A 144,179-nucleotide genomic window follows, 5' to 3' on the forward strand; every position below is an offset into this window, starting at 1 on the left:
TAGGCCTGACTGCGAAGATGAAAGATGCACTAAATTCAATTTGGCCTAAATTTAAAAATGCGTTTTTACTGTATGCAGAAAGGTGTAAGTTAAATTTTTGATGGGAACTAAAGAGAAATGGTTTAATGCCATCTGTGACAATGGTGATTGTGAAGATAATGATGTGGGCGAAGATGATGATGATGATGGTGGTGGTGGTGGTGATGGTAATCATGATGACGATGATAATGATCATGGAGATGATGTTGATTACAGAAATTATAATGTTGACTCTATTGGCGGTACATGGAACATGTTTGGATATATATACGCATGTACCCTGATATGATCAGTAAAAGTTTATCATCATTTTTTAATAATGTTTGTCATAATTATCATCATTACCATCGTCATCGTCATCATCATTATCGCCATATCATAACTGACACCAGAACTATCGTTGCCACGTCATCATCATCATCATCATCATTACCATTACCTTGTCATCTACACCATCGACATCAGTATTCATCATTACCACCACCATCATCATCATCATCATCATAGTCGTCGTCGTCGTCGTCGTCATCATCATCATCATCATTCTCTGCCTCTTCTTCTTCTTCTTCATGGTGATGATGATGATCATCATCATCACCACCACCACCATTATCATCAATTATCATGTTTACCATCACGGTATCAAACCTACAACACCATATCACGATGACATACATTGACTGTTCTTTGTCAACAAGGATTGCAATTAACGTGTAAATATGATTCCAAACTATACACACGAGGAAACAGGTGGGTCTACCGGTCGATACGAAGTCCATAATCTCAGCATCACTTAAGAGAGATTATTCGGTATTAGAGATGACTCTGGGTTATTAGATACCATATCTCTGATGAAATAAATCATGAAGGCTGATGTCTGCGAGCACCATCATTAGAAAAATATATAAGCTCATTTTGTGCTTTATTGCTATTATTCTTATGTTATTATGATTATTTTTCATGCATTTACTCATTCATCTTTTTATTTGTTCTTTTCTTTCTTGTTTAGAGTAGAAGGGGTGAAGAGGGGCGTTAGGGTTAACCCTGTGGTTTTGCTCATTATGGTTAGGCCTATTTACTTCCCATTGAGCCGAGTGCAATTAATGTTTAATGAATTTGCCATTCTATTCCGCCTCCCCCCTCTCTGTCCCTTTACCTCTCGCTCCTTCGTCATCTCAAGCACTAGAAACATAAAAATTACAAACCACTCTATCTATCCTACCCTGTTAAAAAAAACACTGATTTTACAGAAAAAAAAATGAAAGATTTTGCAAAAAGCAATAACGGAATCATTCTGTAAATTCATAAAACATGATTTTTTTCTGTAATTTAACAGAACAGGTCTGTTTAACAAGTGAAATGCCTCTGGCCGTCTCACCTGCATCACGCGGTTCAATATAGCAGCAGTGCTCACTTTGAATACTACTCTAACTCGCACAAGATGTTCAGTGATACATGGTTACTCTTATTTCCCTTTTTTATGAACTAGACCAATAAACTTACAGAGATATGATGGTTATTCAACAAAAAACCCCAACATGGCCAAAGTTCATTGACCTTACATGACCTTTGACCTTGATCATGTGACCTGAAACTCGAACAGGATGTTCAGTGATACTTGATTACTCTTATGTACAAGTTTCATGAATCAGATCCATAAACTTTCAAAGTTATGATGGTAATTCAACAGATACACCCAATTCGGCCAAAGTTCATTGACCTTTGACCTTGGTCATGTGACCTGAAACGCGCACAGGATGTTCAGTGATACTTGATTACTCTAATGTCCAAGTTTAATGAACTAGACCAATAAACTTTCAAAGTTATGATGGTAATTCAACAAAAAACCCCAACATGGCCAAAGTTCATTGACCCAAAATGACCTTTGACCTTTATCATGAGACCTGAAACTTGCACAAAATTTTCAGTGATGCTTGATTACTATTATGTCCAAGTTTCATGAATCAGATCCATAAACTTTCAAAGTTATGATGGGAATTCAACAGATATCCCCAATTCGGCCAAAGTTCATTGACCCTAAATGACCTTTGACCTTGGTCATGTGACGTGAAACTCATGCAGGATGTTTAGGGATACTTGATTAACCTTATGTCCAAGTTTCATGAACTAGGTCCATATATTTTCTAAGTTATGATGACATTTCAAAAACTTAACCTCAGGTTAAGATTTCGATGTTGATTCCTCCAACATGGTCTAAGTTCATTGACCCTAAATGACCTTTGACCTTTGTCATGTGACATGAAACTCTAATAGGATGTTCAGTAATACTTGATTAACCTTATGGCCAAGTTTTATTAACTAGGTCCATACACTTTCTAAGTTATGACATCATTTCAAAAACTTAACCTCAGGTTAAGATTTGATGTTGACGCCGCCGCCGCCGCCGTCGCCGTCGGAAAAGCGGCGCCTACATGTATAGTCTCACTTTGCTTCGCAGGTGAGACAAAAAGGGGAAAGGGTGTTTTGTTAAAGGAAATTTGTAAAGTTCCATACACCAAATACCAATTTCCTGTAAGATTACCCTCTTAAAACAAATCAGTCAAATTGACTAGACCAGTAGTCAGCTGGGAGCAACTGATATGGCAATCACTGATATTCACATTTCTGACATATATTCTAGTCAGAAATAACTCTTTTCTAGTCAAATATGACTAAAAATAGTCAAATACGACTAGAATAACAGTTGCACCCAGCTGACCCTATTAACTAGTCATTTTTTACTGATTTTTTTTACTGATGTGTTTTTAGAGTGTGCGCTCTCTGGTAATATTACAGGTGTTCCCGAGACTCTGCTGCGGGAACTTCTTTTATTTAAAGGATAATTTTTCTAACAGTGTAATTCTTTAACCCTTCCCTCCTTCTTCTCTCAGTCTTCATCTCTCTCTCCCACACACACACACTCTCATACACACACACACACGCACACACACACACTCTCTCTCTCTCGTAAATACATCCAAGATTAATTATCTTAAAATTACGAAACAAATATGACAAATGAATTGAAAACATCAGCACAAATCATATCGATACTGGTATTAAATAATTTTATTTCAGTTTGCAAAACTACACTTAAATTATACACCCTGCTAGAAACGCAATATACCATTGGCAAATACATCATGCTATTTATTAAAACGCGCTTGGTATATATATAATTCAAATGCATATGACAAAGTACAAAATTCTCACAGGTAATACAAAGATCGCTATACCAAATACGTACTAGACATTTATGTACACATTTCATCATGATGACATACAAGACAATGTTTAAGATGCAACGTGTAAATACACACAATCAATACTTAAAAAGTGATCAATATTCTTAAACATGAACGTAATAAAACTATTATATAAACATAGGAACATGGACCCGGTTTCATAAAACTTGTCCTCAGTTATCAATGCTGATGATCAATGTAATGGAACAAACAATGAAAATCTTGAATTTCGTCAATTAACATGCAGCATCTTAATTTGATATAACAAGTTTGAATAAACCGGGCCATGATTCCTGCGCGTTTGAGATATTTGAACAAATTATTTTAGATTATATAATATATACAATTTAGTGCTTTTATCATACAGCCATAATATCATATATGAAATATACATTAATAATCTTTGTTTCAGAAACAAGCGTGTGTTATAAGTTTCATACAACATGCATATTTGTATGTACAATTTAATTGTAATCTCTAAATTCCTTAGATTAAAATTGATTGCTATCAGGAACCATTTTAAAGTTTGATTTAATTTTTCGATAGATAGTAGATAAAAGATTTCGCATTCAATCTTATTCGACTGAAACTTTCGATCCGAATTTGGCTTTGTCCCTGACCATATTCTATTCGATTGACTTTCAATCTGGGGAATTTAGAGAGTAATTGTTTGAAACTGCCAACGCCAGTCAAGGCCTTTATAACTGTAAAGAGGACAAATTAATAAGCAAAACGTTTAAAAGTTGATACATATCTGAAAAAGAAATATTGAAGTTAGTGAATTTTATATATAAAAATTTTTCAGGGCAATAACGAAATTTCCGCTGTTTTGTTCATCAGATTTTGCTCTATATATATTTACGTATAAATCACACAATTTCTAGCCTTAAGTACCCCAAGGCAATGTTTTATGCACACTCGTTTCCGTATTGGCAGGGGGCTTAGTTCCTACACTTGTTGAATCTGCACTGGTCCCATATAGGACACTGTAACGATGACCGGTTAAATATCGCACATACGGAGGTGTGCGTGTGCAATTGGATAGATATTATTTTACCAGTATACCTACGCTTTGAATAAGAATGGAAATTTAATAGAAATACAAATTTGTATTCATATGGACGATACAAAGATAACTTCCTCCATGTATATGTAATGTTATGACGTCATAACATTACATTTCCTCATACCTTTTAAATCTGCAAAAGTATTTTTTTTTTATACATGTGCAATACACATAATTCTTTACCTCGTACATGTTGTATGAAGATGAGATACGAAGCAGATAAATGGAGGAATTCTACCATGATTCAAACTTTGTTTTGTTTGTAAGATCTAATAAAATGGAATATCTGTCATTCTAGAGCAGTTTAGGCCGAGTGCCATTTTTTTCTCTCATTTTCGGCCACAGATTATTGCGCCCTCTAGTTTTTGTGGCACAAGCATTCATACAATTTTGCAGTCGATCGCGATATAAATATTCCTATTTATTTTTTGCGGGAAAAAATACGACATTGCTTAGATCGGACAAATAATTTTATAATTGAATGAGTCATATATCAAATGCACTATAAATTAATCAAAAGAATGGAATATTATAATTGTGGTACAAGATAATTTTATGAAAACAACCCGAAGGTTATAATTATTCATATATAAACTTAAATATATCCAATGTCCGGCTTTCACCTCGTTCAATCTACCAGAAATCTTATCGTTCGTTATCAATAAATATGACACTCGTTTCTTAATCATGTTCTATATACTACGATTTTAGCTATTCATAGGAGAGTACGATATGACATAGCTTAATGTAAGCTATAATGCTATCGCTAGGTCGGTCTGCAGTAAGACAAGAAGTCAACCAACGCGACAGTGAATTTTGGACAATATAAAAAAATGAAATCACGAACAACTATGACACCATAGTGTCATGGGGCCCGTTGCAGAAAGAGTTGCAATCAATCGCAACTCTAAAAATCACGCGCAATTTGATTTTCAACCAATCAACAACGCGCATTTGGGACTTGCGCATGATTTTTAGAGTTGCGATTGATTGCAACTCTTTCTGCAACTCTTTCTGCAACTTCTGCAACTCTTTCTGCAACTCTTTCTGCAACGGGCTAAAAACATGTTAATATATTGGAGGTGCTGTTTTTCAATTTGCCAACAGACATTGTTTTATTTGTTTATTTATTCTTTATTAATTTTCCTCGTTCATATAATGCCTTAACTCTACCCTATCAGAAGTTTCAAATCGCTCTACAATGAGATTTCGTTCTCGGCCGATGTTTCTGCGACGCTATTAAACAATGAAGATTGACACTTATGCATGTGTCAATTTCATTTTACATAATGTCATATAACAACCTATTCTGATGAGCGTCAAAATGATTCAGAAATATTAACCAGTCGCGTGTAAAATCACGAAATCTCTCCGAAATGCCATCATGTTTGGTGACAATAAATGATTAAAATGCTTCTTTAATACCGACACTGATAGGAATGAAGAACATAATTATGATGAGTTACAAGAATGTTCGTACGATGCTCCTCAGCCAATGCTCAAACCACTAAATATGTTTACGTTGCATCGTAACTGTATACTATTCTGGAATTATCTGTTTTGGAATTCTCCAAAATCGTCGCCAACACACAATGTGTTCTTTTTGTTCTGGTACGACTGATGATCCGGATGAAACGATAGAAGATATACTTAACGGTGTAAACTTGCCATTCTTCACCACATGGAACATTTCTTTTTGGGATTCATGGGAGAGCCGACGGGGCATTTGTATGCCTCGGCAAATGACGGAGAGTTAGTGATTGCTCCTCGTACCCTGGAAGAGAGAGTGTAAAATAAAGTGGCTACGTTTATATATGAGGAAGCGATGCTTCTTTAGTGTAACAGAAAGTACCCTAATAATTTCCAAGAATAATTAGACGTAGTTATAAAGAAGAATCATACCACTGTATCAATGACAATTTTGTTGGCGTAAACGTAACTACGAAATCATTAATATCAAGATATTCATACCATTATATATTTGCGAAAATAATCATTTCATGACACATATACAAAAAGTGAAATCGATTGTTTAAATATTGGAAATGTCGAATAAGGTGTTTGTCCACTGGCAGAAGAAAATGTATTTTTAGGAGTCCGATTAGACCATGAGATTAAGAACTACCGTGGTAGTGATCATATTGAAATCAATTGGTATGTCGAGATCAGTATACCCACCCAAACCAATTCCACACAATCCGACCCTCACTCACACATCCCTGTGATGATGACAGAGAGCGCCCTCTTCCGCTAAACACGATGAACTGGTAATAATTACCTGAAGTACTGAGGTGGATGGATGCTTGATGCAAGGATTTGTTTGAGTGCCTCTGGCCTGTACAAGCTACACCAGATCTGACCAAAGTTGAGAAAGAAGAGCTGATCGTTGGTAAGACCTAGTCCAGGTAACTGTGGCTCTTCCTCTCCTCGTCTTTTCACCCATCTTCTGTATGCCTGCATAAGACCCATGTAATTATGGTTACAGTCCGTTATACACACTAAGAAATAGGGAATCAAATTTGAACCCTCCGGGTTGGTACAATAGCTGCACCCAAAGGGGAGCTAATGAGTGTAATTATGCTCATTTGAGGGTGCATTTAGCTATGTTAAGTACCATATAGGGTGCGAAATTGAACAATGTAATAAAGTTTCAAATTGGAACCCTTTTTAAATGTCAAGTACTATGCACCTTAACAGGATCATCTTTGCACCTATTAGGGTGCAAGCGAGCATTTTTTGGTGCATTTTTCACCTTTTGCCACTTAGGGTGCAAGCGAGCATTTCTTGGTGCATTTTTCACCTTTTGCCACTTAGGGTGCAAGATTACACCCCTGAAGATTGGTACAAGTGCTTCATTAGGGTTCAAACATTTCTTATTGTGTATACTGAAGTATTATCTTTATTATATGAGTGCGACACTCTACAAACTATTCTTTCCAATGTCACATCATCAATCAGCAATGTTCTTCGTAGAAGGATCTATGTCCACACAGATCTGAACCCCGATGCATGAATGTTACTGATTTGGTAACTTAAGTGAAATATACATTTTGTTCCTGGTTTAAGGCATGGTCACGCCGCCCGAGCGTTGTTGGAGCGGTAGGGAGAGGGGGTCGAATTTCGCTCACAAAATTGGGAAAAAAATCAAAAACAAAAATCGAAAACAAAATAAAAACAATCGAAATCGAAAATGGTGAACGGGAGCGAGCGGTGATGATTTTTTTCTTTCCGCTCGACAGCTCCAACAACGCTCGGGCGGTGTGACCATGCCTTTAACTGTTCACTTTAAAAAACGTGGTGTTAAACTGACACCAGTTGGTGGTAATAGAGAACCACACCCTGAGATGTTAAAATTACACCCTAGAGATTGAACTTAACACCAAAGAGTGCAAATGTAACAACCAAAAATGTTGTATTAACACTATAGGTGTTAAAACTATCACTGTCAATTCAACACCTGTGTAAAATAACTGTTGTTGTCCTTTATGACTTATGTACAACGATTAACACCACAGTATTTGCTGTGTTTAATCGTCGGCTACGCAGCACCGTTGCCCTGGTAGTTACCATTGGATGCCAAAGTTAACATATGAGTACTTGCAAGAAGGCCCATGCAAGGCACCTTTCTTAAATATCTGACATTTTATCATGGATGTACGTTAGATCCAATAGAATATCTGATGTGATATTGTATTTTGGAGATGAAAAGGAGGAAAGGTGATTGCTCGACAATATTTTCAATTATAGCTTCTTTATGACAACGAACTGCTTCGGACCTGCTGGAAACAGACAAGAATCTTTACAAACACATAGGCCCGAATTCACAAAGGAGGTTTCTGCAAAAACCATGGTTTCAACCGTGGGTTTTACTGATTTTGCGATTCACAAAGGTGGTTTCAAATGAAACCATGGTTTCTTAAACCCACGATTTCTAAAAACCTTGGTTTTAAACGAAACCACCTTTGTGAATTTGGGCCAGAGTCGATAGGAATTGGATATACCAGTAGTCATGGTAGTTAATGGATTAAATCTCACCTCGTAGGATTGTTTTAGACCTCCATTGTCAGCGATGATCTCACCCTGCGTCAGTGAGCCATCAAGCTACAAGCCAAAAGAGAATGATTATGGCGTAAGAACTATGGGAGCCGAACGATTGATGTATGGCAAGCTTAACTGTGTCTTGAGTGATTTCATTCGATGTAGATGTTAGATGGTGTAGACAACCTTACATTGTTTTATGAAGGTTGTCAGAACTGGCTGAAAACAATTCTGCCACTTTAAATGTTCAAATACCAGTGTCTCTATCAAAACCGAGTAAGCTGACTAAAATTAACTGAAATTGACAATGCTTAGTCAGTTCTGACAATGTTCATGATGCACTCCAACATGTAAGAGTATCATTTATTGCCTAGTCTATTCATTAATGCTAATTCCTAAGACAATATATCTTTTCTGTGATAATTTACACTACGAAAAATTTTTTGAAAGAAGCATTCTGATTATGCGTCAGGAAAAAAGTTACGTCTGATTTATGGTACTCCCCGTCTTCTTAAGGCCACACTAGGTCTACCTTCACAAAACCTTCATGTAACTTAATCCCAAAACAAATAAATTTTGAAAAATAACACATTATGCAGTAAAAAAAAAACAATTAAAATCTTTCGTCTTCAATCAATCTTGGCGCGCTTTAAGAGTGATGCCTGAGAAGCATAAATGTTTAAAAAGTCCCGCAAACAGAAATAAACTTACATAAAGATGTTTGGTAACGTTATATCAGATTTCACCTTCAAAGTTCTAGACATGCTAGACATGCTAGACATGATCGGAGTCAAACGAGACCTTCTCCATTTAAACACTTTGACAATATCTGTATTTAGGTGTTCCTTTTTATAATAAGGGTTTTTACTTACATGTATCATCTTGCCATCTACCTCTGTGCTGAAGTTTGAGTATTGGTCGATCAAACACTGCTTCTTTTCATTAAATGCTTCAATCGATCCAGACGAGAACCAAGTACGTAAGGTACCTTCCTTGTCAAATAATCGACCTACGAAAGTTAAAAAAGTAATAATGATAACGATTTGTGGATTTGGAAATGCTATATTTACATAAACAGTATCAAACAGAGGATCATAATATGTCTAATTTACATACGCACTAATGACCCCTTATATAAACACTGCGGCGAAGTCTAAAGATCTACGGCAAGGACGCATTTGAAAAAAATGACATATTTATTTTGGACATTTAAGATGCACCAACATTACCAAAAATGTGTAAATTGCTGACATTTTTAGGAAATTATAGCACTGTTTTTATTATTTGACCCCTCCCCCGATACTAAGAATAAATGCATAAAATAGCTGTCATATTCTAACTGTATTTGCTATATGCATTGTACCACTAAGTTTTCGTCTATTTGCTATGGACTATCCTTAGTTGTATAATTCTCATAGTTTACCATGCATAACCGTTCGTTGCTTATGTGGATTTTAGGTATTAAATAGATTGAACTGAATTGAATTTCTTACACGGCAAATGTTAAAAATAAATAAGCATAAACACCTTACCTGTATTATCAAAGCCATGTGTCATTTCATGTCCGATCACCATCCCGATACCACCATAATTCATAGCTCTGAAAAAAAAACAATTTTACAGAAATGAGAAATCCCGATCATAAATGTATCATTATGACAAATTGTTTGTTTCTTAATAATAATAATGATAATGATAATAATAATGGATATTTCGAGGCGCTAAAAACATGAAGTACCATAGCGCGTATACAATGTATGAATAATAATTAAACATTTCTTATGTTGAATGTGCTCTTTCATTGTTCTATATTAAATGGCAAAAGACAATTGATCCAATTATTTTATTATACAGTTGTGAATGAAATAAAGTAACCGATCAGCTGATTAATCGAACCTTTACTGTTAAAGATTCGTATCATAATTGGCTACCAGTAGTTAAGCCCCTATTTTGACCGAGATTATGTTAAACCTAAGTTTAGAATACAGGCCATTATAAGTCTAAAAGTTACCACCAGAGATAATTAGAAAAATCCTTCGTCGATGACATCGCTGAGGAAATATCGTTCTTAACCGTTGGTTCCTCATTGGAATACAGTCAGCCTTTACAATTTCAAAACTGAAAAAATAATGCCTTCTAGATTTACATTAAAATACTACGAACAATATTTACGGAACATCTAACATTACACAGGAAAATAAGACATTGCTTTGACCTGCACAAAAAATTAATGACACATGTCTGATGAGAGGAAAAACTCACTTCAAATTGTGTCTAAAGTAGAATGGAGGTTGTAATATTCCAGCAGGAAAATCTGAAAAAAATGAATTGTAGATTGAAAATATTTATTTTATATTGAAATGATGAAGCTCCGCCATTTAGTGGGAAGCACACATGAAGGATATAAAAGTAATGTAATATTTTTTGACAAAGTGAACGTAAACCGAAATACAATATATAGGCCTTTCACTGTTATCTTGATCACTGAATACACTTATTTGGGGTCTTACCTGGGTTCCAAAAGAAACTGACCAAATTTTACAAGGGCACTGCACCAATTTCACTCTGTCAAAATGAAACAATAATTTTTACACAGGCTAGTTTCAGTAATCTGTACTAAGTACTTGTCAGTAATTAACAGTTTGGTTTTATCACAGAGAGACTATAGCCCCTCACATCAATTAGTTTCAGAATCCAAAGTCACAAAATGGCAAAAGAAAAACCAATGAAAATGAGATGAAATTTACCAAAACGTCCCAGTTACATATAGTACATATCGTTTGCATGCAGGTGATTGGCTTAATCACAAAGAAGGTATGGGAAAATTAAATCAAAATTTCAAAGGAGTGGATCAACACACAGATCCCAGGGTTATGTCCTGGTAAGCGAGGGATAATCTAAACACAGTGTTTGTTTGCGTGTGGATGAGTGAGGTACACACATTGATACACACCGTGTTCAGACTATTCTCCGCTTGTCAAGATGTCTCGGGGGGGGGGGGGGTTGCGCGGGCTGTGTAATTGTTCTAATCACCTGAAATTTTGAAGTTAGTTTTATATAGATTCTTTGAGCTTGAGCCATCACTGAAAAATGCCCATTTAGGACATGTGTAATAAACTGGGAATTTTGTTTAATTCCGCCTCATTTTCATTGGTCTTTCCTTTGCCACTTTGTGAATCTGGATTCTGAAACTAATTGAAATGCGAAGGTCTATAATTGCCTCTCTGTTGTTGAACCAATCTCTTAATTATTGACATGTATACTAAGTACAGTTTACTGAAACTAGCCTGTGTTAAAATATTGTTTCATTTTGACAAAGTGGAATTAGTGCAGTACCCTTATAAAGTTTGATCAGTTTCTTTTGGAAACCAGTTTACTTCAAGCAAACATACATTTGTTATCCGAATCATATTTGTACTGGTATTGTGAAAGTCGTTATCGTTACAACTACTATTTCTACACAGTTGTTGTTATCATCATTGCTACTATTGTAACTATTTTGTCATCATTATAATTTATTATTATCGAAATGGCTATTATCAATATTATTCTTTTTATCAATATAATTACATACTTCATTAAGATCATATTTCGTATTATCACAGCAAATACTACTTACACATTCTATTGTAGTTATTCAGGTAGTATGCATTAACCGTTACTGGTGACTCCAAATCTCTGTAGTAATGAGGTGTCAAGATAAGTTCATTGAAATCATATTATTTCCAGGTTCGTTTATCACATTGAAATTTCAATCGCGATTCGCTTGCTTTGCCAGTTTGACAATATACAAGACGAATGAAAGGTGCTTGAAATCATGTTTTTCTCAAAATACTTCTACTCACACTCATTGGCGGCGGAAGCCAACAAATTTAGGGGGTGTCCACCTGAAAATTTGGGATGGACACAGGAAAAAAATTGGAAAAGCGCCCCCCAAAAAGGTTATCAACCACCTAAATTTTAGAGTTGCTAACCAAAAAATTTTGACAAGGAAAAAAAAAAGTTAATCAACCTAATTTTTTTTTGGACCACACACGTTTCAGGGGGGTCCACGTGAATTTAGGGGGGGGGGGGGAAGCAGGAAAATAATTGACAAGCAAAGAAAAAAAAGGTTATCAAAAATAAATTGGGGGGGGGGGGACCGTCCCCCCAACTAAAATTCCCCCCGCTTCCGACGCATATGTTCACACTTCAGGCGTTCATTATTTTCTTTTACATATCATGGCACATAGTAACAAAATATGTTAAAAATATTACATTTTCGTAGGAAAATTATATGGAACTTATCGGACGTTACAATAGAGATCTTGATTATTGACAAGGAGACATTAACTGTAAAAACAAATGCAGAGATTATTATCAAAATAAGATGTTAGATTTCTATCATCATTTTATTTAACAATAACAATCAGGTTTACATTACTACTTTAACTTACTTTTTGTAGTGTTATTACAATGAGTACAATTATCATTTTACGCATATTTTATATCTACTTATTCAATTATTTCAATATTTCATTATAATCATTATCTTGTACTGGTTTAATTTTTCATAATTTCGTTCATCTGTTATAGATTAATTTTGTTGTATATTGTAAAATGACGTCAGAACCGGCAAACCGGCAATCGTTGAGAAAGATTTGAATTTGACCGTTTGAGGGCGTCTTGCTTGTTTGCCTCGTCACGGTAACGTGTTATTAGCTCAGTTGCAGTGTATCTTCATTTTATCTCGTGATACAAATCCAAATGACGTGAGTAAAGTTACTTTTTATCTTAAAGTTTATTAGTTATATTATCGTTTAAGCTGAGTGGAATGATTAAATATGGTCAGTAAGTACTGGATTAGTGTGTAAAAATTACGTCGTGAATTAGTTGTTCACATGAAACATTGCATACGTGTACACGTGAATGTAGTGGCGCAATTTCAAGCGCACTTAACAGTCGCATAAAGAAACGGCAATGCGGCGCCTTCGGACTAGCGATGAATGTATTGTTATTCACATGCATTAAGAATGTAAGACATACGATGTGTCCTAGAAGGATTTCAAGGTCATTTCTGGTTGTTTATTTGATTTCAATGCCTGACATGATTTAGTGTACCTGATATAACATACATAGAAGGGCGTCAATGTTATTTATGGTTGTTGATTTGTTTTTATTTTGAAATCAGGTGCTACAGAAATAATATTGATATCTGATATGTTTTTGCTCAAGTAAGTTCGTACAACCATTATTTAATCATTGTTTACTCTGTATTAAAGTGCCAATTGAACGGCATTGTCTCCATATACATCAAGAAACAGGACTAATGGTCTGATTCCTGGGTTGTAATTTGTAAAGTTCTGCGTATCACACGACACAACCATTGTTCTTTATTCATTCATTTTATTTTTATTTATTCCTTATTTATATTCTTATTTTGTTTCATTGCATTCTATCTTGTTTTATTTTGATTATTATCAATGTTATTATTATTATTACCACAATATCCTCTTTCGTTCTTTCTTTCTTTTTTTTCACTGCGCCTTGGGCACTCTGCCGGGTGGATTTGGCGCATTACAAATCACATATATTATATATATATATATATATATCGGTTTTTTTGGGGGGGGGGGGATACTTACTCTCGTCCATCAAATTTTGTTTTTCGTTGGGCCACCATTTGTCTGGCTCCATTTTTCCATAGCTCCACAATATTCTCAAAGTGATTGTGTCTGGTAATGTTCACCTGCGAAAATGGGGAAGCAAAAGGCTGTATAAATGAAGTCATTTTTGGTTGAAATTACAATATTTATATCATCATACTTTGTTTGACTTGATAAGTTGTATCAAGTAGCAACGGATGATAATGGAAATTGTCTGTTCACCTCTGATTTCGGTTGTCATTACAATTGATTTTTTAATCTATCAACAAAATATATTTACTATTTTTTTTCTCTGGATGGGTGGGGGTATAAGAATACAACAAAAACCATTAATTATGATAATAATCGAAATCACTACATGGAGGCTTAAGCCTTAAAAAAAAAGATCGTTTAAACTTTCATAGTTACTAAACATGGCAAACACAAATCTGGATGATTCATTGACTTCATTTTATATCTATCAAGAATGTCCAAGCATGGCGATCTAAGCAAATTGTATGCTGGAAAATGGATCCAATAGTTCTCAGGTATTGCCCATAGCTGGTTATCAGCTGTTTTGCAACGTACTCATCAGTGGTATCATCGCTTTTCTAATTTCATGTCATTTATTTACAATAATAATTGAGAGAAATTCAGTTTACCAACACAGCTTGAATAGCATTGGCTCTTACTATGAACGACTCTCATCTGACCAGCTTGTTTACCCAGAATGCAATATCGTGATTACGAGGTCATGTGATATACCAAATGAGTAGGCAAAATTACAAATTAAGAAAAACATAATGAAAACATGAGGACTGGTATTGTCGTACAACGAGCGTTTTTGCCTAATCGCTGATGTTTGCGATTGGACATTAAGGAGGTATTCTATATTTCGATGTAGATTGGCGTCAAAGTAAGGCATGACTGCATTGCATGCATGATGTCTATGAAGTCATATTATTGCAGTGAACTTCATTCTGTACATTGCAAAATACCAACTAAATCGATATGAAAAGCGATAATTATTGAATCCCAGAGGATTCATGACATAACTAAATGATCACATTACTACATGTAGGTTGTTTTTCGAAAAAAAGTTTAATACCGCTACTCACATCTTTAAATTCTTTATTCACGGATTCGTTGTTTTTAAGGTTTTCATCATATCCAATAAGATCGTAGGTTGCGGTTGCCTGCAAAATACAAAATGATGAGAAAGTCATCGGATGAATGCATAAAATAATACATATTGTCAATCTTTGATTGGATAGTACGATTTCAATTTAAAAGCTTGTGGAATGTAATATGTAGAAACAGAGCCGCAGTCGCAGGTCCTGCGGAGCTTTCGTTTTTGAAGACGGGATGCTTGTACAACAGTTGAAATCACTATCTGTCTGTACAGTCGGGTGTTATGTTTTTCGTACAGCAAATTAATCGTTTTTTTTATTATTTATGATTTTAGGTTAAGAACGAATCTGCATTGACGTACACATAAGGTATATAAATGGTATGCTTAATCTCTTGTTGATTTTATCACAACGCCGATTCAATCAAAAAACATTTGTAAAAACTGGATGACTACGGAAAGCCCAGACATGCCAGAGGTGATGCATGCCAGATGGTCGTACAAATTCTTAACTAGAGTCTGTGCACAAAATTTAAAGGGGAATCCAGCCTTGGTCATACAATGTTGTTGCAATAAAGAAAAATAAATAAAACAAAATAGTGAAAATTTGGAAGAAAAAAATCGGACAACCAATAGGAAAGTTATGGCTGCTTCGCGCGATATTTCCGAAACGCAAAAAATAGCGCTGCAATATTTTATGACATTTTCTTTAAAGTCTCACGCAATTTTTGAGACCGAATTCGCGACATACGGGTATAGCAACGCGACGCCACATAACTTTTATCAAACAATGTCATGCTGAAAATTGCTCATTTTTATAGTCGTTATAATTGTTCAATGGTCTGTAATAATTTCCGTTAAAAAAATGAAAAAAATACATAAGAAATTAAAAAAAACAAAGAAACACATTAGGAAAGAATTGACTTTCGCAATTTTTCTTTGTGGAAACTTTTAAATTAGATTACAAAGATGATCTGGGGAAATACAATCTTGAAGCTAAATTGGGTGTTGAATATGCAAATAATGTTTTTCACGACTAAATGTGTATTTTATATTCATAATACATAAAATCTAACTATTTTCAGAATTTTCCTTTTTATATACTGGCTTGTAATTTATGTGGTAAAGAATGTGCGTGTCAAACTTCGGTGCGATTGCACGAACGGCGGCCGAAATCAGAATTTGAATTCAAATAGAACAGTCCTTTGAGGATTCACTCAGACTAAGTAGATTTCAAATTGGCAACTTGGTAAGTGAATTATGACAGGGGACATGGAAAGCTTTCCCATAGGCCATATGTTTTTAAATATTAGGATTTATGGTTTTCTCCTAAGTACTCATTCCCCTGGGGTGGTAATCTAAATATAGCAAAGGTATTGTTTTATGTCCTCATGAAAGAAAAATATTATTGTAAGTAAAACTTTTGAAGAACAAAATGACATTTTAGTCGTTTTATATATTAGAGTACATGGAAGACTAGTCCGTGCCTTTTCTGACTATGAAATCACATACGCGAACAATTTGAAGTATCCATGGGTTTAGTAGTTACCAATATTTAAAACTCTAAAAAATTGTAATTTTCTTATTGTTTGTCCGATATTGTTCAGACGTTGACCAATAAACTTGTCTATATTTCTAATATTTTTTCTCTAAATACAAATTTTTATTTGGGTTGGATGGTAAGAATAAACATATTCTTCCCGTAACCATGTTGACGGCATACCCAGGTACCGTTATGTGAAAGTAAATTACTGTTTACACGAAGTGTCGTTTTCATCCTGTTCATATTCGAACTCGTCGAATATTTCCGTGTCGAGTCTAAAGAATGACGTCAGTATGAGGGATCATGTAATGCTATCGTAAAAACAATCATGAAATGAACCGATATCGAAATGAAATTATCGAACCTTTGCAACGGCTTCTTGTTTGGTGTCGTCATCCATCCAATCAGTATCTTCTAAAGTATCCAATAAAACTCCCCGGATGTCGTGAACCATCATCTTGGCCTGTAATGTGCAACATACAATAATATTGTTAATGGATATGCACTTTCAGAAGTGTTTTGACGAACCTATATATCTTGTTGTTTAACATACGAATCTACTAAATGTTGGTTAAAAGAAATATGCATGTCAAACGAATGGAGACCTTTAGTAACCAAAATAATGTACCTCCGGTAGGTTTATAAGTAAACCAATATGATAGGTTGCTCGAAACATTTCTGAGAATGTCTGGGAAGGAGAGTACAAAGAAATAACTTAGATATGCGCGGGTCCTTTGGATAAATTCAAATATGTCGTTAATTTACGTTGAATTGCAACTTAATCTTCTTGTTACTCCTAATCACATTTAATTCCTAAAAAATATTGACTCTCAGGCTTAAGTTTTCTGAGAATTCCCTTTATGCAATATCAACTAGTTTCTATTTTTTATCAGTCGATGCTATAATTTAGACAGGAAATGGCGTCCACTGACTGGCAAAACTGAGATTTGCGGCAACATTGGGTCCCCAAAATGGTCTCTTCTGACCTCACATTCCCCAAAAAGAAAGTTGAACAAAGACACAATTTCTTACATGCTTCAATGAATGAGTGTTGTGGAGGGAATACTTGTTAGTGTCAAGTTCTGAGAAAACCTAGACTGAATATTGTAGGTTTGATGAAAAGGAATGAAAAGAGAGGAAATGGAAAGGGGGAATGGCAAAGACCTGGACATGCTGAGAACATGGGACGTTTCATGAAGAATTCTAGGAGTGTTTTCACCGACAGATCTTAAAAGCTACTGACCATCCTTGCAGCTTATGGGCCGTGAACGAATTAAACCACTGGTAATATTCTTTGTCAAAATGTTCTCCCAGATCATTTGACAACATAGTTAAACAATGATAAATGAAATGAAATTTTGAAATACACAGTCAGGATAAGTCTTCGAAAGTCTGAACCAGTCAAAATGCGTCTTTCATGCAATTGCTAAAACTTTTTCCTATCTTCGTTTTTTTTGAGGGAATACCTTATAGTTCATATATTATTATTCCTTTACAGAAGCTCCTCCAAGGTTCAGAATGTCAATGTTAAAGGGTGATACCTCTATCTTGCTTTGTTCATCAAAGTGTCTCCGGATGAACATGGCCCCGACAGCGCTACTCATCAGTCCTTTACACCGTTTAACACAGGTCTTCCACCGGGGTTCGGCAGCCCTGTCGCCGTCCACCACCTTACGGTACTCCAGCCGATGATAAAGTAACCTTGGGCATAGATAATCCATGCTTCTCATGGTTACCCTCCACATCAAGAAATTTGCCACCACCCTTCAAGGAGAAGAAAACACAATACAAGGTATGGTAACCATCAGTGGCGGACTGTGACCCGGAGAAGACAAAGCATTGGAGGGGCACAGCATTGTTCACAAACAATAGAGTGCCCCTCCAATCAATTTTCTCCTCCGGGTCACGGCCCGCCACTGGTAGCCATGGCAATGGTTGTTGCCATGCGAGGAAAGGTGCACTCATCTCTTCGGGTCGCCTTTTCCAGAATGGCCAGTAGACCTGAATCAACCATTTACAATACAATTTCTAGTGAGATGAAGTGTCATTGAATTTCGTTTGGCTCTGACCCTGAGGTCCTGACTCTCTTTCTTTGCTTTACATGAAAAGCTAGGATGTTTGTTGTTGGTATTCATTTTGTCAACACGCTGATAGAAAGCCAAGCTAACAAAGAATTGATTTATTACAGTAACCGGTGGTACCAACGTTTCAGATTAAGGCAAATTCCCCGCCCCATATTGTCCCTTATTTTGCCTTCAAGCTCTTCAGTTGGGAGTTCAAGTTTTTCTTGCCCTGCCCTACCACACATACTTACTTTCGCCATCCATTTCCTCCCTCCTGCTACCCCCTCCCCCACAAATAAACACAGTACAGCTAGTTTATAGGTTTCATATTATTCCTACCTTTTTGGAGTTCTTGAAACTACATCGGCGATCTGTATTAGATAAGGCAGATTTAATGTGTTGAACTGTTCTGACTCGGTGAGAGTACCATCGTCGAAGACTAAGGAGAGATACCTAAACCAATCGATCTAAACAGAAACAAATGGAAAAGGTTTTACAATGAAGCGAAATATAAAACTAAAACCTTATAGATTAACTCGTCATATTTCACCATCTTGAAGTAAAATATTTTCTTGTTGTTGATTGATTTCTCGTTAGTTTCATTCAGCACTGGGAATGTGGGCCTATTAAAAAGTCTTTCAGCACTAATGTAGTCGTTAGATCATTAGGCCGGGCCTAACGATAAACAACAAAAAACAATACTCTAAAAGGAACATAGTGGCCATTGTTTGTATTATAATTATTATCAGTAGTAGAAATAGTAGTAGTAGTCGTAGGAGTAGTAGCAGTAGTAGTAGTAGCAGCAGTTGTAGTAGGAGTAGTAGAAATAGTATTAGTAGTAGTAGTAGAAGTAGTAGTAGTAGAAGTAGTAGTAGTAGTATCACTAGTATAACTATCATTATTTTATTGCTTTGAATATTAGTACCATAATTGTTATTCATATATATTATTATTATTATCGTTATCATTATATTATCATTTGAATGTTAATTATTCCTTTAATAATGAAGAAAAGAATGCTACTAACTTGTATCACTAGTATAACTAGTATCACTAGTATAACTATCATTATTTTATTGCTTTGAATATTAGTACCATAATTGTTATTCATATATATTATTATTATTATCGTTATCATTATATTATCATTTGAATGTTAATTATTCCTTTAATAATGAAGAAAGGAATGCTACTAACTTGTATCACTAGTATAACTAGTATCACTAGTATAACTATCATTATTTTATTGCTTTGAATATTAGTACCATAATTGTTATTCATATATATTATTATTATTATCGTTATCATTATATTATCATTTGAATGTTAATTATTCCTTTAATAATGAAGAAAAGAATGCTACTAACTTGCGGAGCCATTTTCCCTAGGTTCTGTATCGTTGTTTTGTTGTATATCTCCAGGTAATTCCTTCTTTGTGCTTTTGGTAACGAGGCCTAAGTGACAAAAATAACGAAAACAAGCTGCAATAATTAGCCCCAGTAATACAGAGGAATAATGCAGACGAACTATAACGTTCATGTAAGATATCATTTGGTTGTATTCCAAAAATCGATGGAGACGGGGATTTATCTAAAATATAGGATCGAGAGTATGGTAAATGAATTTAGCATTTTCAGTAAATAGATGCAATGCAAAATATCAAAGTAAATATAACTCCTTGCTCAACGGCCGTGCCGTGAATCAAACTTATGTCGGCATTGTAGTCAGGTGCATTAGGCCAGTTGGGCACACCTTTCTTGTTTTAGACAATAGTTTATCCTGGCACACATATGTTCCAATGTTTGTATACATTTTATATATGATTTAAGAAAGGGAGGCGCGATGTAAGGTTTTGGTGAAGACGTCCCCTGCAATTGATTTCCAAGTACATGGTATTATTGATAAACGAGGCTAAAGGGACGGTCCGGGCTGAAAATATTTTGATCTAAATAGATGAATAAAACTTACAAAACGAGATAACGAAGTTATCAATATTTTGCGAAAATAGTTATATGCACATGGTCATGAATATTCATTAGATGGGCAAATGACTTTCCTTTGTCTTATGTTATTACATGAAATCATAATTGTTTCATTTTTTCTTACATGTGTAAACGATGCTTTTCCATTGTGGTGAAATAAGTTGCAGCAATAAATAACTAATGCACTTGATCAGTTGTCAATTTGAAGGAACATAATTTTATATGATAAAATACAAAAGAACAAGTGGGGATATGACGTCATCAGTCCACCTAATGAATATTCATGAAGACATGCGAGAACTGTTTCACCGGAATAATGCACATCTTTCAAATTAAATAACTTCGTTCTTTAATTTCCGATTTTGATCAAAATAATTTTCAGCATTTTGCTGAATCTTCAGCCTGGACCATGTATTGAAAATTTATTCAATAATCAAGTATTCCGCCTAGCATTGCTAAAGTGTGAAATTACAATGACAAACTGTTTTCTGGGTCATTGATGAAAACCAGCGTTTTGCTGATCTTTTGTACAAATGTATGATATCAAATAAATGAATAAATAATGAAAGTGTTTCTAGATTATGATTAGTTAGTTTTATTACACTATTACACATCAACGTTTATATGAAATCAACAATTTCTGGCTCACGTTGGCAATTTCTCTCTCGAAGTCGTAAGCTGCATTCATCTCTTGTGCGATGTAGGAGTCATTCAGCTCCGGTCTTAGTTCCTTCACGATTGATTTCATGTAGGCTATGTAGGCACTCACCAGCTATACCACAAACAAACATATAAAACATATACATCATATATATATATATATATATATATATATATGTATTATGAAAATGACTTATGCATGTATGTTTACCATAAAATCACCGTAATACAACAAACAATTGGTACTGTAATAATAATTGTCGAATATAAATTTAATTTAATTTAATAATAATTAAATGTAAGATAAACTACAATAGCAAATGCTACTATATAAATGATGCTTTTATTGTAAAGTTATTTTCATGACTCGCAATATTTCCAAAAATGCATAGTAAATGAAATACCACTTTCTTAAGAGATTTTTTTTTTGTTTAAAACATTTTCTTCATTTTGACCATTTTCTGGTGGGTGTTTCATAAAGCTGTTCGTCAGTTAAGAGTTCCTTTTAGGACGACTGGTGATCCTTTCTTACGTGCTAAATAATTACCGATGGACATTTAATGGTGGATATTATTTACCAAAAAGAAAAAAAAATCACCAGTCATTCTTAAAGTCACTTTCCACTTACGAACAGCTTGATGAAACGGTCTCCGGTCTTTATACGCGAGCAATTGGGATGCCGGAAATGAAGAATGTACACGCTCGCATATTAGCGGTTATGCCTTGAATTTAGCGAAGCTGAAATTTATGGGTTTTCTCTTTTTTGGTGGTTCTTACGAATTGACTATACAAACTTCCGGAACAAGCGCGAGCTTATCAAATTATAAACATACAAATGTGGGAATTCTTTATTTTATTTATTTATTTTTTGGCATCGTTTGGAAACACATTTGTATCACATGAAGACACGCTAATAAACATGCCTCATTTCATTACAGGTACTATTTCACAATGCAGATAGAAAAAAATAGAAGAGAGACAGAGAAGGGGAGACAACTTAAGATATTGTACGATGTGACTAGACGATAGAGCACTACATGCAACTGCACCAGTTACCGATTTTGGCGGGAATAAGGTTGTTTTATTGCATGATATGATAGAATTGGAAAGAGCGCGTGCGCGCGAGAGAGAAAGAGACAAAAAGTGGAAGACTGAAATGAATAGAAAAGGGTAGGGACTAGCATGTTCTGTGATTAACAATAGCAAAAACGAAATTTTGATATGAAGTAGGTAAGGGAAAGGTTATGCTCTGCGACGAGCGGAGTGTTCAAGAACAAAGAAAATGTATTGTCAAATGCACTTAATAACAAAGAACTAGCAAAAGGTCTTTATCGGAAATAGACCAGTTCGTAGTTACTTCATGGACAATTTTGGTCAAATGACCTTTCATTTCTTCCATCATGATAGGCAGATTTCAAAGCAAGATATTACATAAGCTTGCCTTACATAACAGGATGAAGAAATTGAATAGACCAGGTGACTAGAATAGCATTCCAATGAACACTTAATGAAGGTATTTGTTGCATTCCTACTTTGAATGCATATCTTAGCATGTTGCACAATGTACTTGACAAACTGTGAAATACCAGTCGTTCGTGGAAGCATTGTTGTTTTTTTGTGGATGTAAATGAAAACGACAATTCAAAAGAATATATGAATAATCAAGACATCAAAGTTGGTGCTTATCTCATTAGATTTTAAAGCACCATGTCACTTTAGTACAAATGACCTTTTTCTGATCATGCGTAGAATCTTTTGATCATGCGCAGAAAGGAACTACGAACTGGCTTATCGGTAAACCAAAATAGCAGTTTCGTCCTTATCTCTTGACAAATGACGTATTCGGAATTTCTCGTAAGCTCCGAAACTTAGGACAAAACTGCTCCCAACCGTCGGTGTCATTTTACGAAATTTTCAGTACATTTATTGTATTCTTGGCCTCTCCGTAAGTCATGGAGTAAAAGCCCGTTATTGCGTCTTCGCAATAAACTCCCTACACCTGAACATGATAGAATTACATGACAAACCTGTTAAATTAAGCAAGAAATGAAATATTGTGAAAGTATCACACATACCCTGTCAGATTTATCTCTGAGGAAGTCTTCCCTTGATTTCATTCCAAGATCAGGCTGATCTAGCTGTCATAAAGCAAGATTTAAAATCATTTGTTATACCAGAGGTTTTCGAAAAAAATTGCTTCTTGAAAACCTTGAAGAAGTACTCTCCCATAAAAAAATCGTACACGCGTATGCTGTCCTGGAGAGGCTTCTTTTAGATACGTCAAAAATCCAAGAATAGAAATTTGAAATTTTCGAATGGATAAGATACATTACGATTGTTGACATTTAACATTCCAATTCTTTTTCTATACAGAGGGTGTAAAAGATGGATACACGCGCACCATATTGGATGTTGTAAATTCGGACTGTCTACTGAAGATGCCATCTTATCAACGGCAACATCAGCATCAGCATCCAACAGAATGACGGAGCACAAACCCCTCCAAGATAAGGGTTACGCTTTGAGGAGAGTGATCCTTCAAGTTGAGGTTCAACGATCAAGGTAATGAGCTTTAAAAGATCTAGTTTTATCATTTCACTTTCATTATAGCTGTCAACTATAACTGTCAAATAATTATATTTAGATTTAATAATGAGACCTAAGGTTAGTGTGATATCACATTTTTAAAAATAGTTTTACATGATTAACATAATTATCTAACGTTTGCCTTAAACAATGCAAAGTGGCATATAAAATGTCATCCAAATTGGGGACAAAAATTAACTGCACTGTTAAAAACCCTGATTTTACAGGGGAAAAGGATTTTGCAGAAAGCAATAACAGAATCATTCTGTAAATTCATAAAACAGAAATTGTTCTGCAATTTAACAGAACAGGTCTGTTTTAAAAAGAAAATTTGTAAGGTTCCACACACCAAATACCAATGTTCTGTAAGTTTACGCAATCTGGTAAGATTACAGGTGTTCTCGAGACTCTGCTGCAGGAACTTCTTTTATTTTAAGGAAATTTTTTTAAACAGTGTGTGATGGTCATTTACTTACGAAAATTAGCGTCTGGCTGGACTCTGTGACATCCTTCATTAATTGATGTTTAAACAGGTAATTTGTGTTGTGGAATTGCCGAATTCGGGCAAGAACTTCTTCAAGAATCCAGTTTTCCTCGTCGAAAGTGTCACTGACAATCGGCCATCCTCCAAGATCATCAACAAACTGTAGGAGCGGTTCGACGTCCCTCCTGATAACAGCAGCTTTAAGACGGTATGATTGACATGTAAGACGAATTGTTAAAGATCATAAACCATTGGAGTTATTTCGTATTTTACTTTTTTAACCTATAAGGGGCTAAATTCTACTGAAGTCCCTCTCCCTTCATATACTCGCGAGATTGCCTGTCGTGTCTCCGCGTGAAATATTTACAAGGATATATGTATGCTTATGGGTCAAAGTCGGGAATACTCTTTTAAAAATATTGAATATGGGGTGTTTTAACATATATTTTGTTTGCGAGGAGTCTTCGGGAAATTAAGGGGAGTTTCTAAAATTTGTCTATTACATTTGATTAGATTGTAATTTTAGTGACTTACACTTAATATGAAAATATTGATCACTGAACGGATTGTTGAACGTGGTCCCAGTTATAATAATGATTGTGCTCACTTACCTTCGTCTATGCAGGCTTCATATAAATGTTTTACTTTCGACTCTGCTTCGTTTTCTGTTGGTACAGAGGGTTCTTCCAATAAACCTGATTGGTAAGAGTATAGTCGAGAAAAAAATATATCGAGTCATTTAATACTTCTTGTAGAAAAAAAAATAATGAAGAGTCATGAATACCAAATAATTGTTTTATCTGATTTTTTTTGCGCTCAAGTAGAGCAATACAATCTTAGTTAGTATTTTGGATAATACAGATTTAGGTTCATCAGATGTTTTTATTTTCTACCAAAATTTTCTGGTAATTACATTAAATACCAGAACATCATAAATACAAGCAGATTATTGCTGGAACGGACGTGTTTAGATGAGAGAGCAGACATGTAAATACATATTTTTAAATATCAAATCAAGTGTGTTGGGGTTCAGGCGCCTATCAAGGAAATAGCACCCCTGGGGGCCCGACCTGATTTTGGCGCCCCTGCGCCCGCCCTCCCCGCCAGACAAACATAGGTGCCTTAAATACATATTGATCTTATTTCATAATCAAATAAAAAGACAATTGGAGACCACACTTTTAAATGATGTTTTCATGAAAAAATATATCCACGAATTTAATGTAATACCACTTTTAAATGAATAATTACGAACGCGATCGATTTCTATTTAATTTACGATCAGTAACCACAGAATTTCAAGTACTTTTGGGTTTTTCAATTTTGTTTAACTTCTCATCACACCTTGTGAATTTTTGTAGGGGTAGTCCTGCAGACCGAAGTTTAAGAAAATCTTACTTTTATTCTGAAAACATGAGATATCTCACAAGGCCGACATAAATAATGCAAGCAGGGGCGTCGCTAGGCCTTTTCCACGGGAGGGGGGGGGGGTGGAGGCCCTTGTCTGCCGACATATTTCAGTACCGATTACCGATGACCATGAGTCTTGGAAGTGTTCCACGTTCTCATCAGTCAGATTTTCTTTCGTCATATATCTAAAAGACAGTTCCAGCTTTCATCAAGTGGAGGGGGCGGATAAAATATTTCTATTCACATTTTCCCCGATCTGCCGCCAATATCTAATTCTTATGTATTTTGTCTCGCCTGCATAGAGCGAGACTGAACATCGTGCCTTGGCTTTAGGTCACATGACCAAGGTCACAGGTCATTTAGGGTCAATGAACTTAGATCATGATTGGGGAATAAATATCGAAATCTTAACCAAGGTTATTTTTTTGAAATACCATAACTAAAAAGAGTCTATTCATGAAACTTACATGTAAGGGTAATTTAGTATTACTAGACATCCTGCCTGAGTGTCAGGTCACATGACTATAAAGGTCAGAGCTCATTTAGGGTCAATGAGGATTGGGCATGTTTGGGGTATTTGTTGAATTTCCATCCTAACTTTGAATGTTTATGGAATAAGTTCATAAAACTTGGATATAAGAATAAGATTATTCATGTATCACTGAACATCCTGTACAAGTTTCAGATCACATGACCTAAGTCAACGGTCATTTAGGGTCAATGAACTTTGGCAATGTTAAGGGTATATATGTTGAATTAAGTTTATGGATCTAGTTCATAAGACTTGGACATAGGAGCAATCAGGTATCACTGAACATCATGCGCGAGTTTTAGTCACATGACCAAAGTCGAAGGTTACAGTGACTCATGAATAGAATGTATATTTTTCCAATCAAATAATGCGAGCGCGAGGTAAAAAATGTTGACATTCTGATTGCAAATTGGACAGGTTAACCACAATTTACAATCATGAATAGAATGGGTATCTCAAACAGTTAATACAAGCGCGAAGCGAGAGATGAAATATCTGATATATTTTTGTATTCCCATTCCTATATGACACCCCATATCTCGAACATCAAATTGGTGCCCCTGGGTAAAACATCGATTCGGCGCCTCGAGGTTGAACATAAATTCGGCGCCCCCTGCTATATCAAATATCATTTCGGCGCCCCCTCCCCTGTGTCGAATATCAATTCGACGCCCTTAGGTCGAAATTCATTTCGGCACCCCTAGGCAAAACATCAATTCAGTGTCCTCCTAGGTTGATCATCAATCCAGCGCCCCTCGGTTTAACATCAATTCGGCGCCCTCTACATCGGACATCAATTCAGCGTCCCCTATGTTAAACTTCAGCTCGGCACCCCTATGTATACCATCAATTTGGCCCTCTAGATCAAACATCAAATAAACGCCTCCTAGGTTTAACAGCAATTCAGCGCCACCATGTCGAAAGTCAATTTGGCACCCCCTAGGTAAAACATCAATTTTACACCCCCATAACGAACATTACTTCGTTGCCCCTGGGTAAGACACCAAATCGGCGCCCTCCAAGATTGAACATCATTTCGGCGCCCCCTATGCCGAACATCGATTCAGCGCCCCAAGTTCGCATATCGATTCGCCCCCCCCCCCGAAGTTGAACATAAATTCGGCGCCCCCTTCTGTATCAAATATCAATTCGGCGCCCCCTCCCCTATGTCGAATATCAATTCGACGCCCCTAGGTCGAAATTCATTTCGGCACCCCTATACAAAACATCAATGCGGTGCCCTCCTAGGTTGATCATCAATCCAGCGCCCCTAGTTTGAACATCAATTCGGCGCCCCCCCCTCTATATCGAGCATAAATTCAGCGCCCCTCATGTCGAATATCACTTCGACGCCCCTAGGTTGAACAGCAGTTCGGCAACCTTGGTCACCAGCAAATCGGCGCCCCTATGTCAAACATCAATTCAGCATTACCCTAGCTTGAATATCAATTAAGCACCCCCACCCCCTATGTCGAAAATTAATTCAGCGCCCCCCCCCCCCTGGGATGAACATCAATTCGCCCCCCCCCCCTATGTCGAACAGTAATTCAGCTCCCCCTTGCTCGAACATCAGTTTGACACCCCCTATGTCAAACATCAATTCGGTGCCTCTGTGTTAAATAAGCAGCAATTCGGGCCCTCCTATGTTGAACATCAATTCGAGGCCCCTAGATCGACAATCGATTCGGCGCCCCCTAGGTCGAACATAAATTCGAAGGGGGGGGGGCTTCTTATGTCGAACATCCATTCGGCGCCACCCCCACGTCGAAAATCAATTTGACAACTCTAGGTTGAACATCAATTTGGCGCCCTGGGTCACTATCGAAATGTTACTCCTTTGTCGAACATTAATTTGATGTCCCCCTTCCCCTGGGTCCAACATTAATTCGCTGCTGCCCTATGTCGATTATCACTTTGGTGCCCATAATTATGTCGAACATTTATTCAGTGCCCCCTAGGATTATCAGCAATTCGCACCCCCACTATGCTGAACATTAATTCGATGCCCCTTTGTCGAACGTCAATTCAGCATTACCCTAGCTTGAACATTAATTCAGCACCCCTACCCCTATGTCGAACATTAATTCAGCGCCCCCCTCCCCGGGATGAACATCTATTCGCCCCCCATGTAGTACATTAGTTCCGCTCCCCCTAGCTCGAACATCAATTTGACACCCCCTATATCAAACATCAATTCGGTGCCTCTGGGCTAACCAATTCGGGCTAACCATCAATTCGGGCCCTCCTAGGTTGAACATCAATTCGGGCCCCTAGATCGAGCATATATACGGCGCCCCCCTATGCCGAACTTCAAGTCGCGCCTAGGTGGAACATCGATTCGGCGTCCCTAGGTCGAACATTATTCGGGAGGGATGGGGCCTTCCTATGTCGAACATCAATTCGGCGCCCCCTTTGTCAAATATCAGTTCGACGCCCCTAGTTTGAACTTCAATTCGGCGCCCTCTAGGTCGAGCAGCACTTTGGCAACCTCGGTCACCATCAAATCGGCGCCCCTATTTCAAACATCACTTCAGCACCCCCACACCCAATGTTGAACATCGATTCGGCGCCCCCCCCCCAGGTCGAAAATTAAGTTAGGTGCTCCCCTCCTACATGTATGTTGAACATCATGTTACTCCTATGTCGAACATTAATTTGGCGTACCCCTTCCCCTAGGTCCAACATCAATTCGGTGCCATCGTATGTCGAACATCACTTTGGTGCCCATAATTATGTCAAACATTAATTCAGCCCCCCCCCCCCTAGGATGAGCAACTATTCGGTCCCCCACTATGTCAAATATTGATTCGATGCCCCTTTGCCGAACATCAATTCGGCTCCCCCGAGGTCGAACATCAATTTGACATCCCATATCTCGAACATCAAATTGGTGCCCCTAGATTGAACATTTATACACCCACCCCTTATGCCGAACTTCAAGTCGCCCTTAAGTCGAACAACAATTCGGTGCCCCGAAGGTCGAACATTAATTCGGCGCACCCCCTTCCTATGTCGAACATCAATTCGGCGCCACCCGCCCCATGTCGAACATCAATTTGACGCCCCTAGGTTAAACTTCGGCATCCTCTAGGTCGAACATCAATTTGGCAACCTGGGTCAATATCAAATCGGCGCCCCTATGTCAAACATAAATTCAGCACCACCCTAGCTTGAACATCGATTCAGCCCACCCCCCCCCTATGTCGAACAGTACTTCAGCGCCGCCCTAGGATGAACATCAATTCGGTCCCCCACTATAATGACGCCCCTTTGTTGAACATCAATTCGGCCCTATAAGTCGAACAACAATTCAACGCCCCCTAGGTTTAACATCAAATCGGTAACTCTATGTCAAACCTCAATTTAGGACCCCTAGATTGAATATTAATTCGGCGCCGCCTATGGTGAACAACAATTCAGCGCCTCTAGGTCGAACGTCGATTCGGCGCCACCTTCGTCGAATTCATGTTCGACGTGAATGTGGTGCCCCCCCCACCTATGTCGAAAATTAATTCGTGGCCTCCGCTCCCAACCCCAATGTTGAATGCCAATTTGACGCCCATAAGTTGATGTTCAATTCGGCGCTTTCTAGGTCAAACATCAATTTGGCGCCCCAAGGTCCAACATGAATTCACCACCCCCTAGGACGAACATCTATTCGATGCCCCCTATGTCGAACACCAATCTGGCACCCCAAGGTTGAACATCAATCATCCAGTGCCTCTATGCCAAACATCGATCCAGCGCACCCTAGCTCGATCATAAATTCGGCACCCCCTATGTCGAATTGAATTCGACAAGTATGGGTTGAACATCAGTTTGGCGCCCCTGGTCACAATCGAAATGTTACCCTTATGTTGAACATTAATTTGGCGCCCCCCTTCCCCTAGGTCCAACATCAATTCGGTGCCACCCTATGTGGAACATTACTTCGGTGCCTATAGGTCGAACATCAATTCAGCGTCCCTTTGTTGAACATCCGGCGCCACTAGGTCAAACTTCAATTATGCGCCCCCTGCAATGTCGAACTGCACTTCGGCACCATTATGTATACCATCAATTTGGCCCCCATAGCGCGCCCCCCCCCCCTGGGATGAACATCAATTCGCCCCCCCCCATATCGAACATTAATTCGGCTCCACCTTGCTCGAACATCAGTTTGACACCCCCTATGTCAAACATCAATTCGGTGCCTCTGTGTCGAGCAGCATTTCGGGCCTCCCTATGTTGAACATCAATTCGGGGGCCCCTAGGTCGACCATCGATTAAGCGCCCCCTAGTTTGAACATGAATTCGAAGGGGGGGCCTTCTTATGTCGAACATCCATTCGGCGCCACCACCCCCCCCCCCATGTCGAAAATCAATTTGACAACTCTGGGTTGAACATCAATTTGGCGCCCTGGGTCACTATCGAAATGTTACTCCTATGTCGAACATTAATTTGGCGTCCCCCTTCCCCTCGGTCCAACATCAATTCGGTGCCGCCATATGTTGATTATCACTTTGGTGCCCATAATTATGTGGAACATTAATTTAGAGCCCCCCTAGGATGATCATCAATTCGGACCCCCACTATGCTGAACATTAATTCGATGCCCCTTTGTCGAACGTCAATTCAGCATTACCCTAGCTTGAACAGCATTTCAGCACCCCCTACCCCCTATGTCGAACATTAATTCAGCGCCCCCCCCCTGGGATGGACATCGATTCGCCCCCCTATGTAAAACATTAGTTCGGCTCCCCCTAGCTCGAACACCAATTTGACACCCCCTATATCAAACATCAATTCGGTGCCTCTGGGCTAACCATCAATTTGGGCCCTCCTAGGTTGAACATTAATTCGGGGCCCCTAGATCGAACATATTATACGGCGCCCCCCTATGCCGAACTTCAAGTCGCACCTAGGTGGAACATCGATTCGGCGCCCCCTAGGTCGAACATAAATTCGGGAGGGATGGTGCCCTTCCTATGTCGAACATCAATTCTGCGCCCCCTTTGCCAAATATCAGTTCGACGCCCCTAGTTTGAACTTCAATTCGGCGCCCTCTAGGTCGAGCAGCATTTTGGCAACCTCGGTCACCATCAAATCGGCGCCCCTATTTCAAACATCAATTCAGCACCACCCCAGCTTGAACATCAATTCAGCACCCCCACCCCCTATGTTGACATTAATTCAGCGCCCCCCCGGGATGAACATCAGTTCGGTCCCCCCCCCCCCCATGCTGAACATCAATTCGCCCCCCCCCCTAGGTCGAACATCGATTCAGCGCCCCCCCCCGGTCGAAAATTAAATTAGGTGGTCCCTCCTACATGTATGTTGAACATCAATTTGGCGCCCCTTGTCATAATGGAAATGTTACTCCTATGTCGAACATTAATTTAGCGTCCCCCTTCCCCTAGGTCCAACATCAATTCGGTGCCATCATATGTCGAACATCACTTTGGTGCCCATAATTATGTCAAACATTAATTCAGCGCCCCCCCCCCCCCCCGAGGATGAGCATCAATTCGGTCCCCCACTATGTTAAATATTGATTCGATGCCCCTTTGTCGAACATTAATTCGGCTCCCCCTAGTTCGAACATCAATTTGACACCCATTATCTCGAACATCAAATTGGTGCCCCTAGATCGAACATTTATACACCCACCCCTTATGCCGAACTTCAAGTCGCCATTAAGTCGAACATCGATTCAGCCCGCCCCCCCCCCCCCCTATGTCGAACAGTACTTCAGCACCGCCCTAGGATGAACATCAATTCGGTCCCCCACTATAATGACGCCCCTTTGTTGAACATCAATTCGGCCCTATAAGTCGAACAACAATTCAACGCCCCCTAGGTTTAACATCAAATCGGTGACTCTATGTCAAACATCAATTTAGGACCCCTAGATTGAATATTAATTCGGCGCCGCCTATGCTGAACATCAATTCGGGGCCTCCGCCCCCAACCCCTATGTTGAATGCCAATTTGACGCCCATAAGTCGATGTTCAATTCGGCGCTCTCTAGGTCAAACATCAATTTGGCGCCCCAAGGTCCAACATGAATCCACCACCCCCTAGGACGAACATCTATTCGATGCCCCCTATGTCGAACACCAATCTGGCACCCCAAGGTTGAACATCAATCATCCAGTGCCTCTATGCCAAACATCGATCCAGCGCACCCTAGCTCGATCATAAATTCGGCACCCCCTATGTCGAATTGAATTCGACAAGTATGGGTTGAACATCAGTTTGGCGCCCCTGGTCACAATCGAAATGTTACCCTTATGTTGAACATTAATTTGGCGCCCCCCTTCCCCTAGGTCCAACATCAATGCGGTGCCACCCTATGTGGAACATTACTTCGGTGCCTATAGGTCGAACATCAATTCAGCGTCCCTTTGTTGAACATCCGGCGCCACTAGGTCAAACTTCAATTATGCGCCCCCTGCAATGTCGAACTGCACTTCGGCACCCTAATGTATACCATCAATTTGGCCCCCATAGATCGAACAACAGATAAAAGCCCCCTAGGTTTAACATCAATTCAGCGCCACCATGTCGAACATTAATTCGGCTTCCCCCTAGGTTGGACATCAATTGACACCCCATAATATATTATGTCAAACATCAATTCGGTGCCCCTGGGTTAAGCATGAATGCTGGCCCTCCTAGGCTGAACATCATTCGGGGCCCCTAGATCGAACTTCAATTCGCCCTTAGGTCGAACATCGATTCGGCATCCTCTAGGTCGAACTTAAATTCGGCGTGCCCCCTTTCTATGTCCAACATCAATTCGGCGTCCCCTATGTCGAATATCAATTTGACGCCCCTAGGTTGAGCTTCAATTCGGCGCCCTCTAGGTAGAACATGAATTTGGCAACCTGAGTAACCATCAAATCGGCGCCCCTATGGCAAACCTCAAATCAGCACCATCCTTGCCTGAACATCAATCCAGCCCCCGCCCTTTGTCGAACATTAGTTCAGCTCCCCCCCCCTCTAGTATGAACATCAATTCGGCCCCCACTATGTTGAACAAAAGAATCGACGCTCCATTGTCGAACAAAAATTCAATGCCACTAGGTTTCACATTAATCCGGTGCCCTCCCGCTGCTAGGTTGAATATCAAATCGGCGCCTGTATGTCGAACATCAATTTGTGACCTGTAGATCAAACATTAATTCGGCGCCCCCCCCCTATGCCGAAGATCAATTTGGCACCTCGAGGTCGAACGTCGATTCGGCACCCCTAGGTCAAACATAAATCTGGTGCCCCCCTCCTATGTCGAACATCAATTCGGCGCCCCACCCTATGTTGAATATTAATTTGACCGCCCTAGGTCGATTTTCAATTCGGCGCTTTCTAGGTCCAACATCAATACAACACCCCCTAGGTCCAACATCTACCCCATGCCCCTTAAGTCGCACACCAATTTGGCATGCGAAGGTTGAACATCAATCATCTGGTGCCCCTATTTCGAACATACATCGATTCAGCGCATCCTAGCTCGAACATAAATTCGGCATCCCCCCATGTCGAACATCAATTCGACAAATCTGGGTTGAACATCAATTTGGTGCCCCGGGTCATAATCGAAATGTTACACCTTTGTCGAACATTAATTTGGCGCCCCCCCCCCCCCCTTCCCCTAGGTTTAACATCAAACAGCGCCACCATGTCGAACATCGATTCGGCTCCCGCTTGGTCGAACATCAATTTGACATCCCCTATTTCGAACATCAATGCGGTGCCCCTGTGTTAAGCATCGTTTAGGGCCCTCGTACATGTAGGTTGAACATCAATTCTTGGGCCCTAGGTCGAACATAAAATCAAAGCGCCCCTTCCTATGTCGAAAATCAATTTGGCGCCCCAAGTCGAATATCGATTTGACGCCCCTAGGTTGAATTCAAAATCGGCGCCCCAATGTCAAATATCAATTCAGCACCTCTCTAGTTTGAACATTAATTAAGCGCTTCCCCCCTTATGTCGACCATAATTCGGCGCCCCGTAGGATGAACATAACATCGAATCGGCGCTCCCTAAGTCGAACATCAATTCGGCGAATCTAGGTCAAATATCAGTTCGGCACCCCCTTCCATGTCGAACATAATTCGGCGCCCCTAGTTCGAACATTAATTTCACGCTCTTTAGGTCTAAAATCAATTTGACGCTCTTTAGGTCTAACTTGGTCTAATTTGTTCTAATTTGGAGCCTCGGGTCACCATCAAATTGGCGCTCCTATGTCGACCATCAAATCGGTGCCCCATATGTTGTACATTAATTCAGCACCCCTCCCCCATGTCGAACATCTCTTCGGCGCACCTATGTCGAACATTGATTCGGTGCCCTTGGGTTAAACATTAATTTGACGCCCCTATGTCAAACGTCAATTCGGCGCCCTCCTAGCTCGAACGTAAATTCGGCGCCATCCCCATGTCAAACATCAATTAGACGCTCCTTGGTCAAACATCAATCTGACGCTCTCTAGTCTAACATCAAATTGGTGCCCCTTTGTCGAACATCAATTCGACGACCCCCCCCCCACCCCCTTCAAGTCCAACATCAAATAGGCGCCACTAGGTCCAAAATCAATTCAGCACCCTCCTAGGTCGAACATCTATTCGATGTTCCCCTATGTCGAACACCAATTTCGACTTCAATAATTCGATGTTTGAACATCGATTCGGCGCCCGAATGTTGAAAATTACTTCGTAGCTCCCCCCAGCATGCCGAAAAGCTGTTTGGCGTTTATACATGTATGTCGAACATCAATTCGGTGCCCCTAGGTAAAACTTCAATTTGGCGCCTTCCTACGTTCAACACCAATTCGGCGCCCCTATATCTAACTTTAATTTTGCGCCCCCTATGCCGAACATTAATTTGGCCCCCTCAGTTCGAACATCAATCTGATGCTCTCTAGGTCTAACATCAATTTGGCACCCCGGACTACAATCAAATTGAAGCCCCTATGTATGTCCAACATCAATTCGGTGCCCCCCTATGTCGAACATCTATTCGACACCCCATTGTCGAACATTGAATCGGCGCTCCCTAAGTCGAACATCAATTCGGCGAAGTTAGGTCGAATATCAATTCGGCACTATGACTAACATCAAGTTTGCGCCCCTATGCCAAACTTTAAATCGGCTGCCTCCTAGCTCAAACGTAGATAGCCGCCCCCGTATGTCAAACATCAATTCAGCGACCCCCATATCGAACATAAATTCGGCCGCCCCCCCCAGATCGAACATAAATCCGATGCTCTCTAGGTCTAATATCGAATTGGCGCCCCTATGTCGACTATCAATTCGCACTACTAGTTCGAATATCAATTTGACGCTTCCTAGGTCTAACATCAATTTGGCGCCCCGGACTACAATTAAATTGACGCCTCTTTCTATGTTTAACATCTATTCGCCCCCAAGTCCAAAATCAATTCGGTGCCCCCCATGTCGAACATCAATTCGGCGAAGTTAGGTCGAATATCAATTCGACACTCCCCCATGTCGAACATAATTTGGCGCCCCTAGTTAGAACATCAATTTGATGCTCTCTAGGTCCAACATCAATTCAGCACAGTCCTAGGTCGAACATATAATCAATGAACTTCTATGTCGAACAACAATTTGGTACCCCTAGATTGGATATCAATAATTCGGTGCCCCTGTGCTTGAACATCGATTTTGCGCCCCTACGTCGAACATCACTTCCGCGCCCCCCCCCATGCCGAAAATCTGTTTAACGTCGATATGTCGAACATCAATTCGGCACCCTCAGGGCGAACATCAACTTTGAGCTCTTTAGGTCTAACATCAATTCGGCGCCTAATACGTGGTACATCAATTCGGTGCCCCTAGGTAAAACATCAATTTGGCACCCTCCTAGGTTGAACGTCGATTCGGCGCCCCTATGACAAACACCAATTCTGCACCCCCTTTGCCGAACATTAATTAGGCGCCCCATGCGTTGAACAACAATTCAGCGCCCCCCCCCCCCCATGACGAACATCAACTCAGCGTTCTCTATGTCTAACATCAATGCTAGGCCCCGGGCTACAATCAAATTGACGCCCCTTTGTCGAAAAAAATTCAATTCGGTGACCCCCCCGTCCAAACCCATTCGACGCCCCTTTGTTGAACATCGAATCGGCGCCCCTAGGCGTTGTGGCGTGCGCCTGTAATCCAAGCTGTGGGGAAGTTACAAATTGATGCAGATGTTTGAGGTTCGAGCCCTGGTCACGTCTTTCGGATGGTGACGTTAAAGGTCGGTCCAAGACGTAAATAATCATATCTGATTGATACTCGTCTGACAAAACTCAAATTCACACACACACACACACACACACACACACCTAGGTCGAATATCAATTCGGCACTCCCCCATGTCGAACATAATTCAGTGCCCATAGTTCGAGCATCAATTTGACGCTCTCTAGGTTTAACATCAATTTGACGCTTTCTAGGTTAACATCAATTTGGCGCCCCGGGTCAATATCAAATTTGCGCCCCTATGTCGACCATCAATTCGGCGCAGCATATGTCGAACATCAATTCGACGCACCGAGTTTGAACATTAATCTGACGTTCTTTAGGTCTAACATCAATTTGACGCTTTTTAGGTTAACATCAATTTGGCGCCCCTAATCAACATAAATTTTGCTCCATGTTGTACATCAATTCAGCGCGCCTCCCCCTCCATGTCGAATATTAATTCAGTGCTCTCTAGGTCTAACGTCAATGCGGCGCCCAAGGAAACAATCAATTTGACGCCCCTTTGTCGAACATCGATTCGACGACCCCCCCCAGTCGAACATCAATTTGACGCTCCTTTGTCGAACATCAATTCGCTTACCCCCAAGTCCAACATCAATTCGGCACCCCTAGGTCGAACCTCAATTTGACTCTCTCTAGGCCCAACATCAGTTCGGTGCCCCTAGGTAAAACATCAATTTGGCGCCCCCATGACTCACATCAATTCTGCACCCCCTATGCCGAACATTAATTTGGCGCCTCTATGTCAAACATCAAATTGGAGCCACAATATCGACTATTAATTTGCACCCCTAGTTCGAATATCAATTTGACGTTTCCTAGGTCTAACATCAATTTGGCGCCCCGGACTACAATCAAATTGACGCCCCTATCTATGTTTAACATCAATTCGCCCCCCCCCCCCCAAGTCCAACATCGATTCGGTGCCCCCCTACATGTATGTCGAACATCAATTCGACGCCCCTTTGTCGAACATTGAATCGGCGCTCCCTATGTCAAACATCACATTGGAGCCCCAATATCGACTATTAATTTGCACCCCTAGTTCGAATATCAATTTGACGTTTCATAGGTCTGACATCAATTTGGCGCCCCGGACTACGATCAAATTGACGCCTCTATCTATATTTAACATTAATTTGCCCCCCATGCCGAAGATCTGTTTGGCGTCCATATGTCGAACATCAATTCGGCACTCCTAGGTCGAACATCAATTAGGCTCTCTCTAGGTCCAACATCAATCGGCGCCCCTATGAATAACATAAATTCTGCACCCCCTATGCCGAACATTAATTTGGCGCCCCTATGTCAAACATCAATTCGGCGCCCTCCAAACCCGAACGTAAAAAGGCGCCCCCGTGTGTCGAACATCAGTTGAGCACTCCCATGTCGAACATATTTCGGCGTCCCCAGTTCGAACATCAATCTGATGCTCTCTAGGTCTAATGTCAATTGCCCTCCCCCCCCCAAGTCCGACATCAATTCGGTGCCCCACGTCGAACATCAATTCGACACCCCATTGTCGAACATTGAATCGGCGCTGCCTAAGTCGAACATCAATTCGGCGAAGTTAGGTCGAATATCATTTCGGCACTCCCCCCCCCCTTCCATGTCGAACATAATTTGGCACCCCTAGTTCGAACAGCGATTTGACGATCTCTAGGTCTAACATCGATTTGACGGTTTCTATGTCTCACATCAATTTAACGCCCCGGGTCAATATCAAATTTGTGCCCCTATGTCGACCAACTATTCGGCGTCCCATATGTTGTACAACAATTCAGCGCTCCCCCATGTCGAACATCAATTTGACGCTCTCAAGGTCTTACATCAATTTAACGCCCCGGGTCAATATCAAATTTGTGCCCCTATGTCGACCATCAATTCGGCGCCCCATATGTCGAACATCAATTTGACGCACCGAGTTTGAACATCAATCTGACGCTCTTTAGGTCTAACATAAATTTGACGCTTTCTAGGTTAACATCAACTAGGCGCCCAGGATCAACATCAAATTTACCCCCCCCATGTCGACCATCAATTCGACGCGCCGCATGTTGTACATCAATTCAGCGCCCCCCCCCTCCCTCCATGTTGAACATCAATTCAGCGCTCTCTATGTCTAACGTTAATGCGGCGCCCCAAGATACAATCAATTTGACGCCCCTTTGTCGAACATCGATTCGGCGACCCCCCCCCCCTTCTAAGTCGAACATCAATTCGACGCCTCATACGCCGTACATCAATTCAATTTCAATTCAATTCTTTTTTATTTCATTTCCATTCAAAACATAATACAAAGTAATATAAAACAATACAAATCAAATACAATTTTACAGAAGGGCATTCTTACTTCGTAAAAAAAACAGTATAATATAGAGCATAAATGGATATGGAAATGGAATCAACATCAACTCGGTGCCCCTAGGTAAAACATCAATTTGGCGCCCTCCTAGGTTGGAAACCGATTCGGCGCCCCCATGACTAACATTAATTCTGCATCCCCTATGCCGAACATTAATTTGGCGCCCCTATATCGACTATTAATTTGCACCCCTAGTTCGTATATCAATTTGACGCTTCCTAGGTCTAACATCAATTTGGCGCCCCGGACTACAATCAAATTGACGCCCTTCTCTATATGTAACAACGATTCGGCGCCCCCCCCGTCCAACATCGATTCGGTGCCCCTTTGTCTAACATTGAATCGGCGCTCCCTAAGTCGAACATAATTTGGCGCTCCTAGTTCGAACATTAATATGACGCTTTCTAGGGCTAACATCAATTTGACACTTTCTATATCAAAATCAACTTGGCGCCATGGGTCACCATCAAATTGGTGCCCCTATGTCGAACACTGATTTGGCACCCCTACATTGAACATCAATAATTCGGTGCCCTAAGTTTGAACATCGATTCGGCGCCCCTATGTTAAACATTACTTTGGAGCTCCCCCGTGCCGAAAATATGTTTGGCGTCCATATGTCAAACATCAATTCGGCAGTCCAAGGTCGAACACCAATTTGGCTCTCTCTAGGTCCAACATCAATTCTGCACCTCCTATGCCGAATATTAATTTGGCGCCCCTTTGTCGAACATTAATTCGGTTACCCCCAAGACCAACATCAATTCGGCACCCCTAGGTCGAACCTCAATTTGACTCTCTCTAGGCCCAACATCAATTCGACGCCTCTTACGCCCTAGGTGAAACATCAATTTGGCGCCTTCCTAGGTTGAACACCAATTCGGCGCCCTTATGATTAACATCAATTCTGCACCCCCTATGCCGAACATTAATTTGGAGCCCCTATGTCAAACATCAATTCGGCGCCCTCCTAGGTCGAACGTAAAAAGGCGTCCCCGTATGTCGAACATCAGTTCAGCGCCCCCATGTCGGACATAATTCGGCGCCCCCAGTTCGAACATCAACCTGATGATCTCTAGGTCTAAGATCAATTTTGCGCCCCTGGTCACCATCGAATTAACGCAACTATCTATGTTTAACATTGATTCGGCGCCCCCCCCCACCCAAGTCCAACATCAATTAGGTGCCCCTATGTCGAACATCAATTCGACGCACCGAGTTTGAACATCAAACGCTCTCTAGGTCTAACATCGATTTGACGCTTTCTAGGTTAACATCAATTTGGCGCCCCGGGTCAACATCAAATTTGCGCCCCTATGTTGACCTGCAATTTGGCGCCCCATATGTTGTACATCAATTCAGCGCCCCCCTCCCCTCCCCTCTATGTCGAACATTAATTTCACGCTTTCTAGGTTAACATCAATTTGGCGCCCCGGGTCAACATCAATTCAGCGCCCTCCCCCCCCCCCCCCTCTATGTCGAACTTTAATTCAGCGCTCTCTAGGTCTTACGTCAATTCAACGCCCCTTAAGTCCAACATCAATCCGGCGATCCTAGGTCGAATATCGATTCGGCACCCCCCCCCATGTCGAACATAATTCGGCGCCCCTAGTTCGAACTTCAATTTGGCGCTTTCTAAGTCGAACATCAATTTGACGCTCTCTAGGTCTAACATCAATTTAGCGCCTCGGGTCACCATCAGATTGGCGCCCCTATGTAGACCATCAACTCGGCGCCCCGTATGTTGTACTTGTACATCAATTCAGCGCCCCCCCCCCCTCCCATGTCGAACATCAACAACATCAGCACTCTCTACGTCTAATATCAACTTGATGCCAATTCAGTGTTCCCCTAAATCGAACATCATTTCGGCGACCCTAGGTCGAATATCAATTCGGCACTCCTCTCCGTCGAAACACCAATTCAGCGCCCCCCCCCCCCTCCTCATGTGGAACATCAACTCATAGATTCGGTGCCGGTAGGTCGAATATCAATTCGGCAACCCCGATATAGAACATCAATTATTTAAAGTCCCCCCCCCCCCAGGCCAACATCAACTAAGCGTTCTCTAGGTCTAAAATCAATTTGGCGACCCTATGGCGATCATCAATTGGACACCCCCCCCCCACCCATTTCCACTATCAGTTCGGTGCTCCCTATGTCAAACATCAATTGGGCGCTCCTATAGGTCGAGCATCAATTCGTTGCCCCCTAGGTCGAATATCAATTTAGCGCCCCTCCCCCTTCCCATTTCTTTCTCCCTTTATCCCCTCCTTTTATCCCCCTTTTCTCCCCTCGTTCCTTCTTTTTTGGCGCCCTCATTTTGGCTTCCCAGGGGACCCGGCCGATTTTACTTCATACCTACTGAGCAGGGGAGTAATCTCTACTATGATGGTAATGGAATCACATTGTCCGTGTGGATTTGAATACGGTTTTCTTGGAATTTACAATAAGAAATACTAAGGAAGAACAAACAAAGATATATAAAATAAAATCAGTTCTGTCTTCAAATCTTCTATCTGTTATGCATGTCACATGCACAGCAAACTTTGAAGAGGAAGATAATTTGAAATCTAACATCGACATAAAACCCCTTTCAAAAAATTATTCAAACAAGTGCAATTTTGCTGGCGCTTTAATATTGATAACGACCAGTGTTAATAGATGATTCTGTGGTATACACGTATATTTATTAAGGTATTTTCAAGTTTAGATTCGCTGCTAAGGAACGACCTCTTATGTTCACCTGTAAAACTTTTTTGTATCGTTATGATCATAATGACAATTGTAAAAAAAAAAAACATGCATCCAGTGTAGTTTCCGAGTAGTAAAAGTAGGAAGACGAAAGAAGGAGGATACATTGTAAGTATCGAAAATAAAAGGTCTGTGTAGTTTGTACTTTATATTAACCCTAATACCTTTTAAATCTATTTTTCTAATAACTAAGAAACAAGTGGAACGCCTCTAATAGTCTCGCCTGTATTACTCGATTAATTAAAGCAGCAGTGCCGACTTTAGAACGACTAAATAACGACTATAGAATAGTTATTCACAAAATAAACCATTCATATAATAAAATACGATGTTCATTGACCTCAAAATGATACTTAACCTTGGAATGTGACCGGAGATGATCAGTAATATCTGACGTCCACATTTCATGATATAGATCGATGAACTGTATGGCAATCCAACAAATACCCAAAACATGGCCAAATATGACCTTTAAAGTTAATCATGTAACTTGAAACTCACGCGAAATGTTTATTTTTTTATTTATTTATTTCACATCTTTATCCAGAGTAGCCTGTTCAGCTTTATACAAACAAATATGTAAAATTACACAATATATACAATTAAAATATTCACTGATACATGCTTACTGATACATGCTTACTCTTTATTTTTAAGTTTCATGAACTAGATCCATATACTGTCAAACCTAGAACAATACAAAACTGAATCTTGTGAAGATGTTGTTTGGATTCCCCAAACTATTTATGTTTATTGACCATAAATAACCTTTGACCTTGCTCATGTGAACTAAAACTCAGGAATAGTCAATACTTGTTTACCCTTGAGTCGAAATTTCATAAACTATATCCATATACTTTCTAAGTTATGACGACATTTCAAAACCTTAACGTCAGGCTAGGATTTTAATGTTGACGACCATGCCGCCGTCGGAAAAAGCGAAGCCTTTAGTCTCGCTCTGCTACGCAGGCGAGACAAAAAAAGACGCCACCATAAAAATGTCTTGCCACATACCCCCTCCCTCCTGTTGGTATAACGTGTAGATACTGTCCTTGTCTGTTTTCGTGATAATCAGGGTACTCGCGTTTCAGGCAGGACTTCCAGAGTTCTTTATAGATTTATTCACTACTTTTAGTATACATGTATACATTATCAACGACGAGCTTAAAGCATTACTAATTGATTACCTTTAGACAATCTTGAAACGTTTAAATGCATTCCGAATCGGCTGTGAGTGACGAGAAATTCAGGCCAACATCGGACTTCGAATGAAGCTTTACGATTATTTACAGCTGGAATACTTGAATTTATATGTTGAAGTAATTAACAAAAATATAGTATTAAAGGAAATATTTTCGTTCAAAATCAGATCTGGCGGTCGACTGCTCACTAACTACATTTCATCTGCATTCATTTCGGGCATTATGCCTGTAAATTTAGTATAGAGTGTGGGTTTGAACAGACATGGAAGAAAAAAGAATAGTTTTCAAACCTCTTGTTAATACTAGAAGTTTATCTTGCTGTTGTCCTAGTACTGTCACCTGGTTCTCCTCCTCTGGTATAGTTGTTTTCTTCATCCATCCCCCGCATGAGTACTGGTAAAAATCTTGACAAGGATCTGCCTCGAAATCCATATTTTCTATCAGCGCCCCCGCTAAAAAAAGTAAAAAAAAAATTCATACGAAAGTTTTAAACTGTCCTACACACTCCCTAAAATTGAATATAATAATAATGATAATATGTCCATTTATATAGCGCAGTCTTTATATGCATATACTCAACTGCGCTTTGATACTTGATATCATATTATTACCCCGGCTGTAGCTGAGCAGCCATATTAATAGGCGCTAAAGCGTTCAAGGAATAAATCCTACCGGGTACCCATTCACCTTACCTGGGTCGAGTGCGGCACAATATGGATATTCATTTGGGGAATGATTAAATCAATGAATACAATCCATTTCTATTGTTCCTCCCTGTCTAAAAAAATGGATTCTGTAGAAAATGCATAGTTGGTCTACATTTTGTCGCAGTCGCGACCTTCCAATAAAGAGTCCAATTGCCCGCCAACTAGCCAGTTTCATTTGAACTCTTTCTGACCATGTATCTACTGTGTCATTTTCCCATTAACCCTTTATAAAACAGTGTCTGGATGTGGGAAAGCGACCCTGGGAAGATTGCACGAGGATGTTAGCTTACTCTCTCACCGGACCTTTTATACATCAAACTCTCATTTTTCATACATATCCAGTGGCGACACGAAAAATTGCTCTCTTAGTAACTGATACGCTAGAGTAGCAACTTCCTCATTTCGCCGCAAAATACAAATGCAATTTGCTGAACAAAAAATAAAGAAAAACATGAAGTGGAAAGGGGAAACTCAATAGAATAAGATGACAATGTTCTTTTCACGCCAGAGGTCTAACTATGATCGCTCTACTTTCCCAGGTCACCCTTTTCCCATCCATCCTTGATTTCTTTACAAGAAATGACACACAGTATTCCACAGTGTGCCACATAATGAGAAATCTCCACACACTTATATTTGACCCTCAACACTGTGGGATTCACATTCTCGCGCAGTGTAATGCATGAACACACTTAAGACACTCACACATATATATCTAGAGTGTGGACTGTGGAGCTAGATTCACACTGCTAAATTTGAGCTTTGTAACAGCGTGACCCACAAAACATAGCATATGACGTGAATATACTAACCAACCACACAAATTGCGGAGGTGTGCGCAATGCGGTATCATCTGTCTTCACACTATTATTTGAGCCCTGTGAATCACATGTTCACACACTCCTCTATGTGAACACACTGTGCACACTCTACGTATGCGTAACTGCGTAAGCGTGCGGAATTATCCTTGTATTCTTAAATTTGATCTATTTAACATTGAATCACAATCTTAAATATATGGAAATTTGTAAATACTCAAACTGTACGTTAAAGGTCAGTGTACAAAATGTGGATTGAGCTTCACATTGCTGAATTTGAAAAATTTTAACTCGGCGAATCACATTTTTACAGAGTCTACAATTATTTGAACACTGAAATTTTAGAGGTTCCCAGTGCATGTGTTAAATTTGAGAATTTCAGTTAAGAGGATCACAACTCAACTCATGTCCAGTTCGTAAGCATGTGTTTCTCCAAGCGGGTCATCTGATGGACTTGACAATATTTTCACGATATTTGTGTTGCCAAATTCAAATTTGATACTACATGAAAGAGTGTATACCCCTGAAAGTTTTAACTGGCAGCATCAATGAATTCATTTAAATATGGGTTTCGTCGAAATTAAAGATTGAATAGCTTGATGGCAATGTTTTACGTCTAATATATATATATATACATATATGTGTGTGTGTGTGTGTGTGTGCGTGTGTGTGTGAAATTATACATGTTCAACAGCTTTGGCAACTATTTTATTTAAATATTCTAAAGAAATATATACATGTATATATAAATATATACATATATATATACATATGTATACATATATAATGATTCCTCTCTTTTTTATATTTCACATACATTTAAACTATAAGACAAACACAACTCAGGCAAATTAGATAAAGATATAACGCCCAGACAATATGTTTTGAAGATATGTATTTTCCCCAATTTTCACATGTATTTATCATTTAACATATTGATACATTGTGTCTTACTTTTAATACAGAACTTACAAAAAATGATAATTGGGCTAAAGCAAATAAATCGAAAATGAATGCAGAAAAAACTTTCTGTATGTTATTAAAGCTGAAAAAGTACCAATACTTATTATAAAAGTATAAATCAACAAATTCAACAATATTGATTTTAAATTCTACATTTTTTAGAGCATTGTCGTATGTATCATGTGAAATATCTAAAGTTATTAGAGCAATGGATAAAATAAAGGATATTGTTTCTTTTAATATTCTTCTTAAACTGTATACTAACATGATCTTGTGCAAGTGTGTATTTTTTATAATTTTAAACATGTCTACGAAAAAGAATTATGTCGATTGTATTAACCCTTGGGAATAACCCTGATAGGCTTTCGGCCTATGTCAATTCCAACCACATTATGATTTTGAACTGAATACGTTTTATTTTTCTGTTTCATTGCATATGTCTATCTGCATATGAATTTGTACTTATTGTGTAATATGTGAAAATAAATTTTAATTGAATTGAACATTATCCAATGGAATTGCTCCGTTTTAAGGAAAGCATATTGAATTCAATAGTATGTACGTATCTCTTAATGTTTACTTAAACAATTTGAAGGAAAAAGAATATTCAAGTTTTTCTTACCTGCTGCTACGCAGTCTATAGAGAGACATAAGTTTGACCCTGAAAGAAAAGAAAACAAAGAATTATTAAATGAAACTGCAAAGAAGACAAACAAAAATATGAAAACCAGAATTCCGCAGAATTAAATGCAAGAATTATTAAGATGTATGGACTTTTGAATAAAATACTGATATTCCATAATCATTTGACAATAGATGGTATTTTAAGATACACGTGTGCCTTGCACAATGTAATAAAAAAACATACCAGTCATTTAAAAATCTAGGGGGCCGTTTCATAAAGCTGTTCGTAAGTTAAGAGCGACTTTAAGAACTACTGGTGAACCTTTCTTACGCGCTAAACCATCGCCAACGGTGCATACCAGTACCAAAAGAAAGGATCACCAGTCGTTCTTAAAGTCGCTCTTATCTTACGAACGGCTTTATGAAACACCCACCAGGACCCGGTTGCATTAAAGTTACCATTGTGGTAAGTTTGCCATCCAATGGTAACTTGCATAAAATCCATGATTCTGATTGGTTGTTGATCAGCGTTACCATGGTATCTTTTATTCAAACCACCATTATGTAGCTGGTACAAAAAAATGTTAAAACATCTGTTTTTAAATCACCGTACGGCCACCGTAGAAAAATGTGACTGAGCCATAGCTAACAAGTGAATTTTTCCAATAGGACAGTTTTTTTTTCATTTTAGTTTTATTTCTATTTCGTTGTTTTATTTCATAGAATAACATTCTTTGGCAAATGATTTGTTGAATCTAATTTCCTTTCATTTATACATGAAGAAAACCTATATTTTTTTCGGTGAAGCTGATTTCTAATAGTCTTTTTCAAGGTAACATATTAACGTGAGAGTTAGTTATGACGGATAATTTCTGTAACATACGGGAAATCAGTCAGGCGACACTAGACAAGCAATTAAGCTCATCAACATCCCAAAGAGAATTATAACAGCTGAGTATTTATGATCAATCTTCACGATTGCTTCCTCGATTAAACGCGTGCTATCTTGGTATCTATTGGGTGATTAGATACCAATAAGGATCTCAAATTTGTACCAAGGACGACGCTATTAAACGTCAGAAGAGATGTTAAATGCATAAAGAGATGAGCTATTGCAGGTGATTAAATCCTTTTGTATTAGATATTATCAATGTTCGCCATGTTCATGTGCAAATAAATAAAAACCATATTAACCATCCAGATAGTGATTACATTTGGTTTACATGGAAAAACACTCACTCAAAATTTGTTTCCAGCGAGCCAAAATGTCCGTAAACCAAACATTTACGTAACTTGGCCCTCAACAAAAATGTATGTTTGTTGACGATCGAAAGTGTTTTTTTTTCTATTTCGTCGTCCAACTGCGACACCTTTTTGCACCAGAAGAAAAAAAATGCGTAACCCTTCTTTTGTTGACAGTTATGCTTTTAAGGATTTTACTTTGATTTATATATTCCACTTACGAATACTTGGAGTATCGCAATTAAATCCACAGAAAACGCTTTTTTGATGTAACAATAAAGACTGAAAGCGAAGAATTCAAGAAAATCTTTTCCCTGGAGTTAGACAATCCAGGGTCCTATTAAAGGTGCTTGGATGCATGCTGGATTGAGATATAGCTACTAGGGGATGTCATACCTATACTTTTATTTTCCGAAGTACGTCTAGAAAGTCATATCATCATTTAATCATCCTTGTTGATATGAAGTGATCCTGTTTTGATATAATACTGTATAGAACACAAACTACCCATAAATAAAATTCCTTATAATGAAGAAATCTTTTTTGTTGTTAACAGAAAGCAATCTTTATATCGAGAAAGTGGATCAAATAAGAAAACGTGTTCGTCTGCAAAGTTGGCTAAAACCTCCAAGTGTGACAGTCCCTTTAAGGGTTTCCCGTCCCTTTTAAAGGAATGGCGTCCCCAACAGCCCATAAGATTCCCCATGGAAAAGAAGTCCCTGGTTCGCGATGCATATTGGTGTCACATGTCACTTAAGTGTTGTCAGATAGCAATATTTCTCCCAACGGCTACCCCATAATTTTATCCAGGGCATCAGTTTCAATATAATTATTGGTAATGCAATCATTAAACTAATCTTTTCATAACAAGGAACATGATTGATTTACTTCTCGAGAGGGATAATGTAGTTTTTTCGCAACAGCTATACAGACGCTCTTTTGGAACGTAGAGCATATATTGTTAAATGTCCTTCACGACCCTGAAGTCTTTATCGTCAGCTCTAAAACTATGGACGAATCTGGGGCCCGTTGCAGAAAGAGTTGCGTTTAAACGCAAGCCAAAAAGTCGATCGCAAGTCCCAAATGTGCGCTGTTGATTGGTTGAAAATCATTGTGCGCATGATTTTTAGAGTTGCGATTGATTGCAACTCTTTCTGCAACGGGCCCCTGCTGTTCTTATTCACTGAACCTCGACAAAGACTTCATTGTGATTTGACTCGAATGTTCAATGCATTTGCTATGTTGTAGGATTCATTTCGCGTCCCTGAGCAAAAACTCGCTATCAACACGCAACATGATCAATGATTGGGGTAAAGGCTTCGTCCCGCTGCACTTACGCATGCAGAGAGGATGTATAACGGAAAAGAATCTTGCCATCCGTTGTGTTCTCTTTGCATACGTGTTTCATATGCATCCGTCCACTGTGATTTCATTGTTCGCCCATTTTGTCTATTGTCGGGAGCGGATGATGAAAACGGATGGAGCCACCCCAAATTCTGCTTCTTCGTTGTATCCGTTATAAATATTCTTTCTGTTGTGTCCGTCGGCCAATGGTACCAGGTCTTTAGACATTGCTGCAGCTGATTAAAAGTGGCCCACGGTGTGTTGGCAACGTAGAACACAATGAACAAATCATATTAAGACTTAGATTGATCCCATTTTTACATCGTCCCATTCTTGAACACCCTCTGAACTCGAACACTGTCCAGCAAGTGTCAACAAATTATCATCACACTGCTTAGTTTAAAAAATTTTACATTATCAAAAACATTTTAACGCAATTTATTATGTTAACACAATGTAGATTCTGTGTTCTTTCTAGCACCAATGATATCTATTTACATATACATATTGGGAACTCGACCTTCAGCCTACCACCCCCCCCCCAAAAAAAAATCAATACAAACCCCTTTTTAAATGATTTTTTTACGTTACCAACAGGCATTTGTGGTATATAAATATCAGATTCCAACACGTTATAGATAGACCACTTTCCTTAAATCATAAACGTAACTGTTAAATCGTTAGTGAACGGCTCTCGTCAACCCTTTTATGCATAGGCACATGAAAGGGCATTGCAGACATCACAGCCCGGTAGGCCTACATTTATACGTGTGTAGCTCCATGATTCACCTATGTACCATTTTATATTCGCTTAGTCTACAAGCTGAACATAATGCGATTTGAACATATTAAGTAACATCAGACAAATTACTGAAAGATTCATCAAAATTGGAATAAGGAATAAAAAAGGTTATGTGTTAAAGTTGTAGTTTATCATTTCACCCCCAAACGGCTATGTTCATTGCAGCCAATTGACTGCATGGTTTCTTTCGCTGACACATCCTTTACTGTGTAAACATTGCGCATCATTCAATGATATGCGTTGAAATGGTGTCCTCGCAACCTGTATCTGGTATGTTAGAGATGGGTTTTCAAAGAGAACATCTCCAATCATCCTATTAAAAGCCCACCAAGGCTTCACCGAGTTCAAAATGACGTTTCATTACACACATTTACGTGTTGTGATTCCGTCGATCCAACTCCTTGATGATGCTGCTAGCTGAGACAACAATGACGTCATTGTCTAGCCCTGGGTCTGTTTTCACGATTTCCTATCCAAACCCTTAAACACACCAGCCTCCACCTGCTATTCTAGCTGCGTGTAATTGTGGGAATCCATGGTAGGGATGCGTTTAAAAGGCCCGCGTTGACAGAATCAAAGAGAGACGTTGCGTCTTTCGCATCACGATGCTCATAACACCTGCCGGATTCGTACGTCCTTTAACACGTCGACTGCCGCATGGTGCCAACGGTACCCCCCTTCTTAACTGCACGCCGTGTGATTCTAACCCTCCATTTCAACAGCTTTTGAACATCCAATCATTTTCGCTTGGTTTCATAGAGCATAAACAAATTATTTTTGGACCCGAATGAGAAGGCATGTCATGCATGCGAAGCAAGACGATTGAGGTTGAAAAGAACTTTGGAGACTGAAGGAAAAATGGACATCATGGAAATAGCAGTATGTGTATAATCACTGAAATTGTATTAATCACATCAACAATATTGCCATAAGTAGCATGAAGAACTTAAAGGGAAATAGAAGAGCATCAGCTAGCACTGAGATCAGACGCATTAAGAAAATGTTAATAATAAGAAAATTTACTTAGCGCTCGATACTAATGCTTTTAAGCGCTTGAATGTAGCTGCCAATAGGGAACCTCTATGCATTGCGTGGAATAAATTCCTACCCGGTACTCATTCAACTCATCTTGGTCCAGTGTAATATATCAGTATTAAGGTAGGAATCTTCTGATCCAAGTCCAGAGACATATATTGACCAAGACATTTCTACAGAATTGCCAATCAATTATCAGGTATCTTACCATTCAAGTTTGAATGATAAAACATACCATTTACGAGGCGCCGATTATCTCCTTTCCTATTCAATGACACACTATATATTATTACCACGGCTGTATAGCTCAAGCTGCTAAAGGTGCCGGGACCCATTCACTTCACCGGGGTTGAGTGCAGCACAACGTGGGTAAATTTCGTGCTGAAGGGAAAAAAATCGCATTAGCTGGGATTCGAACCCACGTCCCAATGATTGAAAGACGTCTTAACCACTAGACCAAGACGCAAGGACTACATTCATAGGATGTCACCTTTGCAAGCGATTTGTTTGTTGTTGTTTTTTTTGGGGATGGGGCAATCCCAAGCCCACGCAAATCTCATTCTCTGCAAAAGAGCTGGTCCCTTATCACACACTTCTCGGAATAACACGAACTCACTCGTTTTCGAGTGAGATTTGCATTTTTCTAGAGTGGATATTAACTCTTTTTTTTTAAGTGAAGTGTGTAAAAGAAGCACAGTTCACTGCAGAAGAAGCCATAATAAGCCAGTTCGTAGTTCATTTCTGCGCATGATCAAAAGATTCTACGCATGATCAGAAGAAGGTCATTTGTACTAAAGTGACATGGTGCTTTAAAATCTAATGAGATAAGCACCAACTTTGATGTCTTGATGATTCATATATTCTTTTGAATTGTCGTTTTCATTTACATCCACAAAAAACAACAATGCTTCCACGAACGACTGGTATTCCACAGTTTGTCAAGTACATTGTGCAACATGCTAAGATATGCATTCAAAGTAGGAATGCAACAAATACCTTCATAAGTGTTCATTGGTGTGCTATTCTGGTCACCTGGTCTATTCACTTTCTTCATCCTGCTATGTAAGGCAAGCTTACGTAAGATCTTGCTTTGAAATCTGCCTATCATGATGAAAGAAATGAAAGGTCATTTGACCAATATTGCCCATGAAGTACCTACGAACTGGTCTATTATATTCCATATACTATACACTCTAAATGCAAAAGATAGCTAATCCAGTCCCTAATCACCCTCCTCTCCGAGTGAGACGAGGGACCAGACGGTTTGAAGTTGGATGTACATCATTTGAGAGTGCATTATATATATCTCCTACTGGAGTGAACACTGTATGTTTTGGACAATTCAATTATGATTTCCCTTTCAAAGATACATTGATATTGTCTCTACAAATTGATATTCTTTTTCATTTTTTTTTAAATATCCATATGAAGTACACATATTACAGTTAAGGTTTCTTTAAAACAAGTCCTATCCAACGTTGGCTAAGGCCTTTAAGCTGGATATTGAAAAATAAATAATGACATTTTGGTTTTAATTCAAATAACACAAATGCTACTATGCTTAAAAAATATTACTGCATAACATAGCATGTACGACAAACGTATCCAATATTTCTTAGAGTAAATATAACGTTAAATAATTCAGTCTGAGATGAGATTGTTTTTTCCGGCAATCATGGACAAATCACTATCAATCCCCACTGAGACTTTGGTGACATAATTTCTACAAGATAACGGTTGCTAGATATTGTTCTTTCCTCATGCCCGTTATTCACTTTCCCCGCGTCGATGGTGTCCTTAACTTCCCTGGGGAAATTTGCATTCTCTCAAACGAAACAAGGAAAATCTCATTCCACGTGACACTGATCGATTTTTGATTGTCAATTTACGTTTCCAATTTGTTTCATAGATCACCCTTTAGTGGTAAAATTGTTTTGCACAGAGGAAAGGATACGACATCTCTTGTGAACCTACTTACATGACTTTCACCGGAAGCCCTTTTTAAGAGCCAAGAATTCAAGAAGAAAAATTGTTAACGTGGTACTTGATAAAGTGAAAATGAGGCGACTTTATTTTTTTTTTTTGGGGGGGGGTACTCCGCAGGATCTGCTTGTTCGAGATGATCTGCAGTGGATCATAAAATCAGGCAAGAATATTTCTTTCATTTATTTTTTATTTTAAACGCACATCATCCTCTTCAAATTGATACGTAATCCATCCTCTCTCAAGCTTGAATTATATTCTCCTTATTCTTCTTCTATAACACATTTCTATTCCTTTCTCTAATATTCTGTTCCTCTTGTCCATTCTATACATCTCAATCCTTCACACACACACACACCCACTCTTTCTCTATCTGCCTCGAATTGTTTCGCTCTTCCATCCTCTCACGAATTCCCTTCCTCTTCTACTAAAACATACACACTCTCGTTTCTGGTTCCTTTTTTTAAATCTTCTTTTCACTTTTTTCCGTGCAAAAACATATACACACACACACACACAGACGCTCGCACCTACCATCGCATTACTAACACACACATGGACACGCTCACACACACACACACACTGTCCATGTAACTTCTACCCTTTCTTTTCAACTCTCCCTACCATGCCCTTTTCTCTGATTTCGGGCTCTTCGTTATATTATAATCCATCATCTTCTGATCGAAATGGATGAGTCGCCGACAATTTGCAGACAAGGAGATATGGCTCTCGGGTGTCGCCATACTTCTCACGTTTGCTTCCCACTGCAGTCTATGCCACATTTAATCACTTCCATAATCCTTTATCTTCGTTAATATCATAAATTAATGATGTATGATGCACATCGCTGTATATGTTCATATAAAGTTGGGAATTTCCCCCTTTTAAAACGTGTATGAACATAACATGACTCACATCGCTGGAATTGTTATTGAAAAATATTCCTTTGTATTCATTTTGCTGCATTTCATTTTAAGTCCTCATACTTTATGAAATTCTCTAGCAGCACACTTTCCGAATACTACTGGGTAAATATCACTTAGCGTCCCATTAACAATCTCCAATCAGCTTTATCAAATTCGAGACAAAATGAAAAAAGGGACAAGTCAGCTTTTGTATTCGACTTTGATTATAAAATGAATGATAACTTAAACAAGTGGAACGCTTCCGGCAGTCTCGCCTACATTACACAATGCGATATGTAGCAGCAGTGCTGCCTTTGAAAACAGCTGATGAATAATTATTCACAGTGGAAAACACTAATAATATAATAAACTATTATGTCCATTGACCCAAAATGACATTTGAGCATGATCATGTGACCTGTCCAATACAATCATTCATACTTGTCTATCATGTCTATGATTACCTTTATAACGATGTTTCATGAGCTAGATCTATAAACTTGCTAAGCTATGATGACAATTCCTCAAATAACCCGAAATTGACCCTTAATCTTGATCATGTGACCTGAAACTCAAGCATGATCTTCAGTAATATACTATTACCCTTATGTCTAAGTTTTATGAACTAGGACCATATGCTTTTGAAGTGATGACAACATTACAACAAGTGGAATGCCTCTGGCCGTCTCACCTGCATCACGCGGTTCAATATAGCAGCAGTGCTGACTTTGAATACTACTCTAACTCGCACAAGATGTTCAATGATACATGGTTACTCTTATGTCCACTTTTTATGAACTAGACCAATAAACTTACAGAGATATGATGGTTATTCAACAAAAAACCCAACATGGCCAAAGTTCATTGACCTTACATGACCTTTGACCTTGATCATGTGACCTGAAGCTCGAACAGGATGTTCAGTGATACTTGATTACTCTTATGTACAAGTTTCATGAATCAGATCCATAAACTTTCAAAGTTATGATGGTAATTCAACAGATACACCCAATTCGGCCAAAGTTCATTGACCTTTGACCTTGGTCATGTGACCTGAAACGCGCACAGGATGTTCAGTGATACTTGATTACTCTAATGTCCAAGTTTAATGAACTAGACCAATAAACTTTCAAAGTTATGATGGTAATTCAACAGATACCCCCGATTCGGCCAAAGTTCATTGACCCTAAATGACCTTTGACCTTAATCATGAGACCTGAAACTTGCACAAAATTTTCAGTGATGCTTGATTACTATTATGTCTAAGTTTCATGAATCAGATCCATAAACTTTCAAAGTTATGATGGGAATTCAACAGATATCCCCAATTCGGCCAAAGTTCATTGACCCTAAATGACCTTTGACCTTGGTCATGTGACGTGAAACTCATGCAGGATGTTCAGTGATACTTGATTAACCTTATGTCCAAGTTTCATGAACTAGGTCCATATATTTTCTAAGTTATGATGACATTTCAAAAACTTAACCTCAGGTTAAGATTTCGATGCTGATTCCTCCAACATGGTCTAAGTTCATTGACCCTAAATGACCTTTGACCTTGGTCATGTGACATGAAACTCTAATAGGATGTTCAGTAATACTTGATTAACCTTATGGCCAAGTTTTATTAACTAGGTCCATATACTTTCTAAGTTATGACATCATTTCAAAAACTTAACCTCAGGTTAAGATTTGATGTTGACGCCGCCGCCGCCGCCGCCGCCGTCGGAAAAGCGGCGCCTATAGTCTCACTTTGCTTCGCAGGTGAGACAAAAACTTTGCCTTGGTTAAAATTTCAATGTTGACGACGACGCCGCCGTCGCCCCCGTCGGAAAAGCGGCGCCTGTAGTCTCGCTCTGCTATGCAGGCAAGACATAAAGGTCTCTTGATTCATCAAGATAACGGCATTACAGCTCTATCGAAATCGATTTTGTAGAAGATGCTGTGTAAAGTAGGCCCATTGACTAATGAATTGCACAATATTTCTATTTTAAAAAATAGCAAAATTTCATTTTTGCTGCAAATGATCTTTAATACAAAAATGCACATGTATTTGGTTCTGTGTCGATGTTATAAAATATTTATCTAATTTTTGATCAAATGTGAAGTGGAAATGATACTTAAGAGGAAACATTGTATAGACAAGGGGGATAGATGGGCTTATTTAGAAGAATAATATCATGACATATCCCCAGTTATCATCAAGTCATTTGAAAATGACTTGATATGATATGACTTGATATGATTGTGACTAGACCATTCATTACTTTAGAACGAAATCAAATATATATTTACCATCTGCTTTCGCAATTGAAATTTTATGCTTCACTTGTCGTTTGACACTTATTGATAGTTCATGCAAGCTATAAAAAGCATAATAATTATACTTGCTTATATAGCGCTTAATACTTACTTTGTCAGAAGTCTCTAAGCGCTCTACAGTATATGCAGCATAATTACCCTGGCTTTAGCAGTGCAGCTGTTACGCGCGCTGCGTTTCAAGGAATAAATTCCTGCCAGGTACCCATTTACCTCACCTGGGTTGAGTGTAGCACATTGTGGATGGCATTGAATTTTATGATAAAAATGAAATGTATTCAGAATATGTTACCTCTGCCATTTTTACCTCTGCCATTTTCCACCGAGCCGGGACTTAAATATAGCCCCCACCTTTTCAATAAGCGTATACAAAATGTTTAAAATTGCCTTATTGTGATTTTCTCTTTTACACATTCGACCCAAAGTAACCCCAACACAAAATTAAAACGGGTTTGACGCAGAAAAGAAATGAATATCGTTCAATGGATCCGCACAATGGTATGCAAATCACAATAAAACAGGGAAATTGAGATCAATCTTGTATGGAAGAAGATCATTGCCTGGTACAATGAACTGTTCATTGTACCTTGTAGAAATAATCCTGTAGCAGCTTGTCTTTCTTTCATAGAGCCGAACTAGAATATGTGTGCAATCTGTTGGCATAGTCATAGCCTGTATTTATTTATTAAAACATCTTTCAACAGGATAAAACATTAATCAGCTCGCAGTCTGTTTCACATAATGGTCCTGCCTAAAGAAAATATACACATATTAAACGAAAAGATTACAAATAATTAGGAGAACATGTAATTATATACAGCAAAACTGAAAAAAAAATAATAAAAATGAAACATCAGAAAAAAGAAAAAAAATGCAAGATTTATCTCATAGTAAGATAAAGAAGTGAAAATTAATTGGATAATAGAATTGTATCCTTCATCATGGTTATCAAAATGGCCTACGAAATGGTAGGCGCTTGTTTTATTAGATATATCTAAATGTTTTGACACAATTAATCATGAAATGTTGTTATTTAAATTAGAAAAGTATGGAGTATCAGGTACAGAACTTATGTGGTTCAAAAGTTACTTAACAAACCGGAAGCAATCAGTAAGATGTCATGGTAAACTGTCAAACCCTATTGATTTAACAGTTGAAATTCCACAGGGGGGAGTATTAGGCCCGGATTTATTTTTGATATTTATAAATGATATTGTACAATGCATTTCGACTGCTGTTTGTAATATTTTTGCTGATGATGTTATTGTGTATATTTCCGATTCTAAATTAAGTAATATTCAACGTGATTTACAGGTATGTTTACATGAAATTGATAAGTGGTATAATGACAATTGCTTAAAGATCAATATTACTAAAACAAATATTATGCTTATTTCAACTCGTTATTCAAAAAACAAAGGAAAATTGGATATAAAGCTAAATGGTGAGCAACTTAAACAAGTTAATTCTGTAAGATATTTAGGTGTTGAAGTTGATAGTAATCTCATATGGATGTTCATGTCAAACATCTTTGTAGATCAATATCATTTAAGTTACATGCTTTAAGACATTTAAGTTCAACTCTTAAACCAGATTTACTGAATACGTTATATAAAACAACTATTCAGCCATGTATAGATTATGCTTGTTCTGTTTGGGGAAATTGTTCATTGAAAAATAGGGAACTTATTATAAGACTGCAAAGGCGAGCGGCACGTATTGTAATGAAAGAATATGATTTTTCTATTAGTTGTACAGATTTAATGAAGAAACTAAAATGGCAATCTTTTGATACAAGGAGGGATTATTTTTTATGTATTTTAGCTTACCAATGTATATATGGACTTGCCCCTATTAGACTATGTAATGATATTGAACTATTTATTGATAGACATGGAATGTATACACGTAACGCTGATTCACTGAATGCTGTATTACCTAAGCCAAATATTGAAAGTTTCAGTAGACTGATTTAAATTTAGTGCAATAAAGACATGGAACTCCTTGCCAAATGAACTCCAGAATATTTCTAACCTCCTACATTTCAAGAGATCGTACAAAAACAAGTATTTTTAAACTGACAGTAGACTGATTTTTTATCCATATTTTATTGTATAGTTGATTGTATAGTTAATTCTGTATTATGTTGTTGCACTCCTTTCTTTCCCCTCACTCTCGCTCTCTCTCTCTCTCTCTCTACTTCTGCCATTTACTTAAACACATTATCTCTGTCTTACCTCTCTCCATTTTCCTGCTCTATTTCTTTTTGTGCAACTTTTATTGTAAATTAAGTATACCCAGTATTTTAACTCAATTAAGTTTTTATGCATTTTTATTGTTGTTTGATATTTTTATGTAACAGGACCGTGTTGAAAAACAGTGTATTTTATCTGAACATGTTATCCTGTATAAAGATGTTTTAATAAATAAATAAATGGGACGCAGCACTGAAATTATGTCAAAGGCAGTCAAAATACAAAAAAAAAACGCATTGATAGGAATACAACTTTACACAACGTTTGAACACCATTTACCCAAAATACAAAATAAGGAAAAATATCAAAGTTCCCTATCATTTTCTTCAGTGGTAATTGGCCACTTAAATCCTTTTTTTAAAATGTCCTGTCGTTTTAGACAAAAATGTAGTATTTAGTATACGTAAATATTCGTAAATACATACATATATGTGTGTTTTAAGATATGAATTTCATGAAAAAATAACATCCCACCCATGAAATGAATTACTCTTGTTATCTATTAAAGTAAACACGCTACACTTCGTTATCACCGAAAAATATTAGAATTTACTTCGATTTGCTCATGGAGCGTATCTGCTGGTGCCTGCAGGATCTTTATTAAGAATGTTTAAATCAAATGAAATCCCGTCGTTTTTTAAGTTAAAAGCGTGTTGTCACAATGATTTTCAAATAATCTCGCACAGAAAATCAAAGGAAATGTGTTATTGGTGCGAAATTAGCAAAACAACCAGGGTGAATTTAAGCACTATCTAAAGCACTGTGTAGGGAAATTGTTAAATGGATGAGGATAGCACTTAATAAATGATGTGAGTGCGTAGCGCGAGCTGATATTTTTATTATTTTATCTTGGACCTGGGGATTCTAGGCCTAAGGACATTTTGTGATGATGATGACTTATCTTCCTATTTATCTTCCTAAGCTCGATAAGAATCTTGCCGATATTCCTTTCTGAAAAAGGGACAATTTATAGTTATAAGGAATTCATGAAAATGTTATTATCATATTTATTAATGTAATAAGCCTAATGAGAGAGTATTTTTTTTATTTTACATTTAGGCCTGAAAACTTTATATTTAAGCACATTTGTAATCATGAATGGATCATGAGTTGATATTTTAACAATTAAAATTAATAATTAAACCGAAAATTTAGTATAGTGACAAGCATTTTTGTTTAATCATTTTCCAAGTCTCCCCCTTACCTTATTTATTATTCACTCATCTCTCTCCTCTTATTTTTCCTTTTATTTTTTCTCCTTCCTTTCCCCTTCTTTTTCTTTTTATCCCCCTTTTTATTTTTTGGCTCCGCCGATAGCGGGGGGGGGGGGGTGGGCCCCTGCCCCTGGATCCGCCTACGCGCGTGACACCTGTGGATCGTGTAGTTGTCAAATAATTCTCAACTGCTGCGTTTCAGTGACTTCAAAGAAAAACAATGATTGAAATATTACTATGGCGTCAATACACACCCTTTCGGCATTTGCAAATGCATTTCCTTTCTACTCGCTCTTCACGCAAAGATCTCCATGCGCTGGTACATTTAAATGGGAGTGGGTGGACCGGTTCTTTAGCATCAATGAATATCGTATAAAGATTCTTTAAAATGACGACCCTCCCTCCAGTATTCGGAACCATTTTACCGCAATAATGACCGGTAGTTACACAAAAGTGCATTGATTTCATCCAGGTAGACCAAACGATTGCAAGACTGTGAACACCCATAGTTGTATTCATTGTTGCTTTTCAATAATAAATCGTTTCACTTGCTATAATTATGTTTCTCTTATCATGTAATGAGCATAGTTAGTACCACCATGGACCTGGTACCATAAATGCCTACCAGGCTCAGAAAATAGAATACTAGCGAATATATATGATGAATCATAACAGTTCAAGGCTAAGGAAAATATCTTTCTCCCTCTCTCTCGCATGCACCATTACTCATTATTAAGAGTATGACACTCACAATGTGTTAGGTACAAGACAATCTCAAGAAGATACACGTATTTACAAAATTCGTGCATGTAGTGTATTATGATGATAACATTACACGTTTATTTCGATCGTTTTGCTCTCTTTATATCTAAATCAAATCTTTTTTCTGAAGCACATAGCACCCGTACCGTCATAAAATGAGGAAGCAAATTGACACCAGTATATTATTTTTTAGGATATTCTCCAAACGAAAGAACGTTATTTTACAAAAGAACACAATGGTCTAAAAAATCGATGAAATTCACGTCTTCCACTTTGTTAAGATGAATAATGACCAAACCACACCTAAATTATGTGTTTTTTATCTTTGGGTATTTATTGGCAGTATAGAAATAATATAACCGTATATCCATGATAGGGAATTATTTTATTACACCGACTCAGCAAAATATAAACAGTCCATGCATCAACCAAGTTCGTGTATCGATCCCATTAAAAAGAAAAAAAAATCATAAAAGCTTGTCGAAAACTCGAAAAGGAATCATTTCGCATTGTCTACTCGATGCACGTAAAATCAGGAGGGGGGGGGAGGGGCTACATATTCTGCTATCGTTTTAATTCACCCCCTTTCCTTCATCTTCTTCATTGGCTCTAATATAACATTCCATTCAATACACGTAGATGCTTTCCATGCTAAAATTGTGAAAAGATATTCTGACGGGACAGTCATGAGCTCGAGACGCATAACACACCTGGGCATGACAAAGAACGGAATACCAGATCCCAGACAAAACACATGTATGGTTATGAATAATTTACATCATAACACCCCCCCCCCCCCCCCTCTTCCGTCACCCTTCCATCACCTAAACCACCGAGTGAAATTAAGCATTGTTACGGCAGTTCAGCCGCGATAATCCCCGACCTTAGGGTAATGGCATTGAATCTAAGCGCTTTCTATAGTTGCTCAACTTAAATGCCGCCCGCGGCGTGTGAAGGGTTAAACACATCTCATTTTCGATTCCATACCAGAAGCGTATTGTTGCGCCTTCCCCCGAAAATAAAAATCAACATCAATATTCAATATGCCATTTATTGTGATCCAAACAGATTAAAGTCGTAGGTTGACTGCCTCTAGCTAATATTTTCAATTTCATTTTAGGTAACTATAAACAATTTTGGATCTCTCACATTGAAGATGTGCACTTTCGGTACCGGATAAAAGAACGTAAAAAAAGTGTGAAAACGTTGCATGGCCAGGTATTGGGTATATTAGCTTCTTAAAATAAAAAATAAAATGCATACACAGAAATTGTCTTGCAACTTAGTTTCCTTGCTCAATGTTCTTTGAATGGGAACACGATTTATAGCTCATGAAAAAAGAAAATTCATCCGTTAGGTCTTTGATGTTAATCAGTGTGTCAAAGAGAAAATTAAAACATCAACCACCTCCCCGGGGTGAAATGTAACGCCAATGTAACAAAATATGCGTTGAGATCTTTACATAATATGAAATTGAATCTAAAATGAGATTGAATTCCATGATGGCACGCTCCAGGCAACCTTGTAAATCGGCTAATGCTATGTTTGTGCATGTATGAGATATGATAATACTACTTGGAATACTTCGACAATTTTTTTTATTTCCTTTCTATAAGAATACATCCCATTGTATTATTTCGCTTCTTTGCCTTTTGAATGGAGCATATTTCCACCATTTTGGGAAAGTCTGCTAGAATTGCCCACCTACGCTTTCGTTTGTGAAGGAATCGCCCGGGAGAAATCAAGACCCATTTTTCAATTGTAGATTCTCCTGCCAAGGCCGCGCAAATGACGTTTACTTTTGTTTGACCCAATTCGTCTAAACACCCAAAATACCAGCTCTCTTTCAGAACGGCGCATGTGCTGGGGTTTAACAAAAACATTTCAATTGCTTAGAAATACTATACTGATAAGATTTAGCCAAACGTAATCAAAGAAAGAATGTTTGAGACCCATTCTCACAGCCGTGGGAAAAAAAGTTAATATATCTCTTTTTTCAAGTTCAATCTTCATGTACGTGTTCGTTTAATTCAGTCCAACCAATTCTTGTGCATAATAAGAGTAGACATAATGGAAGATAAAAGAAAAATAGTTTGATATGTGTGATGTAGGGGAAGGAGGGGGGGGGCAGGACAGCATTAGGATCATTAGCGTACCTACGGGGGGGGGGGCAGAGGGCATTTTTTCTGTTACGAAATCCTTTATTTTTTGTTGAATACCTTTTTGTTTGCTTGTCAAATTTTTTGGCCCCCTCCCAGTGGAAAATCCTAGGTACGCCACTTAATAGGATATCATTTTTAATACTAGTAATTTGTTTTACTTGTCTTATAACTAGGTGGCACTAACAATCGTCTCCTTTTCTTTTTTTATTATCTTATTTCATTTTTAGTGGTAATAGTACGGAACAGCAATTAGACTTTAGTTTGCTCAGACTTGATCTTTGGGGAAAGATTGTAATATAAATATTAACTGTCAAATAGGAAAGAAAATTATTTATTCCATTTTCAGCGAAATACATATTTTGTTGAAAGGACTTAGGTTAACGCGATACATCAGATTGAACCATCATTTCAATTGAAACAAATAAATTTAATTATATAAATATTACTATACTACCATTATATACAATCAATAACGAAGTTGGCATGGCAAGTAAAAAAAAGTAAAGATTTATATTTGTGATTTTTTTAAGGGGGACGAACTAGAACAGGCTTGAATTTAGTGGGCTATTCAGAAAGATAATATTTTAAAGGATTTTCATTGAGCAAATATTATTTAAATTACATGTATATGGCACTTCGGTTGCACCAATGGTCGCGCTTTGACAGTAAAACCGTAATCAGGGGAGTGTTTCGTAAAAGGACTTGTCAGATGTTTTCAGACAGTTACTTTAGTAACAGTACCTCTCAGACAATCAGAAACAAGGAAAGTTTTCAGATCCTACATTGTTAGACAAGGTGTAGGATCTAATAACTCTGTATCCAGCGTTCGGATACGGAGGGGTAAGTGAGTTGTTTATAACAGTGGCGTACCTATCATTTTCACAGGGGGGGGGCAAATTCGTCCGCCCAAAAATTTGACAAGCAAAAAAAGGGTCTTCAACTATAAATATAGGATTTCGTACCAGAAAAAAAAATTGTCAAGCAATAAAAAAGGTCTTCAAGCTCGTCAGGAGGGGGGGGGGGGCAGGGATACGTCCCTTGCATGGGTTGTCACTCGTCGGGGGGGGGGGGGGTGGGCAGTATGCTAGTGGTACGCTAGTGGTGTATAACTTTATGCCTACTTCCAAGGTAAATTCACAGGTAAACATGTTGATAAAACGCATTCCAGATGTTCCAAGGTCATGTGGGGCGTATAAATATATCATAATTAGTTAAATTATGATTATTTAAAGCGGCATCACCAAAACAAAAGAAGGAAATTGAAATAGAAAGCTCCGTGACTTATTGCTTGGACAGTATAATTATCTAATACATTGATTTTTTTCCATATCTCTCTTTATTATGTTTATAAAAACCTCCTTCATTTGCTTTATTCTCTTTCTCGCTCTCTCATCCACTCCCTCCCTATATTACTGTCTGTCTCGCTCCCTCTTTCATCTTCCAATACGAGTGTCTTGCTCTTGTCACAATCATGTACAACAGATGATCGTCGTTATTTTTACATAAAAAGCCCAAACGGCGAGGACTTTCTCGAAGAGTGTCAAATTATCAATATCGACTGAAGTCAAAGACACATTTTCATCGAAATCCATTCGACCTGGATATATAACATACAAGAGGAACATATCTAACGACCCCACCCCCCCCCCCAACAATGCTAGGGTGTCCATTCCATCTTAGAAACTCCCAGTGCAAACATTTAGCCGTGGTTGATAGAAAGATACGGTATGTAAAACTATGAAAATCTATATAAAACTTACGCATGCAATACATGATTATCTAATAGTCATTATTATTACTTGATAACATCTTCAAAATGGTATTCTTTTTTGTTTACCCGTAGGTGCTCTTAACTGCGTTAATTTCTATAGATAATCGATGTATATTATGTAACAGTTACAGACCAAATCAGCCAGAAAACGGATATAAGGATAACAACGTAAGATAAAACACCAAATCCCTGCAAACATCAGGAGATAATGTGAAGAATTTTCATCATACCCTACCTTTTCTGCTCTTTGTCACGAGAACGATGATGAGAAGGAGAACGAAGAAGAGAACGATGAGGAGAAGGAAGAGGAGGAATTTTTCCAGGGTGGTGCGCTTTTTCACACACTTAACACCATGAGCCCTAATCGATGTAGGTTTGCCTCTTGAGTTTGTGCTGTTGGCTGTCTTTTTCCCAGGCTCCTCCACGGCAACAGACATGTACTCGGTTTCCTTTTCATCTCCCATTTTTTTATCCACCCAGGTAAGGTTCCTAATGCAGCGATGTCGTTACAGGTAAATCGGGTACCTTGCAAGGTGCTTCACCCACGCATGGAGGAGCGGCAGGAGAGCAAAGACGAGTAATAATAGTCCTATTTACCCCACGTGTTCGAGTGTTTGGTTATGTATATGTGATTTGCTCCCAACCCGCCAGCCATACCATACATTCATAGCATCACACTGCAGCTGGCATGTACAATCTCACGCTTGCGCACCGTTATCAGGTTGAGTTGTCAAATCGCAGTCCCCTAAACTCCGCCGCGAGGGGTAAGCATAAAGTGATAAGGCTTGCGGTGGTGCTTCCGAGCTTTAAATGACTCCTCCGAGCAGTAGCTCAACATCAGATTACTTCATGATCTACTAAAGACGAAGACCCCTTCTCCCAGGGTACCATCGGTTTTTACTTTTTTTTATAGAGCCAACGGCCGTAAGAATTAACTCAAAGTGAATAATTCTGCATTCCTACCTCGCGTCTTTCATTTTGTCAGGTTTGCTATCCTTTGGCATGAAATGTAACACTGTACGTGCTTTTAGCGTATATTTCAGATTTTCGCTCCACCACGATGCCGTCTCCGGAATATCTGACGGGAAATGGAGAATAAAAGCGTCACTTGCTTTTCAGTCTGCTCACATGGCGTAAAATTTGACTTCTACAATTCGTTAAGAAAAATGCAGGTATTTCCGATAAAGAATCAAGAGAGGTATTCGCAACGGTACATGAGATCGAAATGCAGCATTCGATTCCATTCATAAAATATCAAAAGTGCAATAGTCACAGCAACCGCGACCCTTTTTAGAATGTGGTTTGTCAAATAGAGTTGAATGTTTTATATGCAACGCACAGATTTGCCGGATCACCTTTTACAAAGATTATGTCTTTCAGCATCCCAGACTAGGAAGGTGATTATATCCACTTGATTTTACACGGCTATCGGAGCGCGAAATTAAAGACCTGTCTTTTAGTGTTTCTCCGGTGAACGCTGAGCACAGACTGATTGATGCAGTCGGTGGGTAGTAATATTTTAAGGGCATGAGAATGAAGGAGTGTTTGTTTTCGGTGAGATGAAGGGGGGGGGGTTACTAACCAGTCGTGGGTATACACTATATCATGAAGAAAGTCCCCGGCGAATCGATACCAGTCAAGCGAGTGATCGGCTGGTGAACTATAGCTCTCGTGATACACTTTTGCCCTTCCATCCATTCGTAGGCGTGAAATGCGATAATGTAGCATGGATTCAGAATTCGGACGATGCATCCCTTTTCAGCTTTCATATATGCCCTTCCCTAGTGCCTTTTAAAATCAATTCCACTCGGATTGATCTCAAGCTATTACTTTGATGAAGTGAGTTAATAGCATCGTGTAATTTACAATAAACACCCACGATTTTAAAACAAACCCTTGGGCTAAATCTGGATTAATGTCTCGTTACCAAGTGCAATATACGATATGAGTGTTCCCATTGGCGTGGCCGGAAGATGACACACTGAAAGCATGATGACTAGATGATTTACTTTTAATGCAGCCCTAGAGCGCATACGCCTACACGCATACGCGTGGAGCTTTGTGGCCCAGTGGATTCTTCGGACATTGAAACATAGGGTCGTGGGTTCGAATCCCAGCCGTGGCGTAATTTCCTTCAGCAAGAAACTGATCCACAGTGTACTGCACTCAACCCAGGTGAGGTAAATGGGTACCGGTAGGAAGTCATTCCTTAAAAAGCTGTGTGCGCTATGAACGCCTAGCTTAGCCGGGTAATCTAGGAGCGCCTTGAGCACCTAACAAGGTGGATATGTGCGCAATATAAATACTTGCAATCTAATACACACTGTGTGACTTAAGACATTTCAGAAATTAACATTTAGGTATGGTGTGATGCGCGTATCACTGAGCACCTGCGTGAGGAAATTCATTGTCTTAATAAAATATCTAGACAGGGTTTTTTAACGCACTGACTAGATTTATTTTTCCCTGCTAGATACTACTCCACCTGAAGGTCAACTCCTTTTTCTTTCTGGTCGTGGTTTCGAAAGTGGAAAAGACAACACTTATTCCGAAAAGAACCCTCTATTAGTTGACAATCAAACAGGGTCATCAGTGAAGATGGTTGATTCGTTCACTATCTTGTTGTTGGTGTAGACGCTAAACAGTACGGGTACAAGAGCACTGCCATGTGGTAGGTCATTACTGCGATTCCTCTTTCAGATGGATATGTCGTTTTAATTGAAGAAAACGTCTGTTTTCCAGGAACAGATGGATCGCTCTAATAAAGGCCTAGTAATCGCAGGATCCATATCGCCGAGCCGAGAATTATTGAAAATCAACTTGTTTAAGGAGGGGATTGTTTATATGTCTCTCTCAATACGAAGTAATTAAAATTTTGCTCTATACTTAATTTCTATTTGAAATTGCCCTTGGTTTCAACTGTATGACATTAGTATTTTTTTCATTGTTCAACTCTATTATCATGCCTGACTTCGAACACTTTAGTCAAATTAATCACGACTATTCATATGTATCTTATATATCTATATAGATGTATATAAGTTTTATTTCTTTCCAAATTGGGTTTTTTTACCAAGTTTTGTGGCATGGTTGACACCTGAAAAACATCGTTGCGCATTTCTATCTTCATTAAGTAACATATTTTTGTAATCATTTTGGGGAATTTACAAGTTAGGTTTGGTGGTATCATTTCCACGATATTTTCATCTCTTTTCTATATACTGTAAAAGGTAGGTTGATATTATTCATATTATCATCCACTTGCATTTTTTGTAGATTGATGAAATTTGATGGGGTGGGAATACCACGGCGGTTGTTGTCAAGACGGAAAACAGTTCTCGATGAGACACTGGAGTGTAAGTGTGGGGGTTGCACCTTTATTGACGAGATTTTACCACGCATTGGCGGTGGTATCGGAAAACGGGGAGGGGGGGGGGGGTAGCGTGCCCCTTGAATTTCATATTTGGTAGAGGCTATAGAACGGTTGTTCTCACCCCCCCCCCCTTCCCTCCGATCGTCGGACCAAAAAATCCATGAATTCGAAGCTCATGGTTGCTATAAGCAGCTTAAAAAATATGTGTGTGTGTGTGTGTGCGTGTGTATTTCTATTTTTTTCTTCAAAATTTACTCACACCCCTCCCATCTCTCCCAATCGTTCTCTTTTTTTATTTTTTACCCCTGATATATTACATTTTTCTTCTTATTATTGATAGGATTGGAAGTCAGAGTCAGTTCCGTTTCCCCTTAATATGTTTCCCTTAGACATGTCAGAAGACCAAACTCACTGTACACCCCTATATTGATGCGTGCTATTGAGGAAGAACGAGAGATACCAGACGAAGACATCCAAAACACGAGATGAATTTGCTTCCGCTCTCACTATCCCCTTTTATACTTTATGTTTTTTTTTCTTCATTCGACCCTTCAAGTGGTCGAAAGGAGAACCTGTCGTATGAATTCAGGAAATGAAGAAGATCGACCGGAAACGCGGTCCTTGACAATCGCATCATTATGGCAAACCCTAACGACATTATTCGAGAATATAAGGAATCCATCCGTGACAAATTAAGTTGTCCTTCTGAGCGGATACACGCAGACACGCACGGTCCACACACAAATAGCAGATATTGGAGTTTTACTAGGGTGTTCTTGCTCTAGATCGCATTTCCTGCGACCGAAAAGAAAGGGTCTTATACATTGAACCATTTCTAGCACTTTAGAATTGATTTGGGAAATTTTCCTTCTTAACGTTTTGTAGGGCATCATTTGGTAAATTTTCATTTTTAACACTCACTGCGATTGTGCTTCCATTATGCGGTTTAATTCAATTCTTATTACACACAATTCACTTGCCTCCTCCCATCTGTCGAGATTTTATTTGACTTTTATTGCATTGTAAAACATATTTTTTTAGAAAATCATATTTTGGTATAATACCGTCATTAAAAACAAAAAGTGTTCGAAGTGATTTGTATAGGGAACTCGCAGATGTGGCGGATGCTTTCATCGCCTTTCGACAATTTTATTTCAGACCTCCATTAGCTTCAATTATCCTCTGACCGCCAAATTCTTGCGGCGGGAGGTGTTTGGTACAGTGGACACAACCCACAGGACCAGTTCCTGATGTCTGCCGTATTCTGTAGGTCTATGAATTATTTCATTGACAGAATGGCGCCATATTTTCACTTGTATCAGAGAACAAACCACTGATCTTCAAAGTTGTTTAACGAAAAGAATACTAGCCTAGATAAGTTTTTTCGCCCTCTTAAGATGTAAAGTAAGGTTCGAACATTGCACGATTTGTGATGCTACCCTAGAAATACATTTTAAAGAATGTGAGACTTTTCTAGCGTAAAAGGTAAATCGTTGCACCTACTGTGCATGTACATCATGTAGGTGCCTCAATAACACTAAAAGGGTTCAAATCAAAGGTGCACATGTTTTGTTCATTTGCTGTTGTGCTACAAAATTCAGTGTTCTGTTCATGTTTATGACGTTCCATGATTGATATGAATCTGATAAAGGTGATATGACGGTCTCTGCACTACTTTCTGTTTAAAAAAGGAGTTATATGCTTCATACACGGCGCCGTAATTGGGGGAAATGATGACTAAACAAATAAGAGAATATCAAACTCAAAAGTTTTACACACACCCAAATTAACGTAACACTCACACACGCACACCAATTAGCATACCCACTTCCCTACACACCCACACACACTCCAAACACACTAATGCACGCAATCATATGCTCCATTGGTTCCTGTTGTCATTTCTGATTTCCATGAGTAGTGTATTGTTCGAGAGCTTGAAGGAGGATGCACGAGGGTGTGTGTGGGTGCGTGGGAGGGTGCGTGGGGGTGCATGTGTGTAGTCGACAGAAGGGAGACAAAGATTAAAAAGAAAGTAAGAGAAAGAGATGGGGAGATGGGAAAGAAGGGAGAGAATGTTGGGGCATGTTAAGGCAGACTCTGAATTTAAAGGTAGAATCCCCGGGTTCACTGCAATTAAAGACTGGACACCATTCGCGACAAAATAAATAAATAAATAAATAATAGGGGTGTTTTTCATCGGTAGATGGAGTATGCAATTTGCACCGATTGCCAGAGGACCGATGGTAAGCCCATCTGCGGATCCGAATACCCAATACCAACTGAACCCAACAAGTGACAAAATTAAAACACAACACAAGTAGTGCTTTCATCAGTTGCCCCCCACCCAGTTGCCTTTCCAAGTCCAGTCGTTGAATGAGATTAGAACCCCCGCGTTCATATGAAAATGAAAATGTTCACCTTAGCATATGCCTGTGGGAAAACTCGCATAAACATTTCGAACCTGCATGCTGGGGGCGCGGTTTTAAAATTCCATAATGACCATACAACTGTGATTATTTGCATGATCAGCCACCCTACCTTTGGCTCAGCCCCCCCCCCAAAAAACATTTGAAAACCGTTCCGCGGTCCCTGGCATGGACCGTTCTTTAGGTTTTCGCAGGTACTTTGTTGCGGAACGCATGTGTTTGGAGTGTTCAGATCTGGGGCATTTGTCCTAGAGACCTTGCCTTGAATCTTCTTTTAAGATACCTTTTTATTTCAGGACGATTTTCGCGGATGTTGTCCACTCTTCAAAGGCAGTGATCTCTCCACCCCCTCCCTCCGGGGTGGAATCTAACTTGAATGCCATGATACCTGCATATCAACAACAAAAAATGAAAGAAAGAAAAATAAAATCAGAATGAATTATATTTCTTAAATTTAAATTCCCCTTTTCGTTTCAATGTTTGTTGTAGCATCCCATTCGCTAAAAATAGCAAAATAAGCTCTGCCTCTCACTAGAACCATGAAGCTACCAGTTAGTTCCATGCTAGAACGCACTTTCGCACCCGCCCCTTTCTCTCTCACACATACACACACACACGCTATCAATATATGTTTCTCTCCCTTTCTTGCTCGATCCTCCTCTCTACATATTTCGCTGGTACCTTCTGTATTCACGACTGACATTCATGTTCCATTCATGTTCAACATCAACGAAATTCCCGCCTGGTAACTTCTTTAAGGAAATAATGAGGTCTTTCTTGGGTCTGTCTGGACACAAATTACGCATGTTATAGCAGAACCAGACCTTCCAGTAGTGGGAAAACCATCCAACATTTTCCATCATGAGCAGGGACAAAAAATGGACAGACACCATCTTACGATGATGTCCATGTACAGATCTCTACTGGGGTCTCTCCGTGTTCTGGTTGAGGGTTGAGTGCTTTTAAGTGCTCTTCAAATATTGACATGCTTCCTGAAGGGTCTGTAGCGCGCTTCTGTCATCATTCCATCTTCAGCTACATGTTGAAGAAAAGCCGCAGTCACACTCATGGTACCAGCTCCCTACCGACCAAAGCTTTCACGTTATTACCAATGACATGCCGGGGATCAGGTTTGCAATCGGTTTCGTTGGTGGGACTGTCGCAAAAACTAAGGGAACATTCCCTCCCGATAGTTATCAGCATGAAATCGTGCCTTCATATAAGAACCATCCCTCAGTGATAGTAATACTGATGGAATTAATAGTGTCATATAAGATTATAAGATCGTATATAAGATTGCCATATTGAACACTGTTCTTATTTGAAGGTAAGAATTTACTTCCAAAGGATGAAAGTTTATTTTAGTCACATTTTAGATGGGACACAAACTTATAAAAAATGATTCCATAAACATGAACAGGTGTCGTGGCCGAGTGGTCTGAGACACATGGAAGTTCGGGGGTCGCTCCCTAGCCACGGTACTTATGCAAAGTGCTCTCTTCCTTACATTCAATATGTCCAAATAAATGGGAATGCTCATTCGTGGTAACGTTGTGTGCAAATGATGTAGGACATACATGTATATGACTCCGCTAAGGATGTCCATACAGGCTGAAATTTGTTTTGAAAGACGATAAGGGCAGAAGGGGAAGCGATAAAGTAGAAAAGGTGTGTTGTTCGTTCGCGGGTTGTGTTTTTAAAAGCTCCCTCACACCTGAACGAATGTAATCGAGCGAAGTGTGACGAATGGGAAAAATGCACGAAATGTACGCGAATTCAATGAATTCAAATACAATTTCCGTCAAATCATGCGATCAATTATGTAAGTATTGTCAAATTTTCTCAACGAACGGTAAGCGAAGGATAGATATGACATGCGCAGGATATCGGTTTTTTTTGGTTCACCTCTTTGAGTAGAATTGCAGCCGAAGGCGAGTGAAGGGTTGATATAACCCAACAAGACGAACAAACAGTGAGCAACGGTTTAATATGGTGTGCGATTAGAAACGAAGACGAGGGAATAGATCGGGCGTTCTTGTACGTTTGTGTCATCGTGTTGCTCCGTTAATAAGGTTCTTCAAAGATCGGCCCATTTTGGCAAAAGCACGATGAGGGACTATGTGCGACAATAAAACACGAACGATAATAATAATTATAATACATAACATCTATAAGGCGCTTACTACTGGTGTTTCTAAGCGCACATGGTTCTGTTTATGGCTTGTACTTGGGTTTAGGAAAGAAAAAAAACGATGTGGCAGGGTATAATGACACAGCTAATACAACTATACCAATAATCAAAGCTGGTGTGCACCTCCAATTGACCGACCAACAAATGTGAATCATATATTAAACAGGTAGGTTTTGAGTAGGGTTTTGAACTGATTCATAGAGTTGGCATTATGAATCTTAAGATGGTAGCTTATTCCAAAGGGAAGGGGCAGATGAAGAAAAAGCACGGTCACCATACTTTGTAGAGGTTCGAGGTCCAGGAGTTAACAGCATTGAAGACGACGAACGGAGAGGTCTTGAGGACGTACTAGAGCGTGAGGAAATGAGATCTGTAAGATATTTTGGGGATTGGCCATGGAGAATGTTGTAGGTGCGAAGGAGAACTTTGAAAGAGATACGGTGATGTACGACGAGAGAACGCAGAATTTGAGTATGCTCGGAAGTCCTCGGATTTCCTACTGAGGGATGCTAATCTAGCGACAGAGTTTTGAACCCGTTGAAGTGGAACAAGGTATGTATGAGGGAGGTTGGGAAACATTGAGTTACAGTAATCTAGGTGACAGAAAACAAATATATGTGTTAGTTTAACAGTTGTGGGTCGGTCAAGTAACTTCCTAATCCTTCCAATTTTAAAAATACCATATAACGCAGACCTGCTAATTTGCTTGATATGACCTTGAAGTGTAAGATTGTTGTCGATCATTACACCAAAGTCACGCACTCACTCACTGCTCTTCAGTGAAACATTATCAGTAGATAAGGCAGGGAATGGAGTAGTGTTTCTGAATTTTGAGGATAAATGTATAATCTCAGATTTTCGTCTGCGGTAAACGAACGATCACCGCAGACTGAATAAGAGATGCGAATTCAAACAGATGATGACCAACGATTTTTCAATTCGTCGGGAAATTTCAAACATTTTAAGAATATCCGCGCGAATTTGAATAATCGCAGCTGTTAGTTCAGAAGGTGTACGACAGTACGAAACCCACCATTAAGGGTAAATATGATTTAATATCTGATACCATTGAAAACGAATTTTAAAAATGCCTTTCGCCAGCCATCGCAAGGCAGATTTCAGGAAATCCGGTAAGGTGTGAGGGGCTTTACAAATATACACAACAAAAAAAGTAAGTCCCCCCTTAAACAAACATCAATAATTTCCAAACCAATTCGAGTTTTTAATATATTTTTACATGAGCGTGTAGGTAATTTTATAAGCTACCCTCTGAGTAAATGTTATGGACGTATTTTACGTCATGCTTCAGTGAGCACCGTCAGAAGGCAAAATGTCACTTTTCAAAAGTCACAAGCAAAATATCATGACTTTGATTCCATTTTATTGGAACTAATTCCACATTCTCATCATGAAAAATAGTCAGAAGGCTTATAAAAGGTACTTTCTAAAAGACGATACAACTTTTTTGGCTAAATTTCACGGTTGAATAAACACCAGTCCGAATTTGCTATAATTGGATATTTTACAGGTTTCTATCAATAAAATGATTGAATATGATGACAGTTATTTTGGGGAAGAGTTTCTTCAACAGTATTCATCGTTTCACGGTTCAATGAACATTTATTGAAAACAAAAAATACGATTTTCAAATATCATAGGCAAGTATTGTTTCATTTTGGTAACTGAAAATGATCTTTTCTGAACTTTTTCGTTGTGTTCATGATCAATTAACATGCTTCAATGATTCAAAGGCGTTTAACTAAACATTCACGCTTGAATGAACATGTGGAATGTGATTAGCTCTTTTTTACGTTATTTGAAAAAATGCAATTTGTAACTATGGATATCTGTCACAAACCTCCTTGCATAGTTCATTTGATTTAATTTTTGTGAAAATCCCGATGTTTAACGCATCAGTGAGCACACAATACTCGAAAATTATGCAAATGAGAAGAAAGTTCAAGGCCTTGGCCCCACTCTGTGCTGCATCGAATGGTTATTTTGGTGTGCGCACCTTTTGGATAGTGTTACTCTGAAGCAATGTGCGAAGTTTCATGAAATAACTGTTGGCAGAAGTAACAAAAACCGTCCATGAAACAAACCCTCATTTCAAAATTTGGACTTCCTCTCTCATAGACTTGTGTACATTATGGGTGCATATGTTTACGAATAAGTAACCCCTTATTCAATATGGTGGAACTTTTTTTCAAGGCTGTCTTTAGCAATGTCGTTTGGCAGTAATGTTTATCAACCTATGGGCAAAATTCTGTGCAAAAATGAAATCGATTCGTTTATTTATGGATGAGTGAGCACGCATCAAAGTTGGAAAATTGGTATTTTCAATGTCACATACGCATTTTAAAGGATAATATAGTGATTATTGGGGGCAAATTCGGTTTCAAATGTGACTTTAATTGCTGTTGTTTTTATCATCCATCATTTCTATCACCAAATACTTTCCGAATTTTAAACATTTTCATGGTTGAGCGAGCACAATCGAAAACTTAGGAATTAATACTCTTTATACTGCATAAATGTATTCTTTTCCTAACAATTTCTCAGGATCAGTTGAATGTATGGACAAATCAGTGGTAGATCCAGAATTTTAAAATAGGGGAAGGGGCCTATAATCGGGGAAGCCACCAACATTTTCAAATTTTAACATGATTTAACAAGTTGTAGAGGATACTACCATAAACCCCTATGATGATACGTCACAATTCAGGGGCCGCTGAACGGTTTTCAAAGTGGGGGGGGGAGACTGGGCCAAAAGTGAGGGGGGGGGGCTGATCATGCAAAAAATCAAAATCGTGTGGTCGTTTTTACATTTTTGTACATGCTTTTGGAAAAAAGTTGGGGCTGAAGCCCCCCCCCCCCCCGCTTCCGCAGCCCCTGCAATACATTGTGTTCACTCAACCATGAACATACCATTTCAAAATCTGGTCTGAAGTGGTTGAATGATGGATAGTAAAACAGCATAACACAATAAAATTCACCTGAAAACAACTTTTGCCCAACTTTGTATTTGAACAAACTGAAAAACGACTCTTGTGACTTTTAAAAATGGTCATTTTTAATTCAATCTTTAATTACTCATGCATGACTCAACCGATCGATTTCATTTTTCCTCAGGGTTTGCTTAATGAGTGCAGAAAACCACCTATGAAATATCATATCTCAAACTAATTCGGTTCAAAAGTTACAGCAATTCGATTTAGGGGGGACTTACTTTTTTTGTTGTGTATAGATGCACTTTTCGGCGTTTTTCATCCTTACTGAAAATACAAAAAAAATGAAATGTTTGATATTAAAGTTTGGGCATAAAGAATAACAAAATATACAGAAGTTAGAAATAGAAAGAAACACGATATGGACTGAGAGGCGTCTAACGACTTTTTATTTTAAGATGTATCCATGTAAATATAGCATTTATAGTACTCCCTTACTTGTCGCGGTATTTCTGAAAGTTCATCCATGTAAATATTCTTTGACATTTCTGTTGTTTTTCGTAGAGAACAAGACCAAAGCTCTTACTTCATAATTATGAGTCTCCTGAGGGCCCGGTTTCGCCCACACTTTTTGTGAAGAAACCCTTGATCAATTTTTAGCTACATCATTTATTACGCCAGCTGATTTTACTTAGTAAACAAACTTTCTTGTTTTTTCTTGTTGGCAAGTTTACTTTCGCTCGACCTTTACCAACAAGACATGTGAAACTTGGCAGGTAACCTTTAAATGTCACCATATTTCTGACCAAGATAGCTCATTTAAGAAATTAGCTGGTATTTGTAAACACCGTGGGGGCGTGACATTTTTAGAAAATGAAAAGTGACCTATATGACGCTTTGTCTTCTGCATTATATATTTCTTTCTAATCAAGCAACTCATGCAGAGCTTTTAACAAAAAATGCGTAGTTTTCCCTCCGATTGATTTAATTATTGAACTCTTTTGAAAAACAGCTGCTAGCTAAAACGGGCAATCCATTATTGACTGATACATGTAATTATTCGTATAGTGATCATAATAGATACATTTATAGCACGCCAAAAAGGGTTTTTTATTCCGTTCCAAAAAGCGCAGTCGTGCTACTGTTAGAAAGCTAGTACACAAAATGTAATACTTATTTGTTTGATAAAAGTTTTGAGAAGACAACGTTATATTTCTAAACTGACACTGATAATTATTGTAATGCCATGAAATGATAATTCATTATTACACTTTAAAAACATCTGGTTTGGTGTATAGCGAAAATGGATTGATATCTGATCAGGGGCCCGTTGCAGAAAGAGTTGCAATCAATCGCAACTCTAAAAATCACGCGCAACTTGATTTTCAACCAATCAACAGCGCGCATTTGGGACTTGCGATTGATTTTTTGACTTGCGTTTAAACGCAACTCTTTCTGCAACGGACCCCTGGTACAATAGAGGTAGACTTTTTCAGGTAATTTGTTAAATGTCTACAGATTTTCTTACGAACCATTCGTATGATAATCAATTTTGCGTGTAGCACGAGGATGACGAAAATTTTGTAGCAACAATCTTACTTCATGCATATTTAAGAGTATGCACAATATTTTCAGGCAATATCAAATAAAAAAGTTCATATTTTTAAGAATGACATTCTTATATGCGAGATTTCCGGCAAGAGGTTTTTGGAAAACAGGTTTGAAACTTAATTGTGATTGTGAAGCCTGCCCTTGGTATCTAAAATAAAAATCATATATCAAATCAATTTTATTTTAGATACAGGTAGTTCCCCCTTTTCCATTCTCATAAATTTTTTATGTGTTTTTGTATCTTAAATTGAGACTTGTACAATGCACAGAGTAATATGCTACAAATGATTATACATGTAAATTCATCTCGATGTGTATTCCCTATAGAGTAACCTGTATCGTCTAATGTTTTATTTTGATTTATGTCACCCTTTTTATTTTTTTCCATTTATTCTTTTTAAATCATCTTTGTTTTGTGATTTTACTGCTTTTGAACTGTTTCAAATCATTCCAATTACCTGTAAATATTGTGATTATATGTGATTTTGAATACCAATAAAACACATAATTTAAAAAAAAAAGACTGCCCTTGCTTCTAGCCATTGTTCGGCCAAGATTATTCACTTTTTGTTTACGTAATTTATACTTACGTCGAGCAATATATACTTTTAAATATTGTGATTTAATGATTTTTGTTTCAATTTAAAAGATATTAAAAAAAGAATATGTTTTGACGCATATAATATTTTTTTTTTTGGGGGGTGGGATTTCTCTTTCTTTAGCACAATGTGTATTCCATATCCAATTATGATTATTGAAATTGTCATACCATTTTATGTAAGAGGAGTTTCTTACAAACCAATTCCTTTTGGCTGAGCAAAGAGGATTCAGCTCATGCCAGAGCCGACCAATACATTTTGGGAAGCGTCTCGGGGGGGTAGGGGATCAATAAGAATCCTGGTTAAGCGCCAACGCGCAAATGATATTTAACGCGTAATCTGATTGGTGGATAGGCGGTACATGCGCGTCCTGTGTGAATGATCTGACCATTGCCATGATGCGTTATATTCCGCACGCAGCTAGAATTCAAGTGAGATTCTAAGTCCCACATAAATCTTGATGAAACATCCCCCCCCCCCCAAAAAAAAGAAGCTTTTAGTCAGTCCTTACTGTACGCAAATACAAAGTGATGGAGGCATACATTTGTGTCGGATGTTTTGTCCGACCCAATTTCTTCTACCATGCATACGGCACACGGTGAGAACATTTTGTCCGTCCTAACCCTCGCAGTGTGAAAGACTTATGATCTTGATATTGAAGGAGAAAGGGAATGTCGAGAGCGTGTGTTTACATAGTTCTGTCAGTCAGGTGGAAGTCATGTGGATACGCTTTGTTGACATAAAGCACATAATATTATGATGTGTGTTTTGATGGTAGTAGGTGAACCAAACTACATTTACTTTACGTGCTCGTGGTTGTGTATACCCCTTGGAGTCTTGGTGGAGTCTTGCTTGGAGACTTTATTCCGTCAGAGGCTGGAGAGAAATTAGAAGTGCTATACATTAAATATGTTCGCCATTCCAAGCAGACATTATGATTTTGGCATCCCCATTCCTGGTGGCCTCTAAATTAAATGGTTATAAAATAGGGGAAGGCTTTGGTAGGCGTTGACATAAAACACTTGTCCAAAAGATTTTATTTTGTAGGCATGAAAATTCTAGTCATTTGGCTGAATATTGAATTATCTATTAAGAATTTATGTAAATTTAATTCAAGAATATTCCATAATTAAAAAAAAATGAAGAAAAATTACTAATCTTACGGTTTTAACAGGAAGTTCAAAATTACAATGAATTCTCGGTTAAATGTTACGATAAATAAATATTTTTTAAAAGCGACCGGTACTAAGAAGTTGAGGTAATTCATTTTTTCGCCGTTTGCATTTTCAAGAAAACGTCACCCTCTTTTTTTTTTAAATACAGAAGACTATAACCCAGGAAGGTTGTCAAAGAAGTACCGATTAAAAGCTGGAAAATATTAAAATGGAGATGCATCTTTTGTTTGACAGACTAAACGTGACGTTACGCCGCCTCCGATACAAGCAATAGGAGCGACACCACAGGGGACTTCCTAGAAGTTTAAAGAGAAGAAAAGGGGATACAAGACATGAGAAAAAAGAGGGGTGTTCAGAAAATAAATTTGAGCACTTTCGGTAATACTTACCCTTGCATATATACAACGCGCTACGCTTGCCATCACCACTATTGCTACTACTACTACTACTACTACTACTACTGCTACTACTACTACTACTACTACTACTACTACTACTATACTACTACTACTACTACTACTATACTTTACTATACTACTACTTACATGTATACTGCTACAACACTAATAAAGCACCATTTCCACTTACATCATTAGGTCAACAACGAGTATTCATTATCATTATTATTATTATTTTAAACTTTTTGATATTATGTTGAACGTGTTTACGTTTGTAGAATGAATGCATTTCCATTGGAAGTTTGAAATATGAGTATTTTGTTTGATCAAGGTTTCAGTTTACACTTCTGTTTACAGATAGAAAGATGAATGATGAAATAGTCGCCTGCTGACCTTTCCTTCGTTACCCCCACGTTAATTCGTTGGAGGATGGGTAATCTTTGAGATGATAATTCACTGTTTCTGTTTGTGGTAACTCCCACAGGAACTCGGCGGGACAGCATTTTTGCTGGTAAACGCCAAGCTGGTATGTAACCAATTACCTAGGAAACATTTTACGTCTAGGTTAATCAGTCATAGTGGATGACCTTATAGACGACAGATATTACTCTTGGACCTTTTTATCAAAGTGGATACAATGACAGAGTGGGGATTCGAACCCACAACCTTGCAATAATGAGTCCAATGCTCTAACCACTGGATCACACGACCAGTCATATTAACTGAAAATGGAGCGTGCGATACCCCCCCCCCCCCTCAAAAAAAAGGATAGTAATTTTAAGTTTGTCCTTTGATTTTCGATCATCAGATGATTTGTAAGTTAATGTTTAATGGGCTAAAATATAGCTTTATCTCTTCTTTCGTTTAATTTGCATACCTTAAATTTCGGTGGCATTTATTTCATCTTTTATAATTTATTAAAATAATTCGATGAAATGCAGCTCAACGGCTAATATAGCGAGTATTTAAAAAAACGTGCTTGTTTAACCTTACCGCAAAACGGCGATCAATATTCTCAAAAGTAACATTCGAAATCCACAAGGCATCAACGGATATTAAGGGTACCACTTGTAATGCCACATTCGCTTATAAAGATAAATACTTAAATGATATGTTTCAACGTTTAGAGTGTCTTTTAAGATTTTCATCGATAAATTTTTATCTTGATATCTAGATAAATCTTGTTGTTTCCCTTGTTTACCCAACACGTAGATTGTAACTTCAAATATTATTTCCAGGGGCCCGTTGCAGAAAGAGTTGCAATCGATCGCAACTCTAAAAATCACGCGCAACTTGATTTTCAACCAATCAACAGCGCGCATTTGGGACTTGCGTTTGATTTTTTGACTTGCGTTTAAACGCAACTCTTTCTGCAACAGGCCCCTGGAAGCACAAAACCTGGATACAAAGTATTGTATATTGGCATTGTGGTGGTACGCCATGTACGATTTTAAAGGGTTTCTTTGTTTGATTTTGTTTTCACAATGCACAACAAAAATAAAGTGGCAAAGTATAATGTCACATTGATAAAGACACGTAATAGGAACTATTAAAGCATAAACAAAATATGTTTGAAGCGCACAGTCCCTGAAATTCTATCACAGGTAAGTAATTCGTATGAATTTGAAATATGATTCATAAAATAAAAACTAAATTAGAACACAAGCTGAAATAATGCCCCGATAGCATGCTAAGATATAGACATTTGCATCTTGAATACAAAAAAAATTATCATTGACCACAAAAATGAAAAGTACCTGCAAAATATAATTTACAGTATTCTGAGAGAAATAAATCCTTCATATTCTTCTTGAATGAATTATTGTTGAAAATTCGTATACGTAAAGATAATGAATTCCAAATGTTCGATCCTACATGTTTTATAGATTTATGGGCTCAGGCACTTCTTGGAGTGAATAGGTGAAAATCAAAAGAATGTCTAATTGAATAGCGCTATGAATGTCTATATTTAAAGTTAAATGTCAAAAGGGAAAACATATTTTTTATCTGCATGGTAGATCTAGTCGGTAATGAGAATAGGGATTGGTTTAAATCATACGTTACTAGGGTGCCTACAAAGTTATTTTTCTTAAGATGATATTTTCTGTAAATGTTGCTAAAATTTAATATATACAACGTTTATTCACTATTTTTTTGCATTTTTATTTGTTATTTTTTTGTCCGCACAGCTGTGGTCTTATTTGTTACATTTCCCCTGCAAATATAGAGTCATCATTTTGACCACATGCACTTGAATAGTTTAAGAAATAGTTGGCAAGTAGTATGAGACATTTCCAAAGAATTGTGAAAAACGAGAAAATGGAATTAACTCGCCACAAGATGGCAGCAACGCATAAACAAGATTTTATCGGCATCAAATTGTTTCCAACCTGCCATATATCCACAATTTCGTTAGTACAGATCGCTAGTTTCAAATTTGTATAATTCTATAGATCTCACATTAACAGGTTACCCTAGTGTTAAGTCAAGTTCATTTCAATAAAAAGTAACCCCCAAATAATTAAATAAATAAATGAAATTAAAATTACATATATTTATATAATTTGCAATTCGGTGCAACCCTATTAATATTTATTTACATCATTATTGTCTTTGCCTTGATTACCACATGAAATGGAATGTATTCGAATTTTCTGCCCCAAGATAGATAGATAGATAGATAGATAAATACCACAAGGTAGCGTCCCCTTCTAGTCCTTACCCTGCTCCAATGTCCACTGACTCTCTTATAAGACAGCTCCCTCTTGCGGTATTTCAGATCAATTTTTTAAAGACTTTAAGGTTGTTCACACTGCCAGAACTTTGCATGAGCGTTCCGACGGCGGTGAAAAAAAAATTATCACCGCTTGTTACCTTTCACCACTGTTTAGCAGACGTTGGTCCCCGTTCAGCCAACGCTGTACACGCTCGGCCACCGCTGATGGTCCCTGCAATTGCTCCGAAAGTTTCGAGCTGCACAAAATATTGCGAACGGTGATCGAGGAGCGGGCAATTTCCCGCTCCGGCAAAGTTCACCGTTGCTCTAACAACGCCCAGTCAAAGTTTGGCACCGCTAGACGCAAGTTTGTGGACGCTTGGGGCCCCTACACTGTTAGAAAATTTATCCCTAAATAAAAGAAGTTCCTGCAGCAGAGTCTCGAGAACGCCTGTAATCTTACCAGATTGCGTAATCTTACATTATATCGTGTAAAATTACAGCAAATTGGTATTTGGTGTATGGAGTCTTACAAATTTCCTTAAAGAAAACACAATTTTCCCCATATTACACAGAACTGTTCAGTTCAATTGTTTAAAAAAATATCCTGTTTTATAAATTTGCAGAATGATTCTGTTATTGCTTTCTGCAAAATCCTATTTTTTCCCTGTAAAATCAGGGTTTTTTTAACAGCGTAGGCCAATGCAGAAATCTTGAACACTGGACCACCTTTGCGTCGCCAGCTTTGCCCGAGTCCATTTGGAATCTTTTAGAACTTCTATCAAAGCGATCCGTTTAGCTCCGTAGTCAATAGTGGTATGCCGCTATAACTTTAAACCCCCGTCGAGCCAACGCCCGCATGCGCAGAACGTCGCTCTATCAAAGCTCGCGTCACCGCTAAATCAACGCTTGCTACCGTTAAGCCAACACCGCCTTCAGCGGTGTACCGCTAAAGCAACGCCCGTGTTTTCGATTTTTTTTTTAAATCCCATTTTGTACGCGGTGACTCAGCTTTGTCGAAACTCGGCCCCTCTCTCCTTACCGTTCAACGAACGCTCTAACAAAGTTCGGGAGTTGTGACCAGGGGCCTGTAACACAAAACTTAGCAATGATCGTAGAACATTTTTCTACGACTGTTTGCATTGACTACAATGTACAATCAATCGTGAAAACCAAAGCGTAAGATCAATCAATAACCTTTGTGTTACGGAATCCTGGTCTTAAAGGCAAGTCAACTCAATGTGACTAGCGCGCGGTATCGAGTGCTTTTCTTTAGCATCGTGAATACCCGAGATGCATGCATTGCCATTAAACGTCACGAATCTGTAGGGCCTACACCTGTGCATCTTTTAAAACCGTTCTACAGTATCATAGTACCCCGAAAATGTATTAACACTATCCTCAGATCGCACGAAAGAACATACATGTAGGCCGTGTCTGCTTTTTTATTTTTGATGTCATAAGCATATCCAGTTCTAGGGGGTCTTGGGCCGTAAAAGAGCGTGCTGAGAAAGGACATCATAATCCTTGCCATAGTATTCTCTTCGGGAATACATACCATGCACAAGCATCAACACACCCTGGCAGACACGCCTTCAATTACCCGCACACACATACATATATATCTATACATAATATACATACATACACACACACATACACACCCGCACACACACACACACACATATATACATACATAATAAACATGATGTGTAAGATAAATAACATAATAATCATATGATATATATACATGATGCATGTACATGTATACATTACTTATTACTCGAAACGGTACATTATTATGACAACAGAAGTGCACCCCCCCTTGAAAGGGGAGACCTTTTTTCTTCCTTTTTTTGCCTCGTAAACTTTATTCATTGACGAAATGTCCTTAATATTTGGTTAAAACATTATGTGTGTGTGTGTGTGTGTGGATGGGTGCTGTGTGGACAAAATTTTCTTAATTGTTTTTAAAATACTCACTGAAATTCGAATTAATGTATTCTGAGACAAGGAAAGACGACAATCCTAATCATCTCGGTGATAATTATCTTTTTATTATTTTTATTTTCATTACTAATAGAGTTATTGTGGGAGCGCCAAAAGAAGACAAAATTAGTCTTAAATCAGGCACCCAACATGAAGTGGACTGTTAACAAGGTTAGTGCAATCAACATAGATATATCTTAACAATATATACAATGTGAATGTGGCTCTCATTCGGAACTTTAAAAAGAAAATCAACACAATCATAAAGATATCGCACAGCGTTACATATTAAAACGATATCATTGTGGAGCGTTGTAGCCCAATGGATTAGTCTACGGACTTTGAAACAGAGAGTCATGGGTTCAAATCCCAGTTATGGCATAGTTTCCATCAGCAAGAAATTTATCCACATTGTGCTGCACTCAACCCAGGTGAGGTGAATGGATACCTGGCAGGATTTATTTATTCCTTGAAATGCCGAGCTCTGGAGGCTGCTTGAGCTAAAGCTGGTGAAATAATATCCAAGTCCTTTCTTTAGAAGCGCATAGAGACGTTATTAATAATGTATTATGCGCTATACAAGAACTGTCTATTAGCACCATTATTACTAATTTTCAAGAAATAAATGGTACCTGTCAGGTACTTTTTGAAATTACACCTGCACGAATGGAGTGATAATGAGTTTTTCATTTCTTTTTGTAAGGAACTCCACATCTTAGGTACAGTACATATTAATCTTTCAAACCTTTGGAAAATGAAAATCATTGGTAGATCGAGTTCCACAAGAATGAAAATCTAAATTACACCCTCTCCTCATCAGAAATATGAGAGTGTCTAGATGATGTTTACATCTATAAATAAAAAAAAACAAATTTGTAGATTCATGATATCACACAGTCAATAGTTTGAGCCTGTAAAATAATGGAGCAGAGTGGAAATAAATATTAAAGGCGAGCAGCTCTTTTCTGCAATCTGAATACATTATCCAAAATATATTTTGCACAAAGTCAAATAATGTTACAATTTGATATATGTGGGAGAAACAAGGTATTTTTTTTATAAATGCAAATAAGTATTTACTTTTTATGTTTGCATCAGTCACAATTTGCGTGTATCGAATATGCATACAATGTAATTTCAACTAGGCGATATTATTCAAATATTGAACAAAGTGAAGCTCTTACTCTCAAAAGAACTCAATTAAACAAGATACTAACAAACATAATTCGAAACTATTTGTCCGTATGTACAATGATGACAATTATAACAAAGTAAGGATCGAAATTTAAAATGTGCAAAGATAAAACTTAAATGGTTTTACGCATGTTCGATTCAGATGTGCTGCTAATCAAACAAAATGATCATCATGTTGTCAATGATGATGTTCGCTCTGATAAGTTTTACGACATAATAATGATCATACAAGTGCTAATGAGAATACAGTTGAATAGAATAGTCATCTATTGTCGCTAAAATGCATGGGGCATAAATATTAGTATTAATGTATTCGTCTCTGAGCCAAGCGATGACTCTCTGTCTCAAAGGAAACCTCGTACAAACAACCTTTGTAACAAAGAGTAGCTTCATTATACTATCCCAGGAATACACAAACCATTATCACCGGTCATTAGCACGAGCAACGTTTAAAAAGAACCCATTTATCTTCTCTGAACTTTTACGATGATATTTTCTGCCTTACTTGATCTATCTATTTTCAAACGTAGGCATACATCAATGCTGATTGTCTATACACACTAAATGGAAGTAAAGGTTCAGAATTGAACCCCGAAAGGTTGATGCGAAATCAGCACCCCTGCGGTTGGGGTTCATTTTTGCACCCTGCTGGTTCAAAACTGCATCCTTAGGGGTTCAGTTTAAAAGTTAGAAGTGCAATTTTGAACCCATAGGGTGCCGATTTTTCATCAACCTTTCGAGATTCAATTTTGAACCTTTATTTCTTAGTGTGTACACGAAAACATAATATCAAGCTACATGTAAACAATGGCACAATCCAAAAATACTACATTTAATTTACATTAATATATATGTTTAAGTTATTTTTAAGCTATAATACAAGCATGCCTAGCGATCTATTTACGCTCCTTGCTGTACATCATTTTCACATGAACATTTCACCTCTTGCATTGTTCTCCGTCTTCGTTCCCTCCTCATTTCTCTAAAATAATTACCTTTCTTTCAGATTTTATTTCACCATAAAGTCTTAAAATATACCTTTTGAGATCATTATTGGTAATAAAGAGGATCGATTAACCTATAATTATACGTTTGTAGAGAGACTAAAATGTTACTGAATAAAAAGGAGCCTGTTTTGCTACAGTGTATCTGGCTACAGTTTTAGTGAAATATGACTTTATTGAGTAGTAAATTGGTGTGTACTCGAGTGAATCTAGGTATGAGTAGTGCAAGACTTGCAGCGGACGTAATATAAACACTAAGAAATAAAGGTTCAAAATTGAACCCCGAAAAGTTGATGCAAAATCAGCACCCTATGGGTTCAAAAATTGAACCCTGCGGTTGGGGTTCATTTTTGCACCCTGCGGGTTCAAAACTGCAACCTTAATTTTAAATTGAATCCCTAGGGGTGCAGTTTTGAACCCGCAGGGTGCAAAAATGAACCCCAACCGCAGAGATCAATTTTTGAACCCCAAATCAGGGGTTCAGTTTTTGAACCCATATGTGCTGATTTTGCATCAACCTTTCGGGGTTCAATTTTAAACCTTTATTTCTTAGTGTGTAGCTGCGAGTACAGCCGTAACAAAATATAAAGTATTTTTTTCTATTTTCATTTCCTCCCCCCCCCCTGAAGACGAACAATTTCCTTATATATGTGTCTATTATGTCTAATAATGAACTCTACTTGTAATAGTTTTTTTGGGTGGTAATGTTATGTGTATATTTTGTTAATGTCAATTGTTTTTGTTTATTAAAAACAAATTTAGTCCTTAAATCGGAAGTTGGCGAAAGCACATCGCTCTATCTTGATTATAGTAATAATAGGCTTCTAGGTATATGTACGTACAGCTGATTTTGTGTAAGTTTTCTTCTCTTTTTTTTTTAAATATTGCGCAATAAAAAACGTGTTTCGAAATATAAAAATGTCAAAGTGTGCCAGATGGGAAAATTAAAATTTGACGCATTGTATTCTCTCCATTAATACTTTTATTTAACCTACCTAACACTTATTCCAACCGTCACAGCCGCGGGAGGAAAACGTGATAAAAATTCATTGTACGGCAGCAACAAGGATGACTTTGAATTAAGAGAAAAGGCGACAGAATAGAATACGTGATGTCTGAAAGCAAATTAAGCGATTCCACAATTAGTAGCAAATTGTATTTTTCAAAATCAGAACAAGAAAATTACGTTTGCTTAAGAGAAATATTTAATCATTTTTCCATTCAAATCAGGAATCAGGGGTGAAATTAGGCAAATATTTTCAGTGTGAACATTTTTGGATACTTTGCGCTATTTAGGAAATTTTCCCATTACCAATAGGCTTATAAAAATATTTCTTTGAATTTTATTTTGAAAAAAAAAAGTTCTATCAGTGAGCAGAAAGAAATCAGGGAAATTTCATACAGGCGATACGCACTGCAAAAACTCCGGTGTTGATTTAACACTAGACCGAAATATATATATCCACACCAAAGAAGTGTTAAACAACACCAGTTTTGTTTTGGTCTAACACCAGGAACGTGTTTATGCAAAACCGATTAGTATTCAAACAATATCGGTTTGATTCCAAACTGGTGTCATACTTCTCTGGTGTGGACATATATAGATTCCAGGCTGGTGTTAAATCAACACCGGAGTTTTTGCAGTGTAGGGCATATTCCTTCTCTGTCTCTGGTTTATTTTTGTGAACTAGACTGAAAAGGTAAGGTTAGATTTACATGGGGATTGATGGAGTTACAAGGGCATTACTGACAATCATAGAGACGCCAATAAGAATAAGAATAATTATCTATTCGCATTAATCAAGGGGAATATATAAATGCAGGACCCCTCTCCCCCCCAAAAAAAAATATTATTAACAGAGATAATGATGATAATAATAAGTTGGTATATAAATAAATGAATGAATAAAATAAATAAATCCTCTTGATTACCTCATTTACCCGAACTTTGTTGCATATTTAGGCCAATATTGGCCGAAATTCCGGAAGGGGTGGGGGGATATCGACTGACAATCATCCCAGCACTTTTCAACAAAGAATAATATCCCAAGAATGTCGGCGATACCGGTTTCACCATACAGATCATGCAGATTTTCGCTTCCTTGAATCTTAGCAAAACTGTTGGTTTCTAGAATGTCTAAGTTCCACTGGAACACTTAGATATATCATATCAATGTTTTATCATTTAATATTCGTGGATTTTTAAAAATATTTATTCTATTGGGCTTTTTTTTTGGGGGGGGGGCTCTGGTAGGTATCATGATATTTTCCACGATGAGTTTAAAATCTTAGTTTGGTCAAGTTTTTCAGGCGGATGAAAACTTTCTGCACATCATCCCTGAAGTGAGGGTTGACCGTCCAGTAAATAAAGGCGTTGATCATGTGATTAAATCCCCGGATGCGAGTGATGAAATAGACCACGTGCTTATTGGTGATCTCTGTGACAAGGTAGAAATAGGTAGCCGTGGGTAAAGAGAAAACTACGACGTATGGTAACCAGGTTACAATGAGAAAGACGGTTACTGCGAGGAGCATTTTGGTGGTCTTGTCTCCATGCGCACGCCCTTGAACTCGATTGGGTTTGGCATTACTTTGCAATTGCTTCCCGTTGTTATTTACTAATGAAGGGGTCTGGTTTGGGGCATCTTCGGTGCTGCCAGTAACCTCCAAACTCTCAACAATAGGCACATCCATATTGCTGGAGCGTTGGTCTGACGTACCGTTTCCTGGTTTCATAAGGGACGGTACTTCCAGATTACAGGACACGAGGGTCGACCGTCCATTTGTAGATGTCTCGTTCCCATTCCACGCAATCCGTGTCCGCTGGAGAGATTCGGTGACCGATCCAGAAATGGTTGGCATCGTAGATGACCCGTACGGACCACTTTGGCTCCTAAGATCGACACCCATCTCAGACCTTACTCTGGATTGCCGACGTATTAAGGTGTATATCTTACTGTAAGAAAACAAACTCCAATACAGCGACCGAAAAGGAGACCACTAGGATTACCTTGACAGGAACGTGAAAGGGTGACGTAACAACAGACATGCATCCTTCAGAGACAAGGTCTAGCAGTTTGAAGTACCATACTGAAGGCAGGTTGAGAAGGAAAGCGAACCCCAAACAGGCTAATGCAAGTATTGTTGCCGATGTTCTGGTCATCTGACGAGAGAAGGGTCTGCAAACGGTTACGAATCTATCAAGGGCAATGGAAAACGTCAAGAACAGGGAACCAAGAGACGTGGTCATCCTGATGATAGCTGTTACCAAGCAGGAAGAGACGTCATTAATCATATCAGGTTGCGGGGTGATACAGGCAATCAAGTCCACCAAGGCTTGTATCAAGATCAGCATGTCGGTGCTCTTCTTCTTCGCTTTCATAGCATAGGCTGCCGTGATGATAATGTTACCAGGAACACCGATAATGAATAGAAACCAGTAGATTATCCTGCAGCCTAACTCCATCTTAACAAACTTAGCGAAGATCCGTCAACTAGGAGACACAAGAGAGGCGATGACAGTTGCAAGAATGGCAACGAGAGATGATTTCCGTCACATCCCATTTACTTTAAATAATACATATTGACTTGTGATATAAAATGTTTATTCCTGTTTGCAAGTCTATTCTTAAACTAAATCAAGACTCGTTGCTGGCGAGAAAAAATTATGAGGGAAAAATAACGAATCTTTATCTGATTTGGAATAGGACATGTCCTTGACAATACCAGTAAGCTCTACACACGTAATGCATGTAGATTATTCTGGAAATGTCAAATATCACACCTTATTTACATGCCCAGTCTTTCATTAAATTAAAACGTCTTCATGTATGTCCGTGGTCACATCGAGAGGAAAATAATCAAGTTTTCACAATTCAATTGTCAGATGGATGTCTCTCCTTTTTGTTTGGTTTTTTACCTTGCAAACTGCGTTCTCTGTAAATTGATCTTTAACGAGAGAAACACACTTCTTTCAATTCGAAACGGAATAATTTTTTATTTCTTGTCATTTATTCTTGGTTGGTTTTGTGTTTCTCAAGAACCTTTCCTTGAACACTGCAGAATCTATCATCGCCAGTATCATCTTTATGTGTGCCAGGGTCATAATTGATATTCCCAACCTGAAGAATTTTTAATGGAAACCGTTTTAATATTTCGTTCATAACGAAAAGTGGCAAATTGAATGCATGTGCCCTAGTTCTAGGTAGAGCAACTATTTTCTCCTGATTATTATCAGTAATGATTTCTGAACTTTATTTATCGCAGAGGAAGAGATTATAGGAATCGGTGGTGTACAACTTAACAGGACACTACTTAAGTTATTTAGAGAGGTTAATGTGTAGGCGATATCGCTTTTCCTGTCTATGTATAGGTGCAGAATGACCTTTAAACATTAAAATGCCATATTTACTCTTGATTACTACTGGCTTGATAAAAAAAGAATCTCTTGAAACAGTTTGCCCCATAATGTTTCCTAAATACACCAAAGTGAAACGTAAAGAATAACAGTATAAAGTCAAGCAGAGGTTCAGCTTGTGTTGTGGTTATTGAATATCCAAGACCCCATCAATCTGAACGAAATGATCTAATCATAAAGAACTCAAAGGAGCTTTTCATGAAAGGACTTGTTGGACGTTTTATCCAATAAGTCTTGTTTTATTTGACAGTTACCACTGTAACACTTTTCCTCAGCCAATCACAGTCAAAGGAAAGTTGTCAGATCTAGTCGGGCGAAAATGTTGATGAAACGTTCTTCTGATAGTTTGAGTCATTGTCAGATTATCCCTTACGTTTACCGGATACTATATTTCCGAAGGTTTGCAAAGGCACCCTCGATGACTTGTCTAGCAGGCCAGTATAGAACACGTTTATCATGTGATTAAGACCACTGATGCGCACAGGTAAAAAAGGCAACAAGTTGATTAGAGACCTTTGCTACAAACTTAACTCCGGAAGGGAGAGCAGCAATTGGACTGTCAGGAGCCAGGAAAGGATAGCACGAAGCATCTTGGTGGACTTGTCTCCATGACCTCTCCTCTGGTGGCAAGAGATATCGTCAGATTTATCCTATGACAGGTGCTTGGAGTTAAACCGATGATGTATTGCGCATACATTCGTACTTCCGAAGCTTTGTTATTCCGAAGGTTCGGATATTCCGAAGGTTCGTTATTTCGAAGGTTCGTAATTCCGACGGTTCGTTAGTCCGAAAACGAAGTGAGGTTCGTAATTCCGAAGGTTCGTTAATCCGCAAACGAAATGATTAACGAACCATATTTCGTTTTCGGACGAACGACCCTTCGGAACAAAGAACTTTATTTCGTTTTCGGAATTAACGAACCTTCAGAACAACGAACCTGATTTCGTTTTCGGATTAACGAACCTTCGCAACATCGAACCTTATTTCGTTTTCGGATTATCGAACCTTCGGAATAACGAACCTTCGGAATAACGCCACACATGTTCGGATTAACGAACCCTTCTACGTTTTCGGATTAACGAACATCGAGGTATAGACAATTTATGTGTTTCGGAATTACGAACCTTCGGAATTACGAAGTGTAACCGATACGTTGGGGGATCCCATCTCCCTCCGTAGACGGTATCAAATTACTAGAATTCGTCACTCCAACGTTGATGGCTATCGGGAACAAACACCTTTCGGATGTCACTGGAGGTGCATGTTATCACTACATACTTTTCTGTATTCTTGGGCAGGATCTGCAATCGTCGAATTAACTGTCCTTAGCACCTGGGATGCTTTGTCACTGTTCACTGAATTATTGCAAGCACATATTTCAGATCGAACTCGGTTGTGAGTTTGATGTCCAGCCATTAAAGGCATGGTCACACCGGCCGAGCGTTGTTGGAGCGGTCGTGGGGCGGTAGGGAAAGAGGGTCGGATTTCGCTCTCAAAATTGGGGGAAAAATCGAAAACAAAAAAAACAACAATCGAAATCGAAAATGGTAAACGGTAGCGATCGGTGAGGATTTTTTTTCTCTCCGCTCCACGACCGCTCCAACAACGCTCTGCCGGTGTGACCATGCCTTTAATTGGGAGTACAATAATTGTAACGTGACAAACCAATTGACACTCGGAGCCATTGACAGTACCATACAGCCTGCAGCGTTTGCGGCCAGGGATGTGGTCATATGAAGGCCACAGGGTCTGCAAACTGTAACAAATCGTTCCATCTCAATGGCGAAAGAAAGAAACAAAGAAGAGAATGACAGAGTGAGTCGTACGATAGCATTATTCAAGCAGATGCTTTGCTCGAGCATTCAGAAGAGGTGAATACATGTTACATGGGGGGGGGGTTTGGTAGCGGGGTTTTTCATTTTAAATTCAACCACGGAACGATGTTTTGATTATCTGGGATGCGTTTCATCAATATTTTGTCCGACAAGTTGTCAGATCTGACATCTTTCCTAGATTTTGATTGGCTGAAAGGCACTTTTACTTTGGTAACTGTCGAATAATACAAGACTTGTCGGATAACACGTCCGACAAGTCCTTTCATGAAACGCTCCTCTGATCTTATAGGAATTAGCAATCCATGTTTACTATTATACGACCCCGAGTAACGGGTATGTTATGACGAACTTTTGTTTTTATTTATTCACCCAATGATTATGTTGTAATCGATTTGCATCTAATTCTGCATGTTAACTATCAATCAAGCAATCCTGCCTTTATACATGTATATTCAACTGAAAAGGGTAACCTGTGTTTGCTTGTTCAGTACATATGTTTAAAATGAAATGTTGTAATGTGAAAGTTAATTTTCGATTTATATTTAGAAGCCTTCTATAGGATGAAGAAATCAGTTAATGAAAGAGCATAAGAAAGTGCCATAGTGCATATTCAGGTGCAATCTTAAAGGCATGTTTGCTTTTGGTAAAATCCCTCCGTGCGACCACGAATAGTGATGACTGATGACATAATAACAAATCATACTTCTGATACTACTATGAAACAATATAATGATAAATAAGAATAATTACAAATATAATGATTAAAGTGATAATGATCATCTGTTTTAAAATGGTTAATTTTCATCAGATATGAAGATAGAATTGTTAAATAAACCAACACGCATTAAGTGGAATGAAGTGAATATACTAAGAGATTCCGCCATTGGAGCTAGATATATTCGTTTAAAGTTTCAAATTTCAATGCGTTTTTCGTACTTCCATAATAAATGTATATAATCAATTTCTTTTTCTGATCCACATCATCTCTATATATGGAAAATCGAAATTCACAAATACCCTTTTGATTGCATTGTTATTATTGTGCGGCATCAATTGATAGTATTGTGATAAGCATGGTAGCTCAGTATACTATGCTGATTTAAACAATATATTACAAAGTTTGCAGAACTTACGGTCTACAGTTACCTTGTTCCTGTTGTACCATATTTTTGATTAATTGTGCATTCAGTTTCGCTCCATTTTTGGTTCATTATTTGTTATTTGTATGTTTACAGGGGAGGAAGCCATCTACTTTAGGCATGCGACATTCGTACTTCACCTCATTTACATATTTTGTACAAACCAGGGGGGTGTTTCACAAAGATTTAAGTATGACTTAGGTCGCACTTAAATGTCGATGCGTACAAGATATGCAACGCGCAATCTTATTGATCAATACGCAGTAGTGCGCGTCCTCCTGGCATGATCTGACCAATGATGTCATGCCTTTTATACTGCGCGCAACTAGACATTTAAGTGCGACTCTAAGTCATACTTAAATCTTTGTGAAACACACCCCTGATTACTAATTGATTGGCAAATATCAATGACATGGGAATGAAAATTTTCAATCCTTGGTACATTTTATCGGATTGTAAAATTCCTGATGCGGATAAAGACTTGCTTAACGTCCTGCCTGAATACTGGATTAACAGCCCAGTACACGAACGCGTTGAGCATGTGATTGAAGCCCCTGATCCGAGTGAGTGAATAGACCACCTGATAGTTTGTGACCCTTGTCACAAGATAGATGTACGCCCTTGCAGGAAGAGCCATCACCAGGATGTATGGTATCCAGGATAGAATCAGTACGACTGTAATACAGAGAAGCATCCTAGTGGTCCGGTCGCCGTGGCTTCTCCTGGCAGGTCGGATCTGTCCGTTTCTGTCCCCTGACTGTCCCAGGTTTCCAACTGCAGAAACTGAACTTTGGTCACCGGATATTGTTTCAATTGCCGGACGTTGTCCAGTGCCGATGTGTCCTCCTGGATGGAAATGACCACCACCGCCAGGTCTAGAAGACGGTACTTCAAGGTTCTGCACTCCACTGGTTTCATCTATGAACGATGACTGCTTGTTCCTTGCTGATGCCACGTTACCATTCCATGTGTTTCTGGTACTTCTGCTAGATGCCGCGACAGTCTCAGAAACTGTTTGCGTAACAGAGGTTGCATTCGCACCGGTGTGGCTTGGTATGGAGGCGTTCATTTCAGATCTTACCCGAGCTTGCCGACGTATCAGCATAAATATCTTCGTGTAAGAGAACATGCTTACGAACACCGCTATAAAGAACGAGACTATCAGGATTACTTTCATCGAAATCTGCAAGGGAGAAGCTGAAACAGAGAAAATGCACCCAGCTGACCTGACGTCTATGACTTCAAAATACCAGATGTTGGTCAGATTTATGAGAAAAGCGAAAACCAAACATCCGATCGCAAAGACGAGGGCGTAGGTTTTGGGTAATTGACGACCGAAAGGTCGACAAACCGTGATGTACCTGTCGACGGCAATTGCAAATGTTAGAAATAGGGAGCCGAGAGATGTTGAGAGACGGACGGTCAAAGTTATCCAACAAACTGCCAAACCACTGATCATCTCAGGTTGTGGGGTTATGCATGCAATCAGATCTACCAAAGCCTGGATTATTATCAATATATCCGTGCTCTTCCTCTGCGGTTTGATGGCATATGCTCCAAGGATGATAGCATTTCCCGGCAAGCCGGTTAGTAGAATCGTGCAGAAGATGGCGAGACTTGCCACATCCATGTCTTATCAAGTAGTAATCAAACAAAGTGGGCAAAGCGTTTTATGGTTTAGGTATGTTACGAGAAATGGCCAGACTCCTTCCTTTCGACAGATGTTTAAGCAAGCCCCTGAGCGACAAGAAGCGGAATGTCTGCGTAAGACACAAGAATCGTCAAGAAACTCGACTTAGAGACTCAGTTTTCGAATGGTCTCTATTGCCTTATTTTTAAAGAAAGAGGCCTAATATAGAAAGTTGAAATTGAATATTTAAAACATATATCAATAATGTTTCGACGAAGTTTCGCTGATTGAATGACGCACGCTTCCGCAATCACAAATAAAATAGTGTCTTCCTCGATACGAACATCGACTTTCAGAAATTAAATTTCAGGTGCTTTGTATTTCGAACAAGAGTAGAGGAGAGCCTTCCTCAAAGGGAAAGTCTATAGATATACCAAATTTTGATTCATATCGTATCATAGATATTGAGACACAGTTTCTGATTGATTGAAGCAAGCTTCCAAAATCACAAAATTCGAAAACGTTTCCTCCTCGTAAAACCTTCCCGCTTCCTGGTCAGATCCACTTCAAAGAATACCAATGAGCCTTTTTTGTTTTGTCAGGAAGCGTGACTTCGAATTCAAAAGGCATTCATCTTTAACAATTTTACGTCTTTTTGCATTATTTCTTTCTTTTCCTCTCTCTTCCTCTCTATCACTCTCTCTCCCTCTCCCTCTCTCACTTATGCTGTCTCTCTCTCTCTCTTTCTCAAAATCCGTTAAGGTTTGTATAATAAGAATGCCACACGGTCAAGGATATCGACAGTAGGCCATCCGTGCCCAATATGATAAATTCTCGATAAATATTATTGAATTTATCATGTTTCAAGATGTTAACCTATAGAAGCGTGATATTTTCTTTTCCAATTTGATTGTCATCCGTTTTCCAGTGTTCGTGGCAGGCATTTTATCTTAATATTACATTATAAATGATTTTTTTTTCGGCTTTGGCCTGTAAGCTTTGTTTTCAGATTATTTGTTACAAAGTTTTAAGTGAAATGTATATCTAAAGCCCCTTTCACAATGGACGTACGACCTGTTTATGACCACCTGCAACGGTTTTTTTCTTTTTGTTTCACGATCGATCCCTTGGTGTTTTGCGAGCACTCGCAGTCGTTGTAGACAATCGCACGAACTCGAGGTGGTCGGAGGTGGTCGTGACTGGTCGCATCTGAACTTTGAACATGTTCAAAATTCAAACGCGTTCAAATACGATTGATTCACTCGCATCAGGTCGTACCATCGGTCGGGCGATCATCGTGTGAGTGTTGTTCAACGTTGTACGACTTGATGCGAGAGGTGGCATAACTAAGTATGGTCGCATTTAGTCGACTGGAGGTCGTACAACACTTGCACATGTGCTAGAGACCTACAGAGACCAGTCTTGCGACTGGGTGCGATCATATAAGACTGTTACAAGATCGATCGAAATTACGGCTTACAACATTCCACTACCGTTGCATTCGCATGTATGCGACCGTTCAGCCCCTTTCACAATTGACGTCCGACCAGTTTACGACCGCCTGCAACGTAGTTGTGCCACCTCTCGCACCAAGTCGTACAACGTTGAACACCACTCACACGATGATCGCCCGACCGATGGTACGACCTGATGCGAGTGAATAAGAAAAACTAAAATTAAGACACGTTTATCAGAGAGCTATATTAAAATCAACTTAGCCTTATCTTTACCAAACTGGTCAGGCATGCCTCTCTGTACTTCAATATTATCCTGCTATCATTTTTATTCGTGAAATATTTCAGGCAAACGCTTTCAATCAATACTTTACTGATGATCCGCTTTGCCACCTCGTAGTTAGCGTAATACAGTTGACTTCTGGTTTAATCATACACTGCGACGTTTATTTTGTCTAATGTTCACTCCTTTTGTTGCTGGGTATTGCGGCAGTCATATTTCCCCTACGGCGGCCGTACGGCGAGTTGAAAACGGCCGTTATATTCATCTTCAGTCAAACCTCCTATATATGGTATAAAAAAAATGTTTAAAGGTCAAGTCCACCTCAGAAAAATGTTGATTTGAATCAATAGAGAAAAATCAGACAAGCACAATGCTGAAGATTTCATCAAAATCGGATGTAAAATAAGAAAGTTATGACACTTCAAAGTTTCGCTTATTTCTTTTGTTTTTAATTGCTTGAATTATACAATATTTCAGTTTTTACGAATTAGACGATAAGGACCTCCTTGCCTGAAGCACAAAATGTTAAAATAATAGAATTCCACGTGTTCAGGGAGGAATGAAACTTCATTTCACATGACAATGACGAGAAAATCAAAATATTTCATATTTCAAACAATAAAAAACAAAAGAAATAGTGAGTGAATGACATCATCGACTCTCTCATTTGGATGTAGCTGGCTCGTTCATATAACTGTTTTTGTGAGATGAAGCGAAACTTTGAAATGTCATAACTTTCTTATTTTACATCCGATTTTGATGAAATTTTCAGTGTTATGCTTGTTGAATTTTTCTCTTTTTATTCAAATCAAGTTTTTGTTGGGGTGGACTTGTCCTTTAAACGGCTGTTTGAGACTCGCCGAAGAGCAAATGTGACTGCGCCATAAGTCCAAACGCAGCCAAGGATTTATTTTATCAAGTAGTGTTTTCAAGACAAATACTTTGCTTTCAGGGCAGCGCCTTTTCACCATCCTCACAGACGCGCGGTGTTTTGTCTTTCGTCTGTAAGCCCGGTTGATCGAGAATTGACCTCGTTTTCTGTTCACCTTTCTTTTCTTGGCCGCGTAAGATTTGTTTTCTTTCTCTTTATTACTCTCATAAAATTTCACTTCACATCCATATTGTTCACAATTCCATTGTTACTATCGCTCATATCCTCTCTTTCTTTCTCCCATATATTTAATATTCTCTACCCCTCCCCCTTGTGGCCTTACACTGAAATTGAAATGAACGTGAAACAATTTCTATATATAGTCTCTCGATTTTAATACCGATCTTTTGTCATTTCTACCACGCTCATTGCCTACGTTACTAAAGCAATTTTATGTGTGAAAAATTGATTGAGAACCTGAACTACAACCCACTTTTGCTACTTCAATCTAAATGTATCCAACCGAGAAATCCACATCAACACAAATCTTATTTACCTGAAGGGAGAGAAAAGAAACAAGAAATCACAACAGACATTTAATAAAAAATCAGGTGTTAACTAAATACACTTAAAGAATATATTAAAGTTATTGGTTAACATTGGTTTGACTTTAAAAAAATCTGAGCTAGAAGGTGACACTTGTCACCTTTGTCTGTGATATATTACAAAAATGAAGCCCAGAAAAAATTGCGTTCGAAAATAATTATTTAGTGCTTCAAAAATTGAAATATAAAGTGACCGGAAACACCATCTTAATTTCATCCCATACACTTATGTGTACTATTTAGGTGTCTATAAGACGCCTATTTACAAAATCGGGATTTGCCTTAGCTTTTCATTCTCAATAATCGTTGTTTTCAGGGTTATTAGTTCTAATACATGCACTTGTACACACGTTTCATCTTAATTTGGTTTGAGAATTTTTTAAATCAGCTGCTCACAAACAATACCTTTAAGAATAAATTAAGACGAATGAGTCTTTGGTTTGGGAATTTTTTAAATCAGCTGCTCACAAACAATACCTTTAAGAATATATTAAGAAGAATGAATCTTTCAAATAAGATATATATATATATATATATATATATATATATATATATATAGCTCTGGGGAAGGGTAGATAGCTCTGGGGAACCTTGATATATACACAACAAAAAAGTAAGTCCCCCTAAATCAAATTGCTGTAACTTTTGAACCGAATTATTTTGAGATATGATATCTCATGGGTGGTTTTCTATACTCATTAAGCAACTCCTGGGGAAAAATGAGATTGATCGGTTGAGTCATGCATGAGTAATTAAAGATTGAGTTAAAAATGACCATTTTTGAAAGTCACAAGAGTCGTTTTTCAGATTGTGCAAATACAAAGTTGGAAAAAAAATAGTTGTATTGTGTATATAGTGGAGATTTGAGAGTAGAGTATTCTTTCTTGAAAATAGTCCTGAAAAGGACTGTAAACCAGAAGGAATGTTGAGTGAGAACAGCTTGAGTAGTAGAGCTGATGAGGAGCTAGATGCTGGCTTGAGTCGGCGAATAGAGATGATGAGTAGTAGAGAGACTCGACGTTTCGGACAGGTTGACTGTCCGTCTTCAGGACGGTCTTCAGGACGGTCCTGAAGACGGACAGTCAACCTGTCCGAAACGTCGAGTCTCTCTACTACTCATCATCTCTACTCGCCGACTCAAGCCAGCATCTCCTCATCAGCTCTACTACTCAAGCTGTTCTAACTCAACATTCCTTCTGGTTTACAGTCCTTTTCAGGACTATTTTCAAGAAAGAATACTCTACTCTCAAATCTCCACTTTCTCGCCTATCCACTTCTTCTCTTCTTCTATCCACTATTTCTATAACAATCCACATGGTGTACCGTAAACCACATCAGCAAAATTGAGACTTCAGACCTAAAATCGGGACACTTTATTTATGTTTTTTAATCAGGAAAAAGGGTGGGTAATTAGGCCAAGCGTGAGCACAATTTTTTTGTTTTACATTCTGATCTGAAACTTTACAGTTTAAGCACGTTTAAAATGAAAAAAAAAAATCGTATCCGAATAAACCTGCATGTGCGTGTTTAGACTTGGACCTAGAACATGTAGAATAGGGCATTCTAAATACATCTCAAAAACATCTGATCTGAAAAGGGGTGAATTGAAGCACTTTTCCAAGCAGTTTGTGTAAAAAAAATCTGAAGGTGGGGGTTCCTCCAAAACATCGTTCACTTTCATTACATTTCTGTCATTCATCATACCGGTTACACTTCGTAATTCCGAAAGTTCGTTAATCCGAAAACGAAATAAGGTCTGATGTTCCGAAGGTTTGTTAGTAAAAAAAACGAAATAAGGTTCGTTGTTCTGCAGGTTCGGTAATCCGAAAACGAAATAAGGTCTGATGTTCCGAAGTTTCGTTAGTCCGAAAACGAAATAAGGTTCGTTAATCATTACGTTTTTGGACTAACGAACCTTCGAAATTACGAACCTCATTTCGTTTTCAGATTAACGAAAATTCGGAGTTACTAACCTCACTTTGTTTTCGGACTTACGAACCTTCGGAAATACGAACCTCATTTCGTTTTCGGACTTACGAACCTTCGGAGTAACGAAGCTTCGGAATTGCGAATGTATGCGTATCATACCTACCAGATTTCCGGGGTTTCTGTCTGTGGAAAATAACACACGCAGCACCCCCAAGGAAAATTGTTGGGGTGCTTCAGCACCTCCAGCACCCCCGCCTTCCAGGGTCATGTATATTGCCAGTGCTTGTATACATAAAAAAAAGATTTTGGAAGTCGGGCGAAACTAAACCCCAAACTTAGTTTGCACCCTGAGGGTTCAAAACTGCACCCCTGGGGGTTCAAATTAAAATTTAGGGGTGCAGTTTTGAACCCGCAGGGTGCAAAAATGAAACCCAACCAGGAGTTCAATTTTTGAACCCATAGGGTGCTGATTTTGCATCAACCTTGCGGGGTTGAATTTTGAACCTTTATTTCTTAGTGTGTATATATACAAAGAATTGCGCGATAGGTAGCTCAGTTGGTAAAGCGTCTGCCTGCGTAACCGGGCATGGTGGCTCAGCGGTAGAGCGTCCGCCTCATGAACGGGAGGTCGTGGGTTCGATCCTCGGCCGAGTCATACCAAAGAACCCTTATAGAAATGGGACCTTCTGCCTTCTTGCTTGGCGCTCAGCATTTAGATAGGAGAAGGGTAATAATAACATGTTATGTTATGCAGGGCCCGCTGGTAGAGCAGTTTCCTTACTGGAGTGGCTACCCTGGGTAAATAAAACGTTATTATTATTATCATTATTATCAATCAAAGGTCGTGGGTTCGAGTCCGCCCCGGGCGGGTTACTGAAGCCTGCAATGTGTTTAAAACGTCTTTATCCTGTTGCATAGATGTAGGTGATGGGAGTGGAAAACACTCCGTCCCTTGGATAGGGCGTAAAATAAAGGCCCCGTGAAGAGGAGAGTTACCACCTTTGCACGTTAAGAACCCACTGCACTCTTCGTATATAATAAGGGCAGGGGAGACCCTTGTGTAGTGGGCCATCTGAATCAGTAAATCGAGAGGAGAGACCTGTGGGTCATAGTGTTCCAGGTCGCTTTTTGCATCCCATGCACAGATGACGCCAGACAAATAATAAAAATAATACAAAAGATACTGATAATATGCACTATCGCTTACACGCTATACGTTTGAAAGCTCTATCGCAGATATTCACCACATTTTTACGGAATATTTTGTTAACTGTAACAAAAACAAAGAAATTGATCATGTGATTCAAATTCCGAGCACGAAGAAGAAGTTTGAACACGTTGTAGTTTGCCGGATCCACAAATGTGACAAATTTGAGCGGTGCCGCAATTAAGATGATGTGTGGTAACCACGTGATGAAACAGAATATTGTTACGACAAGGAGCATTTTAGTCGTCTTGATTCCCGGTACATCAATAGCCCGATATGATGGTGCAGGACATGCTAATGTCCTGCTTCCTCCATAGATTATACTGCTACGTTGTTGTCTTCTGGGACTTCTTGAAGTCTTAGGACTTTCCATTTTCCCCGTGTGTCGGGGAGAAAATTTAATGAATTCATCTTGTTGCCCCGGCACCCTGAGGTTATCAAGGCTATTTGATGGCATAACCAATGTTCGTCTAGAAGGCAATATCTTCCCCTTACCAGATCGGTTTTTTCCATATTTCACTTTACCTGACCTGGTGCCCTCTCCGTATCTCGTGCCATCTGATCTCTCTTGTCTTGAACACCGAGCTACGGAACTAATGCTTACGTTGGAACTCCTTTCCATTTTCCCCGTGTGTCGGGGAGAAAATTTAATGAATTCATCTTGTTGCCCCGGCACCCTGAGGTTATCAAGGCTATTTGATGGCATAACCAATGTTCGTCTAGAAGGCAATATCTTCCCCTTACCAGATCGGTTTTTTCCATATTTCACTTTACCTGACCTGGTGCCCTCTCCGTATCTCGTGCCATCTGATCTCTCTTGTCTTGAACACCGAGCTACGGAACTAATGCTTACGTTGGAACTCCTTTTGTTTGGTGACCAGATCTTCCCCTTACCAGATCGGTCTTTTCCATATTTAGCTTTACCTGACCTAGTGCTCTCTCCGTATCGTGTGTCATCTGACCTATCTTGTCTTGAACAGCGAGTCACGGGACTACTGGTTACTTTGGAACTCCTGTTGTCTGCTGACCAGGCCACGCGACCTGAAATGGTGGGGACTGTTTTTAAATCAATCCGAGGTGTTAGATTTTTCAACTGAATTGACCTGCCCATGGCTCTCCGAAGTGTCCTTTGCCGAGTGATTACCAGATAGACTCTTACATAGCAGTAAATACAGCCAATAAATACGAAAAGAAACATCATCCCTTGGACAATTCTTGATAGGTTTGAACTCCAAGATTGTGGAAAACTTACATAATTGCAACCGGGTAGACCATGTAATTTGGTAAGCTTGACATGAAGAAGCAGAAGCAACGTCGTTGCAAAAGCTAGGACGATCATCAAACATGCACTCAACGAGGCTTTCAACTTGGTAGAACGTCTAAAGCGTTCTTGGATGATTAGGTATCGATCTGTGGCAGTTACGGCCATCAGCAAAAGTGAGGAGAGGGAACATCCCTGCGTCAGGACTAAGAGTATCCAGCACGATATAAGGGAATCCGTAACTCTTGGAGGTGGACAGATACAGGCGATGAGATCTACACATGCGTGAATCATAATCAAAACATCGGTACTTTTGAAAGTTTTTTTCTGGCCATACACGCCAAGGATCAGCATATTCCCCGGTACACCAAGTCCTTTTTCTATCGACTGAAATACCCAAAAGATAATGTCAACTACAGTCATCCCTTCCGAAGATTTCGAGAAAATTCCAAATGCAAATCATGAACGGCTGCGAGATATAATTATCTAAGCATCTGGGTAATCAAACCGATCTGAAGGACGGTCATCGACTGAAATGATTTCCCTTATTACAACAATGCTAATTGAAAACTACCGACTTGGGCTAAATACATAATAAGAGAATTCTGCCCCCCCCCCCCCGTGTCTCTATCTGTGTCTGATACTTTCTTCTTTTTTTTCTTTTTTTCTCTCTCTCTCTCAGAGCAGCTATTAAGCTGTTGTGGAGGCATAAAAAATCCCCTGAAAACTATCATTAACTGTTTATAATAATAATAATAGGTAGTGTTTTTATCGCGCTTTTCCCATGCCATAATGGCTCAAAGCGCTTTGCAGCATTATTACTAACTCGGTCATCGGAATGATTTCAAAGAGTTCACATTGTCCGCTCCATGTGGAGTATTTATTGCATTCATCGCAACGTCATAATGGCGCTGGCAAATTCAAACATACAATAACTTTCGCATACTACCGGGTGAAAAGTTTAAAGGGGGTGGGTTTTTTAAAACTATAGTCAATGGATGCTTTGCTATTATTATTTTAAAAAGTCGTTGAATTTCGACCATAATATTAGCAAGCTCTTCAAATAAAAAAAACCTCCCCTTTCTGTTCATTTTAATCTATTTTTGTAATGCATGTTTTATTGATCCTTTTCATCCAGAATAAACCTACAAACATCCATGATATAACGGATTACATAGCATAATTTCAAAATGCACAGAGTATATCTGATTATCTATGGATACGGAATAACCAAACCTTGGTAGGAATCGGGCGAGGTGGCTCAGTGGTAGAGCGTCCGCCTCATGAACGGGAGGTCGTGGGTTCAATTCTCGAAGGAGCCATACCAAAGACTTGAGATCTACAAATACGTGAATCATAATCAAGACATCGGTACTTTTAAAAGTTTTTTTTCTGTCCGTATACGCCAAGGATCAGCATATTCCCCGGTACACCAAGTCTTTTTTCTATCGACTGAAATACCTAAAAGATAATGTCAACTACAGTCATTCCTTCCCAAGATTTCGAGAAAATTCTAAATGCAAATTATGAACGGCTGCGAGATATAATTATCTAAGCATCTGAGTATTCCAACCCGCTAATAGAGAAGTTTCTTTACTGAAGTGGCCACCCTGGGTTATTAAAAAGATATCGTTAATGATATTATAATCGAATTATTCGGAATCTTAAATTGTAGAAAAACTGTTATAATATAATATTGTCCGATATTTTAAAACCATGTGTTGTTCTATTTTCACGATTATTTATAACAAGTGTCTCTTAACTTTAAACAAATGCATAAGGACTAATGGAGTACCCTGCCTCACACCCCTTTCATTACTGAGCTTTTTAAATTGATATATAAAACTTTGACATAGTTACAAAATCCTTCCCCGAAGTTAAATAATTGGAGAACGTTCAACAATAAAGAATTGTCTCGCGAATCGAATGCCTTTTGGAAATAGAAACTTAACAATATTCCAGGAATGTGTTTTCCAAGTCGAAAATGAAATAGTCGTATTTTACTGTCCTGGTAGCTTTTACAATGAATCTGTCCTTTGCACAATGGAGAGAATCTGATGCATACATAATATTGTCATTTCACTTTTTACTCTTAAACTGGGTCGAATGTTTACTACTATTGGATAGGATATACAGCGCGTCCCACAAAAAACGAAACCGAGATTTAGCGATGATTTATCATAACTTAATCATAAATACCATAGACAAATGACCTACCAACGTAAAGTTTAGAATCTATCATTTGATACTACTTAGATTATTCTTCATTCACGCTTGAGTGAGCAAAAACAATTCGAAGAAAGGGTGCCAAAAACTCATTTGGCGGGGGTATCTGAATTTCAAAAAGAAAGTCACATGACTAAAAGGTTCAATATCTGCTCTTTTATTTGATACCTTAATCAAAGAAAATGGTCAAGAAATTAAAAATTTCATTAAATAAACGTGTTTTCACCAGTTTCCCACAGAAGCTATCGCACGGTAAGAAAAGACTTAATGCATGGCTGATTGTCAACAAAACGGAGTGTCGAGTGAGTTTGAACGCTAGCCTGTAAAACCTCTTCATTTTATGAAATTATTGAAAATCAAGCCTCGTTTCAAATAATCAGAACTTACTTATTTCTTGACCATTTTCTGTAATTCATGTATCAAATTAAAGAGCAGATATTTAACTTATTGAAAATGTGGTTTTCTTTTTGAAACCCAGGTATAGCCCGCCAAGTGACTTTTTGATATTCCCTTTTCAAATTGTTTTTGCTCACTCATGCGTGAATGAGAAATGATTTAAGTAAACTGAGATGAACGAGGAGATTCTAAGCTTTAAAATGGTAGGTCATTCGTCTATTGTATTTGTGATTAAGTTATGATAAATCATCGATAAATCTCGGTTTCGTTTTTTGTGGGACGCACTGTATATTTGGCATTCAATATCTGACCAGAAAAAGGTACCGTAGCAAGCTCATTTTAAAAGTAAATCGCCATTTATGAATGGATCAAACTCATCAACTGAAACAGTAAAATAGCCCTAATTCTTCCGCCCGTCAAAAAATAGTTCCAAGTCACTATATCTTCTTAAATTTCCCAAGTTAATTAAATATAGTTACAATCCGAAGGATATAATGTAGTTCTTTGTTTCCTTCCGGTCTGTTATTATACAAGGTTTGTTAGTCAAAATTGACATTAAAACTTGCCTCTCAATCAAGAGCGACTGTTTGTTGTCTCCTTCCTATGTTTAATCCACCTATTAACCGAAGTCGCATTAGTTCATCTCTGCGCCCGTTTATCTACTCTTCGATATTGAACTATTATGATATACACTCTTAAAATAGTTGGGCAAAAACTGCCCAACTTTACCCTGGGCAACATACTGTCCACACAACTATTGGTTAAAATTTGCCCAAATTGGTTAATAAATTTGCTCATTAAAAAAATTTCAGAACCTTAGCAACTCATCATTCTCTACACGACATATGAATAAAAACTAAAACTGATGTCAAGCACTTTTGTAGTAAAATCCTGATTTATTCAATTTACAATAATCTTATTTCTAACAGTTTCGCAGTCTGAGACATTTGTATTAAATAACATTTTGAAATATGAATGTAAAAAATGAATTGATGAATGGAGGCCTAAATCTGATTAAAATCTCTTTTTTCTCCAGAAATTATTAAGTTACAACAACCACAATAATGTTTCAACATGGATTTTTAACATCAATTAATCGGCCATAGAAGATAAGCATATCCATGCGATGGTCGATATTGAAAAGTATAAAAATTGACATAAAAATGTGACTTCGCTTTAAATTAAACATTTTACACTGTAATATTACACAATTTCAATTCAATAAAGCGTTCATTATTCTTATTCGATATAGAACTTTACACACTATTTTACAGTCTGAATATACAAATGTACAAATTGATATAATACAAGTGACTAGATACTTAACGAGGTACTAGTGATAACCCTCCTAGTAATAGGGAGAAATGGGATGGAGTCATTTGGACATTAATATAAACGGAAGTTGTGGTAACCATCTTGAAAATAAATAACCTAATAACATTCATTGATCACCCAATGGTTTTTAATCAACGAACGTAGAGGGCAGCAACACTGCTGTGTGTTGCTGCCCTCTACGTTCGTTGGTTTTAATCTTAAATAAGAAATATGTGCCAAATGACATTGGTGGAAAATGTGTAATTGCTAATAACAAATAAATTGACAAAATTAGCAGCTCGATTGGCGGCGGCGAGCCTTTTTCTTCAAAGCAATAGTAACACAATGATCATCATGTGTGGTTCTGTGTTGGCGATCTCATTCTCAAGTGCGGATTATCTCCTTCGATTATACATGACTTAGGGTTAGGTTTATATGAATGAACCACATCTCGATCTACTACATGTATGAAATGGGGATAAAAAGTTTATTTCAAAGACTGCCATGAAGTCATTGTTTGCTTCAACAACAGGTACTAAAATTTAGTGACAGTATCAGGAAAATACAACTGCTGAAACAAGTGCTACCAGTCGGCAATAGTCACCGAATGACACAAAACCGTTACAACTTAAAACAATCAAGATACAAAATATATAACAAAAGGTAGAAAACATGGCTTTTATGTTGAAATCTACATCAATTGCAAAGCTTATCGTTGTCATAACTTGAAAAATCAACAATGAAATTGAATCCATGTTAAGCCAAGAAGCGCGGATATGCATCCGTGGTATTCCTAATCCTTAGCACAGTGCGCATACTGGGGCGACGTCGGATCAATTTAATGGGAGGGAGATAACCCAAGGTGACACTTATTTTGAGGGGGAGGGGGTATGTTTTTTTCCATATTTCCCTCATCCATTTCCACTTTTCCAAAAATCGAAAAATTACCGGGGCAGTCATTGTTCAACGCCGCCCATGAATACACCCATATCAACGGAACTTCAGAGATTAGGGTTGCATAACACAAAGACTATCGATTGATTTTTTTTACGATTAATTGTACATTTTGATCAATGCTATCAATCGCAAAAAAATTCTTCGATGATTTCTAAGTTTTGTGTTATGGGACCCAGGAAGGATGTCTTTCAGAGGGGTGTTTCACAAAGATTTAAGTATGACTTAGGTCGCACTTGAATGTAGACGCGTACATGATATGCAACGCGCGGCAATCTTATTGATCAATACGTAGTAGTGCGCGTCCCCTTGGCATGATCTGACCAATGCTGTCACACCTTTTATACTGCGCGCAACAAGACATTTAAGTGCGACTCTAAGTCATACTTAAATCTTTGTGAAACACCCCCAGATCCATCTAAACTTTGTGAATCGAACTGGTAAACATGGTAAAGGTTAAAATATTGAAGTCCTCTCCCATTTTACTTTAGTCTGTAAATTCTTGTAAATTCCTTCCCCCCCCCCCCCACCCACCCACCCACATACAAGCACATACACATCGCTGCCTCTCCTTGTCTCTCGCTCTCTGCTCTAGTTGTCTTTGTCTATATCTCTCACACCCATACCACATAAACATACAACACACACCCACACTCCACTCTCTCCCTTCGTACCCCCCCGCACCCCCCCCCCCTTCTCTCTCTCACTCCCTCCAGGTCTCTCTCTCTCTCTCTTGCATTGTCATCCAGGACATGCAATTTTCCCCCTTTAGTATCTTCATCCGAGAGAAAGAAAAGTCATTTGTGGCCACTCTGTCCAACGTTACTTCCATGTAAGGTAAAAGTCACACCTACAAAACTGGCTGCAAATCGACCGACGATTTTCCTTTCGAAATAACGTAATAGTTCGATCTCTCTTGAGTCGGTGTTCTTGGTGTAACTAGGCATATCAGCGATCTGAGTGCATTTAGCTCTGTTACCAGACCCCGCATTTATTCCTTGGATTCATGGGCGACCCGACCGGGCAGTTGAATGCTTTGGCAAAGTCTTCAGAATTGCTGACAGATCCCCATACCCTATGATGTCAAAGAGGTAGCAAATACATAAGTAAGTTTTATTTCACGGTGACAGAAGTAACTTAATGAAGAGTAGTGCTTAAGGGGAGTTCACCCTGAAACAAAGTTTACTGGAAAAATAACAGGATAAATAATTAAAAAAAATATTGATGCACTGTAAAAACTGTGGTGTTAAAACTGACACCAACTGGTGTTAATAGAGGACCACACCCTGAGGTGTTAAAATAACACCCTAGAGATTGAACATAACACCAAAGAGTGCAAATGTAACAACCATAGGTGTTGTAATAACACCTATAGGTGTAAAACTAAAACTACCAATTTAACACCGGTGTAAAATAACTGGTGTGGTCCTCTATGTACACCGGTTAACACCACAGTTTTTGCTGTGTGAAGGTTTGAAGAAAATCCATCAAAGATTAAGAATTCAGAATATCATTTAACATCCGCTCTTTAATGATAATGTTAAATCATATTTGAGTCATCACGAACCACTAAAAACATTTGAAATTCATGTATTTTATATTACAAATCCTATTAGGCGGCTGCTCGTATATGGTGTCACAAATAACTCTTAATCTTTGTTGGATTATTTTTCATAACCTTCCCCAGTTTTTTTTTCTGGTATTTTTGCAATAAACTTTTCGTTTGGGTGAACTTCCCCTTTAAATGGAAAAGAGAAAGATACAAGTGTTATACATGCTCGACGATCGATCAAAATATCCAGTTTGTTGGTGAATATGTCCGACCAAATGTAAAAAAATTAGCTGATTCGAATCAATGATTTGTCTTAACTTTGGAAATTTAGGAGGTTATTATAGTCACACAGAACACAGGAATTATTAATTATTTTGAGTGATTCTTTTAAGCGTGTTCTCCATGCATATGAACACGCTGAATTTGTCACTATAAATATTATCAACATTTTGCTCCTTTCACAATTTTTTTTTAAATGCCGTCAGCTATGAATCATTCAGGAGTAAATTTGAAATGGAATTGAAGTTTTGATTGTCCAACATTCAACAAAACATTTGGTTAATAAGGATAAAAATATTGCGTCTAGAAAGTTGGAGTCCTGGGGCGGTATTCTGAAAGCTCAATTAGCGCTCAATTAGCATTTTGGTATTCTGAAAAGTCACTTAAGTGCCCCTTTCCTTATTTGGCAGGGTTGCGTTGCGCGCACTTGCAATAATACGCGTTATGACCGCGCGAAGACTTAATTGAGTAGTTACGAGACTTTTGGTATTCTGAAAAGTCTCATAGCGCTCAATTAGCGGACTTTCCAGTGGGGAAAGATAATGGTGATAAGAGGTCCATTAAGTCTCACCATATCTTGCTAAATGTTGCTTTCATTTCGTATAAATATCATCAAATCGGTTTAATAGGAGGAAGGAAGAGAATAAAGGAGAGAGCTAAAAAGGGAATAGAATAAAGGGGGAAAAGGTGGTGTATAGAAACAAGTAAAATAAGGAATAAGGCCTAGGGACTATATTTGGTAATAAATAAATTAGAAAAGGGGGAAAAAGGAGACAGAAATATTTGTGTACTTATAGGGAAAACATGACTATTATTTTTCTATATTTTCTTTTATTATTAGCATCATAAACTATTTTGTTTTTGCACACTTTTTTTGACAATAATGAAATTGCCAAATCACGGCAGATGCAGCAATGTGCAGGAGTGAATTAAACCTTGTTTCTGACAATGAAAAAATAAGCATAGACCCCTTTAGTATTTAAAAGAATATAGAATAAAATACAAAAGAAAAAAATAGTGAAGTGATGCCATCGTTTTCTCCACCTATAAAAACCTATGTCATAACGTTTGTACATCAAATTTCAATAAAATTTCGGCTTTTTTTAAATTATGCTTGTTTGATTTTTAAAATATGTTTATTCAAATTTTGTTGGAGAAGATTTCTCATATAAATGAAAAGTATGTAGTTTTTAGAATAAGTAGGAATTAAGTTAAAGAAGACCCCCCCCCCCCCCCTATCATGGCCCCGAGACAGAGGCAAATAAAATATTGTAAAAAAAAGAAAAAGAAAGAAAGCTACAAATGGATTCAATGGATAGGGGGTTGTGAAAATCAGAACGCGTTCGAAAAAAAGAGAAAAGCACAAAGGTACAATAAATGAGAGAGAAAGGGAAAAGACAACAATCAACACGAACCTCTAATCTCCGATGCAAATATGCTTAAGCATTATTTTTCAGCAAAAATTCTTTGTATCAAGATCGTGGTGCAGTGCACCTGCAGCAGCCGGGCGCTGCGCTGCAAGGCAGCAAAGTGAAGAGACACTGCGCGCTAGGAGAAAAATTTACGTTGTAAGAGCGCATTTGATTGGTTAATTCGGCTCAGTAGGGAGTGGCCTAAAGGGACTTAATTGAGCGCTAATAGAGTTTTCAGAATACGAATTTGGAGGTACATTAGCGCTCCATTAAATGGGTAACTTAAAAGGATATTTAAGTGGAAACTTACGAGACTTTTCAGAATACCCCCCCTGAACGAGCGCCAAAGCCGCACCCTCTCCATTGACGCCTGTGATTTCTTTAATTATTCACGAGCTGTTTTTTTTTTCTCCTATGTCTTTTTTTTCATGTTAGCACCCCCTGATAGATGCACCCGGGGTCCCCCCCCCCCCCCGCTTCCTCCGTTACCATTTGCAAATGTAAAAAAAAAAAGAAATCATTCGATGGTTATTTTAAAAGCCAAATTGCTCTGTAAGGGGGAAAAAATGAGCAATCGTTTAACTGACCTGAATTTTAGAGGTGAGTGGTAGTCGTTTTTTAGACCATTAATTCGATCTTGATCTCGATGTAGTCCGCACCAGAGCTAAAAATGTATATAAGAAAATAAAGGAATGATTAACAAGCAATGTATAAGAATAATATACAACGTTTTGAAAAAAAAATATGAAAAAACGTATGAAGTAAACTGTCAGTAATCAATAGTACACTGTAAAAAAGATTGACCCAATACGGGGTAAAATGGGAACATGCATGCTGGTTGGGTAAAAAGATTTTACACAATGTTGCGTTAAAATAGCCCAATACGGGTTAAAATTATATCCAGGAATGATGCATGTTCCCTTCCCATCCAATATTGGGCAAAATTTTACTCACTGCTTTTAGAGTGTAACGAAAAAAAATTGTGTATTTGTATGTTTCCACTTTCAACTTTTCATACAATTGTTATACAGTTGACATAGTAGCATAAACACATTGAAGTATATATTATAAAGGTTAACATGATAATACAATTGACAGCTTTCAAAACAAAATATAAATTGAAAAGGTGGGATTGTTTTAATAATTATAATGGTTAGGATTAAACTCCGTACTATAATGTCATGAGTCAGGACACCAATATATACGGACTGTGGTAGCGCATGAGCATCTAATATGAATTATCAGGTTTTCTTCTATGTCTACATAATATCATGGCACCAAGAACTGAGGAATACGGAGTGCAGGAGCATTACGCATCCGCATCTGAAATGCATTTACAACGTTCTGTACTTTGTCTGCATAATGTCATGACATCTGTGATAAGGCATGTAAGGGGTGCGGTACTAGCGCAGCACTCGCAATGTGCTGAACGCAAGCTTGCGACTAACGCTTACCTGGCCAAAGCTTAGAAAGAAAATCTGGTTATGCGTGAGGTTGATACCGGGTAGTAAAGGTTCCTCCTTTCCTATTTCCTCGACAGAATGTCTGTAGGCCTGTAATTGATCAAATTCCATTTGGAGATTTGGTTATAAACCTTATACAAATTGATAGAAGTAGAGGGCAAATACTACGACACATTGGTTTTACATAAGAATGATGCTACAACATGACATAATATATTAATTGGATTAAAACATATTGAATCGTTTTAACGGAATACTATTAAAAATTAGGCTTGTGCCATCACTGGGTTATCGCGTCGGGTCGGGCAATCTTGTATAACCGACCACTCGAGAGAAGGGCCCCGTCATTCCCAAAACGTCCGGTCCACTTAATCCGACCATTTGAGAATCTTGCAATAGTTTTCACAAAACATCGGGTACACTGGACTCAGCCATTCGGAAATTTAGGGCGCCCTTTTGTCGAATAGTCTACTTACGCGATTACACGACCGGACGCGACAAGCCGATGCATGACTTACGACTAATACATACTATTCTCGGCGAACAAAATTAAATAACAAAAATAATGTACGATTAATTCGTGGCTTTATTAAACAGAGATATACCCTTTTCAGATTCTGGTGTCACAATGACATAACTTTCATGCATGTTTGTCTGGAACCAACCGATAGACTTGATTTAGCTCCCCGAGGAAGGGGGGTTAAACCCCCGGCTAGAAGGCCCCCCTCCAAGAAAATCAACGTTAAATTTCGCGGCTGCTTCACACCGGTTCTCTGCTATAGCCAGACAGGAATACCGGCAGAGCTATTAACTATGAGCTATCGAAAAATCGGTAGATTACAGAGGACAAACTTATTACATGTATTATATGTCATTATAATGCCTTCCCGCATGAGAACCCCGATGAGAACTTGGGTGAGGCCTAAATTTCACGAAAATTATCATTCGTCAAGTGTATACCGAATACCCGCCTCTCCGCTTTTCAGAGCAGATGAGGCCTTAACTGAAACTTAAAGCGTGACGCCCTATAGCTTGCCTAAGTTAACAATGTTTAGGCGGCATAATTTGACAAATTACCGCCAAACGAGAATATATTTTATTTCGGCCGCCAAAACACTTATTTTTCATTCATTCATTCATTTGCTTATTAATCATTGACTTTTATTTGTAAATATCATTATAATAGTTAAGTAGGCATCCACGACTCTCATCAAGAAATTAAATAAATTTCATAAATTAGCTTTCTACGGCCTTGGAGCCGGTGTCGTCCTAGACACAATTACCTGAAGGCATTTTTTTTGTCAATAGCGAATCTTTCGCACGTTCAATTCCGTTGAAAGCCAAGACAAAATAAAGTATTTTTCATCAAAACGCGCGCAAATCCTTCGCGCACCTTGCGCCCAGTACCGATTCTTGTTATTCTGCGCATAAATAATACAGACTGTGTGCTTGTGACGCGTCACCTCGTCAACCGCGCCAACCCAAATTATACACAATCTTATGACCTAGCTAAATCATTTTAAATCGTCAAGTCGTCTTTAAAATACATTATGATGATAATGGTGGTGATGATTGTGAATATGATTTTGAATGGAGATCATTAATAACTTACTTATACAAATGGTTATATTTTTCACTCTTTTTAAATAAACAATCTCTCCTATATCTCAGTCGTTGGCCGTAAGGTCATTGCACTTTATACTTATACTCTTCCAAAGTTTTCATCAAAGTTTTACTCTATCCACGCGGAAGAGTCCACTAGCTGGGCTTAAGACATGACAAGTAAAACATAAAAGTACACAATATTTTATCACCACTCACGGGAAGCAATTTTGGGGGCCTTTTTTACAAGCCAGCTTCAGTCTCGCCTGTCTATCCATGATAATAAATGTTGTCAATCTTTTGTCTCCATTGTTTAGAATAATCAATGAATAATTTATCTGCTTATGATGTGAATACACTCATTATCGTCCAAGTTTCATTACACAATGACGTAGAACCTTTTCTACTCTAGAATATTAAAAGAGCTCATTTTGGCATCCTTGTGCCATTTGCCTCAATAGAAAACAACCCATTTTGTATTGCATACATTATTTGAAAAAATAAATAACTAAAATAACAGCAGACAAAATCAACAGTATAAATAGTGATGATTAGAACAAAACAGACACAGAGAATACTATACGAATAAACAGTCAATTGTTGATAATAATGTACATGATAATGATAAAAGCGTTTTAATCCATTATTTTTATTCTTGGATTTTTAACCTTTAATCTTGTGAGAGGGTTATACGCTTGTGGTCCCGGTGAGTAAAGGCAATTTGGTACACATTTTGAAAAAATATCATAACGGTGGTAGCCGCTGTTGCAACCAATAATGCCGCAGCAAAGAATAATGTCACACCTTAACAGTCAACACATACTGCCGTAACCATAACGTCGCGAGTTATAACGCATTATGCGTTGACTGTGACGTTATGCGTTGGATGAATATCGCATAATGTCATTTCCTGCGACATTACGCGCGTTTTAACAACGTTATCGGTTGTAAGAGCTCCTTCCCCATGGTAGCGCTATCCCTGAGCGTACCACATAATATACTTGCTGTTTAACATGTACTACATGAAAATATACAATGCACTTGAATAGTTATGCCACACAGCAAAAACTGTGGCGTTAACCGGTGTACATAGACGACCACACAGTTGTTTTACACCGGTGTTAAATTGGTGGTGTCAGTTTTACACCCATAGGTGTTATTACAACACCTTTTGTTGTTATATTTACACTCTTTGGTGTTATGTTCAATCTCTAGGGTGTAGTTTTAACACCTCAGTGTGTGGTACTCTATTAGCACCAACTGGTATCAGTTTTAACACCACAGTTTTTACAGTGCATGCTCCGTATATTCCAATGGTATTTTGTTTTGAATAATCTCAAGGAAACCAACAACTCCGACTGCGGTAGCAAAAATAGTTATACTCACCATGAAAGCCTCTTTTAATCCTCCATTATCAGCAATATTCTCTCCCAAAGTCCGCAAGCCATCAATCTATAATACGATAAAATCACGAAATTTTCACGACCCACTGTATTGATACGGTAATGTATATAGAAAACATTTTAAAAGCAATGGCACATCGACCAAACTTGTATGGTTGTGTAAATTCCCTGTGAAATTCTGAAAAAAAACTGATTAGATGATCAAAGTGTATAATGTGAAAGAAAAAGAATAAACATTGACAATCATATAGGTCAACTCTAAAGTAATAAAATGAGTTATAATGTCTAATAAAGCAGTGCAGATGTGGATTAAGGATTTCAACACTGGGTGGAGGGGGAACAAAAATGTGCCATAATCTGCGTATCTTGTTTGTCAGTAAAGCATGAAAAAGTAAGATATCACTTCTAACTTCATAAAGAAGGGCTACGTACCAATTGTCTGAAAAGATATATATGTATCGAACAAAACTGCCCAAAAAGAAATCATCACTTAAAAAGTCTCATAACAAGGTTGCAGAAAATCATTATTGGTTATTTCTTGATTAGAGGAGGTCCCACGTCATCTATGCCCCCCCCCCCGGATGGCCCACAAGAGACCCGACCACCAATCAGTGGGTTAAAACACTATTTAGAGGAGTTCCATCAAATTTTGAACTTCTTTGCTCACCCTTGCGCCAATCGTCTACATTCTAATTCAGTCCATGAAATACCCAGGTCATTATAATTTCATAAATACTGAAACAGAAAACGAGAAATTTCATAGCATCCAACACATAAGAGGTCGGGCGCGGAGACTCTAAGGAATTTCCCAACATCGTCGTATCTTTATTGACATAAGCTTATTTGTATATATGTGATTTAATATAAAGCATCGACTCCAGAGTATATGGCGTAAGGATCGCGGCATCATGGCAGTACGCAGCGGAGGGGGGGGGGGGGCAATTCCCCCACCGAAATTGTAAAACTTGTATTTTCTTACTAAAAATGTTCACAAAATTCACCAATAGTATGCACCAAATCATATGTTTCCACAAAAGCACCCTAACATGCCTAATGACATACTCGGTCCCTTCGCTGTCTCGCTTTTGTTTTTTTTCAACAAACTATACGTGTCCTGCCCCAACCAAAAAGTTTCTGTGTACGGCGATGCGCAGCATAGGTGGCGCAGATCTCGTCTTTTAATAAGCATTTTCCTTCTCCCCCCCCCCATTATTTCCGGTCCCCTTTTCTGCTAGCTCTTTTCCCTTGTTTCAAATTCAAAAATAATTGAGGCAGTCGCCCTCTGCCCAATATGGCACCGCCCCTGGTGATATACTCACGTTCATTCCTAGATCTTCATATTGATAACTGGAATACTGATCAATGAGACATTGTGTTTTTCTACGAAATGACTCGCTCGACGAATTCGTCCACCAAATACCTAAATTTCCATCAATATCAAAATGACGTCCTGTAAAAAAAGGGAGAAACAAGCACAAAAATAAACCATAAGCGTAATAAGCAATAATTTCTTGATTTATCTGACACCTCTTTCAACTGTTTAAAGGGATGCATATCCCTGGTTATTTCGAACATTCAAGTCATATCAAAATGTTTACTTGATTACCAATTCAATAATTCACTTGCCTTTATCGTCGAATGCATGCGTTAATTCATGTCCGATGACTACGCCTATTCCACCATAATTCATAGATCTGTTAACATGAGGCACACAAAAAAACACAGCGTAATATTGAGTCGTAGAAAAAAGAGAGAAAATTAAGCCTCCAAATTTCCGAAGAAGGTATTGGGCTTCATTTTATAGATAGTAATTAATGACCGAATGTCCTATCATATATTTAAAAAAAGACGAAGAAAAGTTCATTACCTCAATAATTTTTGTAAAACTAAAAGAAAACCGATTACGAAAGAATAGGATAGACCACAACGAAAGGGGTTCGATGAATAGTTAAGTTAATCCTATTTTACCGCTTTGAAATGTGGAGAAGTATACTTATTCCATTAGGCAGTTGCCAAGCCAACTTAGACGATTGTCATTCCAAACCTCATTCAAAATATTCATTGATTTTGATTACCTCGAATGTCGACTGCTGAAGTACGGTGGCTGCAAAATAGCTGCCGGGAAAGCTTAAAAGAAAAAAAAAAGAAAGACAATGACATTATGTTCATGATCACGCATAAAATCATATAGAAATAAAGTTTAATTGGGGTTATTGTCAGGCTCTATTGGTGTATAGTATTTGCTACATCACAGAGACGCACTTTGCCCGATAGCCGTGGGGATCATGATGCGACGTCTTTGGGAGTTTTTTTTTCTCCTGGGGGGAGGTGCAGTGACGTCTGAGAGATGCTTTCGAGACGTCGCATCGCAGCGGCAAGTATACTTGGAGGCTTTACAGCAACATTTCCACGTCCAAGCGACGCGTCGCTGGGACGTTCTGTTGTTGACATAGGGACCGGTACTCGTCTGCACCAAAGAGATACGGTCTGACGTTCACATTATTAGCTCTCAAAGATAACTATCTAGAGAGGAACTATATGCGTGCCTTTTTAATTTGTCATGTCAGGGACCCGATGCACATGCAGTGGTATCTTGCAAGGAATCATTGATTTTGACAGGAGTTGCACCCCCCCCCCCCCCGTCCCCATCCCTGGCTGTCTACCTAGGCATTTTTACAACCGATAATGTCGCAGATTGCGACATTATGCCAAGAGCGTCCGACGCATAATGTCGCAGTCAACGCATAATGTCGCAGCAAATTTCTAACGCATAACGTCACATGTCGCAACGCATAATGTCACAGCGGTATTTTCTTCAGGACTCGAGCTACAGATAAGGTATAAAATATGCTTTCACTGAGTATTTTTAGACACGAGAAAGAGAATTAAGTGATTTTAAATCAGGATTACTCTTTGTATGGATATTTATCGGTTTATTGCCATTTCGTCTAGTGCCTTTTCCCAACTATCGCATGGTCTGATATCATTTCGTCTAACATTAGTTAGTCAACTATCAACAGAGTCCAATAACCATTTCGTCTAATAACCATTTCGTCAAATAGCCAGTTGGTCTAATAGCCGTCTTGTCACTCATTTCTTTCTCGTGTCTCAAAACACTTAGTGAAAGCATATCTTATCTGTAGCTTGAGTCCTGAAGAAAATACCGCTGTGACATTATGCGTTGTGACATGTGACGCTATGCGTTAGAAAAACTACGACATTATGCGTCGGATGCTCTTGGCATAATGTCGCTGAGATATATGCGACATTATCGGTTGTAACATGCATGTGCCGTGACGCAAGAACTTTTAGCATATAAATACCTCGAAGAGAAATGTCACAAGAACGTGGGAGATACTTACTGATTACATTACTGGAAAATTGGTAGTAGGCGTTTACAACCAAAGGAACAGTAGACCACTCGTATCTATCGACTTTTTCATCAAGTTTAGCAAATAGTTTTCGTGCGTGTTCTGACATGATCTGGACAGCGTTTTCAAAGTATCTATCCACGGTAATATTTATCTATGAAAAAAAAACAAATTGAAATTTAACACAATCACTGTCGATGGAATTATACTTTTATAAAAGTAGTATTAGGCGACAGAATTGAAATGCCAATTAAAAATCAGTATGAAATTAAAAATACCATCGGTGTTTAAACAAATAAATAAAAATCATGCTTGCACTGTGACAGTACAAATTGCAAAATGCTCGTATAACAACATTAACAGATACTTTCCTTTTCTAATAATGAATAATAACTTGGACAGAAATGCACCTTTTTTCCATCTTAGTAAGATGCTCATGGCACAGTGAAGAAAAAGAAAAGAAATTAAAACCAATTAAAGAATAGTTAAATCTGCTATTCCAACAATCAAAGCTGAGGAAAAATATCTTTAATTTGAGTTTTTTTTAAAGACTAATTGATCTTCAGTGCTCCTTACAAAGAGGATAATAACAAAATAGTTGTAAATCATTAGTAGACGATTTCCTATACATCATTGAAATAATTTTATTTCTATCTACAATCTACATGGATAGAATTTACTACCGGTGTGACATTTTACAGACATTTTCATGTACTAAAATGAAATCGGTAGATAGGACCTACTATAAGACTTGTAGAAAAAATAAACTCTTCAAGTCTTGCTATAAAAAGTATCTTAATTTAGACGAGAATCTTTACTTACTCTTTCATAGACCCCATCAAGATATGTAAAGTTTAATAATTTTTCCTCGTATCCGATTTGTTCCCTTATTGCGTAAGCCTGAATGACATGAAAAATGATGTTAAAATGCAAATCAGCAAACAGTTCAGGTATATCTATTTCGTGTATATGTCAATCTATGTTTCTAATATTACAAAAACAAAAATAATTTACAAATGGGTTTTTACCAACGCTCACTAACTTCTAGTCAATTTTTACCTCTTATTCATTGTCTAATATGATATTAAAATAAAAACTATTGGGAAAAGATGAATTCCAGATTTAATGATTTCAAAATGATTTCATACATAATCCAATAAGATAATTACGCGAAAAGGGCTCCTTGCATACATAAAAGAAGGATTCTGGAAAAGATCCTGTAATTGCTGAAATAATTACTTGCAAATAAGCATAGGATTGGTGAAATATATGGTATTTTCTCCAATCAATAATACACTTAATTTCTAGTTTCACAGACTACTTTTATTTATCTTTGATATTGCGATGGTCGTATATTTTCTCAATTAAAAACAGAAATATTATACATGTCATATAAGACACAAAGGGAAGAGAATAAGAAATAGATTTTTACAGACACTTTTAAGGTATGTGACTTCAAAAAAAAAATCAAAATTAAATTCATTTCCAGCGCACCTTATTGGGGCAGTGTTTCCTGTAACGTTGCCGCTCGTTTCAAGCATTAAAAAGCATTTTCAGGGCTTGATGTGACATCAAATTGGACCCGTTCAGCCAGAGATTTAAAAGCCAAATAAATATTAACCTGTAAAGACTGATTTTGGAACATATCACAAATATCCACGACCTGATGAGATTTCGCGAGCACGACTCTCACCTTTTGTAATGCTTTTTGTTTTGTTACGTCATCCATCCAGTCTGTTGTGTTAAGAATATTATATTGGGTGTTCCTTAAATGACCGATCATCTTCAAAGCCTGGTCAAAAAGAAAGAGAAAAAAATGTTTCATATTCAGTCCATTAGATATAGGCCTATGATGAATTCATCAAATAGTTATTCAGAATGACAGTCTCTTGCATCGATACATGTTTGATGTCGTATATTATTTATTTATCTATCTATCTTTTTATATATTTACTTATTCATTATTATATATTTGTTTATATAGTTATTCATTTAATAATTATTACCTATTTATTCATATAGATAGATAGATAGATTGACAAAAAATAGCACTAATGGTAAACACAATATAATAGAACATAAACAAAATGCACGGATACATAAAATACAAAGATGTAAAAAAATAATAATGTGAAATTTAATTTAAAAAATATGTTTTGAGTATATTGAAATTTATTCTACATGCATCAATACTTAGACCAATCTATCCTATTCACTAAAGAAAATACCTCAAACGATTAAGATTATATCTTTTGAAAGATTGAGGGTCATTTGAAATCCGATTGGGTAAGGGTGGGCGAAATTCCATGCCTGGGGAACATGTAAAGCTAACTAGAGAAAATATTTTTTTGCATTTGAAAGGGTAACCATTGAACTTTCTTTTTATCTTCTTAATTTCTTTGTATCTCTACAATTCCTTAAATTGTTTACTCTTTGAAATTTTCATGAAATCACAATTTTCTAGGTTTTACTCATTGAAAAAAATGATGTAAAATATTACATTTCTTCTCAATTTTTCAAAACCCAAATCTGAAAGGTCATAACATGATCATAAAGTCCATGAACCATGCATCATTTCATGTGCAGAAGGTTTCATTATACAACGTACGGGTAAAGAGTTATGACCGTTTTAAAATCAGTCTCTGCTCACGTTTCGATTAATTTAGGATTCCCTCGAATGTCCCTGGCAGTAGAGGGGTTTTGGGCCGGGTAGAGCAAGAGTTGATAAATTCAATTTCAGGTTTTGCTTTTAGAAAATGGAATACACAATGATAGGATATCAGACTAGAACCGAATAATTTTCTTGTAATCGCGTTTTAGTTGATGTTGGGGTTGCTTAGTCTACAGATAATAAATATTATAGTCCCATATTTTTTGGACTAAAAGAAAGAAATACGGTATTCACCCTGGAGTTCCAAATTCATCTCCCATTCTAACAGCCTTATCACACAGGAAAACTGACTCCGCATTCATTAATATTTTTTCATACAAATGATAATTAATTAATTAATTGATTAATTAATTTGTTCGTATTCTTGATGTTTTAATTTTGTTATTCACGCCCCCCCCCTTCCCTTCCACTCGCCCACACACACAACCCCTCGCCCTCACATCCACACACCGACACCCTTCTTACTCACCCACACACACACACACCATTTTGCCAATAGTGCGCTCTGTTTATTTGTTTGCAAATAGGCCTACCGTTTTTTTGCTCTCCACGTCAAATTTCTCTAGCACAAAGAGCGCCCCCAACGCACGGGACATGTACGAATTTGTGTTTTCAATACATTGCTTCCATCTTGCAGGCTGCCTCTTTTCCCCACTCACAACCTGTAAAAAAATCATAGCAACATTTCAATAATGCACTGAAATATTATAAATTATGTCAAGTTTGTAAAAACACCAACCCCACTCAAAAACAACAACAAAACAAAAATAACAATCTTTTAGAAATGTAGGAGCCCGGTATCAGAAGTCATATTGACAATACCGATATGATAGTTATTGGTGTCAACAAGTGAGTTTTTTGGGGAAGCAAGAAATAATGAGAGAGGCTGCATCGAATTTATATTTGAATAAATTTCGCTTTACAAAAAATCATGAAAAAAAAACATACAACCCGGAAAATAATCAAAATGTAAACACATTGTAATAAGAAAAATCGTCAGTTAGTGTTAAGTGTTTACCGCAATTATTTATTTCATATTCACTTGTATTAATATGTATGGTTATCACATATTATCTTCGTAAAAGATTTCATATGTAGTTTAATTGACTTGAGTTGAAAAGAAATAAACCAAACAGAGACAAAACTGCGAAAATATATTATCCATAATCATGAAAATATAATTGGAAGATGGTACTTTGAAAATTGACAGACTTTACAGCCTTGTTAGTGCTGCTAACTTTTAGTCGCATTTGTCAACATATTACTTCAAATAAAACGTCATATCTAACATCTTTGTAGGATTATATATTTTGTCAAAATATGTTAATATCACCTCATCATCTACACTTGGTAAATATAAAAACAAGAATACATTCAACTTCAATTCGTTTGGTTCACATTCACATGTTTGGTAACCGAAATGACAAAATAGTATAGGAGAGAAAAACGTACCTTGCGAAACGTCTGTCGTATTGAACGAGCCTTGCTGTTCATCAAATCCATTGTATATATGACAGCACGCCATACTAGATAGTTTGCAATTGTCCTGGTGCATGAAAAATAAGAGGTATACATTTATAAAGCTTGCTTCGTTGATCTCTGATGTTTAGTCCGAAAAATGAAATCGTTTTCGAGGTTCTCAACGAACGGCCAAAGATATTCATAAATATAATGAATGGCGTTTAAGTAATTTTGTATTCTGTTTAGCAGAGATCTTAAAAGAGTTATTTTTATCTATCATGTCTATTCAAAACGTAATAAAGAAGAGGGTTTCGGCAGATGGCTGTTCCCTATTTGATCCATAGTCATGATATCCTCCTTTAAATGATCGTCATAGTCTTAACATGATTAATTAGTAAATTTCACGACATTCGGTAAAATTTACACGGTCATGTTACCCGAAGAATAATACAATCCCTTCTTCCCAATATTGAGTAAGAACCTCTTTTTATCCAATAATGGAATACATGGAAGAATAAGCTGATAGATATGTCAGGATTCTAATTTTCGTTACCTGGAGGACAATGATCTAGAACCTGATTTGGCTATTAAAAAACACATCAGTCCTGCGTATAGCTTACAAATAGCTCTTTGAAACACCATACAAAAACTCCGAATGGACCAAATGAATACATAAATAAATTATAAAATGAATAAATGAACTGTAAATAAATAAATAAATGAATAAATAAATAAATAAATAAAATGATTTAAAGTAATATAGGATTTGCATAGCGCACGTATCAACCTTAACAATAAAAGGGCTTTTATTATTATTATTATTTTCATTATTTGTTTGGCGTCACCTGTGCCTGGCAGGCGAAAAGCGAACTGAATCACTATGACCCGCATGTCTCTCCTCCCGATATAACCGATTGGGGGGAATGCAGGTGGACCACTACACCGGGGTTTCCCCCTACTCTTATACGAATAGTGCAGTGGGTTCTTAACGTGCAAAGGTGGTGACTCTCCTCTACCATGTATACACGGGGCCTCCATTTAACGTCCTATTCGAGGGACGGAGTGCTTGCCATTGTAACATAGCCTGCATCTATGAAGCATGGGAGAGACGTTTACAACAACGCACTGGCTTCAGTCATCCACCCGGGGTGCCGCAAAATTTTAGGAATTTTTTTAAGCATCGCGAAACTTTTTGACGTTCTTATCCACAGTTTCAATGTTTTGGTCGTTCATTTAATGTTCGACATACCTGTTCGGCGTTTCTTGCACTATTCGATTTAGCCCCAGCAAATATTGTGGTGAATAGACGACCAGTTCCATCGAGTGATCGATCGCAGTTTTATTCATAACTAGCTGAAAGTATCTAGTCCAATTAATCTAAAAGTAAGGAAAAAATACAAAATCAAGTGATATATTTTGTTTTAAGATTCTTATTTCAATATTTCTTCATCTTCTCAATTAATTCTTCTCATGACCCCCCCAAAAAAAAAACACCAATTCAGCTGAAAATAGCTACCAAGCCCATATGTAGAGAACGAATAAATAAAATAACTTGTAAAGAATATCTGTCATTTCTCATTTTTTTCTATTTCAGTTTGACCACCGTCAGTCAGTTTCAGTTCAGGACATCGTTCTGTACAGTGATATTGCTGTATCAATTTCTTTTGATTCGTTTGTATTTTTGTGTATTTTGAGTCGGAGGATATGTGCCACTGAAGTTTGATCCCCCACAAAACATGTGTTTCATAGCGAGAACGTAATACAAAATAAATTGACAGAATGGTGATTGAAAAGTCGGTTAGAATGAAAAAAAAAACCTTTGAAACACATCCACTTTTACATTCTAAAGGATGTGACAAGTATTTCACAATGTCTGGAATGAGAAGCAATTTCATTCTAAGTAAAATGCTAATATGATCTTACTGTAGGAAGCCTTCTGTTGAGATACGATACACTGACTTTCTGATTTAATAACTGAGCTCCTCTTTTCGCGGTTGGGGTCATAGAAATCTGAAAAAAAACACAAAAGGGATTAGGAAAGTTTAATGTTATGGGGTTATTTTTCTAAGATGTAGAACATTAAAAATATTGCGGTTTGAATAGGCCCTCCTGAACCACCAGTGATAATAGTAGTAATAATAGCAATAATAATTCCAATACTAATATTAGTAGTAGTAATAATAATTGTATTTGAAAAATGCGGTCTTTCAACAAAACTCCGCTACTTTCAATATAAACTTCTCAATCAGATAATTGGTGGTGAACAAAGGTCTTTACGATTGATTTTGAATAAAATCTATGAAAGAAAAAAAAAAGAAAAAAATAAATAGACATGAAATGATATACTCCGAAAATTTGCTTTGCCCAATTGATCGTGGGCTCGGCAGCCGCTGTGCAGCACCAGATCGACGAGCTCTATCCCTTTAATCGTTGAACGCCAAACAGGGTAGCGGTAACTCTTTTTATTTCTTTTGGTCTGACGCGGCCGGGGTTTGAGACGAACGCTCTACCAACTGAACCAACACACCGGTAATATAATGATAATAATAATAACAACAACAATAATAATAATAACAATAATAGTTATAATAATAACAATAATAATAGTAATAATAGCAGTAATAATAATAATAATTGGATTTTTATAGCGCCTTTTGCCTGAAGATACGAAAGCTTATATTATTACCCCGGCTTTAGCTGCGCTGACATATAGGTGCTCAAGCATTCCAGGAATTTCTCCTACTGGGTACCCATTCACATCATCTGGGTTGAGTGCAGCACAATGTGGGTAAAATTCTTGCTAAAGGAAAGCAAGCCATGGCTGAGAATCGAACCCATGTCCCTCATATTAAGAGACGAGAGTCATAACTAATAGACTACGACGTGTCGAGACGCCCTTTCATCAACAGTTCAGAGTTTATCAAAGGCGTCTTGTCAATCTTTGCAGATATTGGTCGTTGGGAGAGGAGGAGAGTGACTAGGTATTATATAAATGCTAGCAGATTATGATGATTTCACTCTGAAACACATCAAATGTATGGAAGATGTTTATTATTGTTTTCAGTTCATTGTTTATCTTACACCCGTCTTTGAAGTAATGAATTTAAGAAAATTTCGAGGAAAATTTGTATTCTATTTTCATACATTTCTTCCCTAAAGGGATTTTCTCTGAAATGGAACAAAAAATGCTTTTGGATTTTCAATATCTGCAATTTTCTTAATAAGAATGTAAAGAAAAGGATTATACTTACGTTAGCCATCTTTTTTTCGAATTCCAGGACTTCTTGCATCTCGCGTGTGACGTTTTCTACGTCATTTCCTCCTCGTACGTAGAGTGTCATGTCTATCATGTATTTCTCATATGCTTTCAAACCCTACAGAAATGGAGGATTGATTTTCGTAAATATAGGTTATTAAACGACAATTTCATTATTTATTTATACATTAATTGTTTTTCTGTTCAATTATATCATTTTCCTACATTTATTCATGTACTAGGTGATGGGGTACTGACAACTGAAAATTTTTACGATCAGAAGAAAAAACAGAGGCAAAGAATCAAAAGGAGAAAGAAAAAAGAGGGGTAATAAAACAGGTGAGGGAATGAGAAAACAAAGAAAGCTAGGGAGAGAGGGGGAGAAAGAGGGAGAGAGAAAAGAGGAACAAAGCATGTAATCTACCTGTATTGACTCGCCTCTAAGGTAATAATCACGATTTTGTAGTCCCAGGTTTGGCTGATCAAACTAAAGCAAAAAGAAAATAATAAAAAAATGAATTAACAAGCTTCACATACATTACCCATCTATAACTTTTCTAAACACCTCATACCGCATGAACTTCCACCTCAAAACTTACAATAAAACGTAAGGCCAGGGTTTCTGTAATTAGCCAAAATACACGATATAAAAATAATAAAATCTAACGATTGGAAATTTAGCTTATCCGTACAAATTCTTTTTCTCAATTCTGTCAAAACTGTAGTTGTTAAGTTAAACCTACAGAAATAGACACAGTTCCAATCCTTGTTAGAATATTCCTTCATTGAACATGTTGAATAAAGCATTTGTTTGGGCGTTATTGATTAATTCTGACAGCAATGTTTATCAAGTTATAGCTTAGAATCCGTGCTGTTTTCTAATTTAATAAAATGTTAACATTTTAAATTTTGGGTGACTTATTTTAGGTTTGAGGTTGAAGATAATATGTCTGTGTTTGTTCGGGGGATTATTTTTTAACACCAAAAACCTAATATGTTTTTCTTGTGAATGTGATTTAACCGTCATCACTAGCTGCGACAAGTTGGCGGCGAATAAAAAAATGATTAAAAACAGCTTTGGTTCCGATACCCTATCGATAATAAAAGCCGTTTCCCCTTGTATTTATATGAATTATATTCACCCGAGTCACCCAACATATCATTTCTCCCTAACGTTCATTTTGTCACCCAACGTATATTGGCTGATTCTTCACTCAGCTTATCTCGTCATCCGATATTTATTGTCATCCAATGTTCCTCCTCTGCCGATATACCACGTCAGCCGGTTCACCTATGCAATGTACACGTCATTGAATGTACCTTGTAATCCAATGTATCCCGTAACCCAATGTATTTTGTCTGATATGTCACCCTAAGTATATCGTCACCCAACGTATCTGGTCAACCAGTATTACGTCACCCAAAGTTTCTCGTCACCCACTGTAATTCTTCTGACTTATCATCCAATGTATCTCGTCACCCAACGAATCTCGTCACCCAACGAATCTCGTCACCCAATGAATCTCGTCACCCAGCGTATCCCGTCACCCAACGAATCTCGTCACCCAGCGTATCCCGTCACCCAACGAATCTCGTCACTAAGCGTATCTCGTCACCCAACGAATCTCGTCACTAAGCTTATCTCATCATCCAGTGCATCTTGTTACCCAACGTATCTTGTCTAATTCGTCACTCAGCCTATCTAGTCATCCAATATTCATTGTTATCCAATATACCTCCTCTACCGGTAAACTACGTCAGCCGGTTCAACTTTGCAATGCACATCGTCACTGGAGGTACCTTGTAATCCAATGTGTCCCGTAACCCAACGTATCTCGTCAACCAGCGTATCTTGCCAATCAGTGTACCTCGTCAACCACTGTATCATGTCAGCCAGTTTATCCCGTCAACCAACATATCAGGTCCCCTAACGTATCTCGTCTCACTCGTCACCCAATGTACAGTATCTCCTCACCCAACGTAACTTTTACCCCAACGTATCTGGCCAACCAGTGTTTATCGTCTTCCAGCGTATCTCGTCACCCAGCGTATCTCGTCACCCATTGAATCTTGTCATCAAGCTTATCTCGTCACCCATTGAACCTCGTCATCCACTGTATCTCGTCACCGAGCATATCTTCTCATCCACTGTATCTCGCCATCCGACGTATGTCGTCGCCGAGCGTATCTCGTCCTCCATTGAATCTCGTCATCCTCTGTATCTCTCGTCACCTACTGTATCTCGTCACCGAGCGTATCTCGTCACCCAGCGTATCTCGTCCTCCATTGACTCTCGTCATCCTCTGCATCTCTCGTCACCCACTGTATCTCGTAACCCAGCGTATCTCGTCGTCCATTGAATCTCGTCATCATCTGTATCTCTCGTCATCCACTGTATCTCGTCACCGAGCATATCTTCTCATCCACTGTATCTCGCCATCCGACGTATGTCGTCGCCGGGTGTATCTCGTCCCTCACTGTATCTCGTTACCCAATGTGTCTCGTCACCCAGCATTTCTCGTCACCCAGCGTATCTCTTCACCCAGCGTATCTCGTCGTCCATTGAATCTCGTCATCCACTGTATCTCTTCACCAAACGCATCTCGTCACCCAACGTATTTTGTCATCTTACGATCTCATCGTCTGACGTTCTTCGTCCCCTACTGTACCTCTTCACCATGTGTATTTCGTCGTCAAATGGATCTCGTCTCGTGATGTAATTTTTCAACCAGTTAAACTCGTCATCTTACTTACACTTACTCGAAATGTAGCTAATCACTTCGTAATGTTGTAACCAAATGCACATAGCCACCAGTTACGCCAGCGCACGTGGTTAAATTTACATGTACAAGTAAAGTGCAAGATCTTTGTGTTGATTGGAGACGGATCCTATCGAACTAGAAATGTAACGTTCATTACCTAAAGAATTGAATAAACCAAAAGCTGTTTTTCATCATTGTATTATATAAGATATATAGGAAAAATTTCAGTCGGAATAGCAATATTGCTATTTTACATCGGACGTTCTTACCTCAAGAATGGAAATAAACAAAAAGGTATTTTCTTCATAATTGTATTAAATAAGATATACATGTATAGGAAAATGTTCAGTTGGAATAGCAATATTACTATTTTACCATAGCACTTCATCCGTGTGAAAAATAGTTATTGCCAGTCCAACCTCAGATAAACAATTTCCCACTGTGCTTTTGCAAAACTTGTTATATCCTTACCGTCATAATATGTGCATTGGAGTCGGCTGCATCAACAGAAATTCGGTTAAAGAATAGAAAGTTGCGATCGAGTAGCATCCGAGACGTAGCAAGGACCTCTTCTAATCTCCATGTTCGCTCATCATAAACACCATCGTTGAGAACGGGCCATCCTCCGAGCTTACGAAGAAGGGCTGTCAGAGGTTCAATTCCTCTTTGAGTTAGTACCTCTACACAGAAAACACAACATATTTACCACAATTATGTTTATCCGTGGTACGAGACCCGATGTTTGATAGGGGTAATAATATACTGCTATTAAAAGCACCCATGAACACTAAATACAGGTACAATATGGCATTCGCTTAAGGGACAAGTCCAATTAGAATTAGGAAAGCCAGATACAGCATTAGATCCGTCCGTGAGGATACCTTTCCCATTGAAGGCATAGCTTTTGTTTCTCAACGAATTTATAATACAGACCTCGTGATATAGACTGAATTTGAATATATTCGTAAAGTTCATTCACGTAACGAATCATTTTGATTTCTAACATTCACAATGATAACATTTATATAATTCTCAATGTATATCGCGTTTACAAGAGTATTCTATAAAATCGATCTCATACACATAATACAATTTTATACCCAATTAATAAAAAATTACGTATTGAAATATGATATAATAAGAAAAAAATATATTTTGATACAAACAGAAAGGCTGTGAATCCGTCAAGCAATACAAAATAAGAGATTTAGGTATTCATTATAAATAATTACTAGGCCTTTGACGTTATCCGTTCATCCATTTGTCGGAGTACATGCATATTCCCATTTTCTTTTATCCTATTTTGATTAAACTTTATTTTCTATTTGAATTTATCTATTTTATCTTTCAAAACACCATCTATCTATCAATAATCCGTTCCGGGCCCAACATTTTTGTTTTTACCTTAGCTTAAGCTTTAGTTCGAGCTGCCTTCCAGCGCTTATTGCATTAAAGGACTTAAACCTACCCATTCACCTCACCTGGGTTGAGTGAAGCACAATGGGGTAAATTTCTTGCTGAAAAAAAATCCATGACTGGGATTCGAACCCCCAATCCTTTGTTTAAGGACAAGTGCCATAACCGCTAGACCACGACGTTCCCACATGATCATAATGAATGAACGGTATCGCTCCAGGTGAGCATAACAAAATGTCACATATAGCCAGATACGCGTGGTGGTTGCACTTATTTTTTTTATATATATACTACGGGGATTAGCATGTTTCCGCATCATTTAACACCACATAATTGAGATGAAAATCACTTTTGTTTGTTGAAATCCATCCAGGGTGATGATGATATTGTAGCTTCAAAAGGAGAAGGTCACATTGAATCTGATTAGGATTAGAATGGAGCAAGTAATCTCACAACCATCATGGGCTAGGATTAAAAGATTGTTATCCAATATTGATTTCAATGCGATTTGCCAGACAGACGGACGCTGAGAATATTTTAAAGCAAAACCTACATCAGTGGCATAAAGAGGCCTTAAAAAACATGAGGACGTTGTGACGTGCACTGTGATAATTTTAGATTTTTGCGAGCAAGCAAAGAAAGCAGGGGGGTTGATTTGATTTGTTCGGATGTTATGAAAAACTTAAGCATAATATTCAAAGAAGTCTGGAGAAAACAACTATCGTTTACATATAAAAAAAATTAAAAGGAGTTCCACCCCAAAAGGCTTTAATCCATTTTAGGGTTCTACATCCCCCCCCCCAAAAAAGAGAGATTTATTTCTATACCTACCTTCGTTCATACATGACTTATAAAAATCTCTTGCTTTTCTGATTGCCTCTGTTTCTGACGGTGGTGGCGTCCTTTCAATCAGTTCTTATGAAAGAAGAGGGAATGCAGATTTTTGGAAGGAAGCGAAAGAAAACAAAAGATTACAGAGAGGGGGGGGGGGGATAACGTAAGTATCTGAGGTGTGAATAGTATACATTCAATACGTACAAAACCAAGACAAGCTAATCTGGACTCCGTAACACAAAGGTTTGCAATCAATCGCTAAATACCAATGACCAATCAAGATAGTCGTTGCACGCGCACTCTATTTAAAATACTGACTGGGAGCCAATCAGTGCGGTTCTTTCATACTTGCAATTCATCGCAAACCTTTGTGCTACGGAGCCCAGGGGAGCGTTTCATGAAAGGACTTGTCGGACGTTTTATCCGACTAGTCCTGTTTTATCCGACAGTTACTATAGTAACAGTGCTTCTCAACCAATCAGAATCCAGGAAAGTTGTCAGATCTGACAACTTGTCGGACGAAAATATTGATGAAATGCCCCCCCCCCCCGGTTTCAATCAAAGTATCGCCGACAGCGATAATTTTCCTTTTAATTTATTCATTTTAAATGCATCGCTAAAAATGAATAAACAACGACTAATTATACTGTGTGTTATAGCAGTTACAGAAGACGCCGATGCCGTGATATGCGCAATAAATTCAAAGTATTTGTATTAATAAACGATTATTGATATCAGTATTCGAATGTGACCACCAATGTTGGCAGATGCTAATCTCTGTAATAAGCCGACAAAGTCATGTGCTCTTTGAAAATAAAATTTAAATGATTAGATTTTCCGAAGTATTACCTCTATTGTGATGGTAGTTGTGAGAGGTATACAAAGCACTTTATAAATCCAGCTATTATTACCATATATATCTAAAAGTAATAAAGTCGTAATTTAAGATAGAAATGCAAATTTAAACAAAACTGAGAAGCAACCGACTAATAATAATTATATGCTTACCTTTGCATTGTATTTCTAAATTCTTTTTAAGTTGTGAAGGAACAGCATAATGCGAGTCGTCTTCAGGAATGACGTTTGATCTATGCCAACCTCCACATGAATATTCATAGAAATCTTCGCAGGGGTCCACATGTGGATCCATATTTGAAATCAGTCGAGCAGCTGAAAATTGAGAAGGGAAAAGAATCATGAAAGGGACTCAAATATAAAAAGAGTCAAATTTAGTCTTTATCTTAAATAAAAATGGTGAAATATGATATTTTCTTAATATCATATCAAAACCTATCAAAAACTTTTGATCGCTCATTCTTTATATTTATTTTGCCCGATACTCTACACACTATTTAAAATAGGACATTGTGAAGTGTGATATGATAACAAGTACGCATTTTTCTGGTGTTCAGTAAGCATGGTAATTATAGTCACACTGCGGAAATTGACTTAGCGATTAGCAATCGTCTATTGCCAACTCGTCCATCAATCACATAGTCTATCTTTATTTAGTCTAATGCCATTCCGTCCATCAACATTTCGTCTAACAACCATTTGGTCCGATAAACACTCCGTCTAATCACCGATTCGCCCATGACCATTTCGTCTCATATCCAGTTGGTCTAATACCAATTTTTCTTTTCATTCACTTTTCACCCAATCAACACTTAGTCCAATTAGACCAAATGGTATATGGACTAAATGGCTATAGGACCATCGGTTAATAGACAAAATTGTGAGTGGACGAACTGATGGTAGACAAACTGCAAGTAGACGAGTTGGTAATTGGACGAACTGGCAATAGACCGATTGAAAAACCTTCTATTTAAAATGACATTAAAACCAGGTTTATTATGTATGACTGCATTGGTTCGATCAATATCAATTGCATGGAAATTTATTAATGTCATAATTCGTCCTACATGAAAAGTGCAGAGTGTTCTTTGTAAACAAAGATGGTCACACTATTTATTCATTTTTATTTATCAAAATATCTTTATACAGGATAACAGGCTCAGATTAACTGTTTTTCAGCCTGGTCCTGTTGACATAAAAATAACAATATATACATAATAGATAAAAGAGTAACTTGGGTTCTGTACAAGTAATGAGTGAGTTCAATAACATTTAAAATCAGAATTATCACTAATACAAAATTGTTCAAAGATAACATAAACTACCAGTCACAGCTCCCAGACTCACCACTACCTGCCTCAGCCAGAGAACAATAGAATCAGTGGACCAAATCCATTGCTCTCCGGCCGAAACAGGCAATAGTGATTCAAAGAATGGTGACTGGTACTGTATTCATTTTTTTAATTGATGAAATGGGAAAACTATCCTGTAGACAATACAATAACAGTGAAATATAAATTAAGATGTATGGTATCCATTATGAAGTTCCATTATGAAGACAATGATGAATCATCATCTAGAAAACATTTTGGAACAAAACTGTATTTTAGATGTTGACGTTGCTGGCTTTTTATAGTTGCTGTTGATCGGATCAAACGCAACTCTTTAGGAGACGGGGTCCTGGGGCCCATCTTACAAAGAGTTACGATTGATCCGATCAATCGTAGCTCTATGGAAAACCATCAGTGTCATACATTTTTCCACAAGAAATTCGCACAATGTCCTTTGTAAACAAAAAGAAGCGCAGTGATTTTTTTTAAAGAAAACAATTAATGCATGAATATACATCATAGTTGGAAAATATTTTGAACAAACAATCATAATAGATGTTGCTGGCCGTCCATAGATGTGATTGATTGGATCAATCACAACTCTTTGTAAGACGGGGCTCTGATGTGGCTATCGCCCTTAAAAGCGTAGTAGTTGTTTAGAAATGGAAAAGAAAATTAATGGTTTAAATGATTTCTTGTAACTAACCTGATGCGACACAGTTTGGTGACGTGCAGATTTCCGTGCATTCATCCGTGCTTTGAGCCAGGCTATTCCTCTGATTTATACCTGTAGAACGGAAGAATGAGTTATCATTGGATTACCTTACCATTGTATATATCGTATACAACAGCTGTGAGAGTCCGGCAAATTAAGTAAAAAAAAACCAAACCAGAGAGTTTCATAATACACCGAATAGAGTAGAAATATCTCTAATAATGTTTGAAACATCGATGGGATAACGGATATTAATCAATACGTCTATTTTAGCACCAATGATAAATAATTAGTGGATTTCTCTTTGAAAACCAGTTTTAAACTTTAACTCGCAGATATTGCAGTGCACCTAATCTTAATCCAAACTGGTTTGGGATTTTTTTTCTTCAATTAATTTTTAGTTTCATTGTAACTTTTATTTCTTATTAATCTCAATTATTTATTTATATGTGTTTTTTCTTTAAATATTTGTATAATTTTCTTTACACTATTACATTGGAATAGGAAGTTCTTACAGTAAATCCGTTAGTAAAACGTAAATGCAGGTTCTTTATTTTGGGTTTTATCTGCATGCTTGTCATGGTAAGATGAAGGCATAGACATGTACGTGATCACACCGTTTACTTCCATCTTGTTAAGTGCCAGAATATCGCAATCAATTAGGTGAGTGTAAGAAGCAATTTGATCAAATTTGTTACTTATTGAAACTGTCGCCGTCCATTTTAAACACTAGTGAGCTGTGAGGCTTGCTTCTAGCAGAACAACAATCGCTCCCCTCAATTGGAACTTCGGGGAATTAGGTGGAGTTGAGACTCTTATAACCAACGTTTTAAAGTCTGTTTCAAAATGGTTCGCCCACACATTGACCGAATACTCTCATTTTGAGGTACGTTTTAAAGGACAAGTCCACCCTAGAAGATGTTGATTTGAATAAATAGAGAAAAATCAAACAAGCATTATGCTGAAGATTTCATCAAAATCGCATGTAAAGTAAGAAAGTTACGACAATTTAAAGTTTCGCTTATTTTTCACAAAACAATGATATGCACAACTCAGTGACATGCAAATGAGGCAGTCGGTGATGTCCCTCACTATTTCTTTGTTTGAATTATACAATATTTCATTTTTTTACAGATTTGACAATATAGACCAACTTGATTGTACCATATAGTATGAAACAATGCTAATTTCACATGTTCAGAAAGGAATTAATCGTCGTTTCACGCGACAACAGGGAGAAAATTGGAATACTTCATATTTTATAATAAAATACAAAAGAAATAGTGCGTGATGTCATCAGTCTCCTCATTCGCATACCGACATAGATGTGAACATAATTTTTTTGGTGAAATTAAGTAAAACTTTTAAGTGTCATAACTTATTTTACATCTGATTTTGATAAAATTTTCAATTTTTGCTTGTTTTTTTTTCTCTTTTTATTCAAATCAGCTTTTTGTTGGGGTGGACTTCCTTGAAAGAATCTGTATTTCAAGAGTTCAGCAACATTCCTTTTGTCATCTCGCGTAAGCTGTCGATCTGTGTGACTTATCTATGTTTTGATAACTAGTACATTGTTTTATTAAATATTATTATTACTATTATTACATTTATTTATTGAATATAATAGGATTTATCGTTGTTCTAAAACGCTACATGCGTATGACGGGCCGTCCACGCCCTACGCTTTAATTAACTCACACGCAATGTTAAAAATAATTCAAACAACGCTGTTTACTATGTGAAACGCACAGCAGTTGTTTTAAACAGTTTAAATAAGTGTTTAAAATCTTACACAACCATGCTTGAATTATTGATGATTAAACATTTGAAATTAAACTTTGTTTAAGATTTCAAACACTTGTTTAAAATGTTTAAATAACTACTGTGCGATTTCCATAGTAAAAAGCATTGTTTAAATCATTTTTAACAGTGCGGTAGTGCATGAATGACGGCCTATGGCAGGAACGACCCGTCATACATGTGTACACTCCGTATTGCCTTCATCGAGTTCATATTCTCCTTCAACATGTGGGCGGGAAAATTTACTTGTCTTAAATCCCGCGTAATCTGGATGATACCAATCGGAAAGGATCTAATGCTTTTAGAAATGCCCATTAATCATGGCATCTCACAGGATTTAATAACAATTCTTTCTATGAAATCCACCTTCATTCTTTCATTGACATTGTTTTATACCAAGCCTTAAAATTGATACAATAATATTACCCACTAACATTTATGGAGATCAAGTAAAAAGCGGTAGCAGTGTGCATGGATCTTTAGTAGAGATTCTTTATATTTATTGATTTAACCGAACCAGACAGGGAACTTTTACATTTGTTTAAACAAACGGATAAAATGCAACTGATTATTGACGTAAATATGTATGAGAAGTAGAAATCATTTAGTTTTGTCGATGTATCCTATTATAATAAGACCATTTATCATTGTAAAGTTCATACCTGACACATCCAAGCTCTCAATGACGCTGTATTGTTGGTGTCGCAAAGTGTGTGATTGCTCGCTTCTCCCTGTTGGAATTGTGTAAAGTGGGTCGCTCAGTGTATATCAAATCACATTTTCATACTTGTTTGAACTCGTTTGAAATAGGTAACTGTGACTAAATAGAAACGGTGGATATTGAAATTGTTTGAATGAAATGAAGTGTGTTACTTATATAGTTGAATTACATAACCTGCGTTAGTTGTGATAATACATTATTAGTTTCAAGGTGATGATTTGTAATTAAGATGCAATGTAAAAGTTGATTTTAGTGAGTGGTATTCGATGTATTCATGGGCAAATATCGCTGCTTATACTATTGTATAAGTTTTGGAAAAGCTGAAATGATGAATAAAATATATTTCAACTTCGCAAGGTTTCATTTGAGCAACATGTTTCGTCGGACAAGAGCAAAACACTGCTTTTATATTTGATATCGAATTAATGCATTAAAGCAATTGAGTTTATCCATAAATTCTTAAGCCGCGGTAATAGTATGCAGCGCTTAGAAATATTTGTATTAAACGCTATATAGATGTTGCATAGTATTATTATTATTATTATTATCTTGTTTATGATAATAAATTCATTTGTAAATTCATATTGTAAAATGTGAGTCGCATGACCGTGTGCGACCCACGACACATTAATTGGTACGGCTAATTATATTGAAATGATAATATCTATAGTGATGTGATGTATGCCACCAAGGAATATTATTGCTATTTTTTTTAGTCAGATGGTGTTATTGAGAGGACAATTAGTAGGCCATAGTATAGAATGTAAATAATGTCAACAATGAGGCTCCAAAATAAAAAAAAATGAAAATAAAATTCCTGAGGATCAAGCAATGGTGTGGTAATAATTATATCACTTGTTTTAAAAGAAATATTGGTATACATGTATACAATACAACACAGCAAAAACTGTTGTGTTAACCGGTTACATAGAGGACCACACCAGTTATTTTACACCGGTGTTAAATTGGTGGTGTTAGTTTTACACCTATAGGTGTTATTACAACACCTTTGGTTGTTACATTTACACTCTTTGGTGTTATGTTCAATCTTTATGGTGTAATTTTAACACCTCAGGGTGTGGTCCTCTATTAACACCAATTGGTGTCAGTTTTAACACCACAGTTTTTTACAGTGAATTACTTGTAATACATCGTAGTTTCTCACCTTGCCGCTGATAAACTCGGATAGAGAAAGCTGTTTAAACAAGACGTCTGTTTTAATGTCACTAAAGTATGTGATTTATCTCTCTACAAGATACCGCTACTTCGGACATGAAGAGGAACTCCTTAAAACAAATTACAAACCACCAGCTTTTGTGGGGAGCTGACATTTAAAGGTTGGGAATAACATTTTGATACCTCAATCGTGTTGAGAGAGATTTCTATAAGGCAATAATGGACAGAGGGAAGGGTCATGTTGGCTTTGTAATGTGTTGAATTGTCTATCCTTTTCACCTCGAACAGTTGACGAAAGAGCGTTTTAGTCTTTTTTTGTTTCGTATTGCACCGTTCTTTATGCAATCAAAGGAACCTCGAATCGTGGCGTCAAATGCATTCCTTAAAATGAACTTTCAGGGATAAATCCAGAAATTCAGAATTGGGGTGGTAACAGGAAATGTGATCGAAATTATTAAGGTAATTTCTTTTTACAAGGAAACGAATAACGTCAAAGCCAAAAAAGAAAATATTAGCAATAACTTAGACTGTCGAAAATGAAATATACGAAGGTCCCCACTTCTATTTATTTTATTTTATTTTTATTTATTTCAAATATTATAAAAGAGTAGCCTAATCAGCCCAAAGTCTGGTTTTTGTTAGGGCCCTTCAAAATACAAAGTATAAAGAGAGGAATCTTAAAACTACAAACTTATGTATACAAGAGACTCATTCAAAAAGTTCGATAGATTCATTGACATTATATACACAATATGAAAGATACGTTTATTAAATACGACTTCAAGAATCCAGCTGTGATAAATAGAGGAGAAATAAGGGACATTCGTCTTCTCAGTGTACATCTTTTTATAAAAACAAATGGAAAAAATACAAAGTATCCACCCCCCCCCCCTCCTTAAGAGTTGTAAAGTATCCGGTTAGATGCATTTCAGGAATTTTATATCTTGAAAACCTGATTAGGTGAAAGAATTGTGCAAACAATATCATTGCTGCATTACCTCTTACTATTTCCAACATAAAGTGGATCGGATGTTTATGTTCATGAAATTTATTTTATCAAGGTTACTACAATATTACACTTAGCCTTTGATTTAAAGAAATACAACGAAATCTGTCTGGTGAATAGTATCAAAACTGATCTCACATTATTTTTGTAATTTATAGCAATTTCTTGATAACTTCATTATTGGTTTAATGTCCTTGTGAAAACAACGATACGTAAGCATCAACATTTGAAGTTCATGTAGCTGGCAGGGATTTTGAAGGAAAAACAGAAAGGACAGTAATGACTTATTCTAAACATTTCATGGCGCCTACATCGTCTATATCTTAAGTGGGAGGCGAGCTGGGGGTCCTGTTGAACTTTTTTTTATCTTTCTCTTTTTTTAACATGAAATCTATTGATTTGTTAATGCTTCTTAAAGAAGCTTTTTATTTCGTATTTGGTATTATTTTGAGTAATAAATGTTTGGTAAAGTGTTGTTTGCTTAGTTACTGCAATGTATGTGTGTGGAGCGTTGTGGCCCAGGGGATAACTCATTGAACAGGGGCGCGGGTTCAAATCCCGTCTAGGGTCCCGTTACACAAAGGTAAGCGATTAATCGGTAATTCAAAAGAGCTATTCAGATTGATCCCGTCAGTCTACTGAGCAACGTGCTCATGCTTTTGCTCATTGTTTTCATTCATGCCAGCCTGACACTTGCACGATTTTGTGTAACGCATTGGCACGACTCAAGTCGTGCCAGTGCGCAAACTAGTCGTGAAGTGTGCGTAAACACGTCGTGACATGTCGTGACTGCGTGCCATGTCGGGACGAGAATTTTGAAATGTTCAAAATTTTGGTCACGACAAAATTTAGCGACCGGGTCGTGAACTATGCGCAAACTGTTCGTGAACTCTCGTGAAATCGACGGGACGATGCGGGAGGATGCGTGGCAGTGCGCGCCATGCCACGACTGTCACGAATGGTTCACGAACAGCTCCCGTCGTGTTCACGAATAGTTCAGCACGACACCGTCCGAATTGCGCAAACTCGTCGTGCCAATGCGGGAATTGCGTAAACTATGCACAAACTATGCGTGAACTCGTCGTGCCAGTTCGTGTCAATGTGGACACTGACGGGCACGCATTCGTGAACTATTCGTGAACTCGTCGTGAACTTGTCGTAAATTATGCGTGAACAAGTCGCAAAAAACAGTGTGGGAGCCTCCCAGTTCGTGCCCCAAAATGGCACGACTTGCCACGACAAAATCATGACCAAAAGTCGTGCAAGTGTCAGCCTGGCTTTATGCTCGCGGTAGCCAAGTAAGCAAAAATATGGAACCCCCAATTCAGGCTCTATTTTCTGATTTATTGTAGCAGTGCGAACGCATCGGTTCTTCGCGAAATGATCGTCGTTAAAATCTACCAAGCACGTGCTAATCATGTCAAGTCCCGAAACCCGAGAAATGATCTGTTTATTCTCATGTCTGTGAAAATATTGCCCTAATGGAGCCTCTCATATCGCATTCAAGTTACATGTTTAGACAGATCATCATCCACTCGACAAGAAAGCATACCATCGCTTAACAATGATGTCTTTTTCTACAGCAATAAAGGTGGAAGGTAGTTGGAATGATCATATATCGGAAACTTTCATGTAAAAAAGATCAACCAATTACTACTACTACTACTACTTCTACTACTACTACTACTACTACTACTACTACTATACTACTACTACTACTACTACTACTACTACTACTACTACTACTACTACTACTACTACTACTACTTCTACTACTACTACTACTACCACTACTACTACTACTACTACTACTACTACTACTTCTACTACTACTACTACTACTACTACTACTACTTCTACTACTACTACTACTACTACTACTACTACTTCTACTACTACTACTACTACCACTACTACTACTACTACTACTACTTCTACTACTACTACTACTACTACTACTACTACTACTACTACTACTACTACTACTACTACTACTACTACTACTACTACTACTTCTACTACTACTACTACTACTATAGTGGTATATTGTAATATACCACTACTACTTACTGCTGCTACTACTACTACTACTACTACTACACTATACTACTACTACTACTATAGTACTCTGTACAAATTGGAGTGCTAATTTAGCACTTTCAATGCTTGTATAGTGACTGCACTATACGAGTGCTGATTTTTTAGTTTAGATTTGAACTAGAAAATCAGCACTCGTAGTGAAGTCACTACACAATCACTGAACGTGCTAAATTAGCACTTCATTTTTACAGTATATACTAATACTTCTACATCTACTACTCCTACTACGCTAAGCTGCAAAGTATTATTCCATTCTTGCTGTTATTATTATATACCATTAGTCAATAAATTTAAAAGACTTTATTCTGTCGGTATAACATCATAAACAAGTCTGCTATCAATTTATGCCCTTTCTCTTTTTCTTTTTTTTTTTCTGGTAATGTTTTACGGACTATCACCACGAACCTCTTCCCAGTATTAAGTGCATTTTATTACATCCGTTATCAGCCAACCCTGCAGATTTTGCAACGCGTGCCAAAATGAAATAAATGTTTGCGATTTTCCTCCGCTTTTCCTGCAGGGAAATGTTTATATTCAGGCTTGGTATTTCTATGTTGTTTCGTCGCCAGGATTTATGAGGGAAGATTAGCCGTTTCATATTCTCAACTACCCTGGGATTGCCGACCCTAGGGGTAAGATACGATCCAATCCAACCCTGGGAGCATTACGACGAACAAAGATACGATCCACGGGGATAAATCTCCATCGAGATGCCGTTTACTTCATTGCTCTAATCATTCAAACCTATAAGAAGATTGGAAATGATAACCATTTTTTTGTGTTCAAGCCTAAACCTATTCAGTGAAAGTGTAACGATTTATGCATTCAAGGACATTTTCAACTGCATCCCCTAAGCGAAGGCCTGCTGAAATGTACTTCTAAATTCTCTGTATAAGATTGTGACAGCCTTATAATTATTTGTGACTGTGAATTCCACACTGTAAAAAACTGCGGTGTTAAAACTGACACCAATTGGTGTTAATAGAGGACCACACCCTGATGCGTTAAAATTACACCCTAGAGATTGAACATAACACCAAAGAGTGTAAATGTAACAACAAAAGGAGTTGTAATAACATAGGTGTAAAACTAACACCACCAATTTAACGCCGGTGTAAAATGACTGGTGTGGTCCTCTATGTACACCGGTTAACACCACAGTTTTTGCTGTGCATGAAAAGAAATAACTTGCTTTCTCTTCGCCTCATGACAGAAATTAAAATTGATAGATAAAACAGTATCTTTTGTAGTCAACGTTCTACAGTCATGCTATTTGTGGTCTTAATTAAAAGAAAAATCCGGCTGGGCTCTCCTGGACATTATAGAAAGTATAGGACATATAGGACAGAGAAAAATTAGGGATGACCAAGTTATCATGATAACGATTATGAAAACCATATTATAAAAATAAACGTGATTTGTATCATTAAAGTGGTGATTGCGCACTGACATGCCATATGATATTGTTATGTTTTTATTTTGAATGGAGTAACATGCAATGGAGATACATGTATAAATATAATTTTCACATTATAATTCTAAATCACATTTCTTTATAGGATTTCATGATAAGCTGGTATCAGTTACATTCTGAAAATAGAAAACTAAAATTGAATTATTGAAACGACTATAACTACGAATCCACGATTATGATATTTTAATGACGATGGAAACTATATCATTGGCAATCCGATCTGGCTAAAATGAAATAAACTCACATGTAAACAAAGCATGCAAACAACAACTTTCCAAGAAAAAAATGTTTAAATCATTAAGTGTGCTTTTCTAACCAAGAATTCACAACTGCCAGTTACAATGTGCTTCTTATAAACAAATTATGATAATCGTCGAAATTTCACCAAAACCTTCATGTATGGATGGACGCCTTTAGGGACAGATTCCACATGTTGTAAAAAAATAAGTATAACTGGTCTACGGGAATGCCTACTCTGCAAAAACTCCGGTGTTGATTTAACACCAGACCGGAATCTTTATATGTCCACACCAGAGAAGTATTGAAACAACACCAGTTTAGAATCAAACCGATACTGTTTTAATACTAATTGGTGTTGTATAAACAGCTTTCTAGTGTTAGACCAAATGAAACTGGTGTTGTTTAACACTTCTCTGGTGTGGACATAATAGATTCCGGGCTGGTATTAAATCAACACCGGAGTTTTGCAAAGTGTACCGTCCACAATTAATTCCAGATAAAGTCACCGAAAGTACATTGTCACCTCACTTCATATGTTCACCTACTTTTTTGGCGCCTCAATCATCGCGACCAAAATCACGTACAACCCCTCGAAGAAATCAATTGGGGAAAAGACGGGGGAGTGAAATACATTACAGCTAACTGGAGCACTAAATAGTATCTTATTGGCCAGTTTTTAAGGCATGATAGGACTCCTTACAGTTTGTTGTCTAATACTGTATGTCAGGTAGCCTTGCCGGGAGTATTGTCCGTCAATCAAGATTATTCAAATCAGTGACTTTTAGAATTTGCATTGCATTTCATTCTAATTGTTCCTCAGTTGTTATGACATTAATTAGGCCTACACTGTGAGTAGCATACATTAAAAAAATTCCTTATTGACACATGTTCCTCAGTTGTTATGACATTAATTAGGCAATTAGGCCTACACTAATAATTTTCTCGATTTGGAGCCCCGTTTCGCAAGAACAGTCGTGAGGATTAATTCAAGGATATGTGCCCAACTGATTCCATTAGTTGCCAAAGAAGGACGGATTACAACGGTTTGGAGTAACGACCCCCAGAAGATACGGCGCGGTCACATCTCCCCAGGCCTATTCATTTTTATTCAAGCTAACTACTTATTCAAACTACGGCCGCCGTAGGAGAAATGCGACTAAGGTATTAAGAATAATTTTGTAAAGATGAACTTACTTGTATGCCACTGTACAAAGAGGATTGTGACCATTGTGACAGAGCATGCCGCCAAGATAACCGCCAAGATGATTAGCCTCTTCTCCAGTCGTGTTCTTTGAAAAAACGGGTTTGCCGTTTTCACTTCTGGCACTCCCCGCTGATCGCCCTGTACCGGGAAAGTGAAGGTTGTCGCCTCCCTGGCGCAGTGACCGTTACTGAGACTAGGCCGCAGACAGGGCGAGTCCGCCACGGAATCCGGACTTGGTATCCCGGTCAGGTTTTCTCTGTTGGAATTAGGGCAAAGAAATGTGGGCAATTACGATAGTTTTCTTGAATTGAGAGCGGGTTGTTCTTGATTGAAACTGAAACCGTTTGATGATTCGATGCCAATTGGACATGTAGACGTAGGGTATTAACACGTGTCGAGAGAACACGTCAAGATGTTTGACTAGGTGTCAGCCATACTTATCGTGCCTAAAGACAATGCAAGCATCACATAGTGTTACTTTTCATACTATTCATAAATAACTGGTCCCTTTTCTACTTCTATCCTAACCCTGTTTTGCATAAAAATTCCTTGTATGGTAATTTACCATTCAATTGCATCTTTCATATATTCCTTGAATGGCCAATTGAGCATTGTAACCATAAAAGTTAGCAATGTATGGCAAAGTTGCCATTATAATCATGTTTTATGCAACATGTCTCTGTAATGATTACAATACTTATCCCATAAAATATTACAATACTGAACACGTATTCTCTAAGTTATATAATCTTATAATCATATCATTTGGTACTCTGTTTCACGGTTCACCAATCAAACTATTATAACAAAATATTTGTTTTTACTCTCAATAGCTTGATACAATTTGATATTGCTGATGACAAGTAGATAAGCTGCAACACACCGGTGTCAAAATGAGGCCCCAGTGTTTACAAAGCTCGTCATAATTTTACACAAATGCATTGTATGGTGTTAGTTCAGCATCCTTTGGTGTTTATTATACATTATACAGTTCTGTTACAGTGTATATAGTCAAAACCTATTTTGCAAATTTCAAATCAAC

General features: G+C 37.9%; 4 protein-coding genes across 4 annotated transcripts; all 4 read right to left on the bottom strand.

Moving 5' to 3' along the window:
* Positions 1-5,715: 5,715 nt before the first annotated feature.
* Positions 5,716-65,428, bottom strand: LOC121427657 (neprilysin-1-like). Its single transcript, XM_041624170.1, has 20 exons — positions 64,121-65,428; positions 46,090-46,128; positions 43,270-43,431; positions 25,071-25,154; positions 24,452-24,657; positions 23,465-23,527; positions 21,379-21,501; positions 20,115-20,201; positions 19,087-19,214; positions 18,226-18,448; positions 17,049-17,147; positions 15,131-15,208; positions 14,013-14,116; positions 12,008-12,066; positions 10,651-10,702; positions 9,921-9,988; positions 9,261-9,397; positions 8,386-8,451; positions 6,629-6,804; positions 5,716-6,124 (listed from the first exon to the last, which is right to left on the bottom strand). The coding sequence occupies exons 1-20, from the start codon at positions 64,347-64,349 to the stop codon at positions 6,025-6,027; spliced, it is 2,283 nt and encodes a 760-aa protein (XP_041480104.1). The 5' UTR covers positions 64,350-65,428; the 3' UTR covers positions 5,716-6,024.
* Positions 65,429-88,465: 23,037 nt separating this feature from the next.
* On the bottom strand, positions 88,466-88,978 carry LOC121427836 (C5a anaphylatoxin chemotactic receptor 1-like). Its single transcript, XM_041624403.1, has one exon. It carries the CDS (start codon positions 88,976-88,978, stop codon positions 88,466-88,468), a length of 513 nt encoding a protein of 170 aa, XP_041480337.1.
* A 4,370-nt stretch (positions 88,979-93,348) lies between these two features.
* Positions 93,349-94,533, bottom strand: LOC121427837. The gene has a single exon (XM_041624405.1). It carries the CDS (start codon positions 94,531-94,533, stop codon positions 93,349-93,351), a length of 1,185 nt encoding a protein of 394 aa, XP_041480339.1.
* Positions 94,534-107,735: 13,202 nt separating this feature from the next.
* Positions 107,736-143,387, bottom strand: LOC121428133 (neprilysin-4-like). Its single transcript, XM_041624726.1, has 22 exons — positions 143,128-143,387; positions 135,879-135,947; positions 133,408-133,488; positions 131,524-131,685; positions 130,513-130,596; positions 128,737-128,945; positions 125,928-125,990; positions 125,499-125,621; positions 124,171-124,257; positions 123,497-123,624; positions 122,239-122,332; positions 121,320-121,448; positions 119,809-119,907; positions 118,938-119,015; positions 118,107-118,269; positions 116,820-116,871; positions 116,371-116,438; positions 116,064-116,194; positions 114,728-114,793; positions 111,731-111,829; positions 110,864-110,940; positions 107,736-108,108 (listed from the first exon to the last, which is right to left on the bottom strand). The coding sequence occupies exons 1-22, from the start codon at positions 143,159-143,161 to the stop codon at positions 108,009-108,011; spliced, it is 2,196 nt and encodes a 731-aa protein (XP_041480660.1). The 5' UTR covers positions 143,162-143,387; the 3' UTR covers positions 107,736-108,008.
* Between the last annotated feature and the right edge of the window lie 792 nt (positions 143,388-144,179).

Source organism: Lytechinus variegatus, chromosome 14 (genome assembly GCF_018143015.1).
Source record: "Lytechinus variegatus isolate NC3 chromosome 14, Lvar_3.0, whole genome shotgun sequence".
NCBI lineage: Eukaryota > Metazoa > Echinodermata > Echinoidea > Temnopleuroida > Toxopneustidae > Lytechinus > Lytechinus variegatus.

What these genes read in the sequence shown, in the direction of transcription:
- LOC121427657 (XM_041624170.1), bottom strand. Translation starts at nt 64,349, where the DNA reads ATGGGAGATGAAAAGGAAACCGAGTACATGTCTGTTGCCGTGGAGGAG. An exon ending in TATAGACTGCGTAGCAGCAG is followed by an intron (nt 43,432 to 46,089) that starts GTAAGAAAAACT and finishes TACTTTTTTTAG; the next exon opens with CGGGGGCGCTGATAGAAAAT. An exon ending in TCGAGAGAGAAATTGCCAAC is followed by an intron (nt 20,202 to 21,378) that starts GTGAGCCAGAAA and finishes TTTGTCACTTAG; the next exon opens with GCCTCGTTACCAAAAGCACA.
- LOC121427836 (XM_041624403.1), bottom strand. Translation starts at nt 88,978, where the DNA reads ATGGAGTTAGGCTGCAGGATAATCTACTGGTTTCTATTCATTATCGGT.
- LOC121427837 (XM_041624405.1), bottom strand. Translation starts at nt 94,533, where the DNA reads ATGGATGTGGCAAGTCTCGCCATCTTCTGCACGATTCTACTAACCGGC.
- LOC121428133 (XM_041624726.1), bottom strand. Translation starts at nt 143,161, where the DNA reads ATGGTCACAATCCTCTTTGTACAGTGGCATACAA. An exon ending in CCAATGCACATATTATGACG is followed by an intron (nt 125,991 to 128,736) that starts GTAAGGATATAA and finishes TTTTTGCTTTAG; the next exon opens with TTTGATCAGCCAAACCTGGG. An exon ending in CACTCACCTCTAAAATTCAG is followed by an intron (nt 108,109 to 110,863) that starts GTCAGTTAAACG and finishes TTGACATCATAG; the next exon opens with GGTATGGGGATCTGTCAGCA.